The sequence below is a fragment of the Chlorocebus sabaeus genome, chromosome 2 (genome assembly GCF_047675955.1).
Source record: "Chlorocebus sabaeus isolate Y175 chromosome 2, mChlSab1.0.hap1, whole genome shotgun sequence".
Lineage (NCBI taxonomy): Eukaryota > Metazoa > Chordata > Mammalia > Primates > Cercopithecidae > Chlorocebus > Chlorocebus sabaeus.
The window spans coordinates 19,075,081-19,189,104 of record NC_132905.1 but is presented as its reverse complement, the minus strand read 5'-3'; the positions used below and the strand labels follow the sequence as shown (position 1 = coordinate 19,189,104).

Sequence of the window (114,024 nt, the reverse complement as noted above, 5' to 3'; positions counted from 1 at the left end):
ATAACTCACATATGTTCACCCATTGAAAGTGTACAATTCAATGCCTTTTAGTATATTCAGAGTTGTATAACCATTACCACAACCAATTTTAGAACATTTTCATCACCCCAAAATGAAATCTCACACCTTTTAATCGTCCCCTCCAATTCACCTATGCTCCCTTCCCCCAGGGCCTTAGACAACCACGAATCCACCACAGGCTCTATAGATTTGCCTATTCTGAATATCTCCAAACCTGCCAAAGCTATGCCATTAAAAGGCACTAGAGCAAAGAGCATCATGCAACTTGTATCACACTGGGGGCCTGGCAGAGAAGTGGTAGTGGTGGCATCAGGCAGGGCCTGATCCATGGGGTCCAGGGTGACCATGTGGGTCATGCAAATGGCATTACACAATATGCCATGCCTAGCTAAGGTTTTTGTAGGAAAGGGGTTTCATCATGTTGCCCAGACTGGTCTTGAACTCCTGGGTTCAAGCAATCCTTCTGCCTTGGCCTCCAAAAGTGCTGGGATTACAGGTGCAAGCCATCATGCCTAGTCCCTTGAATACTGTTATGCAATCATCCCCCAGTTTCCACCAGGTATTGGGTCCAGGATCTATTAGGATACTAAAATCTGAGTATACTCATGTACTGTAGTTGACCCTGCAGAACCCCTGGAAATGAAAAGTCAGCCCACCCTATACACAAGTTTCACATCCTATACTGTATTTTCCAACCATGTTTCACTGTGGATGTGGAACCCTCTGATAGAGAGGGCTGACTGTATTTATTGAAAAAATAAAAAACAAAAAAGGGTTGTGTTAGTGGACCCATGCAGTTCAACCCTTGTTTTCCATGGGTCAATTGTATATCCAGAGCTTATAGGAAAATACCTCTCCCAGTAACCCTGCTCACCATTTCTCTCTTAAGCTATTATTATGATTGGCCACGGTTTGCTATTTAAATTTAAATTTAAACTTAAATAAAAATTTGGCCTTTCAGTTATGCTAGCCACATTTAAAGTGCTCAGTAGCCATATGTGGCTAATGGTTACTATTTCGTACAGCACATATTTAGAACATTCCCATCATTTCAGAAATTTTCACTGGGAACATTCTGTGGAAAAAGGGGGCCATCAGGCCGGGCGCGGTGGCTTAAGCCTGTAATCCCAGCACTTTGGGAGGCCAAGACGGGCGGATCACGAGGTCAGGAGATCGAGACCATCCTCATGGTGAAACCCCGTCTCTACTAAAAAATACAAAAAACTAGCAGGGCGAGGTGGCGGGCGCCTATAGTCCCAGCTACTCGGGAGGCTGAGGCAGGAGAATGGCGTAAACCCGGGAGGCGGAGCTTGCAGTGAGCTGAGATCTGGCCACTGCACTCCAGCCTGGGCGACAGAGCAGAGCGAGACTCCGTCTCAAAAAAAAAAAAAAAGAAAAAAAAGGGGGGGGGGGACCATCATAATGTGAGTCCATCTTCTGCAAAAATCCTGGGAAGGGGACAAATGAGAGATGTTTGGCATTGTGTAATGGTAATTTGGTATTTAATTTTCAAAAATGTTTACCCAATTCCTATTCAGCCAGGTGTGGCGGCTCTTGCCTGTAATCCCAGCACTTTGGGAGGCTGAGGTGGGAGGACTGCTGGAGCCCAGGAGTTTGAGACCAGCCTGGGTAATAATAGGGAGATCCTATTTCTACAAAACACCAAAAACAAAACAATAATTTTGCTGTTGTGGAGTCAGGACAGTCCTGGGTTAAAACCTTTGCTCTCCTTAGCTGTGGAAACCGTGGGTCTCAGCTTTCTTATCTGTTAACGGTAGCTACTTCTTCATAGGGCTGTTTTGAGGATTAAGTGAAAGTCCAAGATTGTGTCTGGCACACAGTAGCTTCTCAGTAAATGTTTTTCTTCTATGTCAGGGAATGGCTCCTTTATCCCGTTTTGGGTGCATGGGATGCCATACCTGGGTGGCCCTGAAGGGTAGGTGCTCAGGTGTTATGTTCTGTAGATGGCATATCCTTGGGAAAAGCAAGGCAATTAAAAACAGCGAGAGATTGCTCTGGTTAAGTTTTCTCCTATAACTTTCCCCCATGGGTCAGCTGGGTAGAATCTGCCATTTTCCTAATACTCACTGATGGCAGCGGCATTCGTAAGTACAATAGCTGAAGCCGGAGCTGAGTGGAGAGAAAGGTCTGTCTCTCAGGCCCAACAAGAGGTTACACATCCATGGCTGTCCAGTTTGGTGGTGCAGGCCCCGAGATCAGACCAACCTGGATTTAAATCCCCAAATCTATACTCTAAGCTATGTGTCCTTGGGCTAGATACTTCACCTCTCTGGCCTTATGAAATAGGCATAATAATACCGTCTAGGTTGTTAGGAGTATTGCATGAGGTAAAGCACTGAAAACGTGTAGGCACTGTGTTAAATCATTAAATAAAAATGGGAATGAACTTATAGGCTTGACATGGGGGATTAAATAATTTATGAAGACAAGTACATGGCAAATGCTTAATTCATGTTGCTTATTTTCATGTCTGCAAACCGACTTAAAGGAGAGGCCTTTAAGAAAGACAGTGGGGCAATTTGCGCGTTGATGCTCTGTAACATCCTAGGAGAAACTGTGCGGAGTACCCGCTGGGACCAGAATTCAACCAGGTAAGGGGCAGAAAACCACAAATACCTCCAGGCGTTCCTGGGGCAGCGTGGCCTCACCAAAATCATGCAAAACTTGGTTTGCTAAGAATGGTCAGTTCTTCTAAAGGAGGCGCTTTACGCATCTCAGTCTGTGAAATGGGGCCCAGGTCCCAGGTAGAGGTGCGTTCTCGGCCTGAGGACCGAGTATTTTGTGCGCTCTAGTATCGCAGGAGGACAGCGCCGGCGACACCCTAGAGGCTAGCGGGCACCGCCTTGACGCGCCTTCACCACTTGGCGGTTCCGGGTTCGCGCTTCACGGCGCCACACGACTCACGCCCGAACCACGTGATCAGGGCCGTGGCTCCGCCCCGCTCCCGCGCCGCGCTCCGTTTCCGGTAGGGGCGGAAAGCGGAAGTGTGGGAGGGTCTGCGGGGCGGGCTCAGGGAGGTCCGCCGGGAGGATGGAGCAGTGAGCGGGTCTGGGCGGCTGCCGGCAGCGCCATGGAGACGGTACAGCTGAGGAACCCGCCGCGCCGGTGAGGGGCCACTGGCTTAAGAGGACGGGCATGGGGGCAGGGCAAGAAAAGGCGGGAACTGACTAAGGGGAGACACCTCTGTGGGAGTCCCCGGAGCGAAGCAACCCAGCTGATGGGGCACCTGCTGAGTGAGGGGGTTGGGGGGACGTCTGGTGGGTGAGGGTCCGGCTGAGGGGAGCATCTGCTAAGGGGGTTAGACTTGGGACCGGTTACAGGGAGCACTCGCCGTGGGGAGACTCTGCTGAGGAACGTGGGGACAAGTTAGGGAGAGTACCTGCTGAGGCCGGGCCACTCGGGGGAACACTCTCCAAGCAGAAACTCACGGAGGTAGGGGCGAATGCTGAAGCAGGATGAGAATCTGTGAGGGATCTCTGTAAGGGGGTGGATCGAGAACTGGCCAAGAGGAAGGCCGGGTGGACTTTCAAGGGTCCCAAATCCCACTTGAGGGGTGCGGTGGTGGGGATCTGTGGAGCGGAAAAGCATTGCGCCTAAGGCTGAAGGCATGCGAAGAAAGGTTGAGGGTCTAGCAAGGGAGGGGATGGTGGAGAGTAGCATTTCAGAGGATGCTGTTGGTGGTGTCCCCACTGTAGGATGGCATCTTTTATTACTGATGTTCAGAGTGTCTTCCTAATGGTCTTCACATCCTCCTCAGCTCTTCAGAACCTGACATTGGGAGGTAGGTAAGGAAATAAGAGGATATTTTCGAGATGGGGAGACCGAGGCCCAGAGCAGTTGGGAAATGTGTTTCCTTCTTTACTCCGGGTCCCTGAACCCTGCCAGACTGTGCCCTTTTCAGGCCTCAGTTGTTTTGTGAATATCAGTACCAGATCCTAGTGGTACCTGGAATTGCTTTAGGTCAAGATCAGAATGGTGGCTGATCCTAGAAAATCTCATCTCCTGAATTTCCCTTGTGGACATCCCGGGTCTTTTGCCAATCTGCCACATCTGGAGAAAAGTAGGGACTAGAGACCGAAGAAGTCATGCCTCTCTGAGGTGCAGTGTGGTTACTTCTATTTTACAGAGACGTCTGACTTCCTGCAGCAGAATGAGCTCTAAAGAAGGAAGTGTTCAGGGTGTGGAAGTGCAGGGCAACCAAGAGGTGAAGAGAAGGGATTGACTGCCTGGACAACACTCTTAGGGATTGTTTGAGCTTGGGGGTGTTTGAGGTGCACAAACATTGCAGAAGGCAAATAGGTGGTTGGGATGGGCTTTGGATTCACCCTAGCGTAGCGTGCTGAGACTGTAATTGTAATGATTATTACACTCATATTGCACTTAGCGGGTGCCAGGCACTGTTCTAAGTGCTTTCCGTGTCTCCTGCTGAAGCATATGAAATTGCTGATATTTGACCATCTTTGAACCATAGAAACGGTAACTTCATATCATATGGTTCAGTTTATTGACTCATTTGAACCTCACAACAATCCTGGGTGGTAGATATCCCTATATGTCTGTTTTACAGATGATAAAACTGAGATACAGACAGGGTAGTGATTTGCTGGGAGAAGTCATAGCAAGAGGCAGAGCTAGGATTTTAATATCCGTGGGGTCTGGTCCAAAGTCCATGTTTTTTTTTTTTTTTTTTTTTTTGAGACGGAGTCTCACTCTGTCACCCAGTGTGGAGTGCAGTGGCGCAATCTCGGCTCACTGCTGTCTCCGCCTTCTGAGGTTCAAGCGATTCTCCTGCCTCAGCCTCCTGAGTAACTGGGACCACAGGTGCGTGCCACCACGCCTGGCTAGTTTTTTGTATTTTTAGTAGAGACAGGGTTTCACCGTGTTAGCCAGGATGGTCTTGATCTTCTGACCTTGTGATCCACCCACCTCGGCCTCCCAAAGTGCTGGGGTTACAGGCGTGAGCCACCGCACCCGGCCATGCTCTTAACTGCCTCACTCTGATGCCCCTCTGAAAGTACCCGTGTTTCACAGGTCTCTGTGTATGTTAGTAGATATTTGCTATAGTACCACAGTGATCCAAATATAAATGCACACTAGTTATGTTTCTTTCTGAACTACGTTCGTTCGTTCTTCTTGGTTTCTTTCTCTGAGGCCTTGATTTAATTGAAAAGAGGATTAGGAATCTGAGTTTTGTTTCTCTCTTTGCCTTGTGTTACATAATCTTGGGCAGAGGATTAAAGTTTCTTGGCATGCTCATTCCTGTACCTTTTGGATTTTAAAAAAGTTACATAAAGTACAAGAGAAGAGCATTGCAAGACGGGGTTCTTAAGTGGCTGGTGATGACCTGCTCATTGTAACTAGTAGACTGCCTAATTTGAAGCAGATCAATTTTATTCTCATTTACATCAGTTTATTAGGACATGACAAAGTATATGGAGTGGGTGGTTTAGACAACATAAATTTGTTTTCTCACCGTTCTGAAGGCTAGAGATCTGAAATCAAGGCATTGTCAGAGTTGTTTCTTTTGAGGCCTTTGCTTGGCTCGTAGATGGTCATCTCCTTGTGTCTCCATGTTCTTCCCTCTATACCTGTCTGTGTCCTAATCTCCTCTTATGAGGACACCAGTCATATTGGATTAAGTCATGCCCATATGACCTCATTTTATCTTAATTACCTCTTTAAAAACCTTGTCTGCAAATACAGTCACATTCTGAGATGGTGGGTGTTAGGACTTCAGCATATGAATTGGGGTAAGCTGGGGACACAGTTTTATTATTAAAAATTTTGTCCATTTATCATGTATATTTGTTGTAATCCTTATCAAACTCTGTGTGGAAAAAGAAATAGTTATACATAAAATGAACTTTATGGGAGTTCTGAAATGGGAGAAAGCTCTGAGAATTAGTCAAACCTGTAAGTGACTACTTCATAGACACCATTATTTGTGTTTGGAAAGATACAGGTGTCTTTTCAGAAATTCAGATGGCATGTGTTGCCAACAACCCCAGTGCAGGAAATGCCCTTTGTGTTCATGAGTTTGACATTTGTGTGTGTGTGATTAAGTGAATGATGACAGATTGGTGTCTCATATAAGAGTTAATTTAAAAAAATGATATAGTGGAAGATGTAGAGTGCATTCCTAGGATGCTGGCCATCCACATGGCCATCTGACTTAGGAGAGAAGCATCCACTAGTATTTGGTCCATGGATGCTCTGTTGACCAGGCTTGTTCATTTATGAGCAAGTGCTGAAACTGTCTGGAACCTGGGGAAGTCCCAGATACGAGAACTGCATTATCAGAGTCAGGCTGTTTTGGTAATAGTGTTCTGTGAAGAATCATGGTATAAAATATTATTATGAATCACTTATCAAAATATTTTTTATAGAAATGTTGATAATTCAGTAATACTTTTTAGGTGAAATTCTGTTTTATTGTGATAATTCACAAAGATTGCTGATGAAATTCGTGATTCCCGTCATTACATTTGTGAATCCATCTTGCAAATATATTTTGACCACTTCTTGGTTAATAGTGCCTTAAGTTCAAGTTGTTTTTAATAGCCCTAGATCAAAAACAAACAAAAAACCACGTAGGTTGTTTCAAAGAAGTATCTGAGCAGTCCTATAAAGTTTGTCTGTCAAAGTATTATCAGAAGCTTGCAGCTGTCTCTCTCAAGGCAGTGTCAATTTCCTTTGTTATGCTGTGGTCCCTGAAGTAGTTGAAATAGTGACTTTTGCATTTTGTAAACTACAGAGAGTCAACACTTCAAAGAAACATATTTGATCTTCCTTTGTATAAGCTGTTTATACAACTTTGATTATATTTGAGAAATGAGGTATTGTCCAATGTTTATACAGTCACAAGTCAGGACTTTACCAGAAAAACCCTGGCATATGAGATGTTCGTTCTGACTTGAGTTTATAGAAGTTTCAGTTCTGAAGTTTAAGAGGAGTTTCACTTCATCCATTTTCATTTTGAAGGTAGGCGTTTTTATAATGTCATTGGTATCTAATTTTTAGGACCTTTTGGTTTTCAAAGGTCACTGTGATCATTTTGTTTTGTTGATACTAAGTTAAGGCAGTTTTGACTTGGAGCAGTTCTCCATTTTTCTAGTACATAGTCCTTGATATTCATAAACTTCTGTAAGATTGTCCTTTTGAGATCAGTGTTTATTGGTAGATACACTTGATGTGGTCAGGGTTTTTGTTGGTTTGTTTTATTTTTTGTCTTCTGATTTTAATCTGTTTTATTTAGGAAGGTACACATTTTTGTGTGTGTGTGTGTGTGTATGTATGTGTATTTAAGTCTTTTCTTGTAATAATTGATATTATCCAGCTAGTCTAAATCTTTTTTTTTTTTCTACAAAGAAGTCTCCAGTGTGACTACTTCCATATTTCACCATTTCCTCAGCTCTCTATTCTTTGTTGTTCTTTGTAGTTTCAGGAAGCCATTGTGTAGACTACACACACACACACACACACACACACACACATACATATTCCTTGGCAAGTTCCTTCTTTAAGCTCATTAGTAATTTTTAGAGATCTCAGAGTTTTAAAGAAGTGTTAATTTACAACCTCACGTGTTTGTTATGATTGTCTAGCATAGTCAGAGAAATCTGAATTATCTGGAAATTGTGAGCAGCCAAGTACCTTTGAATTTTGGAACTAGTCAAAGGTATGTGTCTACTCATGGGAAGGTCTTTGTGAGTATATCTGAAACTCTCAGCTGCCTAGTGATTTTTCACTTTTGATCATGTCTAAACGTACACTTTGCACTTTGTTTCTGTGATACCTATAGAATTTATGTGTTTTGACAAACTTACAAAAAACTTGCCAATGGAAGAGCAAAGGTTTCCTATGTCTTCCTTAGTCTGTAGTCCAGTTCATAGTTATGTTTCAATTCATAATTACCTTACATTAAACACCTTTTCTGAAGAGATAATTATATAATTTTAATTCATGATATCTCAAGATTTAAATAGATTTTGAAGGATACATCGAATGCTTGAATCTACAGCATTTCAGCCACATGACAATTTTTTTTTTTTTTTTGAGACCATCTCTCTCTTTTACCCAGGCTGAAGTGTAGTGGCACAATCTTGGCTCACTGCAACCTCTGCCTCCCAGGTTCAAGTGATTCTTATGCCTCAGCGTTCTGAGTGGCTGGGATTATAGGCGTGTGTCACCACGCCCGACTCATTTTTATATTTTTAGTAGAGACAGGGTTTCACCATATTGGCCAGGCTGGTCTTGAACTCCTGACCTCAAGTGGTCTGCCTTCCTTGGCCTCCCAAAGAGCTGGCATTACAGGAGTGAGCCACCATGCCTGCCCACATGACAGTTTGTTTTCTATTTACATTTTCCAGCAAAGGGGACCTAGGGACCTCTTAAGGCAGTCCAAACCATTATGTAGGACAATTTTTATTATTATAAAATTCTTACACAACTTTTTTTTTTTTTTTTTGAGATGGAGTTTCACTCTTACTGCCCAGGCTGGAGTGCAGTGATGCGATCTTGACTCACCGCAACCTCCGTCTCCTGGGTTCAAGTGATTCTTCTGCTTCTGCCTCCCAACTAGCTGGGATTACAGGCATGAGCCACCACACCTGGCTAATTTTGTATTTTTAGTAGAGACAGAGTTTCTCCATGTTGGTCAGGCTGGTCTCGAACTCTTGACCTCAGGTGATCTACCTGCCTTGGCCTCCCAAAGTGCTGGGATTACAGGCGTGAGCCACTGTGCCTGGCAATTGTTAGAAAATTCTTATACAACTTGAACTGAAGATTGACTCTTGGCATCCCTCCATGTGCTTGCTTATCAGAGTGACCCAGAACAAGTGTCATCTTTCCATAGGCCAGATGGGATGGTTCATGCCTATAATCCTAGTGGTTTGGGAGGCTGAGGTGAGAAAATTGCTTGACTCCAGGAGTTTGAGACCAGTGTAGGCATAATAGTGAGACTCCATTTCTCCAAAAAAGAAAAAAAATTAGCCAGGCGTAGTGGCAGGAGCCTGTAGTCCCAGCTACTTGGGAGGCTGAGGCAGGAGGATTGCTTGAGCCCAGGAATTTGTGGTTACGGTGAGCTATGCACCACTGCACCCCAGGCTGGACAACATTGATACCCTGTTTCTTAAAAAAATCTTAACTAGTAAAGACTGTATAGAGAAGTTCCTGGGATGCTAATTATAAAATAAATGATGTATTTTATGTTCTAGTTGCTAGCAAATAAAACGTATTTTGTGTTTATATTTCTTCATTCACAGGCAGCTGAAAAAGTTGGATGAAGATAGTTTAACCAAACAACCAGAAGAAGTATTTGATGTCTTAGAGAAACTTGGAGAAGGGTGAGTGTAAATAAACTGTGGGTAGGCCATTGGGTCCCAGTCATTTTCCTACTTCAGAAGAAGCAGAAGGATATGAACCTTTCAGCATTGCTCTAGGTGGGTTGGAAGGTAAATTTACAGCTTGTGATGTTCTTCTTCGCTTTACTCCAATCACTATTATAGACAGATTTAGTAATTCCTGGTCTTTTTAACACGAAGAATATCTATTGTTTTCTCTTTTGTAGAATCTGTGGTTTGTATGATTTTATCTACTTAACAGATAGCACTAATTAGATTATAATTCTATAAGAAATTTTAAAATTTGCTGTTCATAATTTCTGATTGGTTTGCAATAACTGTTTCAATGAAAATCAATGGAATTTAGTATTTAATATTTGCACCTTTGTGAAATATAGCAAATCAAGCACTATCACCACCTTTGCAGCTACTTAGGAGATCCACAATCCTGGGTTGGGAGCCAGTGGATTTCTTGAAACACAGATTTGTTAATGCGTTTATAAAATGCTGATGAAACGGTATTAGTAATGTGCAGTGACCATCATTGACTTTCATGATACAATAAAGTTTACATAATTTTTATACTTTCATATATCCTTTTAATTCAATCCTGTGTATTTATTCCTTCCTCTGTAATGACCGGGAAATTAAAATGTTAAGGACATAATTTCTTAAGTTTTTCTTGTTGATTTTTGATTAGGTGATACAATCATATGATTCAAAATTTAAAAAAATATTAAAATGCATACAATTAAAAAAAAAAACAAAACTGCCTCCTACCTCTCTCTGTCTCTCAGCCACCCAGAATCTCCGAGGGTAGCGGCTTCTTGTGTGTCTTTCAGAGACAGGTTATGCATGTGTGTCTCTGTATTTTTAATCCCTTGGGAGTATTTCTGGTTCAAGGGAAGACCTGACATACTTGTAAAAACAACTACCGACTGAAGACTGTATGCTCTTTAAAATCATTTCCTTTATGTCATTAGATTATTTTTTGGGTCTAGTATTTTTTATGTTAGGAGACAGATTTACAACGTTAAACCCAATCCTGGATTACATGAAATGGTTTTTCATGATTTACCTCCTTGTAAAAAACATTAGTCATCGTCTTTTTGTAAGTTGGAAAAATACTCTTTGGAATCCAGCAAGAAATCAAGCAGAGAAGGGAAGTAAAAGATGACACACCAGCTGTGCTGTGAAAAAGACAAGTCCAAGATGAATCTGAAGACTGCCAGTTGACTGGCATCATTAAAGGTATGGGGAAATGACAGTCCCTCTACATCTGTTGCCTGCCATTTTCAGCTTCAGCTTCCCATCCTTGCTGTTTTCCCTAAGGCAGCGAGGCCATGACCTTTAATCTAGCAATGCTCATAAGTTATACTTAAAATAAGGTCAAGACTGATAGGCATAATTGACTCCGCAACTAACTTATTTCTCTCATTTCTAACGCAATTTGCTCTTATTACTATAATGTGAGGCAGACCTGGGTTAAAATCCTTGCTCTACTGTTTATTGGTCATAATAGACAAGTGGGCTTGAGCAAATTGCTTACTATTTTGGAGGCTCACAATCCTCATCTGTAAAGTTGGGATAATAATATATAGATTAATAGAGTCATGTTATTACCTGAGGTAATTAGGGTAAAGTATAGTGCTTGTCACAATAATAAATGTTCAGTAAATGGCAACTATTGCTATTCTATTTTAAATGTATCAACTGAAGCATTTTTGAGATCTCATCATGTCAAGTCTTAAAGTATTTTTAGGTGTTCTTACAGGTAGCTCTGTTTGAGCTGTTTGAGTTTGTGGAATGTCAAAGGAAGACTATAGACAGAGAATATATCAGGAATATAATGTAAACAAAAATAAGCTAATTATGATTTTTTAAATTGTATTTTATTTATTTGTTTGTTTATTTATTTTTGTAGAGATGAGGTCTCAATATGTTGCCCAGGCTGGTCTCGAACTCTTGATCTTAAGTGACCGTCCTGCCTCAGCCTCCCAAAATGCTAGGATTACAGACGTGAGCCATTGCACCTGGACAAATTGCATTTTAGATCTGTGGATGTCTTCTGCAAGGAATGTGGAAATTTCCCTATGAAGATATCACCAGGGAGAAAACAAAGCTTCAGATCTTTCTTCCTATACTATCACCTTATTGTTCTTCTAAATAACAACAGATTTCTGGTATTTCTTGGATTTCTGTTATTCTGACTGAATGAACCTAAGAAAGCCTCATTTAACTAGGAATATTTTGAAGGAAGACCTTCACTGTACTTTTTTTCCAAACATGTGATGCAATGCTTTTTGTTGTTGTTGTTGTTGTTTTTTGAGATGAAGTCTTGCTCTGTCACCAGGCTGGAGTGCAATGTCACAATCTTGGCTCACTGCAACCTCTGCCTCCCAGATTCAAGCAATTTCCCTGCCTCAGCCTCCTGAGTAGCTGGGACTACAGGTGCACGCCACCACACCCGGCTAATTTTTTGTATTTTAGTAGAGACGGGGTTTCACCATGTTGGCCAGGATGGTCTTGATTTCCTGATCTCGTGATCTGCCCGCCTCAGCCTCCCAAAGTGCTGGAATTACAGATGTGATTGGCGCCTGGCCAATGCTATTCTTAAATTGTTCTGGAGAATGAATGGTTTGTGAATTCTCACTGACTTGTATCTTGTGAAGTGAGCTCTGGCTAAAAAAACTGTTGGATTCTGGAAGCTGCAGTCATTCTGTGTTATGAGGGTCATATGGATCTGTGGCAGAGTAGAGTCAAAGCTCCAGACCAGAATGAGTGGAGAGCACTTGGGAAGTGTTTTCAAGTGGAGCCTAGCGCCTTTTTTCTTCTGATTAAAGTTGTAGACATTGACTCATTTAAGTTTTTATCATAGAATGATAACAAAAGCATCTTGCCCATGGTTTCATAAAAAATGAGTGCTATCGTTAAGACTTGTACCTGGTTAATTTGGCCTCAGATACTGTAGTATTTCCATTTTTCTACATAGATCCTTGCCTTGGATGGCTTATGTAAAACAGCTACTTCTCCATTCTCTGCTGTCAGTTGTAATTCATTGAATCATCTCATTTTGTTGTAGGGAATCAAGTTTTAAGGGACTTGCTTGTGAGTATGATTGCTGAAATCTTCTAACCCCTCCTCCCCTTCAGATTACTGTAAATGCAGTATATGGAATCAGGAATCTTAATTTCATATGAGCTATCAGAGTTTTCCTTGCTATCAGGATGCATAGGGAGGTATGGAGAGTATTCTGGTCAAGATTACTGAGTGAATGTATGCAGAGAACTTTCTTTCTAATACATAAGAATAATGAGTGAAAGTTATTTTAAATATAAAGATATACAGACAGCTATGGACAAGGGATAGGAAAGAAATCTAAATAATCAGTGGAGACTAAAGCATGCCTTATCCTTGTCAGGAGATTGCATTTGAGCTTCCTGCATGAAGTTGGGGGCTGGAACTCAGCTTCATCTATGAACTGAAGCTGAAATAAATTTGCCTGACTACCACCAGAAGTGTCGTTTGCCTGTGGCCTGGGGAAAAAGTAGATGTACTGGTTCGATAATAGGAACTGAGCCTGGACTATATTTAAGTATGATATCTTGAAGGGCAAAAACCCCAAACTCTGAGTGTAAGACCTGGTTTAAGTTGTATATCCCAGACGACTGTACTGAGAAAACCATGAAATCATCTGACAGTGTGTGTGGTATAGAGGAAAACCATTCAAGATAAAATGAAATCCATGCAAGGAAATCTGCCATGAGATAATCAGCAGAATGGGAGAATTCACACTGAAGGAAAAAGAAATAATGGAGCAATCTCAAAAAGGATTTATTATGATTACAATTTTCAAAAAGATCAAGGAGGAGATAACATTTTTAAAGAGCATCAGATTATTAACATGATTATTAACACATTTGCCCAAAGGCAGATAAAAAGTTGGGAATCTGGACAATGAAAACTACAACAATTGAAGTTTTAAAAGCCCAATAAATTGGATAAACGGTAAACTAGACAAACTGAAAGGAGAATTTGTGAATTGAAAGATAGAAATGAGACTCATCACAACATGCAGAACGGAGAAATACAGTGTTGGAAACCAGGAAGACAACATAGATTGAGGAGGTCTGATACAGTTTCGGTAGGAATTCTAGAAGAAGATTCTAGAAGTGATAGAGGAAATAATCAAAGAATAATGCTGAGAATTTTTCGCTCTTGAGGAAAGACACGAGCCCTCAGATTGAAGAAGCTTATGAAGTGCCAGATCAACTCCTAGTTATATTACAGAACAATAGTAGACTGTTAAGGACAAAGGAAACCTTAAAAGCTGTGGGGAGATTACCCATGGAAAATGATAATCTGATGGAAGCAGACTTCTCAGCCATAATCAATGTTGGAACACTGCAACAACAGTGCTGTGGGAAAGCCGTTGTCAATCTGGTATCCAACCAAGCTATCATTCTAGAGTGCAGGTGAAATAAATACAGTTTCAGACATACAGGAGCTAATTTATCAAGAATGCCTTTGGATGGAAGTAACAATACCCAACAAACAGTGGCTAAGCAATAAAGACGTTAAGAACTAAATAATACATCTGGGAGTGTGAGATTCGAGAAGCGGTTAATTGGCTTGACAATGGTTTGACATCTGGGTATTTCTCATAGTCTCAAATGGCTGCATTAGTTTTAAGCATCATCCCTCACATTGCAGTAACCAAAGTAAGAAGGGAAGTGGCAGGTGGAAATTGGGCCTTCTTGTGTGCTTGTTTCCTACCAGGGAAGAAAGTCTTTCCCAGAAACCCTTCAGCAGAATTATCTTCAAGTTTCAGTGGCCAGAACTGGGTGACATGTTTGCCACTAGTTCAGTCACTGGCAGAAGGGAATAGGAATTCTGTGAGTGGCTTGGACTACCATGGTATATCTCCTGGGATCAAGCACATCACTGTAACAAATTAGGTTATTTTAGCAAGGAAGAAGAGACAGTGGTTGAGTCGTTCACACATGCTCAACAGTTGGCTGTCTCTGGCAAAAATTATTTGGTGTCATATTTAAGGATCATTATGCTAGTTTTGCAAGTATGACAGCTTCTAATGGAATGGAAATTTTTTTATGTGCTCTGCATAGACTTAAAAAGTTTTATGTTACTTTCACATTGAAACAGTTCATGAGCATCTATTTGGCAGTTAGAGTATTCTACTTTGACATAGTAGGTGGCACTGTTACTTTGATTTTTTTTTTTTTTTTCTTCAAAACAGTGTGAAGATACAGGTGTGTTGGGAAATATGAAAGACAGTTTACTCAGTATTATTTCACTGACAGCTGCCCAGGATTCCAATGAAAATGTTATCTGTATAAAGTGATAATGGTATCTCATTTGACCATTACAAATGAGATACCATCACATCTTGTAAGGTAGTTTGTATTATTGTCATTTTACAGATGAGAAAATTCAGGTACGGCAAAGTTAATAAGGTGTTTGTGAATGATAGCTAAATGTAGTGTTGGTAGGACTCAAATCCATGATCTTTACTTTCAAAATCTATTGGCCTTGTAGCCTCCAAATTGACTAGATACATAAACTTTATTTTGATATTAAGCTGTTAAGGGAAGATGGAGTAGGAAGCAAAGAGTGTGTGTGCTGTGTTTACTTGATACTAACATTGAACAGGCTTAGATTTTAATTAGTTTCCATAATATTTTAAGTATTATTGTAAGAGGAGCAAGGACAGAAAGATCTTGTGGTACTAGAGTGAATGTAATAAAACAAAGACTGCCACTTCCATATCGTACCCCAGTATAGATGTGGAAAGAATGTAAGCTTTGTTTTCAGACACACCTGTGTCCAAATACTGGACTGAAAGCACAACTGGTTTCAAATCCTGGACTGATAACTTACGTGACTTTGGGCAAATCATAAACTCCTTTGAACCTTTTTACATTTACCTGTCAAATAGGGATAATCATCTCATCTTCATTTTTTATAAGAATGAATTGAGATGATATACTGTCTCTAGCAGATAGCAGGCGTGAAGTGCATGGCAGCTACTATATTACCATCCCATAATAATACATTCTTTACAGTTCTGAATGTGAAGCTTTCAAGATGCCGTTTTCTTGTAGTTTTCTTGACAGTTTTTCCCCCAAAGTATTTTAGCTATCTTAGTTTTGCAAGTGTATATGTATTAGGCACTTAGGGATGTATGTTAAAACTATCAGTTGCTTGTGTTTTACCACTTCTTATATCTTGGCTTGCTTTGACTTTATAAATGTTCTTCTTCTCCCAAATGTATAGGTCCTATGGCAGCGTATACAAAGCTATTCATAAAGAGACAGGTCAGATTGTTGCTATTAAGCAAGTTCCTGTGGAATCAGACCTGCAGGAGATAATCAAAGAAATCTCTATAATGCAGCAATGTGACAGGTAAAGGTCTGTGGGCTTTCTTTGGGGAGAATGTGGTTTTGAATTTGCTATGATTGTTTAGAGTTTGATACCTAGAGACACATTTACTTAGATATTTTGCAGAAGGGAGAATTCGATGGAATCACTGCATTTTCTTTTTGGAAAAAAATATGAAAATGGTTGTTTTTGTAGCCAACCTTCCATAATTTTTATGCGTGGCATTTGTTTTTTTGTTTTTTTTCAGTTTTTTTTTTTGTTTTGTTTCGAGACGAAGTCTCACTCTGTTGCCCAGGCTGGGGTGCAGTGGCGCAATCTCGGCTCACTACAACCTCCACCTCCCAGGATCAAGCGATGCTTGTGCCTTAGCCTCCCGAGTAGCTGGGACTACAGGCATGTGCCACTACGCCCAGCTAGTTTGGTATTTTTGGTAGAGACAGAGTTTCATCATGTTGGTCAGGCTGGTCTCAAACTCCTGGCTGTAAATGATCCGCCTGCCTTGGCCATATCCCAAAGTACTGGGGTTACAGGAGTGAGCTACCAGGCCTGGTTTTTTTCTTTTTTTCAGTGAGCCCTTTTAGACACTAGGAAGAGGAGGCAGAAGGTGGTGCTTTGTTTTTTTTTTTTTTTTTGTGATAATGATCTTTTTTACTTCCTATTGAGAAAACATTTCTGCAGAGATAGCTAAGAACAGATAATTCAGATGTTTTTTAGTTCTAGAAACCTTAGAATATCAGGTAAATCTATAAAAAAAAGAGTAGTTATGTATATACTACTGTCTGTTCCTTCACATTAAAAAAAATTATTCCAGCTGAGAGTACTTAAGTATTTATTTTTGAGGAACTAAGATTTGTCAAATGTTGTAAGCAGGAAGTTAGACCAAAAGACGACCACAGAAAACCACGTGGTTTGCTCTGAAATTCCGTGACAACATGGGTTGGTCACTGATAGAGCAGGCTTCCCCAGCACTATTTAGATTAGAGACAAACACAAAGTTAGGGGCAATGCCAGTTCTAGTTAGTTGAAGATGGGTGAGAAATTCTCTCAGTTGAAGCTGCATTCATTTTTCTGAAGGCTTTTTGGTCAGCAGATCAACTTAGTACCCCCTGTTTGCAAAACTTCTACATTAGGGTTTAGGTGGGGCTACCTACTAGAAAATTAGTCCAGAAGCCTTTCAGTCTCACAGACTTGGGAATATAGTCCTTTCTTTTCTCTCTCCCTCCTTTTTTTTTTTTCCTTCTATTTTTGTGATTATTGTCTACTAGATAAAATCCCAATTTTTCTTGATTGGATTGACCAGATGAAGGTGGCAGTTTTCCATTTGCTCCTTTTTCAGATACATTTTGGAAGTTCTTTCCATTTGGCAAATTGGGACTTGGTCACTTTCGATAGACTGTGTAGGAGCTGTGTTCCAAACAGAGTATGGAAATGTCTTTAATTAAAGAAGAGATATTTTGAAGAGTCTACCCTGTGCTAAGCACTGTAAGGAATACAGTGAAATACAGAGCAGAGCCCTTGTGCTCTGGGAGCTTATAGACTAATTGGACAGGCTAAGTATATATATATATACACACACACACACACACACACATATACATATATATATGTATAGAGGAGAATCTAGCCAACAATGCAAGACTATAGAGAACATATTTCAGTAGTAAATACTAGATAGTAATGGCCTGCAGTATTTAACTCCCGTCAGTACTGTATTATAGGGAGAGTAAATGTGTTGATATTTACCGTAGTCACTTTTTTCATTAATATTTTGTGTGTGTGTGTGTGTGTATGTATGTTTTGCTGTCCTTGTGACTTTGTGTGTGTGTTTTGCTGTCCTTGTCACTGGCATGTTTCCCGAGGTTTGAAGAGGAAATTCTGAATTCTGAGTTAATAAAGCCAATTTGGTTTTAGCATCAGTTGTTATGCAACTTTATTTGACCATGATAACCATCTAGCCAGTTAAAGCTGGCAGTTCTCAGAGGGCACATTATTTTATTTTAATAGGATATTTGATTTTTCTCTGAAATTTCTTGTTTGGTATCTCTCTTCCAGCTTGAGACCTAAAATTCCAGGTTTGATACTGAACATTTTTTCTTTATAATAGGTTGTTGTGTGTATATGTTTGTATTAAAAGTACATATGACTTCTTAGAAGAATTCAAATGAAAAGAAAAGAAAATCACTTTTCCATTTGGAGAAATCATCATTCTTTTTGTTTGTTTTTTTGAGATGGAGTCTCCTCACTCTCTTGCCCAGACTGGAGTGCAGTGGCGTGATGTCGACTCCCTGCAAGCTCCGTCTCCTGGGTTCACACCATTCTCCTGCCTCAGCCTCCCAAGTAACTGGGACTACAGGCCCCGCCACCATGCCTGGCTAATTTTTTGTATTTTTAGTAGAGACGAGGTTTCACCGTGTTAGCCAGGATGGTCTCCATCTCCTGACCTCGTGATCCGCCCGCCTTAGCCTCCCAAAGTGCTGGGATTACAGATGTGAGCCACCACGCCTGCCTGAAATCATCATTCTTAAATACTCCTTGATACACATATTCTTCCAAATCTCTTTGGAGTTTTACAATAATTACTGTTTTGTAGCCTGCTTTTTTGTTTGTTTGTTTGTTTTTGTAAACACGATGTCTTCTCATATACTCCTCTATAGCATTTTTCATGGATTCATGATATTTTATTATATGGCTATATCATTCTTTCTTTTTTTTGAGACGGAGTCTTGCTCTGTCGCCCAGGCTGGAGTGCGGTAGCACCATCTCGGCTCACTGCAACCTCCACCTCCCGGGTTCAAACAATTTTCCTGCCTCAGCCTCCCCAGTAGCTGGGACAACAGGCGCACGCTGCCATGCGTGGCAAACTTTTTGTATTTTAGTAGAGACGGGGTTTCACCATCTTGCTCGGGCAATCCACCGCCTCGGCCTCCCAAAGTGTTGGAATTACAGGCATGAGCCACTGCACCCGGCCCTGTATCATTAATTCTTAAATAAATTCCCTAATGTTGGATGCACATTTAGATGTTATCTAAATTTCTACTTTTGTTAATAGTACTATGACGGTAACTGTTGCTTTTTGAACATTTATAATTCTTTTTTGAGGGTAAATTGTAGACATAGAAATGCTGGTTAAAGGAGCCACTGATTTTTTTATACATCTGTGATTTATTACCCTCCGGAAAAGCTATACCATTTTGCATTCTTATCAGGAGGTTGCCTATTTTATCCTTAACTATGAATAATTGATCTTTCCAGATGAGGAATTAATTTTTCTATACTTAATAGCATGAATTAAGAGATGTTTGAAGGCCATTTTATTAATTTGTATTGTCTCTCTCTCTCTCTAGCCCTCATGTAGTCAAATATTATGGCAGTTATTTTAAGAACACAGACTTATGGATCGTTATGGAGTACTGTGGGGCTGGTTCTGTATCTGATATCATTCGATTACGAAATAAAACGGTAGGTTTACCTTCTAGAACAATGCAACTGAGCTAGTTTCTTATGCTATCTTTTTTCTGCCTCTTTTTCAGTGCATTCTCCTACTAGAGAGACGACTGTCCCATTTCCCCTTTTCCATGGTTCTTTTCCGTCTTTATTCTTTTATGTCTCCTAAGTGTGACAGCTTTTTATTTTTAAGAGACAAGAGTCCCCTGTCACCTGGGCTGGAGTGTAGTGGCACAGTCATAGCTCACTACAGTTACAGCTCTACCTCCTGGGCGCTAGTGATCCTGTCACTTCAGGCTCCTGAGTAGCTGGGACTACAGACTTGTACCATCATGCCAAGCTCATATTTTGTTTTCTTTTAAAATTTTTTTTTTGTGGAGACAGGGTCTCACTATGTTGCCCAAGCTGGTTTCGAACTCCTGGCCTCAAGCAATTTTTCCACCTCAGCCTCCCAAAGTGCTGGGATTACAGGTGTGACCCGCCCATGCCTGGCAATGTGGCAGTTTTGACACCAATTTAGTCCAGTGATTTTTAGCATGCTTTGGTTATTTCTTACTGGGAAAAAAAGTGTCTGTTAAATCTTGGTTATAGAATGAATTCTAAATGTTTAAATTTGGATTTGGATTTGGGTTTCTGCTTCTACCTAGCATGTTCAGAGATTAACTTCCTCTATTTCTGTTAATCAGAGAATAATCCCCTTATGAAAGATTATTTGCTGTTACTGTGGTTGCCAGTATAAGACCTAAGAGTCATGGGTTCTAGTTCTGGTTCAGTTACTTAATCTCTTTATGTATTCATTCAGTAAATATTTCTTGAACACTGCTTTAGGCCTGAGGAATCTAATAGTAAATAAAACAGATGACAACTCTACTGTCGTGATAGTGCACTTTGGAATAGGGCAACAAAAGCAAATTAATGGTAACTATTAATAGAAAAGATATAATAATGATATATACTATGAAGAAAATGAATGAGGATGAAGTGATGGTAAAGTTGTGGAGACTGTTTGGTGGGCTATTTTAGAGTAGTTGAGGAAGGTCACTCAGAAGTGGTGACATTTACAGGAAGACTCAAATGACAAAAAGGAGCTAAGAGTCCTGAAGGAACATTGTAGGTGGGCAGTAACCAGTGCAAAGACCTTGAGGCTGGAATGAGTTTGGCATGTCTGAGTGATAGAAGGGCTACCGTGACTAGAAGCGAATAGGCAAAGGAGAAGCTGTAGGAGATGGGGTTTGACAGGTGGGCAGGGCTAGATTGTACTGGATATTGTAGGTCATGGGAATGAGTTTGAATTTTATCCCAAGTATGATAGGAAACCATTGCTGGATTCTAAGCAAGTGAGTGAGCCATCTGATGTATGTTTTGGAAAGATAACTCTGGGGCTGGGTGTGGTACCTCATGCCTGTAATCCCAGCACTTGGGGAGGCTGAGGCGGAGGATTGCTTCAGCCTAGGAGTTCAAGGCCAGCCTGGGCAACATAATGAGACCTCGTCTCTACAAAAGAAAAAAGAAAAAAAAAATAGTCAGGTGTGGTGTCATGTGCCTGTAGTCCCAGCTAACTTTTGGGGTGTGTTGGGGGTTGAAGTGGGAGGATTGCTTGAGTCCAGGAGGTTAAGGCTGCTGTGAGCTGTGACTGCGCCACTGCACTGCAGCCTGGGCAGCAGAGCAAGACTCTGTTTCAAAAAATAAAAAAGAGAACCCTCACCTCTGTGTACATTGTGTGTGGATAAGAGAAGAAACAGGGAAAATCTTAGCCTTTAGTTTGTCTTAATAAGAAAACTAATAATAATAATACCTATATTACATATTTGCAAAGTTGGGAAAATTAATTTAAATATGTAAAAGTACTTTGTAAATTGTGAGGTGCTACATAAATTATAAGGTAAGGGTGTTTTAAAACTGAGTTATAACTTTTGGATTATTCATATGCTATCTTCTTAATTTACATTATTCAGAATTAGTGTGTTTGCTTAATCAAATAGCAAGTTCTTTAGGAATAATATCCTAACATAAGATATATGTAAAGAAGTTCCAAAACTGGAATAATTTATTGAATTAAACATTGGACTTCAGGGCTTCTATACAGCATTAAGTCAATTTATTTCAGGTATTTTAAACCAGTCCAAAGTTAATTTTGACGGCACTTTTAGTTTTTTTTTTTGCCGTTGTAATAGTAGGTTATTATATTTAAGTAAATTTTAACTTAATTACTAAGCGCCTTTTTTTTTTTTTTTTTTTTGAGACGGAGTCTCCTCACTCTGTTGCCCAGGCTGGAGTGCAGTGGTGTGATCTCGGCTCAATGCAGGCTCTGCCTGCCGGGTTCATGCCATTCTCCTGCCTCAGCCTCCCGAGTAACTGTACTCCCGAGTACAGGTACCCGCCACCATGCCCGGCTAATTTTTTGTGTAATTTTAGTAGAGACGGGGTTTCACCATGTTAGCCAGGATGGTCTTGATCTCCTGACCTCGTGATCTGCCTGCCTTGGCCTCCCAAAGTGCTGGGATTATAGGCATGAGCCACCATGCCCAGCCTAAGTGCTGATTTTTAATTACTACACGTTATTTTACCAAATGTTATAACCCTGCCCTGTCCACCGTGATATCCACTAGCCACATGTGGTTATTAAGGACTTAAAATGTGGCTAGTCTGAACTGAGATATGCTGTAAATATAAATTATACACCAGAGTTTGAAGAATTATTGCCAAAAATATTGTAAACAAAAGTCTTTAATTTTTTCATATTGATGACATGGTAGAGTGGTAATATTTTGGATAAATATGGTTAAGTAAAGCAGATTATCAAAATTAATTCTTTCTTCTTCTTCTTCTTCTTTTTTTGTTTTTTTTTAAAGATAGAGTCTTCCTCTATTGCCCAGGCTGGAGTGCAGTGGTGTGATCATAGGTCACTGTATGTTGGAACTACTGTGCCTCGGCCTCCTGAGTAGCTGGGGTTACAGCACCAGCCACTGCGCCTGCTTGTTTCCTTTTTCAATGTGGCTACTAAAAAATGAGAAATTATATTTGTGTTTCCCATTATATTTCTATTAGGCAGTGCTACTTTAACTGATTAGCTTAGCTGGTTAGAATAAAGAGGTGGTAAGTCAAGTCATGAGCTTTGTTCTCTTCCACTATAGAAGGTACCCCAGACTCTAGCCTACTACCTTGCCAATAGTGTTTGCCTGGACTTTAGTGAAAGCTTTATCATTTCTCTGTGACCTTTGGCATAAATGACTTAACTTGTCTGTGCCTCAGCTTCATTATGTATAAAATGATGATGATAGTAATAGTTCCTCCACCTCATTTAATTGTTGTAAGGATGAAATGAGATTACAAACATAGTGCTTAGCATAGATTAAACACTTAGTAACGGCTAGCCTTTATTTATTTATTTATATATTTTTGAGAAAGAGTCTGGCTGTGTCACTCAGGCTGGAGTGCACACGATCTCAGCTCACTGCAACCTCCACCTCCCAGGTTCAAGCGATTCTCCTGCTTCAGCCTCCTGAGTAGCTGGATTACAGGCGCCTGCCACCATGCCCGGCACATTTTTGTATTTTTAGTAGAGATAGGGTTTCGTCATGTTGGCCAGGCTGGTCTTGAACTCCTGGCCTCAAGTGATCTGTCTGCCTCGGCCTCCCAAAGTACTGAGATTACAGGCATGTGCCACTGTGCTTGGCTGTTTTTCATATTATTAGCATAGTACATGGTGCTTATTAAATATTGATTGATAATATCATAGGTGTTAAATTATGACACCTTATATTAATTGATTTTCATGACACTGTTAAAGAAAAGTTATATTCCTATTTTATAGATTGGGAAACAGGCTAAGAGAAGGTCAGTAACTTGCTTAAGTCACATGAAAGTAGAGCCAGGAGTAAAGGCTACATCTTCCTAATCCCAAATCCTACAGTTTTTGCACCAGAGCACACTCCTTTTCACGTGTGAGTTGTTCATCAGAAGGGGAACTGTGTTAATAGTTTGGTGATAGATTGAGTTTGTTTAGGACTGGTGTTGGGTCTGCAGAAAGTCTATATTGGACAGATGAGACATTCTATACTAGTTTCTAGCATTCTAACTTTCATTTGTTTATCATCATTCAACAGATATTTTTTTCAGTGCCTACTGTGTGCCAGGTGGCTTTATTGGTATTAGGGAAACAAAACAGACATTTTTAGGAGCTTGTGTTTCCAGCAGGGAAGATATCACATAAATAGATAAATAATGGGTAATATGTCAGATGGTAGTATACTGCAGTGACAAGGTAATTTAAGGGAATAGAGAATGAGCTAGAAATGGAGTAAGAAAGTCCTGTCCATTTTCTGAGGTGGTGATATTTGGGCAGATTGCAAACTGAGGAAGCAAATTGGATAGACATCAGGATGAAGAGAAGAGGCAGTTGAAAAGGCCCAGAAAGGGGAGTGTGCTTAGAGTGTTTGAGGAACAGCAAGGAAGCAAGCCCTTGTTGAAACAGATTGAGTCAGGTAGAAAGTGGTAGAAGGTGAAGTTAAAGAGGTAGCTGGGAGCCAGATCATGTAAAGCCTTGGTAAGGACTGACTTTTATTTTAAGTGAGTTAGGAAGACATTGGTAAGTTTTGACTCTGGCTTACATTTTAATCATAGCTTCTGTGTGGAAAATACATCATAGAGTGTCAAGAGCAGAAGCAAAGAAACCAGTCAGCAGATTATGAGAATAGTGCAGGCAGGACACGATGGTGACTTGGACCATGGTGATTACAGAGGGTGTATTTGGATATACAGTATTTCGAAGATAGAGAAAAGTCAAAGATGACTTCAAGGTTTTTGACCAGAGCAACTGAAAGAATAAAGTTTCCTTTTGCTGAGAGAGAGAGGACTGTGGGAGAAGTAGAGTAGGTTGGATGGATCGAGGGAGAGGGGTAAGGTGGTAGACATAGAATTTGATTTTAACATGTTATGCTTATGATGCTGGCTAGGTATTCTAGTTGGAGATGTTGTATAGGCAGATACATAAATCTGAGTGAGGGGAGATCTGGTATGGAAATATAGCTTTGGGAGTGGTCAGTGTATCTATGGTATAAGCAGTCAAATGCCGTTCACAGGTCGAATAAGATCTGTTTCTATTAAAGAAAGGAGTTTGGATCTGATTTTTTCTCCTTTTTCTAATGCGCTGATGTAAACTTATAGAATTTGAACTCTTATTCTTTTTTCAGTTAACAGAAGATGAAATAGCTACAATATTACAATCAACTCTTAAGGGACTTGAATACCTTCATTTTATGAGAAAAATACACCGAGATATCAAGGCAGGAAATATTTTGCTAAATACAGAAGGACACGCAAAACTTGCAGATTTTGGGGTAGCAGGTCAACTTACAGTAAGTAAAAATATTACTTGTATTGATAATTTTCAGTTCTGTCCTGAGAAGCAGTTCCTTTTATTTGCCTATTTTAAAAATATAATACTTGACTTAATTGTATTAGTAAGAAATTACAGAATCTGCCAATAGGTTACAAAAGAGCTAGTCCGTAGGTTATTTTAGATCTTTTCCTGGGGTTCAGGTCACATAGCTTAACTTTGTTTAACTTTTATAAAGATGAAAAATGAAACAAGAAATGATAGATTACTGTAGTGGACTACATCAACATATTTATAAAAGAAAGAAAAATTAAGTCCAAACTGCTTTCCTTGGCTAAGACATAGCATCATCTCATTCATCTTCCAGTTAGTACTTGGCAGTTACTGTACTGAAACACTCTTCGTTTGAGTCCAGGATACAGTCTCTTGATTATTCTGCCTAACTAGTGTGTGGAAGTGAAAAAAAAAAACAAAAAAAAAAAACTTGTTTTCAAAATAGGAAGTCCAGAATTATTTGATTCTATAAAATACATAAGTATATACGAAAGTATATATAGAAAAATAGAAACAGTTCTAGGGAGGTATACTCTAAAATTTGCAACAATATTACATATCAAGTGATTTTCTTGGGTGATAGAATGAATATGTATAGTGTATGTTTAGAACTGGTGTTATGTACAGTTTTTTTTAAAATTATTTTTATTTTTTTATTATAAGTCTGCCTGGGACAAGTTAGGGAGTCTCAGGTATTGTAACAGCACAGAAACTGCTTCAATGTTTAAAATAAATCAGAACCTTATTCAATATTATGATTTATGGGCTCTCCAAAAGGTTTTGTTGTTAACACACAAGTAAATAGTACCAGACAATATTATCTAAACCACAATCTTAGTAAGGAAACCAAATGGAAAGAGTACATACTCTGGTGGTCTATAAAATAATATAATATTGACTGAGCGCAGTGGCTCATGCCTGTAATCCCAGCGCTTTGGGAGGCTGAGGCGGGAGGATCACTTGAGGTCAGGAGTTCGAGACCAGCCTGGCCAACATGGTGAAACCTATCTCCACTAAAAATACAAATATTAGCCGGACGTGGTGGCACACGCCTGTAATCTCAGCTAAGTGGGAGGCTGAACCTGGGAGGTTGTGCCATTGCATTCTGCACTCCAGCCTGGGCAACAGTGTGAGACTCCATCTCAAAAAAAAAAAAAAGTGTATGTATATATGTATATATACATATGTATGTATGTATATATGATGTACATATACATATAGGTATACCTATTTGTGTGTGTATATATATGAGTATCCATTCCATTTAGTAATAATTTTAGTAATTGATTGAATACCCAATAATGACATACAGTGTTCTTATTGCTATAATGCCTGCCTTGGCAGAATTTTTCTCCCCTTTTAATTTGTACAATTTAGTGTTTAGTATATTCACAAAATTGTGCAACTATTACCAATGTCTAATCAGAACATTTTCGTCATCCTCAAACTGTACCCTTTAGCCGTTAGTCCCCACCCTCCTCCCAGCCCTTGACAACCACTAATCTGCTTTCTGTCACTATAGGTTTGCCTATTCTGAATATTTTGTATAAATAGAATCATACACAATGTTCCCTTTTGTTTCTGGCTTCGAAAACTTAATGTTTTCGAGTTCATCCATGTTGTAACATGCATCAATTCTTCATTCCTTTTTATTGCTCAGTAATATTCCACTGTGGCTGTAGCACATTTTGTTTACTTATTCATTAGTTGAACACTTAGATTGTTTTGCTTTTTGGCTGTTAGGAATAATGCTACTATGAAATTTGTGTACAGGTTTTTGTGTGAATCTTTGTTTTCATATGATACACAGAGTTGCTGGGTCACATGGTAACTCCATGTTTAATTTTTTAAGGAACTGCCAAACTGTTTTCCAAATTGGCTGAGGTATGAGAATTCCAACTTCTCTGCATCCTTGCCAACATTTTCTTTTTTGTGTTTTTGATTATAACTATACTAGTGAGTAAGAGGTAGTATCTCTTTGTGGTCTTGATTTGCATTTTACTAACGACTAATGATGTTGATTGTCATTTCTTCTGCTTATTGGACATTTGTGTATCTCTGGGAAATGTCTATTTAAATCTTTTGCCCATTTTTAACTGGGTTTTTACCTTGTTAGTGTTGAATTTTAAAAGTTCTTTATATATTTTAGATATAAGTCCCTTATGTACATGATTTGCAAATATTTTCTCTCGTTCTGTGGGTTGTCTTGAAGGTGTCCTTTGAAATGTAAAATTTTAAAATTTTGGTCATGTCCAATTTCTTTTTTCTTTTGTCACTTGTGCTTCTGGTGTCACATCTAAGAAATCATTAGCTAGTGCAGGGTCATGAAGATTTACTCCTATGATTTCTCTGAAGTGTTTAATAGTTCTAGCTCTTATGTTCAGATCTGTAATCTGTTTTGAGTTAGTTTTCATGATGTGAGATAGGAATCCAATTTCATTCTTTTTACATGTTGATATGTAGTTGTTCCAACATTTGTTGAAAAGACTGTTTTTTCTTTCTTGAAATGTATGAGTTTATTTCTATGCCTTCAGTTCTCTTCCATTGACCTATATGTCTGTCCTTGCACCAGTTCTATGCTCTCTTGATTACCGTAAGTTTGAAGTAAGTTTTGAAATTGGTTAAGTGTGAGTGTTCCAACTTTGTCCTTCTATTTCAAGATTGTTTTGGCTATTCTGGGTCCCTTGTATTGCCACATAAATTTTAGGATCAGCTTGTCAATTTCTGCAGAAAAGGCCATTGGGATTTTGGTAGACATTGTTTTGAATCTTAAATCAGCTTGAAAATACTGTCATTTTGGCAATATTGTCTTCCAATCTATGAACATAAGCTGTCTTTCCATTTATTTAGATTTTCTTTAATTCTTTTAGCAGTGTTTTATAATTTGCAGTGTACAAGTTTTGCATGTATTTGGTTAAATTCATTCCTAAGTAGTTTGTACTTTTTGATGCTATTTTAAATGGATTTGCCTTATTTTCAGATTGTTCATTGCTAGTGTAACATACAATTGATTTTTGTATATTATCTTGTGTCCTGGCACCTTGCTGTACTTGTTTTTTTTTTTTTTTTTTTTTAATGAACTGTGATCATGTATGTTGTTTTGTTTAAAAAAAAAAAAAAGGAGATTTTTTTTTCCTTCACTAAAATAAACTGAAACTGTAGTATAAGATGATCTGACTTGACTGTTTGGTTGTGAAACCTCCAGTACTACTAAGTTTAGGCCTCTCTCAGGTCTCTTCTCTAGAGGCTGTAGGCCTTGCTGGCAGCCTTCTGGGAAGTGGTGGCGGTGGGGATTGTTAGCTGTTAATGCTCATTTAATGTTCCTGATTCACAACACCACCCACACTCTCTGTAGTCTAGAGATCCTTGGTTTCACTCCCCAGAGAGTACACCTCCAGTCTAATGCCAGGGTGGGGCGAGGGAAGCCCACTAGTTGCTTGCTGGGAGAGGAGGGTTTAAGGTGCTTAGCTGCTTCTTAACTCTTTCAACCCAGGCTTCCTATTTGGATGTCCGTTTTCACCCCTCTTTTCTCTACCTGATGCCACCAATTTCTAAGCCTTTTGGAGGGGTTGGTGTTAAAATCAGGTTGTTTCCTAGTTTTCCTGGCGACTGACTCAGTATTCCATCTTATAGTCTGTTTAGTTAGTTACTACTGGGCCATCTGCTCTCCAGCTTTTAAAATTTTGTGGCTGTGGTTGTTTTCCCCTTTGTTTTTTTATTCTTCTAGATTTATTCTTAAAAAACAATCTTTTTAGTATCTTCTTGAGTGAGTTTTGAGAGAGAGTGAAAGTAAAATGTATTTGCTCAAGCTGTCATCTTTACCCAAGACTCTGTAATATTATTTCTGGTGGCAACATGGGTATTTCATTGTATGGATATAGCATGATTTATTTAACTCTTTCCCTACAGTTGGACGTTGGGTACCCATTAAGGTTGCTTAGAGTTTTCCCACCACTATAAGCATAAATTCTGTGATTAACATTCCTGCAACTAAATTTTGCAGCATTTCCTTGAGTAAATCCTTAGGATAATTTCTTTACATTGGAATCTGGGTCAGAAAATAGATGAATGTATATTGGCAAAGTACTTTTGATGCATAGTGCTGAATTTCTTCTAGAAGTGAACAATTTCAGTTTCCAACTTCAGTATATAAATGTGCTCTTTTCCCCTCATATTTGCTAATGCTGAATGGGCAGTAACTTGTATCTTTCTTGTTATTTCTCAAAGCAATTCACATATTTTTGCATTTGATTATTGGCCATTTATAATAATTTGTTTGTAAATGTTCTTTTTTGTGTGTGTCAGTTTTCCTAATTGAATGTTGGACCTTTTTTTTTTTTTTTTTTTTTTTCGGGACAGGTTCTTGCTCTGTCACCCAGCCTGGAGTGCAGTGACGTGATCACGGTTCACTGCAGCCTCAACCACCAGGCTCAGGTGATCCCCCCACCTTGGCCTCCTGGGTAGCTGGGACTACGGACACACACCACCACCCCTAGCTAATTTTTAGTAGTTTTTATAGAGACATGGTTTCACCATGTTGCCCAGGCTGATCTGAAACTCCTAAGCTCAAGCAATCTGCCCCCCCTTGGCATGCCAAAGTTTTGGGATTATAGGTTTGAGCCATTGTGCCTGACTGAGTGTTGCATCTTTTAAATAAATCTATTAAAAAAGATAAACCAAAACTAAAAAAATTTGTTAAAATTGTTACTCCTTTTTTTTACGTGCTGAAATATCTTCTAGTTTACTAGTTGTCTTTTAATTTTGATTATGGCTTTTTAAAAAAAATACTACATAAGTTTCCAAATTTTGTACAGAAAAGTCCATCTACCTTTTATCTTATGGTTTCTGTCTTTAATGTCATGCTTAAAAAACCCTTTTCTCCTTAACATTATAGAACAGTTTATCTATAGTTTTTTTTTAAATTATTTTATTTTATTTTTTTGTGACAAGGTCTTGCCCTGGCACCCAGTCTGGAGTACAGTGGCATGTTCATAGCTCATTTTGGTCTTAAACTCCTGGGCCTAAGCGATCCTCTTGCTTCAGGCTCCCAAGTAGCCAGGACTACAGGTGTGTGCCACTTTGCCCAGTTAAAGTTTTAAATTTTTTTGTAGAGATGGGCTCTCCCTGTTTTACCCAAGCTATTCTGGAACTCCTGCCTCAGCCTCCCAAAGTATTGGGATTAGAGGTATGAGCCACCACCCCTGCTCTGTTGCCCAGGCTAGAGTGCAGTGGCATGATTGTAGCTCTCTATAATCTTGAACTTCTGGGCCCAAGTGATCCTCCCACCTTAGCCTTCCAAGCAGCTAGGACTACAGGCATGCGCCATCATGCCTGGCTAATGTACTTTTTTTTTTTTTTTTTGGCGACAGTCTCGCTCTGTCCCCCAGGCTAGAGGACAGTAGCGCAATCTTGGCTCACTGTAACCTCTGCCTCCCGGGTTCAAGCGATTCTCGTGCTTCAGCCTCCCGAGTAGCTGGGATTACAGGTGCCTGCTACCACACCCGGCTAATTTTTTGTACTTTTAGTAGAGATGGGATTTTGCTATGTTGCCCAGGCTGGTTTCGAACTCCTGAGCTCAGGTAATCTGCCCGCCTCTGCCTCCCAAAGTGCTGGGATTATAGGCGTGAGCTACCATGCCTGGCCATCTAATGTACTTTTTTAAAGTATTCTTTGGGCTTTGTTTTTTATGTTTAAAATTTCAACTTATTTGAGCTTATTTTGGTGAAAGTATAAGGTAGGCATTTAAGTGTAGAGTTCTACAAATGACTAACTAGATTCCCAGTGCTTTTTTTTTCATAATCTGTTCTTTGCTTGCTGGTTTTAAATGACATTTTAATCATAAATCGTATTATATATGTGTGCTATATATATATAACATGTATATGTGTGCATATATATTTAACAAGTTTTATATAGCACATATATATGATATATACACACACACACTCACATATATATACACACATATGCCATAGTCAACTTCCGAACTTTATATTTTTTATTGCTATGCTATTGTACTAATATAACTTTATAATACAAATCTAAGTGGGGTTAGTGTACAATCATTACTCTTAATAATTTTCAAAAACTTTCTAGCTATGCAAGTAACCATTTCTAATTGAAATAATCCAGTGAAAACAACTTTGCCACCATTTGAAAACACCCCTGCAAATTTGAAGTTTCAGAGCTAAGGAAATGACTAAGCAGTAAGTTAGTTCCTGTGTTAATTTTTTACATAGGACTGACAATGAGATTGATTTAAATGACCTGTCATTTGCTTCTGACTTGCGTAACCTAAGTCACAGGCATTTCAGAAGGAATATCAGTGATCATGATTGGAAATCCTTTCTTGTATTTAGTTCTGTTTAAAAATCCTTCTTTTGCTGGGCGTGGTGGCTCATGCCTGTAATCCCCTTTGGGAGGCCAAGGCAGGTGGATCACCTGAGGTCAGGAGTTCGAGACCAGCCTGGCCAACGTGGTGAGACCTTGTCTCTACTAAAAATACAAAAATTAGTTGGGCATGGTGGTGGGTGCCTATAATCCCAGCTACATAGGAGGCTGAGTCTGGAGAGTTGCTTGAACCCCAGGGGCGGAGGTTGCAGTGAGCCGAGATTGCGCCTCTTCACTCTAGCCTGGGCAAAAGATCAAAACTCTTTCTCAAAAAAAAAAAAAAAAAAAAAAAAATTCTTTCTTTTGCTAAAGCATAGGAACTGTAGGGAGGTTCTCTTTCAGTAGGGCCATGCTATCCTGAGAAAGTATGCAAGTGGTTATTTGCTGTAATGTGTACTATATCCACATATTCTTCTTTAGGCCACAAACTAAGATATTTTGTATATTATTTTTTATATATCAATTTTTTTTTTTTTCTTTTTTTTTTTTTTGAGACGGAGTCTCGCTCTGTCGCCCAGGCTGGAGTGCAGTGGCGCAATCTCGGCTCACTGCAAGCTCCGCCTCCCGGGTTCACGCCATTCTCCTACCTCAGCCTCCTGAGTAGCTGGGACTACAGGCGCCCGCCACTGCGCCCGGCTAATTTTTTTCTATTTTTTAGTAGAGACGGGGTTTCACCATGGTCTCGATCTCCTGACCTTGTGATCCGCCCGCCTCGGCCTCCCAAAGTGCTGGGATTACAGGTGCGAGCCACCGCGCCCGGCCTATATATCAATTTTTAAATTTTTTTACTGCATATGTATGCTCATGTAAACTTTCAGAATGTTACAGATATATACAGGATAGAGGGTAAAAACCTTTAGTGGTTCTGCCTACTAGATATAACTATTATTAATAGTTTAGTATGTATTACTCCAGATTTTTTATACTATGATATAACAACATTTCTTATTACTGGTAATTGTTTTATTATTGTTATGATCATCATTATTATATATATATTCCTTTTACAAAAACAGGGCTATATTACATATAATTTTACAACTTTTTTTTGCTTTGTAATAATGTATGTTGTGCATTTTTTCCATGCTAGGAAAAGGTATATATCTTCATTTTTTTTCTTTTTAATGTGGTGTTTCAGTATACAGTTATTTATTATATTTAACTTCTTATCTTTTGATGGTCATTTGAGTTGTTTCCTTTTCCTCCTCATCCCCCCATTATAGACATTTCTACAGTCTTTGTGCATATAGTTTGGAACACTTGAACATAAGATAGATTTCAAGAAATAGATTTGGATCAAAGGATGTGAATATTTAAAAGTTGAATAAATATTGCCAACTTACGTACTAAAATTTATACTGCAGTAACATTGTATTTCAGTGCCTGATTTTCTATGCTATTATCAGCATTATTAATTTAAAATTTTTTGTCAATCTTAGTTTGTGTTTTAATAATTAGAATCTTTTTGTGTTTCTTTGTCATTTGAATTTCTTCTATGCCTGCTTAATCATGCTCGGAGTATAGTTTTTATATGTACAAGTATAAGGCATTTTTTTATTGTTGGAAAAGCCTCTTTTTCTCAATAGTTTTTTTTTTCTTCTTTTTTTTTTCTGTAGACATCTCAGTAGTTTTAAGCTTAGTGTCGGTCTCTCTCCCTTTCTATTTTAGGATACCATGGCCAAGCGGAATACAGTGATAGGAACACCATTTTGGATGGCTCCAGAAGTGATTCAGGAAATTGGATACAACTGTGTAGCAGATATCTGGTCCCTGGGAATAACTGCCATAGAAATGGCTGAAGGAAAGCCCCCTTATGCTGATATCCATCCAATGAGGGTAAGGAAGTAGACAGAAAGCCAGTGGCGTGGTTAGTTACTGATCATCATTAAAAAGTTAAGTTCAAGCCAGGCGTTGTGGCTCACACCTGTAATCCCAGCACTTTGGGAGGCTGAGGTGGATGAATCACCTGAGGTCAGGAGTTTAAGACCAGCCTGGCCAACATGGTGAAACCCTGTCTCTACTAAAAATACAAAAATTAGCTGGGTGTGGTGGCTTGTGCCTGTAATCCCAGCTGCTTGGGAGGCTAAGGCATGAGAATCTCTTGAACTCCGGAGGCAGAGGTTGCAGTGAGCCGAGATCGTGACACTGCACTCTAGCCTGGACAAGAGACTCTCAAAAAAAAAAAAAAAAAAAAAAAAAAATTAGTTCGATGGCTTACTTGATTAGGTTGCAAACAATAAATGAATTATGTGTAATTCGTGTCACTATAGATGATATACCTCTACTGACTCTAGTTGTAGTCATTAAGTGTGTTCCACCCCTCTCCATTCCAGAGGTTGTGTATTGATAGCCCTCTGGCAGGACGTAGGCCATAGAAATGCTTAGTTTGATTTGCACTACACACTCTCTCTCTCTCTCACACACACACACACACACACATACTCTCACTAACTCACTCACTTTGAATAGTTTGGGCAACTACTTTTTACCATGTCAACATTCTCACTGGAGCTGAGTAGTGGTTGTCTCCTTTATACAGAGTATGAACTTTCTACTTTATCAGTCTCCATGATTCCCCGTTGTGTCACCAAGTATCAGCTGCCACTTATTACAGTATTTCTCTAATGTTTTTCTTATAATAGTATTAAGAAGAAAGCAAACTGTATTTTTGAACTCATGTCACTGAAACCCAGCCTTGTTCATTTTTTGTCTTGCTTCTGCCTGGCCCCTATAGGTGTTTGAATTTATAAGTTCTGGCTTGTAGATTCCCAGATTCTCTTCATCTGGAGACTGTGTACTCTCCAACCTCTATCTCCTTCTAGAATGTTAAGGGCCCATGGAATGCATCTCCAGTGAAGCTCTTCCAGTGCTGACACCCTAAGCAGTTCCCAGGCTTAACTGTCCCAGAACCCTTCATCACAGCACTGTTGTAACACCCGCCCCCAACCCTGCCTTCCTCAGGGGCTCTGTGGTCCTCTCCATCCTTCCCTACCCCAGCTCTTCCTCTTCTCTGATTAATTAATTCTCCTATTAAGAGACTTACAAAAATTCATGTTCCCAAGATAAGTCCTCCCTCTTTTTTGGGAGAAGGAGCGAGGAGATTTACTAGTTACAATTTTAGATTTAAATAATATAATTTAAGCTGCTTATTTGTATAGTGTTTTACTTTTCAAAAAACGTAGCTTTTTTAAAATTGGAAATTTAATAAATAATAGTCTTATTTTTGGAAACAGTAGAATGTAACTGCAACATAGTGGGCCAATTTTTAATTTTTCCCCCTCACACATACGTTGATTTAGCTTAGTTTGGAAGTTAATGACCCCATTGTGATTTTTGGGACTTCTGGTTAATGACTTTATTGTGTAGTTGCTGCTGACATCTGGGGGTGGTAATAACTTTTAAGAGGCAGGGAAACTTGACAACCATGGGGCCAGGGTTATCTTGAGGATGTAGATACTCTTCTGTCTCACCTTTCTACTTTAAAAGGCAATGTACTGTGGTTACCAAAATAATAATAATAAAGCTTGATCGATGTTGTGAGGTTTAGGGAACAAGACCCATATATGAGAGAGGGAAAAGGAGAGAGGGAGATATATCAGGTTCTTTAACCGTCAGGCTTTGTACTTGCAAATCCTTAGACTTTTGTTGGAATTTGGGTGAGCCTCTCAGTGGATAAGTGAAAAATTATTTACTAAGCTTCAAATGTAATTCCTGATGTATTTTTTTTTTATTGGAGCATTACTTTTATTTTACCAGATCTTTTTGCTTGTTTGTTTGTTCTAACCAGGCAATCTTCATGATTCCTACAAATCCTCCTCCCACATTCCGAAAACCAGAGCTGTGGTCAGATAACTTTACAGATTTTGTGAAACAGTGTCTTGTAAAGAGTCCTGAGCAGAGAGCCACAGCCACTCAGCTCCTGCAGGTATGAATCACCCTCTGATGCCGCCTCGCTCCATTTCATTTACACACTAACCGAAAGATGCCATGAGGTCACCTACGTGGAGATAGTAAGGAAGTATAAAGCAGGCTGGGTGCAGTGGCTCACGCCTATAATCCTAGCACTTTGGGAGGCTGATGCAGGTATATTCCTTGAGCCCAGGAGTTGGAGGCCAGCCAGCATGGTGAAACCATATCTCTACAAAAAGAATGCAAAAAATTAGCCAGGTGTGGTGGCATATGCCTGTAGTTCCAGCTACCTGGAAGGCTGAGGTGGGAGGTGGGAGAATCTCTTGATCCCAGGAGGTTGAGCCTGCAGTGAGGCATGATTGCGCTGCTGCATTCCAGTGTGAGCAACAGAGTGAGATGCTATCTCAAAAAAAAAAGTAAAAGAAGTTTAAGACATTGCCTGCCTCTAGGGAGGTTCAAATCTATTTGAGTGGAAAAGACATTGAAAAGAATGTTAAATCATCGAACAAGACAATAATGCAAGAAAATACAGGGCAGTATGGGATTAGAGAAAGGGAATTGACATTTAGTGAGTGCCTGCTGTGCGCCCCATACTTTGCACATGCGCCATTTAATCGTTACATAGACCCTGTGAAGGGTGGGTATTAGTTCAGTTTTATAGATGAAGAAAACGGAAACTTAGGGAGGTTTACTCATTTAGGGTCACTCAGCTGGTAAATAGCACAGTCAGTATTAGAACTTGAATCTTTATTCCAAAGCAGGGGTACCATCAAGTCTACCTGAGTCTGACAAAGAATTAAGATCAGTGGTGGGTACTGTTGTAGTTCAGGGTGGGAGAAGGCCTCTTTGGACTGGAGATGCAAAAAGTGCTTTCCTGGAGTAGGTAGCTTCTAGGCCTGGCCCTAGAAGGATAGGTGGGATGGGGCAGACAGTATGCTTAGTGGTTAGGAGCTTGGATCCTGGTCAGATTGCCCAGGTTTGAATCCTGGCTCCCAATTTACTAGCTTTGTGATCTTAGGCAAGTAACTTAACCTCTCTGTTCTTTTAGTTTTGTGATCTATAAAATGGGGATACAGTACCTGCCTCATGTGTTGTGATGATTAAATGATATAATGTGTGTTACTTTGAACAATGTTCACATGTACTGAAGACAGTATGGTATGAACTTGATAAATATCAGCTATTATAATTGGGCTAGACCAATCATTTGCAGCCGTTTCAGACCCAGTGCCCCCTTTTTATAACAATGTGTATATTTAAAAACTCTCATTACTTTTTTGGAATGAAACTCACATATAATAAAACCTTTTTATACCTGTAATTTAAAAAGAATCAATATTGTCTGTGATGTGATGGAGAAAAATAAAGATAATTTATAATGAAATAATATGACTTTCAATTTGCAAATAATTCTGCCTGACCCAGTTTGCAGACATAATGAAATAGATACCTGTGCCTGGCATCATGAATGAGTTTAGATTTAAGAGCTGTAAGAAAATCAGAAACTAGCCAGGCACAGTGGCTCATGCCTGTAATCCCAGCACTTTGGGAGGCTGAGGCAGGCGGATCACTTGAGGTCAGGAGATCAAGACCAGCGTGGCCAACATGGTGAATCCCCATCTCTACTAAAAAAATACAAAAATTAGCTGGGCATGGTGGCACATGCCTGTAATCCCAGCAGGAGGCTGAGGCAGGAGAAGCGCTTGAACCCGGGAGGCAGAGGTTAGAGTGAGCTGAGATTGTGCCACTGCACTCTAGCCTGCGCAACAGAGCAAGACTCCATCTCAAAAAAAAAAAAAAAAAAAAAAGAAAGAAAATCAGAAACTACACCATTTAAGAAATACAGTAAAAAGAATGAATGGACACTAGCATGAAACTGATGTTAAATAATAACAGGCCAGATTTATTTGTCTCTGATTACAGAAGGTGGGATATGATCTTGTAGCTTTTCCAAGTGGAAAGAACAAAGCAATATGATATTATTGCAAATGAGCTGAGTCTTATTTCTAAGTGGATTGCCAAATTCTTTTCCTACCTGGATGGGGTAGTGACAAAATGTCATGGAAATGTATCTTCTGTATTGCAATCTGACCACATTTTGAGGTATACTTTCCATCTCTGGAGTTCTTACTTGGAACTTGTATCCTTTGATGGGTGATGGAGAACAGAGAATGGATTGCCAAGGAACAATGGGGACAATATTGGAGTAAGTTTGGAAGACAATAGGCAATTCCCCAAAAAGAATTTCCATGTGTAACTTTCACAGCATAGATTTCTTACCACGTGCTACAAATACAAATAATAAAAACATATGATGGTATTAATATTAAAAACTTATAAAGCAATTTTTATTAATGAAATTGAACAATATCCCTTTGTTTCAAGTATCTTTGGTGATTGAATAATATTTGGGTCAAAATCTGTTACATATATATGATCAGTTTAGTATTTCTGTAGCAACTGCATTTTTGCACTAAAATCCTTTTTACCTAAATGTGTAGTTGGAAATGCTACCGTAGAACAAGTCAGATGAGTAGATTTTTCAGTGATTTCTAAATAATTTCTTTATTCCATTAAGCCCCCCTCTCTAAAATCACCTCCCAAATCACTGGCCTTTTTGCATATCTCTTGAAAACATTTTTTTGGTATTATCTACTAAGGTGTGTACACAACCTGAGACATTTGAAAGATGTGCAGAATCTGCCACAGTTCCTTGTTGTACAGGACAGTTCTGTACTTTGCAGAATTGCTAGTGTCCCATGCCATTTGTGCTCACCAAACATTGTGACAGCTATAACATGTTCCCAACATGTTTACACAACTTCCTCCAGGAGATGATACTCCCTATTGAGAATTGCTAGGTTTGACAGAGAGAAATGGCGTAGGCATTTCAGCCATGCTGAAAAAGATGGGCAAAGACTGAATTTGCTCTGCTCAGAGTTATAAAGGGAGTGTGGTTTAGCTGTTGTCCAAAGCACAAAGAGAAAGATCAGATTCATTGATTGACTCAACACATGTTATCCAGTACCTACTGTATTCTAGGTACTGTTTTGGCACTGTCACCATATAAATTGTCCACAGTATTTTTTACTTTATTCTTTAAGCACCCATTTGTCAAGAGTGCCAAAGGAGTGTCAATACTGCGAGACTTAATTAATGAAGCCATGGATGTGAAACTGAAACGCCAGGAATCCCAGCAGCGGGAAGTGGACCAGGACGATGAAGAAAACTCAGTGAGTGGCAGCCATTGCTGTGGGCCTCAGGCATTGATGCTTGTTATTTTATGATTGCCAAACCAGGTAAGATGAGTAGGAGGTATTGGATCAACTTGGAGCTGGAGGCTCTTCCAGCATAGCTATGTCCTAACCTGGACCAACTCATGCTAGAGGGTTGCTGTATCTGTACTTGTTCTTCTCCCAGTGCTTCCTAAAACACCTTCAAATTTCACTCTTTTGCCCCCCTATCTTTTACTCAATTTAACTTTTTATTTAGAGAGAGAATGCTCAGGTCTGGGATTTGGCTTTTCATATCCTTTTAGGGAATCTGGGATCCATACTTAACATGTAGCTTTTACATTTATAGACTTCCTCACAACCCTGAGATTCCAAAGATGTTCACATGAGTTTTTTAGATCTATGTTGCAAAACTCTATTAAGAAGAGTGGAGAAAGAATTCCTTTAGGGTTAGATACAAAGCTTATTATCATGTGGATAAGTTTGTCGTCTTTGCTTAAGGAACAGTGCTTTCATTTCTGGAAGGTGAGTTTAGGACCTGAATAAGTGTTAAATGTCGAAATATTTTCACTAAGTAGTAGCTATTCAGAAAACTCAAAGTCTTTTGTCAAATTAGCCCCAATTTGAGATTGTATCCATTCACAGGAAGAGGATGAAATGGATTCTGGCACGATGGTTCGAGCAGTAGGTGATGAGATGGGCACTGTCCGAGTAGCCAGCACCATGACTGATGGAGCCAATACTATGATTGAGCACGATGACACATTGCCATCACAGCTGGGCACCATGGTGATCAATACAGAGGATGAGGAAGAGGAAGGAACTATGAAAAGTAAGGCTTATCTAAGTAAATCCACTGACTTCTCAGACCAAGCATACATATTTCAGAGAAGACAGATTCTCATGGTTTATGCAGGCTTAGCTTTGAGTTCTTTCTTTTGTCACAACCAAAGGAGTAGAAAACTTGGAGGTTTGCAATGGGGGCAGGAGGTTTGGGGAAGGGGAAAGCTGACCTGTGGAGTCAAAAGTCAAGAAAGCATCAACAGTGAGAAAGGATTTTGATTTTGAACCAGAACAGCCATTTTCTCATTGAATGTTGTCATTATTTTCCTTCCTTACCTTGATCTTTGGAAGCACATGCATTGTTTGATGCATAATTCCTATCAAGGTGTAATGACATTCTGAGTTATTTACTGTACATACATCTTCAGTTTATTTTCATGACAGTTTGGGTCTAACGCAAGTCAGTCAATGAAAGATGACTGGACAACTTGAAAAGTTCCATCCAGTTTCTTCTACTTTAAACTCATCTCTGCTTCTTTCCATATCTGACTGATCCTTTTTTGCCTGTAACTAGGCCTAACACCTTGTGTTCAGCTCCTATCTTAGAGTGAAATTCTTGTGTCATTCAGTGCTTGTGGTGCTTTATGTTTCATCCCCTAAACTCAAGATTAAGGCACCCTAGAAATCTCATGTTTGGTGATATACAAATTATCAACTAAATGCCATGTACTAGATTGCCCTTCTCCTCCTCTTCTGTTTTAAAAGTATGTTCATTTTGCAGTAATGAGTTACTGACCTCTGGTTCTTTTCATTGACTCTGAGTGCTAAATCGTCTGCTTGTCTTAAGGGGTTTAATTATGTAGATGATTATAATCACTGTGCAATACAACTAGGCCGACCTGTTAGCATGTGTTGTGTATGCACGTGTTAGGGAAATTGTGCCCATTTTTATTCAAAGAATTAATTTTTTTCCAAATGTGATTTTCATAATTCAAATGCTAATTCAATGAGTTGTTTATTCTTTTCAGTTTCTGAACTTGGATAGTTTTAGCATGTCTAATGAGAAACATGCATCTTTTATTATAATCATGAAGAGAACTATTTAAAAACCTAAGCAGTCACAGTCTGAGTAACATTAAATAAAATTTGTTCACAGACAGTCTTTTGCAGGTTTTGTAATTCTCCCTTTTGGATTACAGATTTGATAGATTTGCCACTTATTTTGAGATTTTAAAAAATTCCTTATTGTTTTAGGAGTTACTTAAATTTGGAAAATTAAAACATACATACAATTACACAATAATATCATGACCCCTGTGGACCTATATCACTCAGCTTCAGCAGTGATCAACTCACTGCCCATCTTATTTCAGCCCACTTCACCAAAAAGCAAATAGTAAACACTCTGTAAAAGTATTCATTTTTAAGGCCATAAAAAACGGTGAGAGGAGGAAGGGGAAAAAAAGATTCTTAAGGTAATGGAGACTTCAAAGTCCTAATTTATAGGACATGCTATGACATCAGTGGTATTTTGGGTGAGATTTTTTTTTCCCCGAACAGCAGGACACATTATTGAAATTGAAGTGGCATGAGAGGGTCTTTGTCAGTGTTAGGATCACTGTGCATTCTCTGGGCCAGCAGAGGGAGCCCTGTATTAAGTTAATGGGTTATAATTGTGTTCCCATTTAAGTTTACAAATGCTCTGTATATAAAGGTAGGCTTTATGCTAGTACAAGACCATTATTTATTCATTTTTAAGTATATTTTAAGTAACTACAGTGATATTAGGGCAATGTCTTTCTTTTATTTAGTTGGGAGATTGGATACCTCATACTTGGCAAAGTTCAAATAAGAAGTCAGCTAAAACATCTCAAAATAGTCACTTTTTCTCTCCCTTCACAGATTTCTCAGTGGACTTGACACAATTGGTGTTCTTTTTCTGTAACATGGTACCATGCATATAGTTTTGAAACTGTAATCAGCTAAAATGGCCTTACTTGAATAATTGAATAAATTTTTTAAAAACCTAATAATTCTTATGTAGAACTGACTTGAAAGTTCTTGTGTAGAACTGACTTAAAAAAATATATATATACACATACATATATATATAATTTAAGTCAAGTTGTTGGGAGCCAGGACTAAGGCTTATGTTACAGTAAATTACAGTAAAAGTATATATATTCCTGATATATATCAGGAATTTGTTTTTATTTACAATATGAGCTCTAGTAGTCTGTTTTATTTTTCCATCTGAAAGACTTGCTTCCTCCCTCTATCCAGGTCTTTGATCCTGTCACCTTCTCAGTCCTTCTTTGACCATTTATCTACAATAGATTTCCCATCCCCTTCTTATTTTTCTTTTCATCACAGATTACTTCTTGAAATTTATATCAGTATTCTCCCATATAAATTTTTTTTTTTTTTGAGATGGAGTCTTGCTCTATCACCAGGCTAGAGTGCAGTGGGGCAATCTCAGCTCACTGTAACCTCTGCCTCCTGGGTTCAAGTGATTCCCCTGCTGCAGCCTCCTGAATAGCTGGGACTACAGGCGCATGCCACCATGCCTGGCTAATGTTTTGTATTTTAGTAGAGATGGGGTTTCACCGTGTTGGCCAGGATGGTCTCGATCTCCTGACCTCGAGATCCCCCAACCTCGGCCTCCCAAAGGGCTGGGATTACAGGCGTGAGCCGCTGCACCCAGCCTCTCCCATATAAATTTTAGGATCAGTATATCAAATTTTATAAAATACTACTGGAATTTTGACTTAATTGCATTGGATACATAGATTAATTATGCAGAATTGCCATCTGTATGTTAATTCTGTGCATGAACATGGTTTATTTATCTTTCGATCTGTTTGATCTATCTTTCATATTCTTAGATAATTTTATAATTGTACCCACGAAGATGTTTTAGAGCTTTTCGTTAAATTTATTTTTAGATACTTATTTGTTGCTATTACAAATGACGTAGTTTAAAAAACCTTTGTTTCTAACATTTTCCTTCTATAGACAACTAGTATACATATTTATGGACTGTTTTATTCTTTCTGGCGATTTCCTTTTTAAAAAAATTGAGACACTCTTATTGTCTGTGAATTATGATTATAGTTTTTCCTTTTGATCTTTATATATAATTTTTTTTTTTTTTGAGACACTGTCTTACTCTGGAATGCAGTGGCATGATCCTAGCTCACTGCAGCCTTGAATTCCTGGGGCCAAGCAATCCTCCTGACTCAGCCACCTAAGTAGCTGGGACCACAGGCATGTGCCACCACACCCGTGATTTTTTTTTTTTTTTTTGGTAGAGATGGGATCTCCCTATGTTGCCCAGGCTGGTCTGGAACTCCTCCTGGGTGTAAGTAATCCTCCTTCCTCAACCTCCCAAAGTATTGGGATTACAGGTGTGAACCACCAAGCCTGGCTAAGGTTTTTTTTCTTATTAAGACCTCCAATACAGTGTTGCATAGTAGAGCTGGTAGTGGACCTTCTTGTCTTATTGCTCACTTTAAAGAAAATTTTGGGAGTTTTTTACCATCGAGTCTGATTTTGCAGCAGAATTTGGTCAATACTCCTTAACAGGCTAAATAAGTTTTGGTCTATTTTTAGTTTAAGAGGTTTTATAAAAAAAAAAAAAAAAAAAAAAAAAATTCTTTAATTGATGTTATTTTGTAGTTTTTTAAAATTTGAATAATTAGCTTTTTAATTTTCTTGCTTGCTAATACATTTATTCAACATTGTAACTTTTTATCTTAGTTCTGTTTTAGCTGTATTCCATACATTTTCATATGTGGTATATTGTACATATTTTTTTCCAGTGTGTAGTGCTTGTGCTATGCGCATTTATTTTTTAACCCATGAGTTATTCAAAAGTGTTTTTTAATAGCAAATGTATGATTTTTAAAAACTGCTTATTTAAAAATTTTAATTTATAGAATTATGGTTGAAGAATGTGGTCTGTGTTATATCAATTCTTTGTTACTTTTTGAGACATTCGTGGCCTATCATGTTATTAATTTTTGTTAAATGTGCTTTGTGTGTCTTAGAAAGAATGTATTTTCTAATTGTTTGGTGCAGGAATCTATATAATTAGTAATCAGTTGCTAATTGTCTTTCATTTGTCTATTCTTTACCAATTTTTGGTACTTGATCTTTTAGCTTCTGAAGGAGATTTGTTAAAATTGTTAAATTGTTAAAATTGTCACTGTGTGGTTGTGGGTTTTGTTAATTTTGGCATTACTAACATATGTCATCCAAAGTAATATATTAGTGGCACTGAATACAATTGGTAGTACTGTGAAAATGATGGAAAATTTTACATATTTTCTGTTTTATATTGTTATATATTTTCTCTTTCTTTTATCTTAATATGCAGAAAAATAGTTTCACCATTATCTGTTTTCAAGTAACCATTTTGTTTTTAAAGGAGAAGAATTTCTTCCATTTTATTTGATCATTATGAAATAGGGTGTTAATATTTAGAGCTAAAATGAAAAGGGTCCGGGATGCGGTGGCTCATGCCTGTAACCTCAGCACTTTGGGAGGCCAAGGTGGGTATATCACTTGAGGTCAGGAGCTCACGACCAACCTGACCAGCATGGCGAAACCCCATCTCTACTAAAAGTACAAAAAATTAGCTGCACGTAGTGGTGCGCGCCTGTAATCCCAGCTACTAAGGAAGCTGAGGCAGGAGAATTGCTTGAATCCGGGAGGCGGAGGTTGCAGTGAGCCAAGATCGTACCACTGCACTCCAGCCTGGGTGACAGAGCAAGACTCTGTCTCAAAATAAAATAAAATAAAATAAAATGAAAAGGATTAATTTTATACTTGACGTAGAAAGAATCCAAGCTTTCACGACGTTATTAAATATTTAAGAAGTCAATTATATGTTTGAGAGCAAAAAAGAAAATTTTTTTTTAGAGGCAGAGATAACAAAAACATTTTGGAGTGACTGAAGTAGCTTGATTTGCACAGATTTGTAGTTTAGCAGTTAAATGCTTTTGCCCCTTGTGAGGAAATGACTAGCCAAAGGATGGCTGCTTGTAATAACATGTACTCATCCACTAAAGATTTGACATGCGGCGGTTCTTCCTCTCAGAATTCATTGGCGATAATGTCATGGTTTTCTTGTCCTTACCACATTCCCAAGAGATGCATGGCCCTGGTCACCCCTCCTTATCTCCAGGCTTAATAGGTCAATGGGAGGCAGAACTTGGACGACTAATTGAAAGAATGTTTCTCCTGACCAAGCCTTCAGATTAGATTCAGTGAATTGAAGGGAGTGAGGTGATGATTCCTCTTTAAAACTTGTGCTTAGTGCATAAGATTCTAATTTTTCTCCTAGAGCAACAGCCACATTGATCTCTTTGAAATAGAATTTTAAAGCGTAATGACATAATTGAGTTAGGGCAACTCAGAAACATGTTTTAGTTAAATTACTGAGATAGTATTATGTGGTAAATACATTATGTGTTTATAGCTCCTCAGAATGTCCTAAGTTTCATGAAGGCACCTATTGTTGCTGTGAGTTTCCTCATGTTGAAATCAGGTGAAAGGCTAGGCTGTTGTCAAGATGATTTTACTTCAACACCAAACTTCAGATACTAATTTCAGAGCTGCATAAGATAGAAATTCTTGACTCAGAGCCTATTTGCTTTCCATCTTCTGTTTGAAAGGGGTTGTTAGAACATTGTCTCCCTTGTGTGTTATCTGTCTTATTCTCTCTGACTCAGACTATGGCATTTGCAAGTACAGTAATTAGGACATAAAGTACTGCAAGTATTTTAACACTTCTTTTACCACAGTAGCCTTACTGTCCAACTTCTGATCCCTTCAGGATTTAAACATCTATCATCAGAGGATTGTGTTGGTGTATGCTTGCCACTCACAGTCAGCATCATATGAGAGTTTCAGACAGCGTTAGTGCAGTTGTGCACCCCAAAACTAAAGCTGGAAACATTTGATTTTGTTGGAACCCTATCTTTGAGTAAGGGCAAGAGAAGGACAAAGGAGTAGTGGAGTGAACATTGATTTATAGCATCAGAGTCTTTGACTTGAAACTTCACTGAGGGTCTTACAGACTATGTCACCTTGGTCAAGTTCTTTCTTTTTTGAACCCCAGTTTCCTGGTCTGAAAAAATGGGGCACCAAAGTTCCTATTTTGTAGTTTTGTCAAGATGATATGAGATTGTATGTGTAAAATATTTAGTGTGTAAATGCTCAAAAATCGTAGGTATTATAATAAGCCTTTTAATGTATGACAGTGTTTTTTTATAGGACCGAAACATTTCTTCAACCAGCGCTACTTTTCTTCTTCCTAATTCCTTTCCTCTTGATAGTTATGCTTTTAGTTTTTACTCTTGGTATTAATGGTTCTTTGTAAGTGCCACCCCAAGAATGCCTGAGTGCTGGCTTCATGAACATGGTTGAGCTAAGGGAAGGTCACTTGTCAGTTTCAGTAACATTTTACCATTGTGTGGAGAAGAGAGAAGGAGGCTCTGTGTGTTGGGAGGGGTGGTGTGTGTGTGTCCATGTGTTTTAAATTCCTTGGCAATAAGATGATACATGTTTTGAGAATCTGTTAAATAGCTCAGAATACAAGATGACAGATTTTTAAGAGGGCCAGACTTTAGATACACATGAGCCTTCTTTTGTAAAGTTTCAGCCTCTTATCTTAATACAGTGGCATTTATTACCGACTGGATTTTTTTCCACCCCCAAAAGATAACTGCTGTGGTTCACTGCGCATTTTATCAGTAGCTCCCTCGTGGGTGAGATTTACAATAGAAGAGCAGACATCTTGGTACTTAGGTTTTTCTCACAGTTTCAAAAATAATTCAAGGTTGTCCTGCCAGAGTGGAGACTAAATCCTAATTGTGCAGTTTTTCTTATTGTATCCAGATGTTGGGCCCACTTTTATCTTTGGAAACCATTAGCATTCTTGATTCTTTTGGAATGAGCCAAAAAGCACAGACTCCTGGTGCCTGAAAATTCGTTCAGAACACCCTGCCAGACCACATTTTAGGATATGAAAGTACCAGATCTCAGTGTAACTTGGGTGAAGGGCTCAAGGCCTATATGTTTTGAGAGATAGCTACTCTAGTATAGTTATATTGGTAAGAGGAGAGCCGAGAACAGCCATGGGGGAAATACGTTTTTCAAGAGAGGGCAGTAGCATAATGGTAATGAAGAACAAAGGAAAGTGAATCACAAAAGATACACTTTGATCCTTAAGCCTAAGAGGCAGATAAATCTTTCTTCATCAGTTAATGGAATATATTATTTCTCTGGTGCTCTAAGCTTGCTGTTCTGACCTTCTTTTGTTCAGCAAGAAAATGGAGATACATTTTTAAATATCAATTTAAGTGGATCTATGAAGAAAAAGCAGATTCTTTTCAAATGTTTTTGCTGTAGAAATATCAATTTGGAATCAGTTATTGTTAAAAATGAGTATTTAATGCCAACCAAGAAGCGTTTATTAGATAGTCACTATGTGTCATTAATGTGTAGAGTATGAAACCCAAACGAGGCGTTCACTGCTCTCAGTAACTTATATATTAAATGACATTTGTCATTATCATTGTATATTACTTATCGCATGTGTACTGTTCTAACTGTTCTAATTTCTTATGTGTATAGAGCATTACTCTAGACACTTCAAATAATAGTATTTGATAATGACGCAACTTAGGAGAAAGGACCTCTACATTTGAAGGTCATGATATACTAAAACAAATGCTAGGTAAGTGGTACAGAAAAGCGTTAAAGGATTTGTGAAAAGGAAGGCAATGACTCAGATATGCAGGAAGGCTGGGGAAGGATGTTACAGGCAGGTGCAGAGTCAGAAAGGTAGAAATGTGTTTTCAGTATTCAGGTTGGCTGAAGCAGATGTGGGTGTTGACTGAATTTTGGAAGACTTTGAATTCCAAAGTAAGGAGTTTGAACCTGATTCTCTTGTTAATAGGATATCTGAAGACACTTTGACTAGGAAAGTGATAAAATGGAGTTTCAAAAGACTGTAAAAGATGAGACCAATTAGGAAATTCTTGAAAGAACCAAGATGTGGACCATTCTCACCTGTGAACATTTTTTTATCTTTTTAGATGTGCTGCCACTATTGCTCTAGTTAGTAACTCTTTGAATTTTAGATTTAGATCTCTTTGAATTGATATATTTCAGTTCACCAGAATTAAAATAGCTAGAGCACCATTGCCCAGAAATTAAGTCAATTCATATAGAGGCAATTACCAAAACTGCTTAACTGGAAGAGTTATTCTGGGCTCCAGGGAACCTTGTAACTTATGATTCCAACAATTCTTAGTGGTTTCAAAGGACATTCAAAGGAATATTTATGGCCATACACAGCTACTTGGATAGTAACCAGTGTAATTAAATGAGCTGATACATGTAAAGCACTTAGATGCCTGGTAATAAAAACAAAACCCAAAACCACGCACTCATAACAAATGTTAGAAAAAAAACAAACCCTGTGATAAGAATTGTACATTAAGGCATGTTATTCCAAGCCAGAGGAAGACATTTGCAGGAATACCAGAGTTTTTTGTTTTGTTTTGTTTTTTGTTTTCTTTTTTTCCTGCCAACATTCATGCACGAAACAGAGAAAAAAAGGCAGGCTCTGCCCAGTTCTCTGGTTTGCACAAAATTAATTACGATTTAAGTAGAAAAGAGTCATTGTAGGAATTAAGGAAATAGTAGATTGACCATTGTGGTTTACTTAGTGACAGTCTGGAAAATGAAGGTTTGGAATTGAAGGTCATGAAGTTTAAGGTCTAGTAGATGGTCATTCCAGTGGAACAGTGGGCTTCGGTCTTTGGTCGAGCTTCTTCCCAGTTACGACTACCCAGGCATTATGTTGTACTTCATATGAATCCAGAAATAAGAGCAAATAGTAAAGGAAAGGTGTCTTGCTGCTTAAAAAAAATTGAGTTACTGACATATAATTTATACACCATACAATTTATTCATTTAAAGTGTACAGTTTAATGGTTTTTAGTTTATTCACAGAGTTGTGCAACCATCACCACAATCTAATTTTTGAAGTTCTACATCTAATTTTTAAAGTTCTACTTTTTTTTTTTTTTTTTTAATTTGGAGACAGGATCTTGGTCTGTTGCCCAGGCTGAAGTGCATTGACACGATCATAGCTTACAGCAGTCTTTAACTGGGCTCAAGTGATCCTTCTGCATTAGCCTCCTGAGTAGTTGGGACTACAGGTGTGCACCACTATGCCCGGCTAATTAAAACAAAATTTTTTTTTTTTGTAGAGACAGGGTCTCACTATGTTGCTCAGGCTAGTCTCGAACTCGTGGCCTCAAGACATCCTCGTGCCTTGGCCACCTGAAGTGCCACGATTACAGGCATGAGCCACTATGCCTGGCCACTATTTTTAAATTGAGATATAATTATATGTCATAAAATTTGCCATTTTAAAGCACAGAATTCAGTGTTTTTTTTAGAATATTAAGAAGGTGTTGCAACTTTAATCACTGTTGAATTCAAGACATTTTTATCATCCCCTCAAAAAACTCTAATCCTTTTAGCAGTCACTTCTCATTCTCCTCTCACTTGATCTTAGCCAAAAGGCTGAGAAGCGATTCTCATTCTCCTCTCATCCCCGGGCAACCATTAATCTACTTTCTGTCTCTGTAGATTTGCCTATTTTGGACATTTTTTTGTAAACGGAATCATATAACGTGGCCTTTTGAGAATGGCTTCCATTTTGCATAATGTTTTTAAGGTTTATCCATGTTATAGCATGTATCAGTATTTCTTTTTGTTGCTGAATAGTATTCCACTGTATGGATATACTGCATTTAGTTTATCTGTTCATCAGCTGATGGACATTTGGGTTGTTGATTCCTTTTGCTTTTACTAGCATTTTTCAAAGGAAAATAAATGGAAGATACAGTTGCTTATGAATTCACTGCTTTGTCTGTAGGCTTAGAGAGATCGTTCGTTTAGCTTGACAAACGCTGCTTACAAAGAAAAATAGGCCAGTCTTAGTATACGAATTCATGCGTTTCCTGCATCAGATAAAGGAATCAGAGCAAGATGTGGTTATTTCCAAAGCTTGATTTCTCTCTTCAGTCCATTCTTTCTATGGCTTTAGGTTTCTTGTATTATCATTCAGCTGAACATCTTTATTTCTTGGGATACATCTGGAAAAATACGCTAGCTCAAGTTAAAACAAAAAAACCCAACAGCCAGCTGAAGCCCTGGGGGACAGCATGGCCTTTCATCAGCTTGGAATGATTCTCTATGCTTTTCAACCTGATAGGCTGCTGTCCAGCACACTTGATCATCTATCTAGCTAAAAGGTACTGAAAGAAAAGTTCAAAGATAAGGTTACTGGGAAAATTACATTTCCCCACTCTTTCTACACTTAGTTTGATGGCAGTCCTAACATGTCAAGAATCTTTATTTTGATTTTAGAGACTGTACAGTATGAGATGTAGCTCACTAAACTTAAAACCTGACATTTGGCATTCAAATCCCATTCTTGTCGGTTACTAGCTTATAAATCTTCTGCAAATTTCTCACTTGTAAAAGGGGCATAATAACACATATCTCAAAAGACTCTTTGAGGATTAAGTGATAATAGTACATTTTCGGGCACTTGGTAGATGCCTATTAAGTGTAAGGCTTTTCCTCCTCTGCTTTATATGGTGGTCATGCAGTTTGGATGTGCAGTTTGGATGAGACCGTTATGCAAAAGCACCTAGTAGAAAGCCTGAAATTTAGAAGGTATTTAGTGAATGTTTGTTGAATTTGAACCTAAGTTTCCAAATAATAGAACTGTTTTTGTAGATTTAGGAGTGTATGTTTAGGCGTGTGTGTGTGTGTGTGTATGTTTATGTGTGAGAGAGAGAGATACTGAAACTATATCAGTTAGCTTTTGTTGCATTATAAACCACCCTAAAATTTAGTGGTTTAAAATAGCCATTTTATTTAACTTGATTCATGATTCTGTAGGTTGGCAGTTAGGTTGGTCTCAGGTAGGCAGGCAATTCTAGTCTGAGCTGGTTAGCTCTGCTCTGTGGTCAGCTGGTGTCATAACAGTGGGGGATGCTTGATTTGGGCCTCTCCACGTAGTATTTCACCATCTAGCAGGCTCAGGTTTATTTATATTATGGTAAAATGTACAAGACTTTTTTTTTTTTTTTTTTTTTTTTTTTTTGAGACAGGGTCTTGCTCTGTTACCCAGGCTGGAGTGCAGTTGTGTGATCATAGTTCACTGCAGCCTTGACCTCCTGGGCTGAGGTGATCCTCCTGCCTCAACCTCCCAAATATTTGAGACCACAGGTACATGTCACCACACCCAGCTAATTTTTTTAAAAAATATATTATTTGTAGAGACCAGGTCTTGCTATGTTGCCCAGGCCGGTCTCGAACTTCTGGGCTCAAGCAGTCCTCCCACCTTGGCCTCCAAAGTGGTGGGATTACAAGCATGAGCCACCATGCCTAGCCTACACAAGAATTTTTAAGTCTCTTCTTGCTATACATTTGCTGTTGTCTCAAAGACCAAAGCAAGTTAGATAACCAGGCCCAGAGTCATTGTGAGAGGGCATAAGGCGAGGATGAAGATACCAGGAGGAAATTGTGGCCATTTAAAAAAATAATTTATCTTAGATACTAATTGTGATAGGAATGCAAATCTGTTTACTGAGAGTTATTATCAGTCTATAAAATCAGACTTAGGACAGGTGCTGCAATTTAATGACAGTGTTATTCACAATAGGAATGCTGTCTTCTTCATATAAACTTAACATGTCGGTGAAGCACTCTCACACATAAGGAAAGAACCATTATGGTGGAGGCATTTAATTTCTGGAATAACTAAATGCAAGGATCAGCTAACTTTTTGAATGTCTGCTGTTTCTTGCCAGTTAAAATAGCTTTCCCTATCAGTCAGTTCATTCAATTTTTCACTTCAGTTCCATAAAATATTATTATCATCTGCATCTCTAGACATCTTTATTACAGTTTGAGCCACCTCTTCCATCTGTTAAACCACTAACAACAAAAAATCCAAAGAATCAGAGATATTCTTGTCACTAAAATATTTCTTGAGTCTCAACTACTTTTCACTTTGGTCTTTGCTTTATGCCTGTACATATCTGGTTGTAGCATGTTTTAGATTAGAGGCATCCAGTATCATAATCCTACTAGAGATAAGAACTTCTTCTTTTGAATAGTTATTAATAACTGAGTATAAATATGTTTTCATATGCTACTGCCAAGTCATAAAATCATGGAACTTTTCAAAGCTTCAGGGAACATTAGATGTAATCTAGCCCTGTGTCTTCTTTTTGCAGATTGGGAACCTGTGGTTTTACCAAGATCATATAGTCAGAACTGGAATCTAAATCTTTGAACTGCAGAATAGGGATTTACTTTCCTTTTTTTTTTTTTTTTTTATTGTGGTAAAATATACATAACATAAAACTTGAGGAGAGGGATTTTTCCATTCTTCTATCTCCAAAATAAACTTTAGCTTTTTGGCAGTCTGATAAATGTAACATTTTAACTAAACATTTTGCTGTAATTAAATTTCTAATACATATGTGCATTTTACTTGCAGCTTATATCTAAATATGTGATTAGATAAAAAAACTTCTCTTTTTATTTCACTTTAGTTTTTGGAAATTTGAATTCTAGTAAATGTCAGGTATAATCAGGTCCCTGGTATTGATATCAGAAGGTAAAAGCAAATATATTTTAGATAGACTTCCTTATTTGTGGATTTTCATTGTTGAAAGAGACAAAGAACAGTTGGTGTTTTAACTTAAAAAATTAGAAATTTTTAAGTGGTTTGGTAAGAAAGAAGAACTCAAATATGAGGAAGGCAGATGTTCTCACTTTTTCATCTGAACAGTGACAGAAGTTAGACAAATGATTATATTCTCGCTTAACAGACATTTCTTTGATTTTTATGACATGGTTTAGAATTAGACCACAGAAATGTTATCTTTAGTGTTTCATCATCCTTGGTTTAAAGATTCAATTTCTTAAGTCCACCTGTATTGCAACTGAAAGGAATTAATGAAGAACCATAGAAATATATTGTTGGATATAATACTTTTTAAACAAGAATGATGCCCTTATGGTTTTTGTAAATTCCGTTGGAGAAAAAGTTTTAAATTACCTGTTATTTCTGTCCAGAAGTCACCATTTTTATTGATAAACTCAATTTAGTCATTTATCTGTGCATATATAAAGATGAATGGATGGATGGATAAATAGACACAAGTGACAGAGATAATGAAAAGAGAGAGGTTGGTGTGTGATATATGCAGCTTACTCTCAAATTTTAAGTGTGTATTTCCTAAGAAAGAAGATATCCTCTTTTGTTTGTATTTCCTACAAAGGAGATGCTCTTTTTTGTTACCACAATAAAGTGGTCAAAGAGTGATTTTTCCTTTTTATTTCTTGAGACCATGTCTCACTCTGTCTCCCAGGCTGGAGTGCAGTTGCATGATCATGGCTCACTGCAGACTTGACCTCCCAGCCTCCCAAGTAACTGGGACTACAGACATGTACCACCATGCCTGGCTAATTTTTTTTATTTTTAGTAGAGTCAAGGTCTCAACATGTTGCCCAGGCTGGTCTCAAATTCCTTAGCTCAAGGGATGCTCCTCTTTTGGCCTCCCAAAGTGCTGGGGTTACAGGGTGTGAACCACTGTGCCCAACGTAAATAGTAATGTTTCTAAAGAAGAGTTCTCGCTTCTCTCCCAAACCTCCTTCACTTTTAGATTATTGCTCTGATCTCTTATTGAGTGCATTCTTTTTGATGCTCAGAGTGTCCCAAAATTTACCAGTGAGGGCCCTTCAAGGTGGCTCCTGTATCCTTTTGATATGTTCCCATCAGTTTTTGAGTACTTGCTGGCTTTTTTTTTTTTTTTTTTGGCACAAAAAATATTCCAGATTCAGGTCCATTTTGTAATTTTCCTGCCTTAGACTTGGAATCACCTGTTTTTCTTAAGTAATTCTAGTTCCTTTTAGCAGGAAATGGTATTTGGAAACCAGTATCTGAGCCACTTACACGTGCTTATTTGTACTGGAGTGTCATTGCTCCAACGCCTTTTGATGAAGAAAGCTCAGAAATGTCTTTTTTTTTTTTTTGTAAATCATGAAGTGATAATACCTCAGTTCAAATACAACACAACAAGTTGCTGTGGCTTTCCCAATTTCACATTTTGATTTTTAGATAGTGTCAGATCCCCTTCACAGGGATTATGCCATTTTGCATTCCAGGTCAGCAATGTGTGAGTGCCTGTGCCCCCACAGCCTTGCCAGCAGATAGTGTGTTTTCAAGCTTTTGAAGCTTTGCCAGTCTGAAATGTAAGAAATGGTCCCTCTAAGTAGTTTTAATTTGAATTTCTCCTATTATGAGTGAAGCTCAGCAATTTTTTCATGTTTAAGGACCTGTTGGATATCTTTGTGTGTTTATTATCTTTTCAAGTCTTTAGTTTTCTTCTTTTCTTCTGTTGTCTTTCCCTTGATTTAAGAAGTTCTTGGGAGCTTATCTCCCTAACATATAAATAATTCTTAAAATGTTCTTTCTTTCTTTCTTTTTTTTTTTTTTTGAGGTGGAATCTTACTCTATTGCCCAGGCTGGAGTGCAATGGCATGATCTTGGCTCACTGCAACCTCCACCTCCTGGGTTCAAGTGATGCTCCCGCCTCAGCCTCCCAAGTTGCTGGGATTACAGGCTCCTGCCACCGCGCCCAGCTAATTTTTGTATTTTTAGTAGAGATGGAGTTTCACCATGTTGGCCAGGCCAGTCTCGAATTCCTGATCTCAGGTGATCCTCCTTGGCTTCCCAAAGTGTTGGGATTACAGGCGTGAGCCACCACGCCTGGCTAAAATTTTCTTTAAATAAAAAGAAAATTCTTTAAAACGTTTTAATGGTATTTGCTTGTCATTTGTCTTCTGTCTTGGCTTATAAGGTTTGTGTGTGTGATTATTAATTTTTTAAAATTTGTGGTGTTTTCTTCACATAAAAGGTTTTTAACCATTTTTAAAATTATATCTGGGTTTATATCATAGTTGGAAAGCCTTTTCCATACCAAGTTTTAAATGCATTCACACGTTTTGTTTCAGTATTAAAGGTTTCCATTTTTTGCAATTAGATTTCTTATGCATTTGGAGTTTTCCAGGCTTAAGGTATGAGATATAGATTCAATTTAATCTTTTCTCAAATAGCTGTCCCATTATTCGGATAGCCATTTGGACTTTTTATTTTGTTTCTAAGCTTTCTATTCTGTTCAGCGGGTTGAAATATTTTGTATAAAAGTATACTGTGTATTATATATGCCAGCAGTTTGCAGCACTTTTGAAGTTGCTTGACTTGTCTCTGAATACTTTTTTTTTTTTTTTTTTTAATGTGTAGGATTATGTGTAAGATTGCTGCAGAGTTGTCTCTGAGCCAGTCTTCTCCTTTGGTGGTCTGAGAGGAGGGGACTGAGCAAAAGAACATAGTTTCCCGACTCATTGGCAAATCCAATGCACCATCATTTTTACAAGTTTTATTTTGTTGTAGTTCCTGCAGAACTATATTATGAAGTAGTGCCTTAAATTTAATTTAAAAATGAAAACAAGCATGAAAAGTACCTAACATCATACCTAGAGCACACAAAACAAAACACTATATACTTGCTGATTGGTCCTAGCAAATAATGTATTTAATTCTTAATTAGTGAGGAGAAAACAGTGTAGTAGGAAGCCATTGGCAGTGTGTGGATGTGGGCAGATATGGAATTGGCTGCTCTTGATCTTAGCAATGGTGATAGTGAGAAAAATAACAAATGTTCTGAGAGGTAGGGCGGCTGGCCTGAAACTGGACTAGGAAGTGTCATGAAATAAGTAAGATTGCATAGACCAAGGGTGCCTGGAGAGAAACACTTGCTGTTCTTTATCTTCTAGATACCTTCTCATCTGCTTCTTAAGGTGCTGAACCTTCTGGTTGTTTTTCCTGTTTACTGTGGGAAAGGGCCGTATAAACCCCTATGTTCATGGAAAGCAATGAAAAATACTTCCTGTATCTCCCTATATTAGAATACTAATCACAGGCACAAAGATACTTCAACCTTTGAAACAGGTACATTCAGCCAGCTTGATTTTTAAATCATGCCAGGTAAAATTATTCTTTCTGCTCTTGTTACTAGTAGCTAATAGCTGCTGTATTCTGCTCTCTTAATGGTTACTGCTGCTTTGTAACTGCTGATGCTTTACTCCAGGATGATTTGAGGCCCAGTCTAAGTCCCCTTTTACCAATCTTCCCTGACCACACAGCCTGCAAGAACTGGGCACGTATAATTCTTGTAATCAGTTCTATTTATTTAATACCTGTTCAATACTATCTTCTTTAAAAAATGTTCATAAGAAGTAAATAAAATCACCAATAGTGCTGCTACCAGAGATGAACCCTGTTAACATTTTGGGTATTTTCCCCTAGTTTTTTTTTTTCTCCTATATATGATTTTATAGAGTCAAAATCTTACTGTATATATAATACTGTATCCTGTTTTTTCCCTTAAGTTTATGGTAAGCCGTATGTAGATAGTATTTTTAAAGTTACACAATATTTCATAGAGTGGATTAATTGTGATTTATTTATGTTTTCTTTTTCATGTATATTTTTCTCATTATTCCAGTTAGATTATGAGATTATCAAAGAAAGTCACCCTACTGTATCATCCCCTCTTCCTACTTAAGTGCCTGTAGAGATATTGTATATGATAGTTGCTAAATATTTTTGGTTGCGTCTGTTTCATTCTAAATATTTATAGGGGCTATTTGCTATAGGAGACTCCAAATGTGTTATTTGCAGATTATCAGAATTATTGCATCACCCAAATCTTTCCATCTAGGAAAAGGGACCCCAGGGAAATTTATGAATGTATTTTAGGGGAAATCTTAACTCCTCTGAAATTCCATGAGAATTTTTTGAGCAAGCATTTGTGCGTTTTTCTCTAGTTTCACTAGATTCTTGAAGGAGTCCTTTATCTAACCGAAATATCCACTGATCCAGAGATTGTAGCCCATCTGGAGGTAGGTCTATTAAACTTATCTAAAATTTTAGAGATTTTCTTTTCATTTTTCATTTTTCTTGGTTTTCAGGAAGGGATGAGACCATGCAGCCTGCAAAACCATCTTTTCTTGAATATTTTGAACAAAAAGAAAAGGAAAACCAGATCAACAGCTTTGGCAAGAGTGTACCTGGTCCACTGAAAAATTCTTCAGATTGGAAAATACCACAGGATGGAGACTACGAGTTTGTAAGTAGTGTTGGAAGTAAATGGTTATGTCTTTGGGGCAAGTTATTTGAAATATCACACATTCAATTACATCATTTCACTGAAAGTGCCCAAGCATTTTCTTATGCATTTTGAGTCTCCTAAACCATCCCTGACGGTGTCTCCTGAGCTGAAGGACAATGTTCTGATTGATGTTTGAGCAGTTCTCTGGTCCCTGATTAGTGGCATCTTTTTTGCTTTCAAAATCCATATTCACTTTTTCTTTTTGTCCAGTTTGAAATTGTTCATGGTGAGAGAAGTATTCAATCATCAAATGAAATTGCAACTGTCTTTAATAGTTTATTTAGGGTTTTGATTTTATATTTAAGAATTAGATTGGAGGGTGATTGACGCTATTTTGTGGTGTCCTTGTTGTTTTGCTAACTATTCTCCTAATTTTAACCCTGCTGAAAGCATTATTGTCAGTTTTTTCAGAAGATGAATATATAATTATTCCAGTTTCATATGAAAAACTGGATGTGTTTTCCTTTCTCTACTGTGGAACATTTTCCCTCAACCATAGACACTTATTAATGTTCATAGGAATTTAAGGAGTAGAGCAATAAAAATTTTGGGAAAAAGTAAGCTAAGGAGTCTGCATTTTCTTCTTGACTATTACCAGTAAAGATTTTTCTCTTCAGGAACTTTTTATTTTTACATTCTTAAATTCTGAAGTTTGATCCTCATCTGTCATAATTCCGTTGTTTATAACAGAGCTCAGATTGGGCATTAGGCTTGAACTCTGATAGACCTGTCTAGTTCTGGCTTTCCACTATACTACTGACTGGCCTAGAGGAAATGATGCCATTCTTCCGTAACTTAATTTCTACTTTTATAAAATGGCGGGAATGTTATAGTTTATACAACTAATGGTGGGGATCCTTTGAGGACCAGAATAACTCATCTGAGGCAAATTAATTGATTAGTCACTGAACCCATGATAGAATCCAGGTTCATTTGTTTTATTACCTGTTTGTTCATTTACTTACTTATCCAGTGTTGTTGTTGTTGTTGGTTTTTGTTTTTGTTTTTTTTTTTTTTTTGAATGTCATGTTTTTGACACTATTCTAGGGATGTAGTCATTAACAGAACAGCCAAAAATGTATCCCTCATGGAGGTTTCATTCTAGGCGAAGGAAAATAAGTATTTATTGTGTCAAATGGTAGCAAGTATTGTAAAAAATATAAAGCAAAAGGGAGGTTAGGGGAGAGAGAGAGAGAGAGAGTGTGTGTGTATGTGTGTGTAGTTTTTTAAAAATAGAGTAGTCAAGGAAGTTCTCATTGGTAAGAAGATGAGAATGTGAACTATGTAAATATCCAGAGGAGAGATTTTTAGGCAGCGGGAATAGCAGATTCAAAGATCCTGAGGCAGAGACTTGGCTAGTGTGTTTACAGAACAACAAAGAAACAGTATGTTTTGGAATGGCATCAATAGGATGTGCAGCAGGAAATGATATCAGAGATAATGGAGGGCGAGATAATGTAGGGCTTTTTATGTAATAAAAAGAACTTTAGCTTTTACTCTTGAGTGGAATGAAAGACTATTGGGAGGGGTGACTTGATCCTATTTATATTTAAAAGGTATTATTCTAGTTGCTATATTAATACATTATAGGAGAACTAGAATTTCTGAACACAGGTGCAGTGTTTTTATTTACTATTCAAAGGTAGCCAAATATGGGGTACATCTGCTACTATTCCCCTCTTCTAGGCCTTTGACACCCATCTTTTCCACTGAATCAGGGTTCAGCTTCAGAATCCTTAACACAGTGCACCAGGCTGCCACTGCTAATCAGAGTAGACCTTTGAAATTTGAATTATTGTGCATCTATTCCATGTTGCCTGTATAGTTGTCTTCAACATGTGCATAAGGACTGATTTCTCAGTTTATCCTGTCTTCAGGCAAAGATGTTTAACTACTGGGTACCAAATCACATCACCATTGTGATAGAATGTTTGAGAATCCGCAAATCTGTAGTACTTCTAAGCCCAGTTTCCTTGTTTTTAAATGTTACAGATTTTGAAAACCCAGTCACTTTAATCCTTTTTAATTTTTAAAAATCTTGTTTATGATATTTTTAGGGTACATGTAATATTTGAGTACCTGTTCATGATGTGTAGTGATCAAATCAGAGTAATTGGGATATCTATTACCTCAAACACTTTTCTTTGAGAACATTATAAATCTTCAGCCATTTTGAAGCATACAATAAATTATTAACTATAATTTTCCTACTGTACTATTGAATACTAGAACTTATTCCTTCTCTCTGACTATATTTTTGTACCCCTTAACCAACTTCTCTTCATCCCGCTTTCACCTCTTTCCCAGCCACTGCTAACCATCATTCTTCACTCTGTCTCCATAGGATCCACTTTTTTAGCTCCTGCTTGAGTGAGAACATATGATATTTGTCTTTCTGTCTCTGGCTTATTGTAACTAACATAATGACCTTCAGTAATATCCATGTTGCAATAAAAGAAGCGACAACATTTCTTTCTCTTTTCTGGCTGGATAATATTCCATTGTTTGGATACCACATCTTCTTTATCCATTTATCCATTGATGGACACTTAGGTTGATTCCATATCTTGGCTATTGTGAATAGTGTTGCAATAAATAGGAGAGTTTAGATATCTTGTTGATATATTGATTTCCTTTCTTTTGGATATATGCCCAGCAGTGGGATTGCTGGATCATATGGTAGATCTATTTTAGTTTTTTTGAGGAACCTCTATACTGTTTTTTATAATGGTTTTGTTACTTTACATTCCCACCAATGGCATATGAACATTCCCCTTTCTCCACATCTTCACCAGCATTTGTTAATTCCTGTCTTGTTGATAATAGCCATTCTAACTAGGGTGAGATGATCTCTCTCTCTCTCTCTCTTTTTTTTTTTTTTTTTTTTTTTAAGAGACAGGGTCTTGCTTATTTTCCCAGGCTGGAGTGCAGTGGTGCAATCATAGGTCACTACAGTTTCAAACTCCTGGTCTGTAGTAATCCTCCCACCTCAGCCTTCTGAGTAGCTAGGACTACAGGTATAGACCACCATGCCTGGCTGGTTTTTAAATTTTTTGTAAAGATGAGGTCTGGAAATGTTGCCCCAGCTTATCTGGAACTACTGGCCTCAAATAATCCTCCTGCCCGGGCCTCCCAGAATGCTAGGGTTACAGATATGAGCCACTGCACTGGCTCTTTCATTGTGGTCTCAATTTGCATTTTCCTAATGATTAGTGATGTTGAGCATTTTTTCACATACCTATTGCCCATTTATATGTCTTCTTTTGAGAAATGTCTATTCAGGCCTTTTGTCCATCTTTAATTCTAATCATTATTCTTGGATCAGTAGTTTCAGCATATAAAGAATTTATTTCTCTTTGCCACAGTTTTCTCATACTAAGATCATTGGCAGGAAACTTGTTTTGGTGGGCAAGCTACTTATACAGAGGAGCTTTAGTAGGTCTTTAGAGAAAGTACTTTTTATTTTGGAAGTAGATGACTTCTAGAGGGAGTGGGCCCATGGCACACAGTGACCAGGTTAGCACATTGCATGACTTGTATTATTCCTGAGACTTTCTTCTAAATCTGAGGTCATGAACTGGCAGGATCCAGCTCACAGACCTTTTTGTGTGTTCTATATGGTGTTTAAATTTTTAAAATTAATTGCTTATGTTAAAAACTTAAGAGATTTTACACAAAGTGTTGGATCTCCAGCTTATTTTGAAAATGTGAAAGATCTGGCTACAGTAACCTATATTATTGGTTAATGGTTGTCTGGAGCTGAGTGGTAGCTGCCCTCTTTAGCTATGACCTCTCTAATTCTTCACACTATTTGGCCTACTTCACTTATTCGTATTAACTGTCTGACCTGTCTGGCACTTAGGGGCATTTGATATTGGGACTCTTGCATTAAATTGTTTGGATTTATATGTGCTTGAGCCAGCCCATTCTGATATAACATTCTACTCTATTTGTACCTTCAGAGTGTCAAGATAATTTACTTATAAAAGTCTCTTACAAAAAAATGTCAAACTAAGAGATAAAAGAAAATTGAGATGAGAGATATATGAGCTACTCTACCAACAAAGATCAAATGAAAACTGTCTTCATTGTTGATATTCTTGTTACATAGCTCTTACCTTGATCCCAAAGCAAGCATTTGAAATAATAGTCTAGAACAGTGGTTCTCAAAGTGGTCCCAGACCAGCAGTGTTAGCATCACCTAGAGACTGTTAGAAAGGCAGTTTTTCAGGCCTTACCCCAGGCGGATTGAATAGGAATATCTAGGGACAGCACCCATTGGTGTTTTAACCTGTCCTCCTGGTGACTCTAACCCACTAAAGTTGTTCTAAAAGGTTTTTAGAGTAGTATATCTTTATATACATTTCTTGTTTTCTTTTCTATTAGGTACTATAGAAATTCAGAGATAAGGATATATTTCTATTTTATTAACATTGTATGATTTTTAAATTTCCTTGTTATTCCCCTTTTGAGTTTCCTATACTCTTATTGGAGGTACCAAAGAAGCACATAAAATATGGAAAATGTATGTTTGTAAGTGACATCTGGCAAATAAAGAGCTAGTCCTTTCAGTGAAGAAAGTTCTGAATAATCTCCTGAAAGCTTAATGAAGGATATGTGTCAGACTTGCTAACATGTTTCCCTTACAATCGCTTTTTGTTTTTTTGAGATGGAGTCTCACTCTGTCGCCCAGGCTAGAGTGCAGTGGCGCGATGATCTCAGCTCACTGCAACCTCCCCCTTCTGGGTTCAAGCACTTCTCTGCCTCAGCCTCCTGAGTAACTGGGATTACAGGTGCCTGCCACCACACCCAGCTAATTTTTGCATTTTTAGTAGAGACAGGGTTTCGCTCTCTTGGCCAGACTGCTCTTAAACACCTGACCTCGTGATCCACTCGCCTTGACCTCCCAAAGTGCTGGGATTACAGCGTGAGCCACGGCGCCCAGCCTCCCTCACAGTCTCTTACAGACTTTACGATTTCTAGACAGACAGTATTTAATTAGGAAAAAAGAATTCTGTTTCCTTCTATGAAGGGAATTGCTGTTTTCCAATGACCTTTTTGCCCAAAATGGAAAATAGGAAGTAATTTAATCAGGAGTAGCAGAATTTTATACTGACAAAAACTTCATATTTTCATCTGAAACTGAATATTTGTCCCATTTCTAAAAGTGAATTGCCTATTTGCCAAGTTTAGAAACCCCCCCAAAGATTTCTAATAATGTTTAAGATACATAGTGATTAAAATATAAAAGGTGCTTGAAAATGCAATAGTCTCTAAAATTGGTATTTTGTATTTTATTAGCAGATCACATTTTTGGAAAAGAATGTAATATTTTATGAGAATTCAGACCTTCCCATTTTGCCATTCAGAAAGCCACAAAAGCTGGAAACTTAAATCCAGTTTGGCTCATGAATCTTCCAAAAGCACACTGTAATATTTTAGTTTAAGATAACCTGGGCTGGGTGCAGTGCCTCACACCTGTAATCCCAGCACTTTGGGAGGCCGAGGTGGGAGTTCGAAACCAGCCTGGCACATAGTGAGACCCCATCTCTATTACAAAAATAAAAAAAAAGAGATGGCCCAAATGCCAAAAGTGGTGAACAAAACAGACCAGGCCCATGTTCTCATGGAGTTTACAGTGAAGGAAATAGACTTTAAGCCAGTACCCTAGTAGATATCAGTTCAGGTAATAATAGCGAAATTTTTTTTTTTTTTAAAGCACAGTAAAGAGATATTGTAAGAAAAGGCCTTGTGGAGAGACAGGACATTCAGCTGAGACATCAGTGAAGAGGGGAAGCAAGTCACGGGAAGGTAGGGGAAACAAGTACAGAGACTGTGAGACAGGTCATAGATTGTGTGTAAGGAAGGAAAGGAGTCCATTGTGGCTGGAGCCGAGTGACACATGGGATAGCAGTTTAAATGTAAATACATCAGTAATCACAGTAAATGTGAGCGCACTAAAATCTCCTATTAAAAGAGAAAGAGTTTGGATAAAAATAACAGTCAAATTCTGGCTAAATGCTGTTTATAGGTGATGTAACGAAAAGAAAATACAACCGAAAAGTTTAAAACAGAGGAATGGAAAAAGTTACACTAGGCAAATACTCACTAAAATAAAAAGTAGGTGAAACAATATTGATACCAAATGAGGCCAAGCATGGTGACTCACGCCTGTAATCCCAGCACTTTGGGAGGCCGAGGCAGGCGGACCACGTGAGGTCAGGAGTTCGAGACCAGCCTGGCCAACGTGGTGAAACCCCGTCTCTACTAAAAGCACGAAAAATTAATTGGGCATGGTGGCACACGCACCTGTAGTCCAGCTACTCAGGCGGCTGAGGCAGGAGAATTGTTTGAACCCAGGAGGCGGAGGTTGCAGTGAGCTGAGATTGTGCCATTGCACTCCAGCCTGGGTAAGACAGCAAGACTTCATCTCAAAAAAAAAACAAAAAAAACCCAAAAAACAAACAAAAAAATTCAGATGAAATATAATTTAAGACGAAAGAATGTTACCTGGGAAGGATATGTTTTATACTATTGAAAGGTATACTTTATCTAGAAGATGTAAGTCATGTACCTATATGAAACATATATTTATCCCAAACTGATAGAATACTGCAATTATAGTTTCAAGAAGTTAATCAAGAAGACTTAAATATTCTTCTCTCCAAAACTGACATTTCAGTTAGACAAAAAACTAACACAATTAACAACATTGATAAAACAGAAAATAGACAAAATTTCTAATATATATGAAACTTTAAAAACATGGAATATTTGTAAAACAACTATGTTTTATTCTTTTTTTACCTTTATTTTAGGTTCAGGGGGACATGTGCAGGTTTGTTACACAGGTGAATTGTGTGTCATGGGGGTTTGGTATACAGATTATTTCATCACCCAGGTAATAAGCATAGTACCCCATAGGTAGTTTTTCGATCCTCACCCTCCTCCCACCCTTTGCCCTCAAGGAAGCCCTGATTTCTGTTGTTCTCTTCTTTGTGTCCATGTGTACTCAGTGTTGAGCTCCTACTTACAAGTGAGAACATGCTGTATTTGGTTTTCTGTCCTTGTGTTAGTTTGCTTAGGATAATGGCCTCCAGCTCATCTATGTTGCTGCAGAGGACATGATCTTGCTCGTTTCTGTGGCTGTGTAGTATACCATGTGAACATGCACCACATTTTCTTTATCTAGTCTGTCATTGATGGGCATTTAGGTTAATTCCATGTTTTTGCTATTGTGAATAGTGCTGCAGCGAACACAACACATGCATGTGTCTTTATGGTAGAACAATTTCTGTGCCTTTGGTTATATACTCAATAATGGGATTGCTAGGTTGAATGGTAATTCTCTTTTAAGTTCTTTGAGAAATCGACACACTGCTTTCCACCATGATTGAACTAATTTACATTCCCACCAGTAGTGTATAAGTAATCCCTTTTCTCTGCAACCTCACCAGCATCTGTTATTTTTTGATTTTCTAATAATAGCCATTCTGACTGGTATGAGATAGATCTCATTGTTTTTGATTTGCATTTTTCTAATGGTTAGTGATGTTGAACCTTTTTTTTTTTTTTTTTTTTTGAGACGGAGTCTCGCTCTGTCGCCCAGGCTGGAGTGCAGTGGCGCAATCTCGGCTCACTGCAAGCTCCGCCTCCCGGGTTCACGCCATTCTCCTGCCTCAGCCTCCCGAGTAGCTGGGACTACAGGCGCCCGCCACTGCGCCCGGCTAATTTTTTCTATTTTTAGAAGAGACGAGGTTTCACCATGGTCTCGATCTCCTGACCTTGTGATCCGCCCGCCTCGGCCTCCCTGAATCTTTTTTTCACATGCTTATTGACCATGTGTATGTCTTATTTTGAGAAGTGTCTGTTCATGTCCTTTGCTCCTTTTTTAATGAGGTCATTTGCTTTTTACTTGTTAATTTGTTTAAGTTCCTTATAGATTCTGAATATTAGATCTTTCTTGGATGCGTAGTTTGCAGAAATTTTCTCCCATTTTGTAGGTTGTCTGTTTACTCTGTTGAAAGTTTATTTTGCTGTTCAGAAGCTCTTTAGTTTAATTAGAACCTATTTGCCAATTTTAATTTCTGTTACAATTGCTTTTGTTGTCTTCATCATGAAATCTTTGCCAGGTCCTATATCCAGAATGGTGTTTTCTAGGTTATCTTCTAGGGTTTTTATAGTTTTAGGTTTTACATTTAAGTCTTTAATTCATCTTGAGTTGATTTTTGTATACGGTTTAAGGAGGGGGATCCAGGTTCAGTCTTTTGCATATGGCTAGCCAGTTATCTCAGGATCATTTATTAAATAAGGAGTCCTTTCCCCATTGCTTGTGTTTGTCAGCTTTGAGTAACTATATTTTTTTTGTGTTTTGTTTTGAGACAGAGTCTTGCTCTGTTGCCCAGGCTGGAGTACTGCAGTGGCGTGATCTTGACTCATTGCAACCTCTGCCTCCTGGGTTCAAGTGATTCTCCTGCCTCAGCCTCCCAAATAGCTGAGATTACAGGCACCTGCTACCACGCCTGGCTAATTTTTGTATTTTTAGTAGAGATGGGGTTTCACCATGTTGGCCAGGCTGGTCTCGATCTCCTGACCTCAGGTGATCTACCCGCCTTAGCCTTTCAAAGTGCTGGGATTACAGGCATGAGCCACCATGCCCAGCCGGTGTTTGAAAGGGTTAAAAAAGAAATCTCAACAGAGAAATTATTCAGGCCACGTTAGCTGACTATAATGCAATAAAATTAGAAATTAACATTAAGAAAGTAGTCAAAGCCACTTTATCCCACCTGGAGATACAGAAACATATTCCTAAATCTTACTTTAAAGAGAAAATAAAAATATAAATTATAAACAATTTAGAAATGAATAATAAGAATTATACAAAATTCAAATCCCTGTAATTCAGAACCCGTGGGAGGCAGTAAACAATGGCACTTAGAAGAAGATTTATAGCCTTAAATGAATTTTCTTTTTAGAATACAAGAAAGATTATAAATAAGTTAAAAATAGGATAAAGATAAAAGCAGAATTTAATGAAATAGAAAACAAACCAGAAAGTTGAATGGTAAAAACCAACAGCAGGATATTTGAAAGGACCTGATATTTGTTAGATTTGATCAAGTTAAAAAGGAAGAGTGTGTCTATAAACTGCAGTAGGGGAAAGGCGAGAGAGAGAGTTACTAGAAACAGAATATGGCAGCGTGAACAGAGATTATTATTTATAGTTTTATATTATTAAATTTGAAAACTTAGATAAATAGATGTTTAAACATTATGCCATATTTACTTCCCATGTGGAAGTATAACTGCATAAAAATATGGAAGATACTTTTGAACAAGAAGAACAAGGTTGATCTTATTCTTCCAGAGATTAAAACATACCACAAAACCACAATAATGAAAGCATTGTGATGTTGGCATAAGAATAGAACATAGGCCAGGTGTGGTGGTTCACCCTGTAATCCTAGTACTTTGGGAGGCTAAGGTGGGAGGATCACTTGAACCCAGGAATTTGAGATCAGCCTAAGTATCATAGTGAGATCCCCATCTCTACAAAAAAAAAAAAGAAAAAATTAGTTAGACTTGGTGGTACATACCTATAGTCTCAGATACTTGAGAGGCTGAGGCAGGAGGATCTCCTGAGCCCAGGAGTTTGAGGCTGCAGTGAGCTAGGATTGCACCGCTGTATACTACCCTGAGTGACAGATTGAGACCCCATGTCTTTAAAAAAAAAAAAAAAATTCAATGTTACAGAGTAGGATTGAGAAACATGCCTATGTATGTGTATGTGTGTGTGTATATATAGTATATATAAATTTTAAAAAATATATACACCTTTGTTGGATGCATAGTTTTCATATATGAGTGTATTATATAATGATAAACTACAAAATAATGCAAACTGTAAAATTTGTGTAAATTAAAAAAAACACAAATCATGCTACCATTTCTATGTCTATGCACATATACAGCTGCATAGATAAAAAAGACAGCATCTAAAAATAACTTGAAAGTCATTACCTGTGGAGAGAACTTTAGTTTAGCTGTCTTTACACACAGAGAGAATATATTACTATATTAATATATTACTTGCTTACCTTAAATAAATAGAGCGAGATACATTTTTAAACTTTCTATTGAGATTTTTCCTGGTTTTAGTCTAAATAAAGTTAACCAGGACTTACACAGATTAAGAGAACCATAATACTTTTCAGTCAGTTATCAACTTTGCACGTATTGGTGATTATTAGCTTTCAGTATCCTTCGGTTTTAGAGTAAATTTCCTGTTTATTCAAATGAAGTTGCTTTCAGATCTCTTATGACTTCTTCTATAAAAAGAGTTGATAGTAACTGGCCCCCACATATTAATTCAATCTATATTTATTGAGGTTCTCTGTGTGTACTATGTGTGAATCGATAAGACTACAAGCTCTTTTACAGCCTTCACTTTATCTTACCCATCTTTGTATTCCTAACACCTAGCAATTGCCCAGCTTAGAGTTAGCATACCATTTTAAATTAAACTCAGACATAGTCTCTGAATTCATTCATTATTTAATTCAACTACTAATTGAATTAAACTCAAATATAGTCACTACCCTTAGAGAGTTTATGAGGTAGCGGAAAATAATCAAGTGATTTTGATACATTATACTAATGATAGCTTACATGTATTGAAAATTTACTATGTGCCAGGCATTACATATGTTACCTCATTCTCAGAACCATCCCATGAGGTAGGAATGTTGTTATTGCCATTTTAGGGGTAAAAAAAAAACTGAGGCTTAATAGGAAGAATAAGTTCAAGAGATTTATTGTACAACATGGTTACTAGTTAATAAACAATGTATTGTATTTTGAAAATCACTGAGAGAGTAGATTTTAAGTGTTCTCACTGCAAAGAAATTATAAGTATGTGAGGTAGCACACATGTAAATTAACTCAATTGAGCCATTTCACAATGTATGTACATACAGTATCTCCTTATGAGGTTCACTTTATGAGGTTTCAGTTACCCACTGCAGTCTGAAAATATTAAATGGAAAATTCTAGAAATAAACAGTTTCTAAGTTTTAAGTAGCATACCATTCTGAGTAACATGATGAAATCCTGTGCCATTGCGCATCATCCCGCCTGGGACATGAATCATCCCTTTGTCCAGCATATCTGTGCAGTACGCGGTACCCACTCCTAGTCACGTAGGAGCCAATTTTGTTATCAGATCACCTGTTGAGGCATAACAGTGCTTGTGTTCAGGAAACCCTTATTTTGCTTAATAGTGTCCCCAGAGTGCAAGAGTAGCGATGCTGGCAATTCCAGCTTGCCAAAGAGAAGATGTGAAGTGCTTCTTTTAAGAGAAAAGGTGAAAGTTCTTGACCAAAAATGAGGGGGGAAAAAACCATATGCTGAGGTTGCTAAGATCTATGGTAAGAACAAATCATCCAGCCATGAAATTGTGAACAAATGTGAACCTTCCATCCATGAATTGTTATTGTAGTTGTTCTATTTTATTATTAGTTATTAAGTTCTTAACTATAATAACTTTATAAATAAAACGTCTTTATAGGTATTTACATATGGGAAAAAGCTTAATGTATAGGGTTTGGTACCATCCACAGTTTCAGGCATCCACTGGGGTTTTCAGAATGTATCCCCTGTGGATAATGGAGGGACTACTTTATTTCAAAACATCATGTTGTATACAATATATATGTACAATTTATATTTGTCAATTAAAAAAAACCCTGACACTGAAAGGGGTGGTTGACTACAGTTATACAGTTAGTGATACAGTGAGGATTTTAACCAAAGCAGTTTTGGCTCCAGAGCCCATCCTTTTAACCATCTGTACTGTGTGGCATTTTTCTAGGCTATTCTGGTAAGTTCTATCCATAAAGTACATAAAGAAGGGGCTGTAGGAGCCCAAAAGAGAGAGCAAGAACCCCAGGGAAGGCACCAGTAAGTGTCATTGGAAGTGTGTTTTGAAAGATGAAGCGTGTCTGTGGAGATACTAAGGAGTGTGGCATGGGGCCAGGAAGTACTGAGTAATTGAGCTGGAGCATTACCAGTGTGGATGTGTGGGAAAAGTGAGGAAGGGAGAGAAGGAGAGAACTTCAGGTGAAGTAAATTAATGCCCAATGTACCCTTTTTTGCTGGAAATATTTAGTGCTCTTTTAGATTTTTCCTTAGTGTATCAGAGAAATTAAAAATAGAGTCCTAATGCAGCACAGAGAGCTAATATCCATCTGAAGTTGTGTGATAATGGGTCCGTCAGGATATAAAACCACCAAACTGTTAATTCAAACTTAATTTGATAAAAGTAACAGAACCTGAACAAAATTGATTGTTTGGATTCCCTGGATAGTTGTAAGCCATTCACATGGCTTTTTGTGGTAGGGAAAGATACATTTTAGCCCTGAGGTTTTCCCAGGAGGCCGATAACAACCTATGATTCCAGGAAACTTTATCTTAACCATTCTCTCCTAGATCAGGGCTCCAAATCTGATTGTAAGTTGAGATTTCTTTGGGTTTTACAAAGAAGCTTTACTGAATTGTCAGAACATAGTCAGTTACTTATTTATTATTAAATTGTACTTTTTGCTTTTGGCCGTACATATTAGAAATCAGACACTTGGTGGGAGGTAAAAATTATTACTACCTTATTTGTAATTTGAAATCATGATTGATATGATAGAAGAGATGCTTTATTTGCCTCTGCTTAAGTCAATACTCTCAAGAATGCATCTTGATATTTTCTGGGAGCTCAGTTATCTACAACTTGAAACTTTATCTGCCATTTCATAGAGACAAAAATAACTCTCCCAAAACATTCTTTGAAATTATTGTTCGTTTATTTCAAAATGAGTCTAAAAATTAGTGCATATTCTTACATTTACTGGCCTTTAATGGTAAGGTAAAATTTAATGTCCCATTACTCAGTTACAACAATCACCAAGTCAACTATTCTTGTTTTATTTAATCCTTCACCTCCACTATTCACCACCCACACTGCTTGTTTTGAAGCAAATCCCAGGCATATACCATTTCTAAATATTTCATATGTATTTATAAAAGATTAATGACCTTTTAAAAATACAATTATAATACTTTTATCATACTTTTACAAATTAGGAGTAATAAATTTCCTTAATGCCAAAAAATGCCTTGTTACTGTTTAGTTTCCTAGATTTATATAGATATTTTAGCTTGTTTGAATTAGGATCCAAATGAGATTTATAGGAAGTTGGTTGCTATGTCTCTTAAGCCACTTTTAATTTAAAGCCCTCCCTTTCTGCTACCCTTGCTCATGTACTTTGAGATACTGTTGGAGAAACCCAGTTGTTATCCCATATAGTTTCCCTCATTCGGGATATTGCTGATTGCATCTAAGGGGTCTTATTTAATATGTTCCCTGAGTTTCTTATAAATGGGTAGTTTTATCTAGAACAGCGGTCCTCAGGACCCCTTCATACTTATAAACATTGTTGAGGACCCCAAAGGGCTTTTGTTCATGGGAGTCCTATCTACTAATATTTACTGAATTAGAAATTAAAACTGAAAAATTTTTAAATAATTTATTTACTTAAAATAAGCTAATTATATAGTAATGTATTTTTTTCTATGAAAAATGACTATTTCCCCGAAACAAAAACAAATGAGTAAGAAAAATAGCATTGTTTACAATTTTCAGATTTTTTGGCTTACACAGATAGGTGATCATATCTGTTTTGCGTTCAGTCTGTTGTAATATATTGTTTTGTTTGAAGTACAGGAAGAAAGTCTAGCCTAGCAAAAAGAGGTGTAGTTGAAAAATAACTATTGTAATAGCTGTTTAAGATAGCTGTGGATAGTCTTCTTTGACCCTACACCAAAACTCAACAAGTAGTGGGTTCTTATAGGTTAGTTGCAATGTAGAATATGAAACTAAATTCGTGAAAATTTCTTACTATGTATATTAAAATTCATTAGTGTTTTAAAATTTTGAGTGGAACTTTTACTCACATGTGATTTTGTAACATCACGCATTGGGCATTTGGAAAATGTTGGTTCATTCAGTTACATGGATCTTCTAAATGTTGGCACATTTCATTAAGCAATATAAAAAAGAAACTCCACATTCCTTGAAGTTATGACCAGTTTCATCAGAAGAGTATCTAACTAAATGTAGGGAAGTTGTCAAGCTCACAGTGGTGGATTCAAGTTTTCCGGAATACTAATTTTCATTTGAAGGTTTGCATTTTATCATCAGCTACAACACTCTTAGTTGTTTTCCTTTGGGTGACAGACTCACTTTTTTCATTTCTGAGAAAATGTCTGCCAGATACCCAAGTCTGAATACTCACAATTTGTCATTTTTTTGTGTAAAAATGGTGCTCTGTGGAAAAAAGCAGCTGGTTGAGCTTGCAGCTCAATTGCACAAGTGCTTTGCTTCAAAATGACCATTGTATTTCAGTCACAACAGAAGTGCTATATGTGGACTTCCCATTTCATCATAGATACTATTAAAAAGACATGAACTTTAATAAAATTAATCCTTTTTTACTACTTCATCAAGGACATTCTTAAGGGTTTTTAAAAAACTGTAGCCAGTGACTGTAAAGAATGCAATAACTGCTAACACTGGTGCCACTCTTTTATTTATACTGAGGCTAACAGTTTTAGCCCCCACTGCTTTTGTATGACCAGTGCAGATGTCAACACAGTAGAAAAGTCAAATAATGTCTTAAGATTAATATTAAAATAGTTTGGTCTTACAGAGTCCCCTAAGAGTGTGTCAGGGATCTTCCAGGGGTCTGCAAGCCAGACTGAGAATTGCTGATCTAGAAACTTGATCAGAATCAGGTTCAATTTTTTTTTTTTGGCAAGGGTATTTCATAGGTGGTATGTATACTTCCATCAGAAGGTTCATAGTATCTGGATATATGGTCATTTCTGTATTTCTATTGTTAGAAACCAGTAAAGGTCTTTGTCTGGATGCCATTTCATTAGAGGTTACAAAGTGGTGACATTTGATCATTTCTTCTCCATTTACCAATTGAAGTAAGAAGCATTTTGTTATTTAGATAATCTCAGGTACAATGTATATAGAAAAGACAGAATATGCACTTGATTTTTTAATTTTTATTAACATTTTCAAAATAATGTATTGGTTCCCTAGCATTCTCCAAAGATATAACCAGTGATTCTTTTTGTATCATAAATTCATGGATTTAAAAATATTTGATCTGTTTCAATCCTTTCAACTCTTTCTTATGTTCAAATTGTTTCATCTTGATATAACCCCAGTAGTTATTTCTAAGTGTTTTATTGAAGTATGCTTTATATACTCCCTGTTAGTTAGTGAGAGCATTGTTGCTTTCTAGTATGATGAAGTGTGAGATGTTCCAGGCTCGTCTTGCTTCAAACCTGGAAACAGACTTTTTTTTTTTTTGAGATGGAGTTTAGCGCTGTCGCCCGGGCTGGAGTGCAGTGGCCGGATCTCAGCTCACTGCAAGCTCCGCCTCCCGGGTTTGCGCCATTCTCCTGCCTCAGCCTCCCGAGTAGCTGGGACTACAGGCGCCCGCCACCTCGCCCGTCTAGTTTTTTGTATTTTTAGTAGAGACGGGGTTTCACCGTGTTAGCCAGGATGGTCTCGATCTCCTGACCTCATGATCCGCCCGTCTCGGCCTCCCAAAGTGCTGGGATTACAGGCTTGAGCCACCGCGTCCGGCCCTTTTTTTTTTTTTTTTTTTTTTTTTTTTAAAGCAACTCAGATTTTTAAAATGGGAAATGGTAATTAGATAAGACCACAGTCTGGGTGCAAGTTGTACTCATTGCAGTTAGGTCATTTTTTTCTAAGCCATTTCAATGGATGAATCCAGGAAATGTGTCTATTACAAACTCATGCATTCTTCTGCCATTTCCAGTGTATATTGAATACTACTAGTTTTTTCCTTAACCACTTTCATCCTACATCTGTAATCCTTCCCCCCATGCCAAATATCTTGCCAGCAATTCTGATATAATTACTCATTTGTTTTTCAATTCACAATAAATGTGAGCCTCAGAATAATAATACCAGTACTTCTAACAACAATACTGAAAACAGTTAAAGATTTGTGTTGCAGCTTGTTGTCCTTAGGGATATCCCATATAGATGTACAATCAAATTATTATATGTTAGAGCTACTTGGAATAATTTCTATGTGGTTATGCCACAAACTCAGTTGGCTGATGGGTTTTTTGTTTCATTTTGTTTTTTGTTTGAGGTATTGCTTTTTATTGTTTTGCTTTATAGTTATATAAACTATATGGTTCCAAGGGCAAGTCTGCAAAACAAAGTTGTTCCGATTTAGTTTCTATTCCTATCTCGTCTGTTTCCTCCTTTTTTTATGTTTGGGAGATATACACAGACACATATGTGCATGCATGCATGCACAGACAAATACGGTATGTTTGTACTACCATTCTGAGATAACAGGAGTGTCCTATCCATACTCTTTTCTGTTTGTTTTTTGTTAATTATATATCCTAGAAATTACTCCATAGCCGTACGTAGAAATAGTCCTCTTTCTTTTTTCCTATGCTTAGTATTCTATTGTGAGGATGTATTGTAGTTTATTCTGCCAGTCCTCTGTTGATACACATTTAGGTTTTTTGCAACAGTTTTTAAGTTGATTGCTTCATAAACCTATTCATAAATAGGGAATGCAATTTTTTATGATTGTTTTGGTTTTTTCATGCTTTGTCAGTTTTGAGAAGCAAGTTACATGTTTTAAGTGTGTTTAGCTTTTTTTTTTTTTAACAGCAAGGAGTAGATTTATTCAGAGTCTCCCTCTGCCACATTTTAGTGCTATTTGTATAAAGCAGCCCCTAAAACTCTAGTCATAACATCACATGTCACAGGAAGAGTGAGTAATCAATCTCCTGGCAAACATTGTTGGCATGCCTCAGGTATTAAAATGTTGCCAGGTGTTAACAACCTGGAGGCCTGGAATTCCTAATTGCTGTAATCAGAACCTGAAATTTTTAAAGTTTGAATCTCATTACAACCAAAACCAGATTTGGTTCAGTTACTTTAATTTTTCTATAATTTGAAGTTAGAAAAGAAAAAGAAAAACAACTGTAACTTCAGTGTTGTTTATTATTCATCAAGAAGGTTTCAATGGCTGAAATTTAAAATGTAAATTAGCTATTAATCTAGAAAGCACAGTTTTTAGTTTTCAGCTGAGATGAATGTGTTTTTCTTATTCCTGGATCTGTAGCCATGCCTTTGAATTATGATCTCATTCACTTAGACACACATTTTTCACTCTTCTTCTTTTGAGCTGTTAAAGATATTTTCTTCAGTCTTTCTTCTCAGCTTTACCTCTTGTTTTTTTTCTTACATGAACTCTTGACAATTCAGTAATCCTTATTCCTGGGACACGAAATGTTGAGAAGACAAAGGAGATTTATGCAAGTTTTCCCACTTCATCCAAAGAAAGGGTCTCTGTTAGAACTCTTGAAAGTGATATTTGCTTTTGTAGCCCAGTGCCTTTGAAAGAAAAAACATGATGCAGAACTTTTCTCATTATCTAAGGTGTGTTCCTGGTGTCATTTCCCTCTCCCAACGGGACCACTTTTACCTAATACAAATCTGGATCCTCCACTACTCAAATGAAATACAACGCAATTGGCATCTTTTGTCTTTGATAACACACCTACTCTAAGCACCAGTAATGCTGGAATGGAAAGCATGTTGCATTTCCTTTCTTCATTTCTCTGTTGGAGTTTGATGCTGATATTACTGAGATTTCTAATGGACAGTATAGGGAGGAGAAGGCTGATTGATGGTAATTTATTGTACTGCTACTGAGAAAAAACACAACTCAGGGTATTGGTTCTATACATCTAGATTTTTTGACTGAAATGTTACATTTTACTTTTTTTTCTCCTCTTTAAAATTTCCAACTTTTAAGTTCAGGGGCACATGTGCAGGATGTGCAGGTTTGTTACATAGGTAAATGTGTGCCATGGTGGTTTATGGCACAGATCATGCCATCACTTATGTATTAACCCAGCATCCATTAGCTGTTTTTCCTGATGCTCTCCCTCCTCCCAAACACCCTCCTCTGACAGGCCCCAGCGTGTGTTGTTCCTCACCATGTGTCCACGTGTTCTTATCATTCAGCTCCCACTTATAAATGAAAACACACGACATTTGGTTTTCTGTTCCTTGTTAGTTTGCTTAGGATAATCGCCTCCAGCTCCATCCAGATCCCTGCAAAGGACATTATCTCGTTCCTTTTTATGGCTGCACAGTATTCCATGGTGTATAAAGAACCTTATGTTCTTTATCCAGTCTATCATTGGTGGGCATTTATGTTGTTCATTACAGCACTATTCACAACAGCAAAGATTTTACATTTGTTTAGAAGACTTGATAAAGGTACCAAGTGTACCAAAGTGACAGTTCTTTTAGTGACGAAGCAGTAGGTTTGGTAGTTAAGATCATTGGAATCAGGGTTTCAGGGTTCAAATCCTGACTTCACCATTTGCTGAGTAGTTGTGGGCCACTTTCCTCTCCTCTCTGAGTTTCATTGTCCTTATCTGTAAAATGAAGTAATACTAGAACCCATAGGATACATTTTGAGTCTGTATGAGAGTTAAATGGAGTACAGGTGCCTGCAATATAATACAGATTGAGTATCCCAAATCTGGAATCCTGAAATGCTCTAAAATTTGAAACTTTTGAACACTCAAAGAAAGTGCTCATTGGAGCATTTCAAATTTCATATTTTTGAATTAGACATGGTCAACAGGTAAGTATAATGCAAATATTTCAAAATCCCCCAAAATCCAAAGTTTAAAACACTTCTGGTCCCAAACATTTTGGTTAAGGGATACTTCACCTGTAGTCACTTCATAAATGTCAGCTTTCCTCTCTCCTTCCACTTTCCCCTCCTTTCTTGTAACGTTGTCCATGGAGTAAATTTCATTACCTAAACTTTTCTCGCAGTGATTTGCCATTGACTTCTGTTATAAAACCAGAGATACATTCCCAACAAATGCTTGCTCCCAGAGGGACTGATCTAAAACTACTCTGAAACAAAGTAATTAAAACTATTGCTGCTTGGAAATTGATTACCGAAGTGGTCATAGGTATCAGTTGTAGAACTTCCTACTGCTTTCTTCCTTTCTTTTCCTTACATCTCTATACAATAATACAGTGTTTCTTTCTACCCACCTCTCAAATAATGAACTGTTGAGGTTCAATGGAAATTTTCAAATCTTGAAGCTCTGAAACTACTTCCCTTACAGTAACACACTTCTACCAATAGATGCCACCCTTTCACTTCTTAAGTGCAGTCTCCCATGTGGCATTTGCTTAAGGTAGAGTTTGCTGGCTTTGTAAAATAAATGATAAAATTACTGAACCAGGCCAGGTGAATGATAAAATTATTGAACCAGTGGCTTATACCTATAATCCCAGCTTTTTAGGAGGCTGAGGTCAGAGGATCACTTGAGCCCAGGAGTTCAAGGCCAGTCTGGGCAACATAGTGAGACCCCACCTCTACAAAAAAATAAAAGCACATTTAAAAAAGTTAGCCAGGCAGGGTGGCATGTACCTGTGGTCCCAACTACTCAGGTGGTTGAGGTGGGAGGCTTGCTTGAACCCGAGAGTATAAGGTTTGCAGTGAGCCGTGATTGTGCCACTGCACTCGAGTTAGGGCAACAGAGCAAGATCTTGTCTCAAAAAAAAAAGAAAGAAGGAAAGAAAAAGAAAAAGAAAAAAGTTACTGAATCACTTTAGAAATCTGACATTGTGTGAAGTGAGTTTCTTTGAAAATAGGGAAACCTTGTAACACAGACCAGTAGAATGAATATTACATTACATCAGAAGAAGGGTGAATGGCCCAGGCTTTAGCTGGAACCTTGGGTGAGTCACCCTTCTCTTTGAATTTTAGTTTGTGGTCTGTAAAAATTAAATGTAATAGTACCTATCCTGCTTTTCCCACAGGGTTGGAGAAAGGATCAAATGAAATATATGTTGGGTTATTTGCACTACGTTTACTTTCAGAATTTTGGTAGAATTTTATTAGCCAAGAATTGTAAGGCCGTTGATGTTTATTTCTGGTTCATTGTGTATTAAGTATTATCACTTATTTTTATTTCACATTTTATTTTGCTATTATAAAAAAATTAGCTCTTTGAATGATGACACATAATTCAGAAGTGAGGAAGCCAAGGGAGCAGTTAAGCCTGGATATCTGGTATGACTCCGTTTGCTGATGATAGTAATTATTATCATCACTTTAGATTTAGGTAGCATTTAATATAGTTAAAGGTGCATTCATATTTTGTTCTTTTGTTTGGCAATGCTTACAGTGTTTCTGTGAGGTAGCAGGGTGGGGTTTCTTATCCTCTTATAGTTTGAGGAAATGGAGCCCAGAGGCCTTTTACAAAGGCATCTTTCCTACTTTGTGCCAGAATCAGGTCTGGAACCCAAACCCCTAAGTGACTTCCTGTCTCCATTCATTCGTAAGTGTGTGTGTTTTCTCACATGAAAAAAAAACAAAAACAAAAACTATGCTTACAAATTAAATAACCAATGTTATAAACCAGGAAAAAGAATCTTCTTTCAAATAACATGTGATGGGGACTACAGTAACCAGGAAGAATGATTTCAGGTTTATTGTATCTTCCTGAGAATTTCGTGACATTAGAGGAGTATTTATTCTTAACTCAGAGTGTTTTTTTCATGCTTATTGAGAACACAATGCAGATTGACAAACTTTGTATTTCATTAATTGTTTATGCAAACAATTCTTATTGGAGAAATTTAATTTGTACTTTCTTTTGCTGTTCTTATTTACTTTCTAATTATGGGTTGTACAGTAATTTTGCTGTTGTCAGAAAATGTCATTTATTTTATTTTAGTTTTTTTGAGAAGGAGTCTCGCTCTGTCACCCAGGCTGGAGTGCAGTGGCCCAATCTCGGCTTAGTGCAACCTCCACCTCCTGGGTTCAAATGATTCTCCTGCCTCAGCCTCCTGAGTGGCTGGGATTACAGGCGCATGCCACCATGCCTGGCTAAGTTTTATAATTTTAGTAGAGATGAGGTTTCACCATGTTGGCCAGGCTAGTCATGAACTCCTAACCTCAGATAATCCGCCTGCCTCAGCCTCCCAGAGTGCTGCCCGGCCTAATTTGCTTTTCTTACTCCAGTGTTAGATAATGAATATTTTTAGTAATCTTCATATTGGTTGCTCATTATCTTGTCTAATTTTAAATTTTATTGGCAGAGACACTTGGTCTCTTAAGACTACATTGTGGAGTTTGAGAAGGAAATGATGAAAATATCAGTTATTTAATGCTTATTGTGTATTAGGTCCCTGTACATGTTTTGCATGGGTTATTTGAACTAAGTTTACTTTCAGAATTTTGGTAGAATTTTATTTCCAATGATAAATAAATGTTTTGAGACACTAGGTGACCAGAGATGCTAGGTGACCTGTCCCACCCTTGGCACGTGATTAATAAATTACAGACTATTATTTTTCTCAGAAGAATACACACTTGTTTGCATGAGAATGGTTATATATGTGCTGATGGTGAACATTTATCTAATTCAGATGCTACATCTTTTCTTTCTCTTAACGTGTGCAGCCCTTAGCGAATTGCCACAGCATGCAGGTACTCAGAATGTATAATTTGATAATGTTATTTGAGCCCATTGTGTACTCTTTGGAAAACTTTTTAAATCTCTTCAGATTTTCTTTTGGTAATATCCATTCATTATATGTATAGGAATATGTTAATTGGACTGTAATTTCATAGATGTGGAATTTAGATTTCTTCCCTGCTTCTTTGGTAAAACTGTAGTAAAAACATTGATTGGAAATACAGTGTTGGGAATTCCCTTGATCGAATTGGATAAAGCATAAAGCATTTAGCAAAGTGCCTGTCATTCCTACTCTATTATTAATACGTGGGTTCCTTCTAGAGTGACAGCTTATTTATAGTGAAGGAGAGCAGTGGATTGGGAATCAGGTCTCAGCTCTGACTGTAACTAGCTTTATGTCCTTAAGTAAGCCACCTAACCTTTCTGGGAATGCGTCTCTCTCATAGGGGTCATATGAGCCTAAAATAAAGAGCTTTTGTAAAGTGTATAAAAGATGCTCAGTATATATAAGGTTCTTTTCCTGTTCTTTTAAAAGCAGAGAAATGCTTAGGACACCCAGGACACCAACATGAGCATCAAAGGCAGTCTAATATACCGACCAAGAGCAGATAGACTTGGATTCATTGCTGGTTTCATTATTTATGGGACCAGTAACTCTAGGCTTGTCACCCAACCTAGAATGAAGACACTAATATTTACCTCTGAGTTATTGAGAAGATTAAATTTAAAAATGCTGTTAAAGTGCTTAGCAGAGTATCTGACACAGAGTAGGCATTCAGTAGATTTTCACGTATAACACTTAGGGTGGGAGACACGGATGAACTCCCAGAAAAGGGAAAGATACTGAGGTGGGCTGCCCCCAAAAAAGGAAGGTAAGAGGAAGACCCACACTTATTTTATACTTTTATTGCAGGCCCTGCTAGTTCACACATAGTTTGCTTTGTGATTTTTTTTTTTTTTGAGACGGAGCCTTGTTCTGTTGCCCAGGCTGGAGTGCAGTGGCGCGATCTTGGCTCACTGTAACCTCTACCTCCCAGTTTCAAGCAATTCTCCTGCCTCAGCCTCCCGAGTAGCTGGGACTACAGGTGCCTGCCACCACACCTGGCTAATTTTTGTATTTTTAGTAGAGACGGGGTTTCGCCATGTTGGCCAGGCTGGTCTCGAACTCAGGTGATCCATCTGGCTAGGCCTCCCAAAGTGCTGGAATTACACGCGTGAGCCACTGCACCCAGCTGTGATATTTATTTTATACCTAAGATGAGCTTAATTGTGTTACGACTTTCTTGTTCCTAGGGTGAGCTTAATTCTGTTATGACTTTCTTGTTCCTAGAGTTTAAATATCAAGGATACTGACTGAAACATTGACAGACCTTTTGTGTTTTCTCTCATTGCTTCCCTTCTATGCCTGCCTGGAGGCTATAAGTCCTGGAAGTTCCCACATAGATTTTTTTTTCTTTTTAAACAGTTTTATCCTGATGGTACATTTGTTCATGTAAAATAGCTCAAGTAACTGTGTGTATGTGTGAAAGAGACAGAGAGAGACAGAGAGAGCTGTTGGGATCCATCAGCTGCTGAGTGCACCCTTTTGTCTAGCAGAGTTCACATTACACAGAGCATTGAATCAGAGGGTGGCCAGCAGCTGGAGGGAGGGCAAACTTGAATCTACTTTATAGACCCACTGGTATAGACCCAGTTGCCCTTTACTTAGGAGAAAATACACAGCAAAAACCGTTCTAGGATTTTGTAGCCTTTAGACATGGATGCATCTAGTTTAATAAATCTTAATGTAGTGTTATTAAAAATGAGGTAAAGTCAGAAAATTTTCTACCCCCTCCCAACTGTTCTTATTCCCAGATATGGTAGGACCAAGCATGAAGTTATTTTCACACGTTGGGAAGAAACGTTCTATTCCAATTTCAAGTGGAGGTTTTCCACTTTTGGAAGTGCTGCTGAGACTGCAATTATAAACTACAACTATTCTTTTAAAACAGTTCCTGGGATGAATTAAGATCTTGTGGTAAAAATACCGTATACAATCTGTCACATTATCTGCGGAACTCTTCCCTATGCCAGCTTGGTCAGTGAGGGTAACAGCTGCCCAGAGTTCATTGCTAAAGGGATGTTTGACAATGGTACTATGAATTCAGCACTTCATATTAGAACAGTGCTTGAGGTCCTGGTATTCGGTTAATAGAGTTTTACGTACAGTGATATAGAAAATATGTGATGCACAGGATTTCAGCTTTTTAAGAATTCTCACCACTTCTCCCATCTCAATTTTGTTATTGTGGAAAATGAAGATCCCACAGGAAAGCCAAGTGTGTAGTCCTCATTCCCTGACTTCTGGCTTTGTACTCCATCACTCTCCACTTCCTTCCCCTCCCCTGTCTACACTGTTCACCTGGGCCTAAACATGTCCGAAAGACTGCAGCCTCAAGAAAAGCTTCAAGTTAGACTAGATGACCTTTAAGGTTTTGTTAATCCTGAGAATCTGTTTGGCCACATCAGTGAGCTCTTTTGTATCTACTCAAATGTGATAGAACAGACGAGCATTCAGAGTAAGAGGATCTTCCTAGGCTCGTTGCAGAGAACAGGCAGCAGTGCTGTCGCATGGCTGTAGATTACACATCTCGTCCTGGGGGTGTGTGGGGACTGGGGAAGGGGGAACCAGTTTGGCCTGTGGCACTTGTGATTTTTATACTTTGAACTACTGAATGGGTCTGAGTTCTCCAGCTCTTCACAGATCCCACCATTTCCTGGTTGTTGTTTTATGACGGCCTGTTGAGCTTATTTCTGTTGTCTTTGCCAGTCTCTAAAAACATTTGTGTTTGTGATCTCTGATTTAACCTGTCTCCAGTTCACGGTCATTTAGGTAGCATTCAACTTTTTAATATTAATAAATATTGCTTTAATAAGAACATCTTTGCATGGTGTATCCTTAGAATTAATTCCTGCAGTAGAATTATTGGGTCAACCTGTTTATAAATTTGAAATTTTGATATATATTGTTAAATTTCCCCATCGTTTTTGGTATGTGAATTGTCACTTTAAGTTATTTACCAAATTTTCCATGTAATTCTTATTTTCTTTATTGATTTTAAAGACTTCTTCAGTTGTCAAGTCAGGTTATGAGCCTTTTAATATATGTGGTAAAGATATTCTCCTAGAATATATTTTAAAGCTTTGTATAAGGTATCTAACTTCAGACATTTAAATTTTTATATATTTTTATTTATTAGCTTTTTTTTGTGGTTTCTGGAATTTTATGTCATGTTTGAAAAAGTTTTTCACATTCTAAGATTACAAAAGTATTAACCCCTACTTTGTTTTAGAATGTTCATTATGATTTTCTTTCTCAATATTTAATCTATCAGGTATTTGTCTTGGTGTTAAGAGTAAGGCAGCAATTGAGCTTTATATTTTTCTAACAACCCAGAATTTAAAAAAATACATAGTTAATTTAGAATTACCAACTCTTAATAGCTTATAGTATCTAAAAGTGGCTTGTTTTCACAGATAGAAAGTTTCCACTTCAAATGAGTTTTAATGTTTTTCGGGTTTTAAAACCTCTAGAAAGAAACTGTGAACAGAACACCATATTGGTTTTGGCATTAACCTTAATGCATCTCCAATAGGCTGATTCTACAGAATTTGATCCAAAGTACTTCTATGTCTTGATCCTTTTTTTGCCAAGCAAAATTGATTATTTCTAACCAAAAGGCCTTTAGTGCTAGACTGAAAGAAAAGTAAGGGGGTCCTCCTGTGCTGGTTGTACTTTATATAATTTGGCATCAAGTACAATGCTTTTTATTTTTCTCTTTAGTTTCTTTCTCTTCACTAGCCTCTGATGGTCCAGGCCTCTTGTTGCTGAGGGGCTTTTTGGGAGACAAATTCAAATCCTTTCTGTCTAGCTCATTGTTATTGTATCTTTTCGCGCTTTCCTTTTTTCACGGTAGTTCAGTAAGTGGTTAACAGTTATTACTAGCTTCTCTTGTACAGTGGGATTTAGCTGTGGGTTGATTTGTTGCGCTGGTATGTTTTCAACTGCAGCAATGCATTTCTCTATCACATAGATTATCTTTGTAGCTTCATTAGAGGTGTTTTAGTTCCTCTTTTGAATATTTATCTGAGTATCTTAGTACCTTGGCAGTCGCACTATCCTAAATTATTATAGTGCCTTTTAAAGTAAATTTTGTCTTTGAGGCTTATGTTTAAGTCAGGCTTGCAGGCAGGGAGACAGATTATGCTATTGTGGTTGAGAGGCATATAGTGGTTAAAACCACTGGAGTTATTCCGTTAGGGCTCGTAGCCTATCTGCACAACCTGTTATGTCACCCGTCTAACCTTTGATTGTCTTATCTGTCAAACATGGTAAAATCATACCTCTCTCATAGGACTGTTGTGAGTATCAAATGAGATACAGGTTGCATTATCTCAAATCCGAAAATCCAAAATCCAAAGCACTTCTAGTCCCAGGCATCTTGGATAAGGGATACTAAGCCTGTAATGCATGTAAAGCACCTTTAGGACAATGGTCCTTATTGCTGGCCTGCAGTAAGCACTTAATAAATGTTATTATTTTCTTCTTTTTTGGTGTTGGTTTGCTCTTCTACAATATTACTATTTTTTTAACCTTCTAGTTGTAAAAAAACACTCTCATTATAGAAAGTTTAGAGACTGAAGAAAAGCTTAAAGAAGAAAATGTCTCTTACAACTCTTCCACTCCCCCAGCAATAATAATTACATTTTAACATTTCCTTCCAGTTTTTTATACTTAATATTATTTTACACAACTGAGATCATTCTACATGCATAATAAATCTTGATTTCACTTAACATACCTTAAACATTTTCTCATATCATTAAAAACACTTGTGAAATCATTTTTAAGGGTTACATAATAGCCTATCACATTATATTCTTTTGGTTGATTTAATCATTCTCTTTTTACTTGGCATTTAACATTTGGTGCTTTTTTGGTTGGATTTGGGTTGTTTTCAGGTCATTCTAATGTATTAAGCCAGGCTTTTTTCTTGTCAACAGGAGGTTTGGAGATTGAGTCTTTTTGTTTGTTTTTGTTGTTATTTTTTGCCTGTTGAGTGTATGAATTAAGCTGGGGTTTTAACCATCAGCACCTGCGCTCTCAAACTCTTGCCACCACCTTTCTGGACAATCTCCATGCTCTGCTTTTTAACCTTTTTCTGATGAGTTTGTTTTCTTCTGTGCTAGAAGAAAGATGGATGGAGACTATGATTGGTGTTTAGGTTTCTGACCCGGCAGTGCCGTGTGAATGCCCAGGAGCTAGCCAAGGTCAACACCACTGCCTGTTAATGGCCTTTTACTGAAGTAGTCATGCCGAGCAGTTTCTGGTGAGAAGACTATCCTAGATTGTTCTTGACAGGGTACACTATTTTTGTTTCAACTTCTTATTTTTCCTGTAAAGCTTGGTTTAAAGTATGTTGAGACTGAATTTATTTGTGCTTTGGAATATAATGAGATTTTGTGCTCCTTTCTTTCAGAAAACTAGCCAAGAACAGCAGTCTGAAAAAGACATATGTATCCAAAATTGCCAGGGAAACCTGCTGTGTAGATATGCTTTCTGAGAAACCACATGGCAAATGAATGTCATCTTTGTCTCAGAACCACAGTAGCCTGGTTCTGCTGGTGGATTGTGCTAGCAGATTTGAGCTTGGTTTTTAACTCAGGTATTGAAATGGCTTTGAGAGCAGGACTTAAATGCCTGTGGTTTGTGACCCCAAGAGGCTGCTTAAAACAGTATCAGCCTGTGTGAGCCTGAGACCGTTTTTCATTTACTTTGTTTGGTTCGGAGACTGCTTGATCCATGGCTGCTTGGCAGGCTGCTGCTTTAACGTTCATTCTCATGGCCGTTTATTCTCTGATATTAAACTACAGGATGATTTTAATCTCAACTACATGGAGAGAAAAAGAGATGAGTACAGACTGGCTCAGAAATGGATCCTAAGAACTGCAATAAGTATCATAGCACCTTAACCCCAGGAAGGGCTGTTCCAAGGTTACTTCTGTGTGGCTTCACTGTAAGCACAGGTGACAAATGGGCATGTCTTAAATTCCTAGAAGCCATTGTCTCTCTCGATCAGCTGTTCCAACACTATATCAGAGAATGATAAACTTTCAGGATTGAAAAGGGTCTTAAAGGACATATTTTCCAGCTCTTGCTATATTTCCAACAAGAGGCATCATTTCACATTTGCTTGACTACCTCCAGTCATTTCTGAGAAGAGGGAATTCCACAAGTTGGAAGTAGTTCACATCATTGCTCAAAGCTCTGTGTAAAGATAGTAGGGTTTTTTGTTTTGTTTTGTTTTGCTTTGTTTTTTGGCCAAAATTTGTCCCCAGGGAACTTCTATCCATGAAATTTTGATTACTTCTCACAGGAACTTTAGCAAAAGTTAGTTGGGATTATCTGGATTTTCCATTTTGCAGATAGAGAAAGCCACCATCTCTTTCCCCTAACTACTTAGTACTGTGGTAGCTTGGGTTGAGGAAAATTGGCCAGCTCATTGTTACAAAGGCAAGTCACTAAATCATGGCTTCTCTGTATGCTAACACTGCCCAGCATATAGGCTTTACTGCTGTCTGTGCTTCATTCTCTCTCTGTTTAGCTGAGAGAATGCGTGTGAAAGCACTTAGCCAGTAATAGTAGATGTTGGGTGACATTTCATTAGAAGTGCAGACTCCTGGCCAGGCGTGGGGTTCACACCTGTAATCCAAGGACTTTGAGAGGCCAAAGCGGGAAGATCCCTTGAGCCCAGGAGTTCGAGACCAGCCTGAGCAACATAGCTAGACCCTGTCTCTCCAAAAAATTAAAAAATTAGCCAGGCATGGTGGTGCCTACCTGTAGTCCTAGCTACTCAAGAGGCTGAGGCAGGAGGGTCACTTGAGCCCAGGAGTTTGAGGCTGCAGTAAGCTATGATTGCACCACTGCACTCTAGCCTGGGTGACAGAGGGAGACCCTATCTTTTTTTTTTTTTAAAAAAGGAAAAAGTACAGACTCCAGAGTCAGACAGAACCTGATTCAATTTTGATTTCAACCACTTGTGGGCTGTGTTAACCTCAATGGATTATATAATTCTTCAAACCTCAAATTCCTCATCTGTAGCACTGGGTTAATAATTATAGCTGTAAGATTTAATGAAGAGCAAATGAGATTAATACATGTAAAATACTTAATGTATGGCTGCTAATAATGAACAGTTAATGCTTCAAAAATTCTGGCTTTTATTATTGCTATTGTTACTATTCCTGTAATCACTGTACAACAAGGTCCCTGAATCCTACCCTCTCATCAAGGCAATCCAGGCAAAGCTTAACCTGTCCCACCTATCCTTGTGATTTCTCCTCTCCATAGGACGACCCTTGGTATTCACTTTCACCTGATTTACCAAGAATAGCAATATCAGCATCAAAAGAAGGGGTGGGGATGGGCATGCACACGATTTCTCTGACCCCTGGATATCCCTGCTTCTCTTACATGGGGAGGTTTCAGGAGTGACCTCGGTATTCTGCCATGTTGTCAGAACTGGAGGTTGGGCATTAACTTTTTTTTCTTATTTTCCTGCCTTTAGGGAAAACACCTATATTCAAAAATATCATGGTTGTCTCTATGTTCAGAGATGGTTTCATCCTCTGTGGCTCTGTCATTTGAGTATGTGTTTTTAACAGTCCAGCTCATTCTACTTTGTTCTTGTGATCTAGATTTCTTAGTGGTCAGTTTTGTTTGGTTTCACTCCAGATTAATGTAGGTCTCTGCCACTTCCCAAGACATCTTAATTTCATGTACATTTTAAAATTTATTGGCATCAAGTTTTCGATTTTAAAATTTACGGTATCTGTATTTATAGATTGCTTTTTCATTCCTGTTATTTGTTTCTTCTTTTTTGGGGGGTTGGGGATCAGTCTTGTCAAAGTGTAATTTTTTTTTAAACCCAAACCAGCTTTTGGTTTTGTTGATCCTTGCTACTGCACGTTAACTTTTGCATTCATTAATTTATGTTCTTACATCTTTTTCTTCTTTCTGCTTTCTATGGGTTTATTTTTCTTTTCTTCACTTGTACAATTCAGCTTACTAATTTTTAATTATCTTTCTTTTCTTTTTCTTTCTTTTCCTTTTCCCTAAGACGGAGTCTTGCACTGTTGCCCAGGCTGGAGTGCAGTGGCGTGATCTTGGCTCACTGGCCGCAACCTCCGCCTCCCAGGTTCAAGCGATTCTCCTGTCTCAGCCTCCCGAGTAGCTGGGACTAGAGGTGCGCACCACCATGCCTGGCTAATTTTTGTATTTTTAGTAGAGGTGGGGTTTCACCATGTTGGCCAGGCTGGTCTGGAACTCCTGACCTCATGATCTGCCTGCCTCAACCTCCTAAAGTGCTGGGATTACAGGTGTGAGCCACCGCACCCGGCCCAATTATCTTTCTTTTCGAACGTACATTTAAGGCTGTAAAATTTCCTTTAAATATTATTTCAACTACCTTCCACAATTTTTGATATGTAATATTTTTTGTAAAGTCAGGTTTGTTGAGGTTTAATTTATATGCTATAAAACATGCTCCTTTTAAGTGTACAGTTGGATAAGTTTTAATAGAAATATACAGTTGTATAAATACCACCATAATCAAGCTATAGAACATTTCTAATATCCTATCAAGTTCCCTTATGCCCTGTGTTTTGTCCCTAAAGTTTTGTCTTTTCTAGGATGTCAGATGCATGGAATTGTGCAGTATATAGTCTTTTGTGTTTGGCCTCATTCACTTAGCATACTGTTTTGAGATTTGTTCATTTATTGCATATGTCTGGAGTTTATTCCTTTTTATTGCTGAGTAGTTTCCATTATATGGATATTACCAGAATTTATCTGTTCACCACTAATTTATTTTCAGTGGGAGAAAATGAGAGTGTTTTAATTCTGCACTTGGACTGTAAATATCATCCAGACTTTTCTGGATTGGAAAGTATCTTGGCATTTCTCAAATATAAATATTTATTTAGGTTTTATCGTTTTGGAAGTTTTTCCATTAGTGGGCAAACATGAACTCATATGTGTCACTTGCACCCTTTCCTCCCTGTAACAGTCTGGGTTCAGAGAGGAGATAGAAACCACACAGTAGGTTAAAGAGGGGAAGTTTAATATAATAAGTATTACCTATGATAAAAGAGTAACTATCAGATATGAAGAAACTCTGTAGGGTTCCCTAAGGCTGAGGGCATATATCCAAGGAAGGACAAACTGCCAGGGCTTCAGACCTCATTGGAGAAGATGTGATTCAGCCCATGGAATCACAGAGGAGTTTGCTGGTTTGACAAGACTGGAGCTGATCCAAAGTCTCTGGGCAAGCCCTCGTTTACCCTCTGGAGTGCCGGCAAAGAGCAGGCCATCCAGTGGGTTACTGGCCATTAAGTGGGTAGTGGGGTCTGGGCCCACATCGAACACAAGAGGCACGTGGAGACTTTGGTGTCCGTGTCAGCTGAACTCCCAAAACGTTAGAGTAGGCTGAGCCTGCAAGGTTGCAGAAAGACCATGTTCTAGGCTGTAGGTGGGCCACCGTGTTGGTGGTCCTCACAGTCACATTGCCAACTGTCATGCTGGACACTCAGGACAGCCTCTTCCTCCCAGTGCTCTACTGAGAAAACTTCACAGCACACATTCTTCAGAGAAATGCTTATCACAGAGTGCATCTAGAAGAGTGCACTTGGATCTTAGAGGTAACACACTCTCCCTATTCTTTTAAAAATAAGTACTATCAAGTCGAGAGCAGTAATAACTATATGCTTGTACTATTAACAGTCAGACCCTTCATGAGGGGAAAAGAGTTTATGAAAATTAGAACTTGCATAGTTTTAAGTAACAAAGATATGTTTATAGACAAATAGAACTATACCTTCCCATGGGACCGGTATGTTATATACTAATCATGATATTGTCACTATTCTCCCCTCTCCCAATCATTGGAATCATAGATTCCAAGTTGTAAGTCAGATCTCAGATTGGAAGCACTTTCTTTCTTCAAGATGTTTGCTCATTACAGAAAACATTTAGGAAGCACATTTTAAAGAAGAGTTTTATACCAGAAAAGCTAAGTGTTTTTAACTCTGAGTCTAGACGAGCTTACTGCTAGGAATATGGTGTTTAAACCTTTCAAAATGAAAAACTAGGACACATGGTCTTTACAAAATTTTTTTCTAGTTTAGGAATTTTACACATTTGAGAAGTATTACCATGGCATAAATTAATTCACATTTGATTATACGAAATAAACAGTTGCCGAAAAGAATAAAGGACTATCCTAAAATATTTAAGCTATATACAAACTAATGCTTTTACAGAATAAGGATTAAACCCATCTTTTTTAGAGTCTTTAACCAGAAAAATGAGCAAATGATAAAAATTCATATTTAGCAGTTTGAAGGTCTTACACACATACACACACACACACACACACCCCTACCTCTACCCCTATCTAGACCTAATTTATGTTTTTGACACTGTAGAGAGTTCAGGTCCTAAGACTTTATGGCCATTATAAAAAGATTCTGATATGCTTTGCAGAATTCTTGTCTGCTTTTGTTGCGGATTTTTTTTTTTCTTTCTTTCAAAGGATTGCTTGAGAGGATATTTCTTTTTTGGGTATTTAGGTTGTGAATCTCTCACCCTTCATTACATGGGAGTACCTAGCAGTAAGGCTTACAGAATGTTATATACTTTCCAGAAACTGAGTGCTGTGCACTTGCAATTTTTTCCACTTTAAGAAAGCCCCAATTTTAAAAATTCGACCTGCAAAGTAGCTTACTTAGGGAATTTCTATTTGTATTCTTGACAAGTTTTCTGTAAGCATTTTTTTCTTTTATGTGTTTAAAATTGGATCCTATTTAGTCTGAAGATGCGTTTTAAGACTGCATCTATTAAATAAAGTGAGATCAATTTGCATTTTAGCTTTCAAATTTTGCTTGGGATTCTTTGGGCTTTTTTTATTTGGCAGGAAGAGAGAGAAGAAGCTTGGCCTTTTTTGCTGTCTTGGAAATTTCCAGCCCAAGAAAGCATACAGAGGCATAGCTCGCAGGATTTCTTATGTGATTAGCTAGCTCTTTTCCTGAATTATTAAGCTGCATTAAAACAGCAGCTCAGTGCAGTTGGTGTTTTAGGTTTTCATACCTTCTGAAAGATTAATATTCCTACAAGAATGAGGTTACTTTTGATGCCTCCCTTTAGTGCTTTCAAACATCAAGAGCCTTGCATTCTTGTCCTCTACCTTCTGTAGACATTTACAATTATTCTAGGAGGTGTAATGGGTGCTTACTAACTTCTTGAAAGTGTTTCTCTCACAGATTGGCTTCCTTAAGTGTGAAATTTATACACCAATTTAAAACTACAGTGTCCCCCTTGTCAATGGGGGAATATGTTCCAGGACCCCCACTGGACACCTGAAACCATAGATAGTACTGAACCCCATTGCCGTCAGTCAGAACATGTTTCTCTTCATGTCTTTCACCCACAAATTTAATGCCTTTTCTATCTTAACCAAGTGCTTATCACACAGCTGTGGTTGAAACTTTTGCTCCTTGAGGTATGACAGCAAAACTAGCATGTATTTCTTTTTCCTTCTTCACAGTATCATGGGTAGAAGATTCATTCTTACTGTAATCTTAGCAGCCTTAGTGTATGATTTTTTGTTGTTAGCCAACAATGTTCATCTTTTCACTTAAAGGAAGCACATCATGGTTTCTCTTCAGCATACGTGAATTACCAGCATTACTACTCTTGCATTTTGGGTCTGTTATTAAGTGAAATAGAGGTTTCCTTGAATGCAAGTACTGTGATACGAATTCTGCAACAGTCCATTTGATAACCAGGGTGACTACTGAGTGATTGAGGGGTGAGTAGTATGTATAGCATGGTTATGCTGGACAAAGGGATGATTCACGTCCCAGGCGGGATCGAGCAGGATAGTGCAGGATTTCATCATGCCTCTCAGAATGGCACACAGTTAAAACTTAGGAATTGATTATTTCTGGAAGTTTCCATTTAATATTTTCAGACCTTGGTTGACTGTGGGTAACATAACTGCAGACAAGGGGGAATATAATGTACTCTTAAAATAGAATTTTTCTTTAAGAGTAATCATAAGCAACCAGGACTGGAGTGAATTTTTTTCATTTTTTCCTTGTAACTTTATTGCAATTAGGATACTGAATTAGTTGCTCATTTTGATTTTGGTATGCATGGGTCAATTTTGAGTAATTGATATAACTTTTATTTAATGAACTTAAAGTATCCTCTTAGGCTTGTGTATTGATTACATACTTTCAATGCTGAAAAGCCTAGTGTCTTATTGGTGCTTGAGAGAACCCAGTAAAAAGTCAGTATCATTTTCGAATAAAGGCTTAAAGATTAAGGATATATTTCTTTATTAAATATTTATTAAGAATTATTTTTTGCTGGCCTGCTCTCTGAAAATATATTAGATACAGTCTTTACTCTCAGATAGGTCCTACTTCAGTAAAAGAAAAAGATACAGGGTTGAGAGAGGAGTTGGAGCTTGTGCTGAGCTGGAAGGTTGAATGGGCAGCCAGCCCCCTAAGCAGAAGACAGAATTAGATCCAGCAGAAGCTTGGAGGTGTAAAAAAGCATGGCACCTGAAGGAATTGGGAGTTGTTGTTAGTATTACTGACAAATTAGCTCATAAGTCTTTTCGTTTATTTAACCTAATTTTATTAGTTCTCTGTATCTCAGATGTGTTACTTGATATAACCCAACTTGCATTTCATTTTTAAAAGTTAAAATTCAGACCTTTACTTGAATTAAAATGATCCCCCCTTCTCTGCACTATTAATGTATGACGAGATAAAGTTTTTTTTCCCCATAGACTCTGACCACGGGGATTCTTCCATCTGTCAATTCCTATAGCACATGTTGCCCTGACATGCAGTTGGCCAGACACACTAAGGTTCCTATCCTAATTCAACCACTTACAACCTCTGGGACCAGAGGCAAATGCCTATCTCTCTCTAAGCCTCCAGTGTCTGCCTCTGTAAAATGGGGAGTAAGAGTCCTTATTTCTTGGACTGTTGTGAGGATTACTTGAGATAATGCATGTAAGGTGCTGAGCACAATGCCCAGCACATAGAACTCAATTAAAAGTATCTCTAATTAATGTTAGTGATCATTAGCATTATACCCCAGACTCTAGCTTGTTTTCGTGACTTCCCTACCTCTTTTCTCTCCACAACTAGTGTGAAGGGAGCATGCCATATACTTTTTTTGTCCCATACTCACTCTTACTCACCCATACTCCTGTATCCCACATTGGTTCTGACACACTAGATGTAATGCTAGATATCAGCAAGTAAACCTTGGAGGATAGGAAAGTTTCTGATGGGTTCTTGCTATGGAGAGTCAAGGTCAAGATGGCAGGGGAAAAAAAATCTGTGTTTGGTCAAAACTGTATTACCTTTGGCCAAAGGCTATTATAAAACTCACAGAACAAAAACAAAACAAAACAGGTGCCTTGTGAATTCCAGAGTAAGTTGTAAAAGCTCATGCCAGAATAGTGTTGGAATAAATTCTAAGCATGCAAAATACTACTTTAAGAATTTTGTCCTGTAAATTTAAGAATGGTTTTTAATTACAGTAGCTCCCAAACTTTAACTGTAGTTTTGCTTTCCATGGCTTCAGTTACCCACAACCACCAAATATGAAATAGAAAATTCCAGAAATAAACAGTTCATGAGTTTTAAATAATGCGTCATCCTGAGTAGTGTAATGAAACCTTGTGCCATCCTGCTCCATCCTGCCTGGGACATGAATCGTTGCTCTGTTCAGCATATCCACTCTGTTGCACCCATTAGTCACTTAGTAGACATCTTGGTTATCATAAAGACTGTTGTGGTATTGGTATTACGGTGCTTGTGTTTAAGTAACCCTTATTTTATTTTTAGTATGGAAATTTTTTTTTTAACTTTTATTTTAGGTTCAGGGGTACATGTGCAGTTTTTTACATAGGTAAACTGCATGTCTCTGAGGTTTGATGTACAGATTATTTCATCCCCAAGTAATTAGCATAGTACCCAATAGGTGATTTGTTGATCTTTTCCCTTCTCCCACTCTCTACCCTCCAGTAATCCTCAGTGTCTGTTGTTCCCCTGTATGTACTCATATGTGTTTGTTGTTTAGATAAGTGAGAACATGCAGTATTTTTTTTTTCTTTTTCTTTTTTTGAGATGGAACCTTGCTCTGTCTGTCGCCCACGCTGGAGTGCAGTGGTGTGATCTCAGCTCACTGCAACCCCCATCTCTTGAATTCAAGCAATTCTCCTGCCTCAGCCTCCTGAGTAGCTGGGATTACAGGCATGTGCCACCACACCCAGCTAATTTTTGTAATTTTAGTAGAAACAGGGTTTCACCGTGTTGGCCTGGTCTCGAATTCCTGACCTCAAACGATGCTCCCACCTTGACCTCCCAAAGTGCTGGGATTACAGGCGTGAGCCACTGTGCCTGGCCTCAGTATTTGTTTTTCTGTTCCTATGTAGTAAGATAATGGCCTCCAGCTCCATCCATGTTGCTGCAGAGGACATGATCTTGTTCTTTTTTATGGCTTCATAGCATTCCATGTTGTATACGGACCGTATTTTCTTTATCCAGTCTACCGCTGATGAGCATTTAGGTTAATTCCATGTCTTTGCTATTGTGAATAGTGCTGTGATGAACATAATTCTGCATGTGCCTTCATGGTAGAATAATTTATATTCCTTTAGGCATATACCCAGTAATGGGATTGCTGGGCCAAATGGTAATTCTGTTTTAAGTTCTTTGAGGAATCACCACACTGCTTTCTGCAATAGCTGAACTAATTTACATTCTCACCAGTAATGTGTAAGCATTCCCTTTTCTCCACAACCTCACCAGCATCTGTTATTTTTTGACTTTTTAGTAATAGCAAAATATTCTGACTGATGTGAGACGATAATCTCACTGTGGGTTTTTTTGTTGTTTTTTTTTTTTGGGTGGGGGGGCGGGACACAGTCTTGCCTCTGTCATTCAGGCTAGAGTGCAGTGGTGTGATCATGGCTCACTGCAGCCTCGACCTCTCGAGCTCAATTGATCCACCTACCTCAGCCTCCTGAGTAGCTGGGACTACAGGAATATGCCACTACACCTGGCTAATTGTGTTTGTATTTTTTTGTAGAGATGGAGTTTCACCATGTTTCCCAGGTTGGTCTCAAACTCGTAGGCTCAAGTGATCTTCCCACCTCAGCCTCCCAAAGTGTTGTGATTACAGGTGTGAGTCGCTGCACCTGGGATCATTGTGGTTTTGATTTGCATTTCTCTAATAATTAATGATGTTGAGCACTTTTTAATATGTTTGTTGGCTACATTCTTTTGGAAAGTGTCTGTTTATGTCCTCTGCCCACTTTTTAACAGGAAGGTTTGTTTTTTGCTTGTAAATTCATTTAAGTTCCTTATAGATTCTGGATATTAGATCTCTGTTGGATGCATAGTTTGCAAATATTTTCTCCCATTCTGTAAGTTGTCTATTTGCTCCTTTGATAGATTCTCTTGCTGTGCAGAAGCTCTTTAGTTTAATTTGGTCTCATTTGTTGATTTTTGTTTTTGTTGCAGTTGCTTTTGGTGTCTTAATCATGAAATCTTTGCCAAGTCCTATGTCCAGAGTGGTGTTTCCTAGGTTATCTTCCATGGTTTTTATAGTTTTAGATTTTACATTTAAGTCTTTAATTTATCTTGACTTGATTTTTGTATATGGTATAAGGAAGGGGTCCAGTTTTAGTCTTCTGCATGTGACTAGCCAGTTATCCCAGGACCATTTATTGAATAGGGAGTCCTTTCCCCATTGCTTTTGTCAGCTTTGTCAATGATCATTTGGTTGTAGGTATGCAGCCTTATTTCTAGGCTCTCTGTTCTGTCCCATTAATCTGTTTGTCTGTTCTCGTACCAGTGCCATGCTGGTTTGGTTACTGTAGCCCTGTAGCATAGTTTGAATTGGGTTAAGCCAACTTCAAACCTGCAGCTTTGTTCTTTTTGCTTAGGATTACCTTGGCTTTTTGGGCTTTTTAAAAATTCCTTATGAATTTTCAAACTGTTTTTTCTATTTCTGTGAAGAATGTCATTAGTAATTTGATAGGAATAGCATTGAATCTGTAAATTGCTTTGGGCAGTATAGCCATGTTAACAATGATTCTTCCCATCCATGAGCATGGAATGTTTTTTCATTTGTTGGCATCATCTTTGATTTCTTTGAGCACTGTTTTATAATTCTTTAAGTAGAGATCTTTCACTTCCCTGGTTAGCTGTATTCTATTCACATATCTTTCATTTCCATGGTATTTTATTTTATTTATTTTTTTGGCTATAGTGAATGGGATTGCATTATTGATTTGGTTCTCAGTTTGGATGTTGGTGTATAAGAATGCTACTTATTATATTTTTGTACATTGATTTTATGTACTGAAACTTTGCTGAAGTGGTTTATCAGATCAAGGAGCTTTTGGGCAGAGTCTGTAGGGTTTTCTATGTATAGAATTGTATTTTCTGCAAACAGATAGTTTGACTTCCCTTCTTCCTGTTTGGATGTCTTTTATTTCTTTCTCTTGTCTCATTGCTCTGGGAGGACTTCCAGTACTTTGTTGAATAGGAGTGGTGAGAAAGGGCATCCTTGACTTGTTCTGGTTTTCAGAGGGAATGCTTCCAACTTTTGCCCATTTAGTATGATGTTGGCTGTGGGTTTTTAGTAAATGGGTCTTACTATTTTGAAGTATGTTTCTTCAGTTACTAGTTTGTTGAGGGTTTTTTTGTTTTGTTTTGTTTTGTTTTTTTTAACGTGAAGGGATGTTGAATTGCATCAGAAGCCTTTTCTGCATCTGAGATAATTGTGGTTTTTGTTTTTAGTTCTGTTTGTGTGATGAATCACATTTATTGATTTGTGTATGTTGAACCAATCTTGCATCCACCACTTGATGGTGGTGGATTAACCTTTTTATGTGCCGCTGAATTAGATTTGCTAGTATTTTGTTGAGGATTTTTGCATGTATGTTCCTTGAGAAAAATGGCCTGAAGGGATTGTTTTTTTTGTTTTTTTGTTTTTTTGTTTTCTTTGCTGTTGTTGTTGTTGTTGTATCTGTCAGGTTTTGGTGTCTGGATGATAGACATAGATGGATGCCTCATAGAATAGATTAGGGAGGAGTCCCTCCTCAATTTTTTGGAATAGTTTCAGTAGGATTGGTACCAACTCTTCCTTACACATCTGATGGAATTCTGCTGTGTATCCATCCGGACCTGGTTCTACGTTTTGTAGCTTGTGTGTATAGAGGTGTTCATAATAGGTTCTGGGAGTTTTTTGTATTTCTGTGGGGTCAGTGGTAATGTCCTCTTTGTCATTTCTGATTTTGTTTATTTGGATCTTCTCTCTTTTTTTATTAGTCTAGCTAGTGGTCCATCTATCTTATTATTTATTTATTTTTTCTTCAGAAAACCAACTGCTGGATTCAATGGTCTTTTACATGTTTTTTCACATCTCAGTTTCCTTCAGTTCAGCTTTGATTTTGGTTATTTATTTTTGTTAGCTTTGGGGTTTGTTTGCCCTTCTTTCTCTATTTCCTCTAGTTTATATGAATAACCCTTATTTTACTTAATAATGGCCCCAAAGCATAAGAGTTGTGATGCTGGCAATTTAGATTTGCCAAAGAGAAACTGTAAAGTGCTTCCTTGTCTTACCGTGCCTAATTTAAAAATTAAACTTTATCATAGGTATATATGTATAGGAAAAAAATTGTGTACGTGTGTATATATATACACACACACATTATATACACATATATATACACAGATATATCTGTACACACACACACACACACACACACACACACACACACACACACATATACAGATATCTAGCTAGATAGTACCAAATATATACATCTGTGGTTTTGGACATCCACTGGAATGTATCCCTTGTAGATAGGGGGACTACTGTAATCACAAAAAACTAACAGTATGCAAGTACTTCTTATTTTATAAAATGTTATTTAAAGAAGAAAACTTGTTTTTTGTGTTTGCCATTTATTAAATCATATTCTTTATACATATGCATGTGTACACACACAGTGTACTGAGTCTCCTCTCTAGGCTCTGTGGACAAAAAGTCTTTGGGTTATTTGAACCCAGTCTTCTAAGAGATCCACGTCAGAGGTCTTGTCATTACATCACCATGCCTACTTGAAGCCAGATTTCTTTGATTCACCCAGGCTTATGATCTGCATTTCATTCCAGTCTTCTTGGTAAATATTTTTTATATATGTGGTCAAGTTTTCTTTGTTTGGAATTCTGATAATGAGAATTACAAGTGTTGATTAATTATAAACCTAAAATGAGATTGAGGTGATTGTTAACTCATCATGGTTTTGCTGCTTTCCCTCCTTATTGGAGAAGAATTAGGAAGACTTTATAGGGGACTGATGGAAGGATAATTTGCCATGACCATAATTTGAGTCAGAGAAAGTCTCTTACTAAAATGCCCATAAGGCTCATTTAAGGAGCAAGGTCTTTTGAAACGAATGGTGTGGTACTTACTTAATCGCAAAAGTTATGATTTGATTGTCATCTTCTTTGATTTTTCTGCTTGGCTTTCTGTCATCTGATGAGAGATTACTACATTACCTGAGAATCTCATCTTATTAGAGTCACCTCTCCCTAAACTAGAATCCATTCCTAAATAGTAACATTTTCACATCAAGAAAGAATTAGTATCCTCGGTACTAAATTAGTGCTCTAGATGCCTTTTGACTGCTTTTGTACATTTTTGTTGTTGTTGCACTTTTCCGGACTTTCTGGTGACTGGTGTTGAGGTATGGGATGGTATGTTGGTGGCTTCATTCAACTTTTTAGCTTCTATCAAGCTTCCCTATCATCTTGCTAAATTCCAAAGGTGTGTTCTTTCCTCATTCTTGGTCACAATAAAACATCACCTGAGACAGGATCAGCCTGACTCGCCCATCCGGAAGGGATAATCTGTTTGAGAAATCCTGTTTGTGACACTGGAGGAAGAATTGTGAGTGTTTATATATGATATATATGGAATTGAAGCTTGTCCTTAAAAGCTCTGGCAATTCTCTCTTTGATCACTTTTAGGGACAATAGACTTTTGAGGTGAGAGTTTGTAGTGGCAGAGGAATAGAACTTTGAAATAGACCTAAACCCTGTACTTTGGATATGGGCCAGACCCATTTGTGTTCCCTGTGGGATTGGTTGACAAGGGAAGAGGAAGCTCTACTATACATTCTCATGTGTTTAGTGTAGCTTAACTCTGCTGATTCAAGATGGGCTAATTGTCAGTGTAATTCCTATGAATTATCTCTGTGATGAAATATCAGCTGGAGCTTCTCAGTGGGTCTCTGGGCCAATTATGCAGCCGACTTTGAAAAATGGTATGATTCAGAATTTCAGAGTTGCTAAGGTGATTTGAGAAGAAATCAGTTCCCATCAGCCTTCATTATTCATAGTGATGCTGGGAATCAGGACTTTCCTGTGGCCTGGCCCAGAGGAAATAAACTGGATGAATATGATTTAGGCTTTTTCATATAGAGTTCACTAGAGCTGCCTCTGTGTATGTGGTATGTGTCCTGTACCGTGTTGTGAGCTCATCTTAGAGCAACAGGAGCTATTATTTACAGTACATACTTCCTTCGTTTTCCAAAAAAGGATATAAGGTGGTAGCCCTCACTCACCCACTTTCTTTCTGGTGGATGCATGACATTATGTTATATACTTTATGAATACCTCCAAACCTCACAACTGCCCTTGTAGAATAAATAATGTCCTCCATTGAAAAATGAGAAAATTGAGGCACATATTAGATGATTTATGCAAAGGCACCCAACTACCAAGGGCAGAACTCGTATGGAACCCAGTCCATCTGACTTAACACCAGTGCTCTTGCCCCTAACCTGAGCTGCTTCTCTGACAGGTATATTGCCCTTTATATTCATGTTGCCCAGCAGTGTTCCTGGCCTAGTGTAGCTGCCAGTGAAGTTGGTTGCTTTGATTTGAATCATATTCAGCACCTGGAGTCACTGCACCTTAGCAGCAGCACATTGTGTGTAGTAGGCACTTGGCATTTCTATGTGAACAAAAGCAGCACAGTAGACAGCATACCCATTTTCACAGATGAGAAAACGGAATCTCAGAGAGGACAAGCAACTTGCCTAAAGTCACCCATTACCACTAGTGGCATTTCTGAATGTGAGGGCCATCTGATGTATCTAATGTCAGCTAAATTCATAATTCTTCCAGTCTTCCACATTTTTCACCAACACACCCCCATTTCCAGAAACTCTTCAGGTTCCTTCCAATTGCTTGTTGTCTCTTCTAATTCCTTGTATTACTTCAGTTAAATTCTTTTCCCACTCTTATCCTCAGTGAACCTCATCTCTAAAAGGGGGATAATGATGATAGCTACCTTACAGATGGATTAAATAAAATAGTGCAGATAAAATGCTGAGTTCAGCACCTAACAGATGCAAATGGTGAAGTAATTAACATACTTCTTCCATATCTATGTGTAGAATCCAACAGTAAGACAGCATTTGTATCCTGCTAACAGAGTGAGGCTGAACTTTAAACTAAAAATATGTCTACTTTAAGATACAACACGTTTCCAAAGATCACATATTTTAAGAGAAATCTCATCTGCACAAATGTTGTTGCTTTTACTTGTTCAGACATCTTTTGGCAGACATCAGACCTCATTACACTGGATAAAGGTGATGGGAGGGAAGTCTAGGTGTTAGATAATAGTGAGTGAGTGAGTGCCCATAAGACATTAGTACTGTCAGGCTCAGAGCCCGTCTCTTCCTTTACCCAAGCCTGATGTGTTGCTTAGCCTTATTATGGCAAGGAATTTCTAAATAACCATGATTAAGAGGCTTATTTTAGTTTTTTCTTCCACTGTGATCTCTCCCAGAAAGAGACTCAGAAATCCTTGTACTTGGTCTGATCTCTTCAGCAAAACCCACCTTCAGTAGCAAGTCTGTGGCTGTAGAGTTGGCCTTTACTTTGTCTTGTCCAGCGGGATCCTGTCTCTTATTCTTTTGATGATCTCATTCTTCCCAAGTGTATTTCTTATAACAGAAGTTCTTTTTGTTTGAATAAACAGTTTAAATGGACATGCCTTTAGAGATAACTGAGCCGGGACTGGAGCCCTGCTTCTTATCAGATAGTACAAAACACAGACATTTTCATTAAGTGAACAGAGATTTCCTTTGATTTCAAAAGAATGTTGAGGGGAATTACTTTTAAGTTTAAAAGCTCCTTGAAGGCAGAACTCACTTCTCATTCTACACTGACTCTTCTCAGCACCCATCCAGAACCTTGCTGCACATGATGATGCCCTGTATAAGCTGGCTTCATTCATTTCAGTGGCTTTTGTTCTTATTTGACTAGAAATGAAGGATAATTTATTCATTTCTTCAACCAGTATTGTGTTTAGCATAGTAAACAAGACAAGGTCAATCCCTTACAAAACTTATATCCTAGTAAGAGAGACAAGTAAAAGAAAATAAACAAAAATAATTACAAGGTGCATGATTGTTTTGAAGAAAACAAGAGGCTGAGATAGAGAATAGTGGAGAGGAGGCAGCCTTTCTAGATAAGATGGTCAGAAAAGGCTTGCCTGCATCTTCTGAGGAGTTGACATCTAAACTAAAACCTGTAGGATAAGGAAGAACAGGGCCTGAACCATGCAGGCAGAAGATTCATTAACTCTGTAGGCCACTGAGGCTGGCAAAAATATGGCCTGTTTGAGGATCTAAAATAAAGTGTAGCTGTAGGGTCCTGAGCAAAGGAGAGAGTAATAGGTTATAAAGTCAGAGGGGAGGCAGGGGCCAGCCATATGAGGCCCTTATAGCCACTGATGAGTTGGATTTTATTCTCAGTGCAATAGGAAAGAAACTTAAGGCTGATGTGATTAGATTCATTTCGTATTTTTAATTATGTTTGTTGCTGTGAGATGATGATAGCCTGGACCAAGGTAGATGGAGGTAGAAAAAAGTGGTTGGGTTTGAGTTATACCAGTGTTTCGGGGACAAAATTGATAGGGCTGCTAAAGGATTGGATGTTGGCAGGAGGCGGGGGTGAGGGAAAAGGAAGGATCGGGGATGATTTTGAGCAAATGGAAGGATGGTGATACCATTCCTGAGATGGGGAAGACTGGGGAGTAAGGAGACAAGATTTGGTGATGAGGAAGGGATGTGACTCAAGAGTTTTGCTTTGGATGTGTTAAGCTGCAGATTCTATTAGCGTGGTGGCTCACACCTGTAATCCCAGCACTTTGGGAGGCTGAGGTGGGCAGATCATCTGAGGTCAGGAGTTTGAGACCAGCCTGGCCAACATGGCGAAACCCTGTCGCTATTAAAAATATAAAAATTAGCCGGGCGCAGTGGCAGGTGCCTGTAATCCCAGCTACTTGGGAGGCTGAGGCAGGAGAATCACTTGAACCCAGGAGGCAGAGGTTGTAGTGAGCCAAGATCTTGCCACTGCACTCGCCTGGGGGACCCAGCCAGACTCCGTCTCAAAAAAAAAAAAAAAAAGACAACTATCAGATCTCGTCAGACTTACTATCATTAGAATAGCATGGGAAAGACCTGACCATGCTGTTTAATTACTTCCCACTGGGTCCCTCCCATAACATGTTGGAATTGTGGGAGCTATAATTCAAGATGAGATTTGGGTGGGGACACAGCCAAACCATATCACAGATTTTCACGAGATAATCAGGGACTGAAATATCCAGTAGGAGCTGATCTGGGTGTGTGAGTATGGCGTATGGAGGATATCCAGATCCTGTGGGATAGATGAGGTACTGAATGGTGATATTTCCCATGCCTAGTGAAAACAGCTCAAGCTGCTTGAGCTGTTTTTGGATTGGGGCTCAGGAATCTGTATTTTTAGCAAACGATTCTGATACAGGTGATCCATAGGTCATATACTGAGAAACATTGAGTCTGGAAAGACCTCTGGCTGGACTGAGAATTTGCTGCTTCAAGATTCTGGCGGTAGCAGAACTGTAGCACCACAGTTATTTTACTGCAAGATATCCATTTGAAATATATTTATGCCACCAAGGACCAGGGAGGTGAAATGCTACACTTGGCGCCATGAAACTATTGTCTGAGCTTGTTTTTTGGAAAAATCCATATCTGGATGATATGACTGAGTCATCAGCAGTGCCTGACTGGCTGTGTTCTAATAGGTCAGATGTAACTTAAGCCCCAAAGTTCTTAGGACAGCCATAAATTAGTCTGAAGGTGGCTGAGATAAAGCAAGGGTACTTGTCGCCCCCAGATTAGAATCAAGGGCAACAAAGCTGCCTGGAAATCGGAAACCTAGGAGAAGCTTTAGACCGGAGACAGGCAGCAATACTTTCTGAGAATTTTACTAACAGAAAAATAAGGAAGATACAGAATCATGTTTATCAAACTTGAGGATTTATAAGAAATACCTGTATAGCTTCTTTATTTTTGTTTATTTTTATTGTTATTTATTTATTTTTGAGACAAGGTCTTGCTCTGTTGCCCAGACTGGAGTGCAGTGGCTCAGTCACAGCTCACTGCAGCCTCGGAGTGGGCTCAAGCGATCCTCCCATCTCAGCCTCCTAAGTAGCTGGGACTATAAGTGTGCACCACCACACCTGGCTAATTTTTTTTTTCCCCCATAGAGATGGGATCTCACTGTGTTGCCCAGGCTGGTCTGGAGTTCCTGGGCTCAAGCAGTCCTCCCACCTAAGTCTCCGAGAGTAGTGGGATTCAGGCATGAGCCACCATGCCTAGTGTGAATAGCTTCTTCAAAATGTAAAATCCTGTGCTTCCCCTCCCAGGGAGTCTGATTAAGTAGCTTTGGGTTGGGGCTTAGGAATCTGTATTTTTCGCAAGTGATTCTGATACAGGTGATCCATAGGTCATACACTGAGAAACATTGAGTCTGGAAAGACTTCTGAGATCATCTAGTTAGCCCTGTCTTACAAATGGGGAAATTAAGGTCTAAGGAGGAGAAGGGGCTTGCCCAAAGTTGCAGAACAAGTTGCAAAGTCGGTGCAGCTCCACTAACTTACATTTCTTCATTTTGCAATTTACTCTTCATCCTAGTGGCTAGATGAAAAGCAAGTCTACCCTCCTAATTCCCAGCTCCCCTTCTTTCACACTATTTTTTATTTTCTTTTTTTCCAGAGCACCTTCTAATATGATAATAATTTACTAATTTACTGTGTTTATTGCTATTTTCCTTGCTTCACTAAAATGTAAGCTTCACAAGGGCTCTGATTTTTGTTTGTTCGTTTGTTTTCAGTAGAGTAACCTATGTGCCTCGAACAGCACCTGACCCATAGTAGGTGTTCAATGAGTATTTATAAATAGATGGGTGAAAAATATTTTGTTCAACTGTATGTAAGTTAACAGGTATTATGTACCAGCCCTTAGGCATTAGCACAGAATAGAGTAGAATATTTTCTTTTTCACATTTGATTCTAGCTTGAAATACAGGTTACAGAAACAGCTTCTTTATGGAAGGTTAATTAGAGACCAATCATATATACAATAATAATATGAATAAGAATAGCAACAATAACAACAGTGATAACTTCCACTTATGGAATATCTATCTGCCCAACACATACCATATGAAGTTCTGAGCTAAGACCATCAGACCATTGTCTCATGTAAGTCTTAGTACAGCACCAGGGTGGAGGAACGAACTAGTATTGTCTGTTTTCCAAAGGAGGAAACCGAGGCTCAGGATGTGAAATTACTGTTTAAGGCTACATAGCCAGTATAGATTTAGGACCTGTGATCCCAAAGATTACATTCTTAACTACCAGTTACATTCAGTAGTAGGCTTGGGGAATTCTCTCTTTGCAGAAGGAATTGAAAATGCCAAAGACTAGGCAAGCATTGCTATTCGGAGTGTCCTTGGGCCAAGAACACCAACCTCTAAGGTAGTATAAAACCACAGGCTGGAAAGATGCATTTTTTTTTTCCAGCCCAACTTTCCAGCATTTACCCACACTCTCAAGTCTTCCATACTCACATTACAAAGAACCTTTCGTCTTGAACTATTAGGGTTTTCTCACTTCTCAGACATCCTCCCTGAAGCAGGCCAAGGAAAATTCCTGTGGTGACAGGCCATTTCTAGGGAGGCCACTGTAGCACTTCACACTTGCTCTCACTCCACCCACTCAAGGAAGGGTAGACAGACAGAGGGCCCTTCACCCAGCTCCTATACTACTTTCCTGTGGAGACCTCAGGAAGGGGCCAAGGATCATGATTTTCTAAATGTGGGCACAACAGACCTCTTGTAACACTTTGAGTTCTTGAAACACTGTACCTATTAAACTGGTTGTGAGCACACAGAATAAAGTATCACCACCCACTGTGGATAATGCCAGCATTCATTCCCACCCCTGACAGCCAAGACTGGCCCGGCTTGGAATCATTGAACACTCCACACACATGGCAGCAGAGCCCCTTGCCCCACAGCTGCAGACACAGGTTGAACACTGGTGCACCCATGGGCTTTTATGAAGAGAGAGGCTTATAACACCCATTGCTGTCTTTACACACATAGTTTACCAGGTACTGTGCTGAGAACTTTACAGCTGTGATTTCTTTTAATTCTTACAATACATGTGATGAGGCACTGCTGTCCCACTTCTGTAGATGGGGAAGGCCTGGAGAGATTGGTAACTTGACAGAGTCTCATGGCATCTGCAACAGGCAGAACCACGTTTTAAACAAAGGTTGAGTTAGTTCTAAAGCCTGTGCTTTGCTAGTCTGCTCTTCTGCAACACTGGTTAAGAGCATGGACTCTAGAGCCACGCTGCCTGGATTTGAGTCTTTTTTTTTTTTTTTTTGAGATGGAGTCTCGCTCTGTCGCCCAGGCTGGAGTGTAGTGACCGGATCTCAGCTCACTGCGAGCTCCGCTTCCCGGGTTTATGCCATTCTCCTGCCTCAGCCTCCCGAGTAGCTGGGACTATAGGCACTCGCCACCTCGCCCGGCTAGTTTTTTGTATTTTTTTAGTAGAGACGGGGTTTCACCGTGTTAGCCAGGCTGGTCTTGATCTCCTGACCTCGTGATCCGCCCATCTTGGCCTCCCAAAGTGCTGGGATTACAGGCTTGAGCCACCGCGCCCGGGCAGATTTGAGTCTTGACTCTGCCATTTACTAGTTGGGAGACATTGGGCAGGTTACTTAGCTACCCTCCTCCTTGGGCTGTTCATCTGTAACATTTGGATAATAATGTCCTCGTAGCATGGGTTGCTGTGAGGATTAAAATAATCCATATATGTAAAGCACTCAGTGTCTGGTGCATACAAAGCACTAAATGCCAACCATTATTATTAATTTATATATCAACTCCTTTTTTCCCTCTGGATGATAGAAATTAATCTCAGAAGTTTGAGGTTTTTCCAATTACCCACCCTTACCGCCAACCCCTGCCCAAGGGTTGCGTCTGTATTCCCAAGGGGCTTAGAGTGTTACCTGGCATATAGTAGCCTCAAGTAAATGCTGGTGATGATAATAGGGCAGTGCCAAGACATTGGGGGTGTGGGAAGGCAAGGTTAGGGGATGGCATCTGCGCCTCGTCAGCATCTATCTTCCATGGTGTATCCTGAAAGTGGGAAAGGCGCTGTCCAGATAGATGCTCATCTTGTGGACAGAACAAAAATGGGGAGGCAACCATTATTTCACATACAGCAAGTTACCGTTAATGCCCTAACAGTGAATCTATATTTAATTAATTTAAAAGATAGGGGAGGTAAGAGTATTTATTCACTAAGTTCTTGGTCAAGGCACATTAAATCAAAGCGGTTAGCACTTAGAACTCTCCCGGGGGTACATTATCTCAGACAAGCTTCAAGGTATGCCTTTCTTTGGAATGAATTGTCACTTTCCAACCACCACCACCCAACCTGTGATCTGACCACAGTGTCTTCCTCCTGTCTCCCTTCCCTGTGGGTGCCGGGGAAGGCTGGGCTTCTCCACTGTTCTGCCACCGACATAAGCTTTGTCGTGACGATACTTTCCACTTCTCTTCTAGCTTAAGAGTTGGACAGTGGAGGACCTTCAGAAGAGGCTCTTGGCCCTGGACCCCATGATGGAGCAGGAGATTGAAGAGATCCGGCAGAAGTACCAGTCCAAGCGGCAGCCCATCCTGGATGCCATTGAGGCTAAGAAGAGACGGCAACAAAACTTTTGAGCAAGGCCAGGCTGTGAGGGCCCCAGCTCCACCCAGGCTTTGGATGAATTCTGGATGGCTTGCCTCACATCTGTTAGCCAGCACTTCTACTCTGTCGACTCTCCACAGCACCTTTGTGAACTCAGGAATGTGCGCCAGTGGGAAGGGCTCTCTTGACAGCCAGCGTGCCATCTTGATGTGTGTATGTACATTGGTCAGGTATATTATTTCAAAGGATTTATATTGGCGCTTTTAACTCAGAGTTTTAAACCCCAGGAACAGAGACTCCTAGTTGAGTGATAGCTGGGAAAGTTTTACATTGTCTGTTTGTTTTTCTTCTCCCAATAGCTTTCAATTGTTCTTTCTGGAAGTCTTTTAAAATATATATAAATATGCATATATATATATAAATTATAAATAGATTCCCCACTCAATGTGGTGGCATCTCTGTACAGGTACAGTTTTAAACAGTTTGCCTCTTCTGTAAGATTATGGTACTGTGGAACATGAGGGCAGAGGACACCGGGAGGTTGTTAGGGGGTCACTGAATCCCAGGAGCCAACCTCCCCCTTTGCAGGGCTGCATTTAAAAATTAGGTTTGGGACAGTTCTTTTACCATGGTTTCAGCCTTGTGTGGTCATCACTGGCTTCTGGAGCTACTGGTGATGTCCAAGGGAAAGCTTTGAGAGTTTGTGTTTACTCTTTGAGTCCCAGGAGAAGCCTGGTACCCTCTTTGCAAATTGGCCTTTGCTCTTTCAATGCCTTTCATCCATCTCCACTCTCTCAACTGCCTAAAGTCACAGCACAGATACTGCCCAGTGCCTTAAGAGGAGACATGATCCACTGAGGGGATAGGTCTACCAGGAACTCTCAGCAAACACGGGGCTGTGTTCAGTCCATAAAGGAAAAGCATTTTCAAAGCTCTCATTGTTCATGTAAAAATCATACACGTGGCATTTTGCTCCACATTCCTTACACACAGGGGTAGAGAGGATTGCTTTTGTGACCCACATTCAAATATGTGACTGTTTTCTTTTCTCTTTCACTGCTAAGCAGCCTGGAAAGGATAAATGAATATTAGACTAAGATTTGTTCTCCAGGAGGCTCAACCTGAACTGAACACACAGAATGTCAGAGCTGGAAGGGACTATAGAGATCATCTGGTCTGACCCTCTTGTACGGGTGATCAGAAAACTGAGGTGTAGAGGGAAATGGCCAAAATCACAAAGCAAGTTAGCATAAGAGCTCGGACTAGAATTCAGGGTCCTCACTCCCAGGCCACCGAACCATGCAGCCCCTTCTTTGGGGGAAGAGACCTGTGTCAGTCTTGGTTAATTATTCCAGGGAATCTTGCTAACAGGAACTTGCTCTTGCCTTGTCTCTTCAGTAGGTATGACCTGGATGTAAAAAGATTGCCTAGACGAGCCAGATCATTCAGTTTCAGCAAGTCTTTGAGCTCCACAACATCTGCCAGATATAGCAGACAAGCACCCATGGAGGCAGGTTTCGGGCCTGAAGCAAATCAGAGGGCTTTGCAAAAGACAGCATAGAGCCATCTTCCTGCAACTTTACCTCTTTCCCTCAGATGGGGAGCCATGACTGGCTTGCACCTCAGGATACTGTAATTTGACTCCATAATTGCTTTTGCTCCTGAAACCTGGGAATCAATGGAAAGGCAGGGAATGTGCCTCTTCTTTGGCCAGATTCTGTTATTTGCAATTAAAGCAAGTTTTTAAAAAATGCAAGAGGCAGTTGTTGGTCTTCAGGGTTTGGCCACTGAAATAGCTATGTGGCAGATACTGAAAACAGAGGACAATTTGAGGATCTTGCTGGAATAATAAATGGCAGCTACCATTTGTTGAGCACATATTATTATATCAGACACTGAGCTGGGTAGGCTCTAAACTTCACAATAACCCTATGACTTAACTACTTTATCTCCATTTTGTAGATGAAGAAATAAGTTCAGAGAGTGATTCCTTCCCAAGGTCATGCAGCTAGTAAATGGCAGAATCAGGACTCATAGCATCACTATAGGGGATCAATATTTACACAAAAAAGGAGAGTCACAAGCCTATTTAAAATAAAGTGACCACCTTTTCTTGCATAGACTAACTCTAACTGGCATTTTTAGGTTGGAAAGACAGCTGAATTAGTTAAGTCTGATTGCCAAGTAAGTCTTAAAAACCAAAGCATCCATGATGCATACCCTTGCACCGTTTGCTGTGCGAATTAATAGTTCTGTCTCTCTCTCTCTCTCTTCTCTTTTTATTTTTTGAGACAGATTTTCGCTCTTGTCGCCCAGGCTGGAGTACAATGGCACGATCTCGGCTCACTGCAACCTCCACCTCCTGGGTTCAAGTGATTCTCCTGCCTCAGCCTCCTGAGTAGCTGGGATTACAGCATTTGTCACCATGCCTAGATTTTTTTTTTTTTTTGTATTTGTAGTAGAGATGGGGTTTCACCATGTCAGTCAGGCTGGTCTTGAACTCCTGACCTCAGGTAATCCACCCGCCTCGGCCTCCCACAGTGCTGGGATTATAGGCATGAGCCACCGCTCCTGGCCTCTCTTTCTTTTTTAAACAAAGAACTTTGCACTTGGCCAGACAGGAGGAGAAAGCCCATTTTCTCCCTTCCTAAGCTAGATCCAAATAAAATAAAGTTCAGTTTCCCCATAACCATTCTTGGGTCATGAACTTTGATCTGGAGTTTGTTTTGTTTCAGGCATGTGTGCACCCAGCTTGCTGATCCAACAAAGTCTATTGCTTACCAGCTTGATGGAGCCTTTTGGCCAGAAGTCAATTTGTTTTGGATCAGAGAAATTTCCTGACAAGGTATATTTGTTTTCTAGTGACAGAAAGGCAAAGGAGCAAGTCCTAGTTTTTTGTTGTTGTTGTTGAATACTAAATTAAGATATATCAGCTTGCTTTCATTGAACCTTGGGCTTCAGTCATTGCTTGAGCATTTGCAACTCTGAGCTTCCAGGGAAATTTAAGGTCCTCGCTTGTTCTCTGCTTTCAAGAACAATGACCTGATTCTGTCTTTTTTTTTTAAAAAAAAAAAAAAAAAAAAAAAAAAAAAATCTCTGAATCCTTTTTTTTTTTTTTTTTTTTTTTTGAGATGGAGTCTTGCTCTGTCGCCCAGGCTAGAGTGCAGTGGCGCCATCTCAGCTCACTGCAACCTCCATCACCCGGGTTCAAGTGATTCTCCTGCCTCAGCCTCCCAAGTAGCTGGGACTACAGGTGCTGCTCCACCACGCCTGGCTAATTTTTGTATTTTTAGTAGAGACGGGGTTTCACCATATTAGCCAGGTGGGTCGTGAACTCCTGACCTTGTGATCCACCTGCCTTGGACTCCCAAAGTGCTGGGATTACAGGCGTGAACCACCGTGCCTGGCCAAAAATCTCAGAATTCTTTAAGAATATCTTAATTGCTCCATCAGTAATTTTGAAGTAGAAATTTTGAATTTCCTTTTTTTTTTCTTTTTTGTCCTTTTCCCCTAGCCACCAATTGGATGGATGAATGTTTGACGGGGAAGAGGAAGGGTGAGAGGATTCATGGATGAGTGGATGAGTGGATCGATAGACGTATTGATAAATAGAACCAGTCATCTGAAGCAACTTGAGAATTGTAGCCTTAACTCCTTGAGACTATAGATTTCGATCTAGGAAACATTTAGCACCTGCCAGATGGCAGAAATTTATACCATTTAAAACTCAGTAAGTCTTTTCAATATCAGGAATGAGAGAAGTGACATCATGATACATCCTATGGGTATTAAAAAGCCAATAGAATATTATGAATAATTTTTTGCTAATAAATTTAACAACTTCAACAAAATAGACAAATTCCTTGAAAAATAAAAAAGTACCAAAATTCATTCAAGAAGAAATAGATACCAGCCTGAGCAACATGGCGAAATCCCATCTCTACAAAAAAAAAAAAAAAAAAAAAAAAAAAAAAATTAGTTGGGCATGTGGCACACACCTGTAGTCCCAGCTGGTCAGGAGGCTGAGGTGGAAGGATCACCTGAGCCCAGGGAGGTCGAGGCTGCAGTGAGCCATGGTCCCACCACTGCACTCCAGCCTGCATGACAGAATGAGGCCCTGTCTCAATAAAAAAAAGAAGAAGTAGATAATCTGAATAGCCCTATATCTATAGAAACTTAATAGTGCTGGGAAATATAGGTATTATTATCCTCATTTTACAGATGTGAAAATTGAGGCTTGGAGAGGTAAAGTCTATTGCTCAAGGTCATGTGGCTAGAATATGGCTGAGCCAGGATTCAAATCCAGGTCTTCTGATTCTTATTCCAGTGTCCTTTCTAGCATACCATATTGCCTCTAAAGATTGCAGCTCCTCATTTACTAGAAATTTGTTCCTGCCCAGTCTACATCTCCACCTCACCCCATCTTTTCTTAAGCACTATGTTTATGTTTTCATCAGTATTATATTCATTGTCTTTGGAATACATGTTCTTGTTTGTGTTTGGAAAAAAATCTCTTTTACCAGCTTGCACTCGGACCAACTTGGAAAAAAAAAAAAAAGCTTAAATGCTGTTGCTATGTACAGTTTAAAAATGTGAAGTTTGTAGCTTTAACTTTTTGTAAGAAAATCTAATAACACTGGCTTAAGTGCTGACTTGAAATGCTATTTTGTAAGGTTTGGATGTAAGTAATCAATTGAGGTCAGCAGTTTGTATGAGACGTAGCTTCCTCCATTGTCCCCACTCCTTTTTTTTTTTTTTTTTAAGTTTGAAATGCTTCCTGTGTTTTTATGTTAGAATTGTTGTTCTCCTTCCTTTCTTCTTCCTATACCTCATCACCTTTGTTTTAAATAAACTGTTCTTTGGACCACAAACCCTTATTAATGAGAACCTCCATATATAGCCTGAATAATGGTGCTGTGAACAATCTTTGTGACATCGACTCTGTAGTGTGTTTATTCTAAGAGCCAAAGCTGGGGAGAGAGGTAGGTAAACTTTTGTTGGGCTTCTGTTGTGTGTCAGGGTACTGAGCTAATTGTCAGGAATATAAAGATGAACCAGACACAGTTCTTGCAGAGCATCTGGGGAGTTAACCAAGCACAAAAACACACAACATTGAACATACCATGGTAGAAGAAGTTACAGGGCCTGTGGATGCACAGAAGAGGGAGTGACGGTTCTGCGGGGATGTCCAAGGAAACTCTTCTAGAGGAGACAATATACCTTGAAACTTTAAAAATGAAGAAGAGATGGCTAGGTTAATAAAGAGTAGGAAGTGAAGGGGAGAAGGCATCCTGGACAGAAGAACCCGCCTGTATAAAGCCTCTAGTGTGAGATGTCGATCACCTTGGAATCCTTCATTCCCACCTGCTGCTGCATGAAGCCAGGCCAGACATGGCCCAGCATTCAGAGGTGGAGCAGCAGGTTCCTGTCCTGTTATGGCCTATTCTTATCCAGGAATAGTTCTCCAGCCTGACCCTGGGTTTTTTTTCAGTCTTAAAATTTGACCTCAGAGCAGAGGGGGAATAGAGTTATATTGAAAAGTAAGTGTAGTTCTCTTGAGTCAAATTGCTATACAGTATTTAATAGAACAGTTCCACAGTCTGTGTGAATAACTGTCATGTTATTCTGTGGGCCTTTCTTGGAGTGGGGTGATAAGTGTGTTTATCGTTCCCTAATTTACTCACCTCACTCCTTGAAATATTTAGTGTACCTTCCTTCCTGTGGCCAGGGTTGATGACAGATGTTCCTTATTGGTCACACTGAGAACCTGTGGCCAGATGAAAGAAAGAAGGAGGGATGAAATAAGTTTATATTTATTAAGCACTTATTATCTGCCAGGCACAATGCAGAGCCATTTAGATGACTTCATTTGTTTTCTCACACACACTCTTAGGTACATGATAGTGTACCCTTTCTATAGACAGACGGACTTTTACAGTGTGCAGTACTGCCCACCAGGGGGTGTTTTGGAAACGTAGGAGAATTTCTTTGTGGTGACAGCAATTGAGGAGCCCTACCAGCATTTAATGGGCAGGGGCAGGTTTGCTAGATGCTCTGCAATGCATTCTGGGACAGTCCTGCATAACAAACATCTGTCCAGTGTCCAGCACAACATTCAGATGTTCCACTGATTATAAATTGTGGTGAAAATTTTGTTTATAAACATGTGATACTAAACCAAAGTTCATTTACATGTAAACACAAAGTACTTTTTATATGGTTTTACTGTGGTGGTGGTTTTTTTTTTAAGAATGAACTATGAAGAATGGAGAGTCACTTGTAGTTTGTTTTGTTTGGACCTTTACTAAGAGTTGTTCTCCATTTCAGAAAACCACGTCGTCAATGGCAGTGATGATTGTGATTTTTGAGTCACTTGCTCAAGATTAGTTTAGATCTGTAGCTGTTGTTTTCACAGAAATTCTATATAACATGTAAACACATGGTGATTTCAGAGAATGATGAAGTACATTAAAAAGAAAAGAACAGGGTAATGGGATTGAGAGTAACGTGTGCATGTGTATGTGTGTGCGTGTGTGTGTGTATGTGTAGGGAGAGATGGCTTTATATAGAATAACGCTTCTGGAGAAACGATGTTTATTTATTTATTTTATTATTATTATTATTATTATTATTATTATTTTGAGACAGAGTCTTGCTCTGTCGCCCAGGCTGGAGTGCAGTGGCGTGATCTTGGCTCACTGCAAGCTCCACCTCCTGGGTTCACGCCATTCTCCTGCCTCAGCCTCCCGAGTAGCTGGGTTTACAGGCGTCCGCCACCACGCCCAGCTAATTTTTTGTATTTTTAGCAGAGACGGGGTTTCACCGTGTTAGCCAGGATGGTCTCGATCTCCTGACCTCGTGATCTGCCCACCTCGGCCTCTGAAAGTGCTGGAATTACGGGCGTGAGCCACCGTGCCCGGCCGAGAAACAGTGTTTGTAATGAGACCTGCATGACAAGAAGGAGCCAGCCAGGCTGAGGGAACAGCAAGAACAAAGACCCTGAGATAAGAACAAAAGTTTGGCTTGTTGGAAGAATGGAAGGATTCTTCTCTGGCTGGAAGAGCGTGTACAAGGTGGGTGAAGGCAAGAATGTTCAGGGCCTTATGGTCCATGGGAAGGGGTTTGGGTGTTACTGCTGATGAGATGGAGAGCCGTCAAAGGGTTTTAAGCAAGGAACTGGCATAATTTATGCATTTTGAAACTATGCCTTCACGAAATAGTGCTCAACTTCAGTCATCAGGAAAATACAGCCAGCCCTCCGTATCCATGGATTCTACATCAACCAATCACAGATCAAAAATATTAGGAAAAGAAAAATGGCCCAGCACAGTGGCTCACGCCTGTAATCCCAACACTTTGGGAGGCTGAGACTGCTGGATCATTTGAGGTCAGGAGTTCAAGGCCAGCTTGACCAACATGGTGAGACCCTGTCTCTACTAAAAATACAAAAATTAGCTGGGTGTGGTGGCGTGCCTGTAATCCCAGCTACTTGGGAGGCTGAGGCAGGAGAATTGCTTGAACCCGGGAGGCGGAGGTTGCAGTGAGCCAAGATTGCACCACTGCACTCCAACCTGGGTGACAGAGCAAGACTCCGTCTCAAAAAAAAAAAAAAAATTGTATCTGTTTTTCTTCTTCTTATTCCTTAAACAATACAGGATAGCAGTAATTTGCATAGCATTTACATTATGTATTTTGCATAACATTGTATTAGGTATTATAAATAATCTAGAAATGATTTAAATTATACAGTAGGATGTACGTAGGTTATATGCAAATACTAGGACATTTCATATCAAGGACTTAGGCATCTGCATGCAGATTTTGGTATCCATCAGAGTTCCTGGAACCAGTTCACCACAGATACCAAGGGACAACTATACAGATTAAAACCTTAATGCATTACTACCGTGTACCCACGATAATAACTAAAATGGAAGAAATAAAAATGCCAGGTACTGGTGAGGATGTGGAGCAACTGGAACTCTTAGTACTGGTGAATATACCCGTGACCTAGCAATTCCTTCCCTAGGTATTTTCTCAACAGAAATGTATGCGTTTTTACCACAAGACATGTACTAGAATATTCATAATGGCATTTATAATTTTGCCATACTGGAAACCATCCAGATGCCCAGTGGCAGCATAAATAAATTACATAGATTTGCATAGTGGAATACTATACAGTAATGAGAATGAGCTACCTATAGGTACTGTGGAAATAAGCAAAAAGGTATTGTGAGCTTGCTACAGCAAAAAAGTCAGCCACTGTTACCTGCATTTTGGCAGAAACTCAAAGGCAGACAAAGGAATGGGAAAGCTCTATAGTAGAAAAAAAAGGAAGGCTTCAGGGATGCCCTGTTGGAAGCTGTTGGCATGGGAAAGCTGTAGGAGGGCTAACTAGAAGCAGGACATCCTATGTGATTGATTTAGGGGTGCATATTTTGTTTCTCTGTTTGATCCTAAGTTGGAAGTGGAGACAAAAATTGGGGAAGCTGTCAGTTATTAATCAAGTCCTGACCATTTTGACTTGATTGTTACAGAAGTTATTGTTTAGCTTCCTGGGTTGCCACTGGAGATAGCAATCTGGCTTCCTGCAAGTCTGACTTACAGCAGGCTGGCAACCTGGGCTATTTATTGTAGATATGGGGTTGGTTTCCTGGGCAGGTTACTGCGGGTTGTGGGTCAAAGTTCTATTTTTATATATATTCTGGGATTGTCCATTTGTACATTCAGTCTCTCACTACGTGCAACAATATGGCTGTATCTTTCAAATATTTAAATGAAGCTAGACATATCCATCGATGGACGAATGAATAAGCAAAATAGGGGCCTACACATACGATGGAGT

The 114,024-nt window shown here is 38.6% G+C and overlaps 1 protein-coding gene across 4 annotated transcripts; it reads left to right on the top strand.

The window, feature by feature from the left end:
* The first annotated feature begins 3,022 nt into the window (after positions 1-3,022).
* STK4 (serine/threonine kinase 4) lies at positions 3,023-110,047 on the top strand. 4 transcript variants are annotated; one of them, XM_008016366.3, is made up of 11 exons: positions 3,023-3,147; positions 9,306-9,386; positions 15,678-15,806; positions 19,127-19,241; positions 24,419-24,583; positions 32,677-32,844; positions 34,796-34,933; positions 38,022-38,150; positions 38,796-38,982; positions 56,079-56,236; positions 105,050-110,047. In XM_008016366.3, exons 1-11 carry the CDS (start codon positions 3,113-3,115, stop codon positions 105,206-105,208), a joined length of 1,464 nt encoding a protein of 487 aa, XP_008014557.1. In that variant the 5' UTR covers positions 3,023-3,112; the 3' UTR covers positions 105,209-110,047. The 4 variants fall into 4 exon arrangements, with proteins under 4 accessions (XP_008014557.1, XP_037838669.1, XP_072862393.1 ...); XM_037982741.2 differs by lacking the exon at positions 105,050-110,047 and adding an exon at positions 83,443-92,886; XM_073006292.1 differs by lacking the exons at positions 3,023-3,147; positions 9,306-9,386 and adding exons at positions 9,398-10,634; positions 11,308-11,566.
* The last annotated feature ends 3,977 nt before the right edge of the window (positions 110,048-114,024 follow it).

Bases quoted from the DNA above. Each gene is read 5' to 3' on its own strand.
- STK4 (XM_008016366.3), top strand. From the start codon at position 3,113: ATGGAGACGGTACAGCTGAGGAACCCGCCGCGCCG. The intron at 15,807-19,126 runs GTAAAGGTCTGT...CTCTCTCTCTAG, and splicing joins ATAATGCAGCAATGTGACAG to CCCTCATGTAGTCAAATATT. The intron at 19,242-24,418 runs GTAGGTTTACCT...TTCTTTTTTCAG, and splicing joins TTCGATTACGAAATAAAACG to TTAACAGAAGATGAAATAGC.